This window comes from Onychostruthus taczanowskii, unplaced genomic scaffold (assembly GCF_017590055.1).
Source record: "Onychostruthus taczanowskii isolate IOZ18803 unplaced genomic scaffold, ASM1759005v1 scaffold18, whole genome shotgun sequence".
Lineage (NCBI taxonomy): Eukaryota > Metazoa > Chordata > Aves > Passeriformes > Passeridae > Onychostruthus > Onychostruthus taczanowskii.
The window spans coordinates 11081071-11185336 of NW_024499017.1; the positions used below are offsets into that span (position 1 = coordinate 11081071).

Sequence of the window (104266 nt, forward strand, 5' to 3'; positions counted from 1 at the left end):
CATTGCTCCATGAATCTTAAGAATGTGCATACACAGAAAGAAAAATACAACACTGGTTATTTTTTTAATTTAGGAAAAGCAGCTTGTTGATTTGGAGGGATAATTCACAGCCACTGGCATAAAGGATGTAAGAAAATACAACTGGTTTATGCAATGAAAGCAGTAATGAAATAACAGGCCACTAAAACCGGCCAAAATTAATAAAACAGAACTGAGGTGGAAACTTTGTAGCAGGTAAGTTTCATCAAAGCACGGTATTACACAAAAAAAAAATCCCCTTAGATTATTAGGAAATATTGTGGTAAAATGTTAACAGACTTTATAATTAAACCATACTAAGATGGGATAAAATCGAACGTGTTGAAAATGTTGCTGAACGAGACAGTGACATCCTTTCTCTGTTTTCACTCTCAGCTCTGGGCTTTAGCAGTTTTGGTATTTGAATTTTCTGCTTTCCAGGCTGAAGACACTGTGCTCATTTGTATTTTGAAACAGCCAGTTTACTTAGGCAGCATTGTGGGCAGAAGGGAATTTTGCCTTCAACCAGACTAGCTACGTAAGGGTTTTCACTCCATTATTTACCTTGTAAATTAGACTCCCGAGGGGAGAGGGGCTTTCAGACGTTTGAAATGCTGTATGCAAAAAGCCTGAACATTTGTCTCCCTTTTTTGTTTCTCCCTTTTAATATTAACCAGCCATTTTCACTGCTGGTTCTCTGCCTCAGGACAGCACAGCAACGCTTGCAAAAGACAAAAGCGAGGGAGCGGCAGCTGGGTGTGTCAGCTGGAAGGGTGAAGGCTGATAGAGAAAATCATTTACTGTCATTAGCACACGGTAAGTGTTGCTCCTCACAAAACAGGAGGGACGTGTCCTCGTCGTGGAGACGGGGAGGAATCTTCTGCCCACTTTCCGTGAACAGCCAAAGACACAAAAGTTCTTGTGTGCTCTTCCTTTTCTTCTACTCAACTTTCTCACTGATATAAAGTTGTCTCTATCCCTCACCGCCCAGCCGAATTAGACTTTTGCAGGACTTGATAGTTTGTTTCAGGAAAAAAAAAAAATATGGAGTAAATTAGCGATTAATATGATGGATTCTTGCCTGGGGGTTTCAGTATTGTTATGACTCAATCCTCTGAAAATCATGAGATTGGCTTAGTCATTCCTTTTTTTTTTTTTTTTTTTTCCTCTTTTCTTTTTTTCCTAGACACAAACCCTGAACCCTTTCCCACCCTGGTTATTTGGGACAGAGGTGGGACAGCTTCACTCTGGCATTATCTGGGCACGCAGCCTTACCTGTCACCTGCCAGAGTGACCCTCCTACAGATGAGATTTGGACATTAGGAGGAATTTCATCACAGAAAGGGTGATTAAACATTGCAATGGGCTGTCCAGGGAGGTGGTGGAGTCACCATCCCTGGAGGTGTCCAAGGAATGCCTGGATGTGGCACTCAGTGCTCTGGGCTGGCTGACCAGGTGGGGATTGGTCACAGGTTGGACTCAATAGTCTTGGAAGTCTTTTCCAACTTAATCAAGGAATCACAGAATTATTTGGGCTGGAAAGGATCTGGGGATCACCCAGCACAAGGACTTTGCCAAGGCAGGGACATCAGGAGCAGGTGACACAGGAGTGGCCAGGTGGGGTCAGAATGTCTCCCTCAGAAGAGATTCCACACCTTCCTTCGGTGGCTATTCCAGAGCTCTGCCACCTTACACGAACAGAAATTCTCTCTCATGTTGAACTGAAACTTCTCGTGGTTTAGTTTACGGCCACTGCTGCTTGTCCTGTTGTTGAGCACCACGGAAAAAGGTCTGGCACCAGGCTGGCACAAGAAGCCCAGAGCAGCTGTGGCTGCCCCTGAATCCCTGGCAGTGTCCAAGACCAGGCTGGACAGGGCTTGGAGCAAGCTGGGACAGTGGAAGGTGTCTCTGCCCATAGCACGGGGTGGCACGGGATCATCTTTAAACTCCCTCCCTCCCAACCCAACCCATCCCATGATTCTGTGATCCTTATGGCACCCACCCTGGTGACATTTCACATGCATTAACGAGATCCCCTCTCAGCCTCATCTTCGCTAGGCTAAATCCTCCCCGCTCCCTCAGCCTCTCCCAGGCGAGATGCCCGCTGGGATGTTCCAGGGAAGCTTTCCGGGCTCCTCGCCCGCCTTCCCGCCCGGGGCCGCCCCGCTCCCCTCAGGGAGGCGGAGCCGCCTCCCGCCCTTTTCCCTCGGCGCCCTCAGCTCCCGCCCCGTGCGCGCGCAGCGGGCGGGCGGGGACGGCGCATGCGCGGTGCGGCGCGCGCCCGCCCGCCCGGCCCGGCTGGTGCGTGCGAGGGAGAAGATGGCGGCGGCGGGGGCGGCGGCGTGAGGGGCCGGGACCGCCGAGCTCCCCGGGGACGCGGGGCGCCATGGCCCTGCACGGCGCGCAGGTACCGTCCGGGACCGCGGGCACCCTTGCGGCACCGCGCTCGGACCCCGCCGGGCTCCCGGCGGCGGGCGGGCCCCGGGATGGGGGGGGAGCGTGGTGGCCGGGAGTAGGCCCAGGGTGATTGTGCACGTTCATTGAATGTGCTGAGGGCGGTGGGGCGGCCTCGGTGCCCGCGGGGACGGCGGATCCGGCGCTCCCGGGGCGGAATTCCCATCCCGGAGGGGTCCGGAGGGCGGGGGGTCGGCCCCTCGCCGGTGTCGGTGTCTCCACGCCGGGGCCCGGGGCGGGGGGTGTCGGTGCTGAGCCCCCGCCCGAGGGTGGCTCGGACAGAGCCCATCGCTCCCGCTGGTCTTTTTTAATTTTTTTGGAGGTGAGGGGGGGGTGGGGAGAGGCAGAAACGATTCTATAACGAGAAGGGAATAAGGAGATTTGTAAACTAATCCTCCCCCTTCCCCCCCGCCCAAACACTCGATAAACCCCGGCGCATCGGGGTGCAAAGGGCTGAGTGTTGCAAGATCGCCGTGCACGGGGATGCGTGTGCGGATTCCCTGGATCCCACTGGCTGAACCAGCCCGGAGATTCGTGCACCGAGTGGAAAAAAAAAAAAAAAAAACCAAAAAAAAAAAACTGCAGTCGTGGTGGTTTTTCGCTGGAAGTTTACAGCTCGGTTCCTGGGCTAATCCACTGTGTGCTTAGAGCGAATGATTGAATGGGTTCGCTTCGCTGTTTCTTTCCCTTAAGGTTTTTCTCGCAAAAAGCTTGAAAGCAGGAACGTCAGGAAAAGCGTGTGGAGCTCTGGAGTGTTTTATTTGCAAGACTTAGGTCAACTTTGTTGTTTAGCAAATAATAAAGTTTAGAAGAGTGTGGCGTTAAACGTAATTTTGTTATGGATCCGTGTCTTCTGTCATAGAAAGCACGTTTCATAAAATGTAAGTCATTTCGAACAGGGTGATGCTTTATCATAAGTTCTGGGGGTTTTGGGCTTTTTTTCTCAATGAAGTTAAGTTACACATCAGGTGAAGTCGTGCACTGGTGGCACTGGTATTTCCATTTTAAAAAGTTCGTAATTGGTGAAAATTATACCGACCTTTCTTGTCCAGCTTGGTTTATTTATGTTTGAGAGAAAAACATGAGTGCTTTTGTTAATGTGGGTGTTCCTAAGGCAGCTGCAGTGTCTGGAGTTTGTTTCAAATTTATGACTAATTTTAAAATTTTGGGTCGTTCTAGTTGTATTTCAAAGTGAAGGAAACTCACTTCCTTTTGGACCTTTTTTTACTGTCCCAGTGAATGATTTCTGTAATGCAGATACATCAGAAGGATTCAGTGTCCAATGCAAGAGCTGTTTCACTCCCTGCTTTCTCCCCCCTCAGCCGTGCATGTGGTCACTTTGAGGAGTTTGGTGTTTAAAATGCAGCTTATTTCATGAGTTGGAGGAATTAAGGATTTGTGTTCGTCTGTACCTAATTATGTTGGTGTACTTTAAAACAAAAAAAGGTTAGGCTGATGATTTAGTTTATGGTGAAGTGCTCCATTGCTGAAATTAAAACTGGCCTGTAAATTCATCTTTAATAGCAACTTGAGCACAGATTATTTTAAATCATCCCCCTCTGTAGCTAAAGGTGGATTTTAGGTTTCGTGAGGTTGCTGCTGAAATTGTGATATATTATTTGTTTAAGATAGTTTGCATATAATGTGGAACATACATATTTTGGAAACACATTTGTAAGATATTGTTTAGCTAATGCTTTGTTCATGTTACTAAACACAACCTGGTTTTGGTTTTTTTTTTCAAATTTAACCAGTTTATTGAGATGCTGTCTGGGATTTATGTGAGTACATCTTCCAGAACAGTGCTGTGATGCTGAATTAAGGTAACAATGTTTTGGAGCCTTTGGGATGAAAAGCCTGAAGATAAGTTCAGGGATGCAGTTGCACATGTGTAAGGTGTTTCCTTTTTGTTTTAGGATGGTAGTGTTACAGATCAGTAGGAAAAATAAGAAAGTTTTGATAAAAGTTGCCTGTTCTGAGTGCAAGATAAATTGGATTATTGAGTCATTATGTTCATGTCATGTTGCAGAAATAGAAGAAGAACACATTTTGTCTACATCTCTAATTTGGGTGTACCATCATTGAGGCATTTTTTGTCACATGGGGAAAAAACATCTTCAAGAAAATCCTGCTGCTCCTCCAGCTAAAATGCAGAGTCAGATTTCTGCCAATGGATGGATTCATGGAATAGTGGGCAGAAATATTTCATCAGTCACTTTGCACATTGTGACAAATGACTCCTGAAAGCCCATCATATCGAATATTTCCATTGATTTTGGGTGGCCAGCTCAGCAAGCACAGAAGTGTTTGGTAGCACAGTTCAGCTGCTGCTGGTGTTTGTACCTCTATTTCATAATCATCTCATGAGAGGTTTAAGTGTTGTGTGGGTCTGCTGGGTGTGTGCTGACTGCATTCACAATCTGTCCTTTTTTAAGGTGAGCTACAAGTAAACCTGCTGTACTGCTCCATGACACTGAAGATGTTGAGCTGATCTAGTTAAAACCACTTGTCATCAAGGGTATCTAAAAATCTCTTAAAAAAAAAAAAAGACAGCTTAAAAACTATTTCCCTGTTTGAAAAGACTAAAACTTTGTAGGAACTGTATAAACAGTTGTTTTAGCCACTTGTTCTATTGTTTTTCATAGAAAGAATTAATACAGATGCATCATTTGTAAATCCTGTGAAAACAAGTTAAGCAGAAGAAAGGATACCCTAGCAGAATGAATCATTTATGCTTGTTTTGTTCTTCCACCATTACTGTGGTGTCAAATGAACTCGGTGCCATTTTAAATGTACCACGTTGGCCCCAAACCCAGCTCAAGTGAAAACCAGGCGGGTTTGAGCTGAGAAAAAAAGCTGAACAGGCTCCTAAGCTGCTCATCCTCACCCAGCTTGTGTCTGGCCTGGCAACCAGAAGAACTGGAACTCGGAGCACGGCATGCAACCTGACTCCCTGAAACACTGCACTGCAAACTGCCTCTTTTATGGCCGGCTTGGAGGGCTGCTCCCTGCCAGGGTGTAGTTTGGTGTTTCCTTAAGCCAGGACTCTTTCTAGAAGACAAAAAAAACAAAAAAAAGGGCAGCAGCCTGCAGGCATTTGTGCTCTGCTGCCTTTGCAGTGTCTTGCCTGATGTTTGTGGTGATTAGGAAATCGATGTCTCGAAAATAATGTCCAAAAAATGGTTGTTATGCAGCTGGATGAGTTTCTTGTGCACATATGTGTGATGTTGGAGTGTCCTCATGGGCAGAAAGAAACGTTTGGGGATGGAGCAGTTGGATTCTGTCACGTTTGTGAAATCCACTGAAGATGTGGGGGACACCCTGAACAGCAAATAAAAGGTGGCCGTGGGAAAGAGCTGCTGGGGAGTGGAATTGGAGGGAGGTGTGTGAGTGCCCCATCTTGCTGCTGCTGCTGCTCAGTTGCTGTCCTATGTTTTAAAGGGCTGAAGAAGCTGGATTTGTCTCTCCCCACTTCTTTTTCATTGCTCAGAAAGGTCTGGGCTCATCTTTTGCCCCTGGAGTGAGCAGTTATTCCAGGCTTCTGTGATCTTGGGAATTCAGGCTGCAGCTGAAGCTGGGAGTTTCGGTAGCCAGAAGGGATCATTTGCCTTTCTAAAATGTGAATGGTGAATCCACACTCAGTAAAGTGGGTGAATGTGGGTTGGTTGACTTAAAAAAAGGAAGTCTGGGAAAACTGACATAGAACTTAAATTTGGAACTATATGGCAGCATGCAAATAGGCTAAAACCCACAGGTTTTGTGAATCACTGCTATTTATTCTGTGCATTCTAGACTATAGCACTGATCTGGAGACTTCTTAGAATGGATCCAGCCATTTACCTATTAATAAATCCAGTTTCTGTAGGCAGTTGCTCAGACATACTGGTCTTTCCATTCATGTAGCTGTTAAAATACTTGTAAATTTACGTGGGGTTTTGTTTGTAGGTAAACTGAGCAGTCTCATTTCTGTTTAGTGATCGACACACAACATGCTGTGTCGTACAAAACTGCCAAATCTCTTATAATAGAGGTTGCTGGCCTTGGGCCATTGGATTATAGTCATTTGTCACTCTAATGCCATTTCAGCAATGTGGATGTTCATTTCCAAAGAATTAAACATGCTGGAACTGCGGTTTTTCTTCTTGATGGGAGTGTTTTATGTGTGATCATTAAACATACAACTGGGGATTAGGGAACAAAGGGTTATGCTTCATGGTGAAAAAGTGTGTGTGTGTACATGTGTGGGTGTTTGTGTATTCAGACATTCCGTAATAGAATAGTCTGGTATTTTAAAACTGGGGTTCTGAACCCTATTTTTGTTTTATGAAATTGTAACATAGGTATTTAAGACTGTTTTAAGTATTTCCAATAATGGGGCTGTGTTGGTTATTTTTAAAACACTTTAAAGGATTCTGTTATAATGTTAATATATTCATTAATGCTTTAATAGAGTAAAACTTTGAAGTACATTAGTCTTTTCATTTTGTGTTTGACTCTCTAATGCCTAATTTATTTCCAGATATTCATGATATTTTAAATATGTGTAAGAACTTTTCCTCCTTGTTTGACAACATAGGATTTATTGATCTTCAGTGTGTGCTACAAGGTCTGTTTTTCTTCACCTGTAGTTAGGCAGGAGGAAGATTAAATCACAGTAGTCCTAACAAAGTGTTTGTGCAAGGCTTCTTTGAATCATACACCTTGTGAAAAAAACATCTGTTTTTCAAATCAAGAAAGGCTGGTTGAGATTCTGTGGTAGCCACCAATGTCAGTGCCCTAGGAAAGAAATGCACAGGAGCACTTTGGGGAATTTGCTGCTTGTAGTATTGTATGTGAATTCATGTCATGGATGGAAGCTTTAAAAGAAGCACTGTGTGTTATTTGCGTTGGAATTATAGTAGGAAAGAAAGGGATATAGATGAGCTGCCATCGAGGGTAATGTTAACACAAACTGGAAAACCACTTAAGGGATCTGAAGTTATTTTACTTTGTTAAAAAAAGTAAATACCCCAAGTGAGGCTCAGCTTTGAGGTGGAGGAGAAAAATGCACGATCTGTAAGAAGTTGTAAAGAAGAGCATGTCTCTAAAGGTTGTGTGAAAAGATGCATTTAAAAAACGTGCAGGAAAGTAGCTTTTCTTCTTACAAATTCTGTGTATGAAAGACTCCTTACTTTGTTTGAACCCCACTGAGCAAACCATCAGAAATAGCTGAGTTATTCTCCCGGTGCACTGGGCATGTTTTTTCATACAACGTTTAGAGCCTGCTGTAGTGATTCACAGATTTCCTGCCTCATTTTTCCCCGTGAATGTTGCAGGCTGGCAATGGATTTGCCACTGTAACTCAAAATACAGAAGTCGTGTATCATTCATAGAAAGAAGTGAAGGCTTCTGATGTGAAAATGTTTTGCCTTGTTGGAGTGGGATGTCTTTGTAGGTACTATAGCAAGCTGTTAAAATAGGTAAGATACTGCTAACCCCTTGAATTCTTGGTGCAAGCGTTAGGCTGGATGGAGAGGGAAGTGGAAAAAGTTCAGTTAATTGCTTAATGGTAGAGGCAGACAATTAGATTAGTTGTATTCAAATAATGGTTTTGGACCATGTTACTTAGGGAGGGTGTTTAATTCAAAATGAGGCTTGTACATAGTGTGGGACGGCCTTGTCATTTTAGATGTGAGTAGATAGGGTAAAAAGGAGAGGGAAGTCAAGCAGAAAGGAAAAGAGTCATTGTCAGCACAGGTAACAGCTGAATTGCAGAAAGAACCAAGTTCTTTTGAGTTCCACTGTACTTAGTCTATCCATTAAATCTTATGGGTTCTAATAATAGCTGGCTGACCAAAGAAAGTAAGAAATAGCACTCTGATGTCCTTACAGCATGGAAACCCTCAGTCTGTTCTCCTGCTGCCTTTGGGATACAAAACCAAAACCACAACTGTTTGAAATTGTCTGTGGAGCGCTGTGTTTAATTGATACAAAGTTGGAAAAAAGTCGAGGACATCTTATTGAGGCAATTTCCACTTACTTAGGCAGTACTTACTTTCTTCTCACTTAAGAGCTGTGACCATAGACCCTTGCCCTTAAGAAGAAGTTTAGGTTTCCACATTTCATCACACATAGTGAAACTCCCTAACAGAACTTGAAACAACAACAATGAAAAAAGAGTTATGCAGTTAGTGTGCTTTCAGAGCAGGCAAGAATGAGATACGTGAAATTGTCATCCTGACATTGCCAGCAACAGAAAGTGCAGCAGAGTCAGAAGTGTGAAAGAGGAGCAGTCAGCTTTCAGAGCAGAAGAAATAAAGCTGTTGAATTTGTTCCTGTCAACTGGTTCATGGTCTCAGTCTCTTGAACTTCATGGTCCAGACAGTGCTGAATTGTGGTGGTCATTCCTGTTGCTGTGAGTGCAGGTGGCAGATGCTGCCGTGGTGTTCCAGGTGTTGCCAGAGCTGAGTTTCCTGATTTGGAGAGGGTAAAAGCAATGGAGGTGTATTACACTTGGCACTAATGATTGTCACATTAAGGCTGGTATGATTTCCTGATTTGATGTAATCACATCCTTGAAATAGAGATTTCCCCAAGTTCTCATCGGTGTTGAGCCTGCAGTGGTGTGGGTGGGCAGCTGTGCACATTTTTCCCCTTGGCTCTGTGCTGCTGGCACCTGGTGGGTGCCAGGGGCTCAGAGGGGTCCCTCCTGCCCAGCAGCTGTGCTCCAGTGGGGCTCAGCTGTGCAGCCTGTGTGTTTTCATGGTAGTGTGACTTCAAATTTGGTGTGAATTTCTCATGGATTTTTATAGTTAGGAAAGAGAGAAGCAAAGACCAAAGGTGGTTTTTATCTATTTGGTATGCAAACCAATTTTAAGCATGTGTGCTCTAAATTTATTATTTTGTGACAGCTTGAAATAAAAAAATGCTTATAAATGGTGAACAACTGCTTATTGGCAGGTCTGAGTGTCCAGCACATCCAGTGTGTTTACTGAGTAGCCAGCAATATTTGATAATGGCAGACATCACTAATGTGAAACTTAAATCAGTTTGTATTTGCTAGTTCAGTTTGTGTTTTCTGCCTTATTTGCAAAACAGCAACTTTGAACAATTGTGTAATTCATTGCTTTACCGACTGTCATTATGATTTGCAAGATCTCTTAATTAGATTTGGGACCAAAGGAGGCAGTGAACAAACCCATGAGAAGCATGTTCTTCTAAGCTGGTGTGGTTTGGAAGTGGAAAGTCTCACAGGTTCAGAGTGTGCAGAAGTGTCAGGATTGAGGGTGTGGTTTCATCATCATTGCTCAACCTTGCTTACACTGGGCCAGATGACAATTTGACAGTACTTCTGTGGGGTCTCCCAAGCCATGGATGGATGAGGGAGAGGAGAGCAGGAGATGCTGGAGCTGCAGATGAGCTGGTGGAGCTGTGGGTGGGAGCAGGGACACTGCAGACAGAGCTGCTCCTGCCTCTGTCCCTGCACGGAGGCAGCTGAAGGCCAGAGCAGAGCTGCTGTGCTCCTGCTGGTGTCGATATTCCCTCCTGAGCTGCCTGGATGAGCAGGCCAAGGAAGTGGTGACACAACTCCTGCCTGCATGGAGGGTACACGGGGAGCTGTGAGCGTGCTCTGCTCTCTGAGCGCTGGGGGCTTTATCAGTTTGTCAGTATATTCTGGTTTAATCACTTTTTTACCTTCAAAAAGCAATAGAATTTCAATATCTTTGAGACTGTAAATGTGTTGGGAAATATCTGGAGTGTTGTTTTGTGCATTCTGTTCATTCAGATGTGCAAAAGAATTCTGAATGCTGACAGAAGATGTTGTACAAGGAAAGCCATAAAGGAGCAGCATTATCAGTGGTAATCTTTTGAAATGAGCTGCTTAACTTTGACCGTTTTAAGACTTTTTTTTTCTTGCAGTACACAGACTGCCTTACTCATACCCAATTTTTAATGCTGTCACTTAAAAATATGAGTGTTTGGTATACTTACTGTTTGGGGCTTGGTGGCAGCAGTGTATTAATCTGTGCATTTGTTTTAACAGCTATGTTGCATCTACATAAAATTGTTTTGCAGATACTTAAGCTCTAAAACTGTCTCGGGAGGCGGTGGCATATGTGTGGTGTCCCAATTTTCTTTTTAACTTGCAAACCTCTTCAAAATACAAAGTTGCTGTCACAGGCTTTGCCAGATCCTTGCAGGTTTCCACCTGCCACGTGTTGGGCTGATAGAGGAGGTGGATGGCTGAGAATGTTGTGGGAATCAGAACATGGGATGATGTCCTCATGGCACATCCCACATCCATGTGTGTCATCTGGTGGAGTCCTGGAAGAGGCTGGAGTTCCTTCAGGAGAAAACACAACAAGAACCTGTGCAGAATTAGAACTCAAACTCAGCTGATACAGAACTTAAAATATTGGAGCCTTTGTTCTGTAGTGGTAGTTGTGTTTCATTTCTGTGATCCCCATGAGTCATTTACCAACCATTGTGTTTTTCACATATTCTCTGGTTTATTTTTGTCTGTTTCTTTATGAGATAACCCATTTTTGGCAGGTCACAACTCGCAGAGGGGAAAGTCTCGTTCTTCCTTGTTCCTGGCCACTTGTGTATTCTGCTTGACACTGGTTCCTCAGTTCCTTAACACTCCTTCCACCAGTGCAAAAAATAAATAAAAAATCATCTGGATAATTCTTTCTCAGTTTGACTGTAATCACCTTGCTGATCATTCAGCCTGTGGAGAAGAGATGAGATTGTCAATCCGGCAAAATGTTCTAAGCATTCAGCTCTTCAAAAATTTAGGGTTGTGGTGTGAAGTTAGGCCATCAAAAGAGGCATATGAGTTCTGGGCAGGTGGGCTTAGCTGCTTTCCAAAAGTGTTAATCTGTGTTCCTTGTCAGGATGGAGTCCAGATAGCTAATTTTTGCCTCACCTAATCTTAGCCATCCTAAATCCTGCCCTGAGTAATTGCTTATGAAAAGCATTGTGTGGGTGACTCGTTCAAGAGATTCCTCACAACAGCAGAAGGATTACGTGACTCCAGAATCTTGGGTGATAGTTCAGGTTTTGGAAGGGAGAGTGGTCTGGCAAGCACAAAACTCATTCTCAATTTCTTTTTTTCTCCTTTGCTGTCCTTACCAATAACTTCAGATCCTCTGTCAGCTCTTCATCTAACTCTTGTTCCTCATCTTTGGCCTCATCAAGCCAGTTGGATATTTTTGAACTACTTACAGTGTGCCCATATTTAATCAGTTTCATTTCTTAGAAGTCACATTCTTGCACTTTGAGAGCTCTTTAATAGCCTCATCCAAGTCTAGATCTGTTGGTTTTACTTCTTTAAACCACGGATTTTAAGGATAAAAGCAGCCTGTGAGGTAAACTCAGACATAGTAGGAAGAGAAGAAAGGCTTTGCAGTGGCAGGGCAGCGCCGTGCCAAGCAGCGCTGCAGTTTCTGAGCTGGAAGCCATTCCAGGAAAGCCGGGCTTTGTTCCGGCAGCCCAGAGCATCCTGCCTGGCCGGGGGAGGAATGTGCTGGATCCTGCAGGCTCTGGGCATGGCAGGGAAGATGCATGGGCTGCTTTTCCACCTTGAGGAACTGAGAGGAGCTTGTGGAAAACAATCCTTCAGGATCTTAGCTTACAAAAGAAAGATTTTGTAAACCACAGAAGAAAAGGTGGCTTTATGGAGCGTGCCTGGAATTTGGGTGGACAGCTGTGAGGTGTTCCAAGGCACTTTACTATTTAATGAAGCCCGAGCAGTGTTCTCCAGATGCAGGATTTTATCACTGTGTTCTTAGAACTTTATCCCACTGAAGGTATCTGGCACTGAGGGTTGCAGCTCTAATGATTTTAGTTTGGCAGAGAAAAAAAAAAAAAAGGGCCAGCACTAAGGGTTTTCTGCTGGGAAGTATTAGATAAAATTACTAAGGGATTGTTTTGCCTGCTCCACCTGTAATAAAGGAGTAGTTAAACTGGCTGTGTTCTTGAGGAACTTCATGTTCCAGCTTCTCTCTCCTCAGAGCTTATCATGCAGTGGTAAATCAGAATAATGCAAGTCTTAATTATTTTTGTTCTTCATTATAGGGAGAGTTTCCAATTTGCACATAGACTCAATAGCTAGTTCAGTGTGAGAGGAGCCTGCAGAGCTTGGAGTAAATGTGTTTGCTGAGTTATGAGCAGCCAGCCTGGAGCTGGTGTTTCCAAACTTTTAGAGGTGTGAAGAGATAGAACCTTGGCCAGAGGTTTTTTACCAACCACTTGAATTCAGAACCGAGGAAGGACCAATCTCCCCGTTTGGGAAGTATTTCTTTTTCATTTGATATTTGTGAGGACTGCAGGCTTGGAGATTGTGATGGGAAAGTATTTTTGTGTGGCTTGCATTTAGTTTTAACATAGCAAGAAAACAGATAGGAAAATGTTACTACTTCTCTTTATCACAGGCAGATGTTCTGTGGGTTTGTAGTGGTGGTGGAAAGGTGTCAGAAATTCCTTCTTTTGCTCTCCAAAGAGCCAAGAGTTGATGTAATCACCTCTCACAATTCAGTTACTTCCCTCTCAGCTCTTGCCTGGAATGCACTTTGCAGGTATTCCTGCTGTAGTCCCCACATGCCTGTTCTTCATGTGTGTTCCTGCCTTGGGTGCTAGGGGATGCAGGGAACGTGTTTTCTCATCAAGAACACTCGATGGTGTGCCACAGGATGCAAATGAAAAGCTGTATATAAAATGTGGGTGCAGTTCCCCTGTCAGGGGCCATTGCTCTGTGGTCTTGTACGAGTGCCACAGTTGCACTGCTCTCCTTATACTGTCATTATTTGCAAAATAAGATCACGTCTGTTCTGGTGGGCTTTTTCTTTGTTGTTTTGTGGAACAGAAATCTACCAGCTGGGGCAAATCTGAAATGTGAAGCAGCAGAGGTTTTCTGCTAGTGCTGTCCTGGACATGGGAAGATAAGGAGCCTTTGTGGAACAGCTCACTGAGAAATGCAGTGGTGTCTGTGTGACATGGGTTGGTTTTTATTCTTGCACTCCCTTTTTCTCTCCCCTGCTCACTATACTGACCATTTTATAGACAACTTCCTTGGGCTGGATGCACTTTGTGGCAGCTGCTGTTTGAAACAGAGGAGTGCCAACAGGCACCTCATTATTTGAAATAGAATGAGGAGCATACATAAACAGAACTTGTTTGGGTGTAAGAAATTGGCTGGTCGTTTGGCAGGATTTTCTATGGTTATTGTTCAATTTGTTGCTTTGATTTGAAGTACGTTAATTGATAAAAAAAGTACAACCTGCTCTGCTTTTGTGAGTATTTGAGTTACAATATTCAGGATAAACTGATGAGATCCACATTGTGCTGCCTTAATTACATCAGGCTGTAAGGGGTCATTTGGTCATGAAACCTGTCTTTCCAGTAATGTGACAGTCACAACTGTGCTTCCCTGCTAGCCAGAGATCTGCCTTTTCCTCTGACCAGAAAATGACTTTTTGGGGATAATTCTTTTTTTTTTATTATTTTTTTATGAAGGAATAAAACCTATTAGATTATTTAATGTGAAACGTGTAGAAAATCTGTAACTTTCTTCAGTATAAGAATTCTATAATAGCATCCCAAAAAAACCCTGAATTGGGGAGAAAAAAAAAAAGAAAGGTTTTGTCATGCACTGTATTTTTGAGCCTTTGATAGCTTAAATGGTGGGCAGGCAGAGTTGCACTGACTCATGGGCTTAGGTGACCTACATTTACCTAGCTCTGATCTTTCTCCAGGCACTATGGAGACGTGTTAATGTTCTAGTTTTGAGCTGCAGGCTAATGATAAAGGACTGGCAGCTTCACTGAGAGTTTGCTTGTGATTTGTTGCATTTTCAGCTGTTAAAAGTTTTAATATGCAACTGCTCCACCTTCAAGTGTGCCTTCATTTACATACGTTTGTGTTTATAAAAGTTGACTTTATTTTTTCGTGGGTATATTGATATATGCTTTGCCTGGAATACTGTTTAGGCTGTGGTACAGCTGTAAATACATGGTCAGTGGTTTTCATAGCTCCTGGTTATGGGATTCTGGATGCAAATTCAAAATCAATAAAAAGCCCCAACAGCAAACCTGTTTTTCAGTTTCACAATTTTGTCCATGCTTTTTTTAAGCATTTCAGCAATAAGTTTCTTGAGATTTGTTAGTTTGTAGAACCTTGTCTCTAGTTGAGTAATCATCTGTGTAGTAAGACTTGATGAATTTCAGCTCAGAGGAAAGGACAACCTGTGGGAAGGCTGCTTTTTCCTACAATTTCCATAAAGAACCTTGAGAAATTGGGAGAGAAGTAAAGGGTGAGGAAGCAATGCCTTGTTTGCTGCAGGGATGACTAATGGGAGAGTGTTTTCTCTGCTAATAAACCCCAAGTGCAGTCACATGCATGTGCCCTTTATTCCTTGCCAGAAAACACACTTCTGTCTGAATGCTTCCTTTCCCTGCTCTGCTGCAGCCTATCCCCGAGCTGTAAGAGTAAGTCCACTTTGTAGGAGTAACTTGGTGGCCAAGATTATATATATAATATATATATAAGTATAGCTTAGGGTATACATCAGCTGTTTCATCATTTCAGTTCAAATGTGAACTAGTTTGACTTGTTTGGCCTTCTGCTGAGACATTTAGTGGTGGCAAGGAATAATCCAGCTGTAAAAGCTGTATTTTTAACTCCTTTATGGAAAAGCACTTGAAGTGGGAGTATTTACAGCTTAAACTAATTTGACTGAAGATCTGAAGCTGTTGGGTGGTAGATGAAAGCTGTGTTAATGCTTTTTGAAAGCCAAAGTTGGCACTCATTTTCCTGGCTTTCTTGTAGCACAGGTGATCCCAGGATGATGATGCAGCAGCAGTGCTATTTGTACCTATTTTTCTAGGACAAGCAGCTGTGGAACACGTACCCACCCTCCTTTTATTCCTCCAGGACAGCCTTCGTGCTGCTAGACAGGAACACCAGTGGAGATTTCGTTACAGGCAGTGGGCTAACATTAGCATTCCTTTTTAAAGTGGTTAGGGGGACCACAGCAAAAACCAGTCAGCATGGACAGGGCTTGCAGGTCAGGTATTTTAACCCTTTGGGGTCTTTTTCCCCCTCCTTGGAATTAATTTTGTTGCTGCTGCTTTTATCTGCGTAGTTGAGATGTTGCCTAGTGATCAGAGTTATTACCCAAATATATTACTTTCATTTCTGACTGGTAGAAAACAGATCTTCCTGGATAGATTTGTTTGTTTAATTCATTTTTTGTAATTTGTGTTACAGTCTAGCTGCAGATAATATCTTGAAGATGTAAAGGGAATGTTATTGATGAAATGATTTGTTCCAAGTGCTGTAGAATCTCCTGGAGTGCAGCTGGATGTTACACTGCTGTAATCACATTGAAGAGATTAGGTTAGAAACTGATTCCAGTTTTGTTGTGACTGGAAACACCAGCGACTGACAATCAGCAGGATTTGGGATTTGCTCTAAGGAAGGTGTTTAACATGAGTATTTTTCTGAAGAGAATTAATGTTGGGAGGCAGGGATTCAGTAACAGGCAACTTGATTCCTTGCAGCATGTCAGACTGAACATGGAAATTGGTGCCAGAGGCTCAGGAGTGAGCTGGAAACGCTATTCCAGCTTTAATAGTCTCATCCATTCAATGTTCCTAACTTGTATTATAGAAAAAAATATTTCAAAAATGCTACACTTTTAAGAAATACATAAATACTTGATTGTGCAGTGTAAGCAAAGCATTCTGTCCTGTTGGTGTATGTTTGCTCACATTAGTTAAATCAGGGGCAGTTTAGTGTGTTATTTAACACTGTACATTTCTGGGAAATGGTCAGATTGGGTTACTGCTGAGAATTGCAGAATGCAGTGGATCCATCAGTGTGTTTTGGGTTTGGAAGTGTTCATCCATCCCAGAGAAGTTTGGTAGCCTTGATGAGGAATTGGAAAGGTAGCAGAGGTAGAGCTGTCCTGTGTATCTACCATCCCCTCTTTGCAAGAATTCCACAGAGCCCCATTGTTCCCACACACCCCTGCCTCCCCCCAGAGGAGGTTTCATTTCCCAGCCGGTTTTTTATACAGTTGCAAGTGGAAGGTCACTGGGATCTGTTTGATACTGTTTTGATACTGCTTTTAACCTGTGGCAGAAATGAAGCTCCCCGGGCTGAGGTGTCCTGAGGGACCCTTGAGCACACAGTGCAGGGTCAGTGGTGGCTCTGCAGAGCCCAGTCATCCAGGGAGAGGGAGCAGTGAAATACCTGCTCCCAAAACCAGCAGAGATTCCTTCCCAGGAGCCAGGACAGAGCTCTGAGGGAGGCTGTGGAGAGGCTTTGAAAGGAGAGGGAGGGCAGATGGGACTGAATTAAGCCTCTTAGGGATTAGGTATCTTTAAAAGTAAGTCTGGGGATATTGTTACAGTTGGAAATTTTCAGAACTTTCTCCCAGTGTTCTTGTTATATTCCACATTCAGTGCTGGTGTAAGACTGGAACTCCTAAACTTTATCCATGTGCTCCTGCGAGTGAACACTGACACCACTGACTGCTGTTTAAGATGATTTTCAAGCAGCTGCATTTTTGTCTGAGGCTATAAATCAAAATCAATTTTTGAAATGAGGAATTGAATGCTAAACAGTGTTAGAGAAATATATTTTTTTTTGGTCTTAAAATCTGTGTAGAGCTATTAATTAAACCTCAGCTGTTCACAGGTGATATTTTAAAATATTTTGGGTTTTTATGTTGCCAGACACCCCGAGTTTGTGTTACTGATGGGAGTAGGCCTGGCTGCTGCTGCCTGGGCCAGGTGAGCTCTGTGCTCACGTGCAGTGCCCGACCTTCGCTCAGGGCTCTGCAGTTCCTGGTGCAGGTGCAAGGCTGTTGCTGCTTTGGCACAGCGGTGATGGAGCAGCACAAGCAGCTTATATCCAGCACAGCACAATCTCTCACCTGCTCCAGGGCTGACCCTGAGCTGTCTGTGTCTGACTCCCACTGTTCCTTGGAGCTGTGAAGTCCGACTGTTATCCCCAGCCAGGACCTTGAGGAGTTGTGATGTACAGGACCAGAGATTGGGACAGCACAGGGCAGGTTAGCTGCCCCATTAAAGCATTAAATGGCATTAAAACATCAGTCTGATGCACTTGTAATGGGTGTGTGTTTCTTACACACTTGAAAATACTAAAATTGGAATTGAAACCATCTGAAACGAGTTTGGCCAAGATTTTAACATGTGCTGATGTATCTCTGGCATGTGTTAAAATATTATTTATAGAGTGGGAGAGAAATTAATGCTGATCGTGAGTAGCTTGTGTAAGTACTTTAATTAAATGTTTGATGTTCCAAGCCTTAGATTTTATTTGTCAGTTTGGAAAGGAAGGCAACTTTGTGACTTTTGAGGTTAGGTGGAGTAGTTCTGAGGGTACAAATAAGCTAGGACCCCAAAAGCTCATGCTGATAATGAAATTATTCTTGTAAGGATGTGCTGCTTTTTGTGAGATCTTAGTCTGCTCTTGCTTAAAATTTCTTATTACTTGGGCATTTAAGATGCTGTAAAGCCTTCAAAATTTGAATTAATGGTACGGGGTAAGTACTGCAGCAATGCTGATGCTGTTCTAAAACTAAACTAATATTTTCTTACACAGGTAACTTGTAAAGTGCCAGGTACACTGATTCCTTGGGATGGATGGACAGCAGGCAGGGAGTTACAGCATCTTTCAAATTGCTGAAAATACATTTTCCCCCTCTGAATCCTGTCTTTTTTTGGTAGGCGTTGTTATACTTGCCAAGGGATGTGATATCACGGTTCTTTTTCACTCAAGTGTGTAGTTGTGTATCAAAAAGGGTAGAGAATCCTGTCCAGCTTGCAGAAGTTATTTCTGGAGAGATGAGGCTGACTGGAGGCAGGTTAAACTGGGCAGGTTTAATGTTTGTTTAAGGTTTATTTGGAAATATTATTTCTCTCAGTTATTGTTCAGGGATCTTTCGGCTGGTGACTTAATGCTGGTGTGAAGCATTGGTAAATAAAAACAAATCAAGTTCTGTTTATTTCAAGCCCAAATGGGGATGGGTTTTTTGAGTTTTAGTCCGACTAGGATGAGATGTTGGTAAATACTTAAAGTCCTGTTTTAAATTCCACAGGAAGAGTTGCATAGACACTAATTTCTCTATATGAATACACCATTAAAACAGATAATTAATAAAGTATTAATGATCACTTTGTTTAGTTTTTGTCTTGTGTTTCCTCATTGAAAAAGCTCAGAAAGAAGTACCAGGCCTGTGATACTTTGCTTAAAAATACTGGTTAGTGAAATTACTGTATTATATTATTAGATGGAGAAATTAGGGTTGGATTTATATAACTTTCAAGAGACTGTACTTGAGATGATTGTTTTGTTCTGTTGCATCAAAAATATCTCCTAAAACATAATTTTAGTAATGAGTCAGCGAGTGATTTTCTTAGGTTTGTTTTTGGAATATGATAAATTCTAGCTCATATGTTGCTGAATAAAACTGCCATGGTTATACTGAAAGTATAAACCAAGCCTGAGTGCTGTGCCAGGAGCTGTGAAGGCATTCAGGTACCATTCAGGGATCTGTTGGGTTTGGGTGTTGGATTCTCCCTTGGTGGGCAGCAGTTGGCTGAGAGAAGAGTTTTTGAAGCATTCAGTGTTTAACCGTGTTTCACCCTTTGAATCACAGATGTTCCAGTTTGTTTTGACTGTTTGAGTTGTTTGTAGTCTAAACCAGATGACATTACTAGTTTTTTAAAAAACCTGAAGGCCATTAAAATGGGCACACTCTGCCACACGTGAAAGTGGTGTGTGTATAAATCACTTTTCGTGTAAGAAAACGATGGTTTGTAATTGCTGTGGAATTTGGCTTTCAGTTAAGCTTTGAGATTTATGAATGTAGATGGCTGTGAGTCATGTAAACAGCAAGTTCCATTGGAATAAACCACCTAAAGTCTGGAAAAGAATCTGTGATTGGGTTATTGTGTGTGCAGTGTGTGGCACAGCCTGCACTTCAGAAGAGATGATTTCCCAGATTTTAGGCATTCTTTTCTCTGGCTCAGCTCCCACTCTGGTTTGTTGTGTCTCGATAGAGCCAAAGTAAGGATTTGCCACGAGCAAGACTCGACACTGCTGAAAAAGCTTTTCTGGTGGGAGGCTGGAGGAGAGCAGAGAATTGTCCAGAATGGCTCTGGGAGAACACGGAGATTAATTGGAGTGGGGGCTGTGATGTACTGGGCCAGACTGACCTGCTTTTTTGCCAAGAGTGTTGTTTTTCAGTCCTCTTTGTCTATTTTGTCAGTTTATTCAGCTCCTTGTTTAACTTCTTTCTGTCCTGATATCTCTGTCCTGAATGTTTGGGTGTTATTCAGTCAATTACAGCTGGAGTGGAAGTTTATAGAAACTTCCAGGTGCTGTGAAATGCCAACAGCTCAGGCCTTTTGTTTGTTGTAAATTAAATTTCTCATTAGTGTAATTTTCTTTGTGGTCTTGTTAGTTACTTTTTTTTTCAGAGAGTATCTAGACGCAAAGTATCTGAAAAGCTGCAGAAAGATAATGTTGGGGAAATATGTTTTATCTCAGGTTCATTAAGAGTTTCAGGCACAGGTATAACAGAATTGATGATTTTTGTGTGTTTTCCTACACCTGAACAGTTTCAGTTCTTAGTCTTGTGTAACTCCTCAGTTTAGCACAGCTCTGGAGAAGGAATTCTTGTTTTTTTCTCATGTGGTGAGGGGTGTGTTCAGAAGGCAAACCAGCCTTTGCCTGGGGCTTGTATGAGCTGATGCAGCTGTACCCCAAACATGGTTTTAAACTGGTCCCAGGATGAGGAGCAGTTTGAGATCATCTCCAGTGGGAATTGGAAGGAAAATGCTTTGCTTACAGTTTCAGAGCTTAAAGTTCTTTGCTAAAGATGTAGGAAGGAGCCAAGAGGGAGTTGGGATGCATGGTAGAGTTTCTGACTCCCAGAACATGGGTCTTTTTGAATTCTAGTACTCTAATGGATTTTGATAAGAATTTATGAATTGTATAAATAGTTCTTTAACAAAGATCCTTCTCTTTTATTTTTAGTATATTTTTGGGGAGTTCAGCCCTGATGAATTTAATCAGTTCTTTGTGACTCCACGATGCTCTGTTGAGGTAAGATCTACTTTAAACTTGTTTTAGAAATAACATTTGAAAGCTCCATGTCTTTTGTGAATTTGAAATACAACAATACAAAATTTGTCATTAACTTGGCTTGCTAATTTACAAACTGAAAATTTTATTCAGTAGTCTTCTTTCCATATGTGGATATTAAGTAAATTTTTAGACATAAATTAATGATTCCACTTTCTGCTTGTCATCTTTCCGAGCTGGACTAGCTGACAATAGTGGTGGGATGTTGGTGATGAATTTTCCAGCCCTGTACCTCAGTTTTGATGTTTTTTTTTTTTAAAGAGGTGGATACTGAGAACTTTCCCAGCAGTGTTCTTGGTTGTAAGGTGGGCTTCTAAGTCTTGGGAGGCTTTTGAAGCACAGGGATTGTTAATAATTTTGTCAGGTGGAGCACTGCTGACAGAGTTCTGTGCTCACAGAGAAGGCTGTGTGTGAGGTCTGAGAAATGCATTAATAATGAACTAATTAGTGACAGAGAGAACCACAGAGTGGGAACAGTTGTCTTTGTGTGTTGGAGTTCATTACACACTCACATGGTATTGTAGGCTCTTATTCTCTGTAGTTCTTGGTAGAAATCACAAAACCATTTTCCTTTATAGGGAGGAGTTTTAGCCCATTGTCCTCATCTCCAGACTTGAAAAATAATTTTCCTCTGGGTCCATTTCCGTGTATTTCCTCCAGACATTTCCATTCAGACATTTCGGTCATGCTTCCATCCTGCCCTCTCAACATAAAGGAAACAAACACTTGAGCTGTAGATGGGGAAATCCTTTTGTCACAGTTTACAAACCATTGTTATTGTGACTTACTTTCCTGTAGCTGAATTTTCCAGGGATAATTAGTGTAATAAACTCCTGAACAATGAAAGGGCACAAGGGGAATGGGGTGGGGAGTGAGGGAAGTTCAGAAAGGAAAAAGAGTGTTTCTTTTTTGGGGGGGAGCTGTGTCTCTGGTCTGTGGAAGCACAAGAGATCTTTAGGTAATTCCTGTTAGCTGTGATGATCCTGCTGTTCTCCCACCATAATTGCAGTCACAGCAGTGGGACATTTTCATCCCATGTAGTGTCACCTGAAGTGCCCCCATCAGCTTTTTCAACACTTACTTTGGGGTGATGAAAATGTCATATCTTGACTTGTGCAAAGCTGTTCTCAAAGTATGAACCTGCAGCACCAGAACCAGTGTGACTTCATTTTCTCAGTGTGCCACTTACTGGTTAGCTGTCAAAATAAAGAGCTGTTGAACAATGTTCCTTAAGTTTGTCCTTGATCTGGTTCACTTCAATGTTTTAATTACCTGGATGATGAAATAAAAATGATGCTTATTAGTTTTACACTAATTGGTGTAAAAAATTGCTCTGAAAAAGGCAGGGTGAAATCCAAAAGGATGAGCCAGAGATGGGAGTGCTGCAGAGATGTTTGACACACATCGTGCTGGGGACAGTCCCCCCGTGTGCTGCTGTCCCTCTGAGGTCCCTTAACCACAGACCCAAGGGGACTCTGGCAAGGGAGTAGTTAAAGCTAAAGGGTTGGGTATTAGGGAAAAGATTTTTGCAGAAAGAGTGATAAGGTTTTGGAATTGTCTGCCTGGGGAGGTGGTGGAGTCACCATCCCTGGGTGTGTTTAACAAAGCCTGGATGTGGCACTGGGGGCCAGGGTTTAGGTGAGGTGTTGGGGCTGGGTTGGACTCGATCTTGAAGGTCTCTTCCAGCCTTGTGTGATTCCATTGTCTAAAATGTCCCTTTTACATGTAATATTTTTGACACGTGCTCTGTCTCTTACCTGTTGGCTGGGATGGTTCACACAACCCTGGTGTATGGAACAAGTCAGCTTTGCACAAGTGCTGTTGATTAGTCTCATAGATTGGGGACCAAGAGGCTGACTACTTTTTAAAAATCTTCTTATTCTCTGAAGGTCTTTGCTTTGGATAAAAACAAAAATTGCAAGGTGTATCATAAACTGTTTGTTATAAACATTTAGAGTAATTTTTTAAACTCTAAGTAAAATTGTATTGAACCTGTGTTCAAAATTAATATGGAGCTTGACCCTTTGATTCTCATTTTTGGCTTGAAAAGATGATACATTAAGATGTATTGAGGTTCATAAATGGATTTACAGCATGTGGATGTTTTATATACTTTTGCAGTGGAATTTGGAGTATTTTTCTTGTTGTTTCTGATGCACTTGTGTCTGCAGTGCATTAAAAAGGTGATATGTGAATATCTGTAGCTTAGGGAATTGAAAACTTCAATAAAGAAATCTTTTATTTGTTACACCATTGGAGCTATTTAGAGTAGCATTGTAAAGCTGCTCTGTCCCCTGAGTGTTGTGCCTCCCACTACAGAACCAGTTCCATGATCTGCAGGAGCTGCTGGAATGCAGTGACAGTGGCTGCCAGTTCTGCAGGCACAGGAGAAGCTTTCAGCTGCTCAGGAGGTTTAGGGGCAGGTGAGGGGGGTTAGGAATTGCCCACCTGTGCTTACACCATGGCAAGGTTTCTGTCAGCCCTGAGTCCATAAACTGATGGCATTGTTTATACAAGAGTTATTCACACTGTGCTGTGGTACTTCATGATCCATGTGTTCAAGGATCCACCTTAGCTGAAACATTCCAAGGGCCACCCTGGAGCAGGTTAAAAGTCAAAAGGTTTAATGTGGTTTTTGGCTGTGCAAAGGTTTGTTTCATCCTTTCCCAGTTTGGTTTGTCTGCAGCTTTTGTCTAAAAAGAGGATGTGTTCCTCATCCTAAAATGAGTTGATGAAGAAAGATGCTGGGAGGTGAATTGTTTGAGAGGCTGGTGAGCCTGTAGTGTGTAACCAAGATAATCTTTATCTCTCAGTACTTGTGGTAATCTGCAAGGATGCCTGGAGCTGCAGTGTGGGATTTGGTAAATATAGCAGCATGAGTTCAAGGCATCCTCTCCAAAAATCAAATCTCAATTATGGTGTTATTTTAAAAGGATTTGGATGTTTCATATGAAACTGATCTGAAATGTTCATAGATTTGCTTTGCCTTTAAATAAGTTTCATTTCTTTTTTGTACAGCTCCCCCCATACAATGAAACAGTTTCATGTGGTATTAAATCCACAGGTAAGTTTCATGATGGTAAGAAATCAAGATTTTTTTTTTTTTTTTAACTGTGAGGTTGTGACACTTTCCTGAGATTTACTGTAACCTCTCTTTAAATACAATTGTTACAACTTGCTCAGCACCTACACAGGCATATATTAGGCAGGTTGAATTTTTAAACTTCACTGAATGATAGCTGTGAGAGGTTTTGAAAATCCTGCATTGAACTTCAGCTAATTACAGTGGGCATCTTATTCCTCCTTCACTTTGTTGTTACACAGTCAGAGTCCTGTGGAAACCCTGTAGGATGTGGCTGTGAAAATGAGGGGGGCTGAAGAGCCATAGCATGAGTATTTTCTAACAGTTACAGCAAGACTGCTCTGCAAGCAGTGCTCTGGTCTGTGCTCCCTTTGACTCTTGTTTCTGCCTGGCTTGGCTGTTTTTCTGGAGAATCCTGGTTTGGTTTTTTTAATCTCTTGATGAAAGTGTGACTTGATGTAAAAATGAATTACAGAGTTCCCCTTTTAGAGCTGTAACACTCACAGGTCTCCTCTGCCTCAACCCACACCTCTTAAAACCTGACCTTACTTGGAGTTGCAAGAAGTGCACAGGTAGGTGGGAGCTGCCCAGGGGTCCTCACTTTAAATAGTTTTAACCAAACTTCCACAGAATTTTAAGCAGCAGGTAAATTAGTTTTTGGTTTCTTCCCTGGACCAGAGAGCAAGGAAGCTGAGACTTAGACAGATGTATATAAAAATGACTCCAGATCTCCTTAGAAAATCATGGAAGTATCTGACTGAACATTTCTCAAAAGTGCTCAGAAGAGGACCAAACTACACATTAGTGCTTAAGAACCCCTGATCATTGTGCTTGGAGGCTTTGGCCTTCCTTTTAAAGATAAGCAAGATAGGCAGTCGGAAAGAAGAACCACAGGTTTGAAAGCAGATCAGCAGCACTTCTGACAATCCAGGAGTTTTATGTAGTACAGGACCAGTTTTAGGACCCTGAGTAGCTCTAAATAGGAGTTGGAAAGGTTCTTCAAAAAGACCATATGGTGTGAATTGTCTGTTGGTGACAGGGGCATCCAGTCATATATTTCTTTGTCTAACTAGATTTAAGTTTTGTTCTTTCAGACTGGGATTTTAATGTTCACAAGCCATACAGAAAGATGGTTTGTACAAATGTCTTTCAGATCATTCCTAGACCTTGAGAGACCCCCTCCCACAGCCCTGAGATTAGGTAATGACAGCAAATTAGGTTTTGCTTGAAAAATGTCTTTAACAAGCTTGCACCATACTGTGCATGCACATTATCACTGTGATGGCTGCATAGGAAGCTGTGCAAACTAAACTGGAATGCTTGGTTATGCAGAATATTTGTATTTATTTATGATGACACACACTTACCATGTCACCATTCCCCATAGTCTTCATTTTTTTTCTGTACTTACATTCAGTGTTTAACTTTATTACAGAATCAGAATATCTGTTAACACCTACTAGGAGTAATGAAATCATGGCTTAAGCTCTAATATGCAGAACTCTGTTCACGCTAATTAGTACTGTGCACTCACAGATTTTGGGGTTGTACATAGACTGTCCTTGGAGCATCTGTTGGTGCTTGTTAAAATATGTGTGCCATGTTGTTCATGGCACAGAGATCTGTTTCAGTCCATTCAGAAATAGAGCTGTGAACTAGATTGAAACAAAGATGCCCTGAAGCAAAGTGGAAAGTCAAAACAAATAAGAAAAAAAATTACCTCTGATTTTTCTCAAATGAACTTGACACAATCTTACAGCAAATGAGCTTTTGCCAGTCATTCCATAGACTACTACTGGTATTATTATTCTAATCCTGCTGTAAGGTACAAAGATTAATTACTGAGCTGTAACTTCCTAATTTGTGTGTTAAATGCTACAACATCAGTTCTGCTCCTGGCAAGGTTTCAGCCTATGATGTTCTGTAAGGGATGTGTTCTGTTTTCTGCCCACTAGCCCTGAGTGGGCTCTTGTGATTGTTTAGTGTACAATAAACTGATAAATTCATCAAAACTAGAAAAAAAAGCTGGGGACAGGAGCAGGACAGGGGTACAGAGGTGACAGCTTTCACTGATAGACTTGACTCGCCCATGGAGGGAAACCACATTCTTTGTTTTGAAGCCCTTAGATGATGTTTTTTGCCGGGTTAGCTCTGGGTCACGCAAGTGCTGGGAGCTTGCTGGGGACAGAGGAGCAGGACAGGGGTACAGAGGTGACAGCTTTCACTGATAGACTTGACTCGCCCATGGAGGGAAACCACATTCTTTGTTTTGAAGCAATTACTATTTTCTTTAACTTGGATTTTGGAAAAGAAGTAATCATTAATTATTTGAGCTGGTAGGACTTGAAATGTGCCCAGTAATTCATTTGTTTCAAGGTTGGAGGAATATTGGGTGTTACCAATTGTTGCCTGTGCTTTGTGCTGTTGTAACAAAGGGTAGAAAGAACCATAGGCAGATGAACTAATGAGGAATGGTTTTGTTGTGCATTTATATCCCTTAAAGCCCCCAAAACTTTGCATTTGCACTCAGATGGAGCAGTTTGGAGCTGTGTGTGCACAGCCAGCTCAGGCTCTGTGGCACTGCCAGCCCTGGAGCAGGAGGTGCTGCCTGAGCTCTCCCAGAGCACATCAGGCACAGCTTCCCCTCCCTGGCTGCTGATTTTTTAAAAAAGGAACTTCAGCTTTCTCTTCTGGGTGCTGATGGCTCATCAGTGATTGCAGAAGTGTTGGTGAATGGCAGACAGGGTGTTAAAAACGCTTTCTCACAAGGAGAAGGGGGAAAAAATTAGAAATTTAAAAATTAGAAATTTGAAATTCACTCTCTTGCTAAGATGGTTTAGAGAAACCAGATGTGTGTGGAATTTTTACCCTTTTTTATGCCTAAAAAGTCTCCTTTAGTCTGACTGGCAGCAAGATTGAAGTTGATATGTGACCTGTTTGCTTCTCATTTAGCCAGATTAATAGATCAATGCAGAAAAGCAATTAACATCTTTATAATTTGTTCAGTAAATCATAATATGTTGGTATTGCATGGATAAGTGAGACCTCAACACACATTGTATGTTTGTTACTCTTCATTTGATGTTAAAAAATGCAGATTCTTCTTCTTTTCACATTTTTTTGAAGCTAAAATATTTGTTAGCAGATCTTTCTAGAAGATACCCAGAATTGCAAAACTTCTATATTGACAGTCATATATCAAAATATTCCCTACTAGATTGTTTTCCCAGAGGATTGTTTCCTTAGGTGTGTGAATAACTTCTTTTTTGGGAACTGTTGGTTGCTTTTTGTTGTGTTTAAAAAAAAAACACCTCATTTTCAGTGAGTCTGTGATGTACTTGGGCATATATATTTGTTGTTGTCATGCATAATGTAAGTTGCACAAAATCTTTTAGTGCTGTATCCACTTAATTCCTTTGGAATTAGTACCTAGTGTTGTTTGGTTCTGTCATAAGTCTTAAAAATTGGAAATGTGTTTGAGCCCCCATCATTGAGGAAACACAAAATACTAAAATGCAATGTCTTTGAAACAGTAGCGTGCAGATCATAAAGACCTGCAGAGCTCTAAAATGCCAGCTTGCCTTCAAAATTCCTGAAACTTTCATTAATTTTATGTCTTTACTCAGTAGTTACAGAAGTAGTTGTAGCTGAAGTATTCATTGTTACCAGTAAGCACACAGACATTATAATAATAATTCCAGGAAATTGAAGAACTTGGTGACCAAAGATATTTAGTGATACTGCAGCCTGCCATGAGAATATTTAGTTCCAGGGCAAATAAATAAATCAATAAAAGGAAAAAACTTGTTCATAACTTTTCAGTACAGCTCCTATATACAAGATGAATGCTAATTTATATTGAGGAATGTGTTGTATTGTGTGTCATAAAATCATGGATTCACATTTATCATTACTCTCACATGGTAATGCATTTAATGATGATAAAATTAAAGAAGATATAAATGAGTTTGAAGGCTTAAAAGCTTTAATTGCAGTGTTCCATGCAATTAATAAATACGTTTTTCAGTTATTAAGGATTATGGTAAATGTTTGGTTACGATAAATCACACCAGAAAAACCAAACCCAGCCTCTCAAAAAGCAAACCTCACATATGGAAAAGTTAAAATGGGAAAGGCTTGGATTTTGTAACTGTCAGTGGAACAGACTGGCTTGAAAAAAGTGTGGAATTAAGTATTACACCATATCTTATAGGCAATTATCCAGTAATTAATTTAATAGAGATTATTCGTATAGACCTTGGACGTTAATAGTTTTTCTTATGAGGGGAATTTAATTGGGATTGTGTGCAGGATTCTGCTGTGATTTGGAAATTACATAACTCTGGTTAAGAAAACCTGAATCATGCTTTGCTGTCTTTAAGAAAATGGTCTTTTGAACGTCGTCATGGTTGAGAATGAGAATTCCTTTTGTTTGGGGGAGCGTACTTTGTTTTCTGAGTTACAGGAAAATAGGGGAGTGTTTTTCTTGCTTTTGTAGCTTTTTGATTCCATGTGATTCTCTAACTGAGATATGCTTTTTATTATCCAGGGGAAGAGTATCAGAGAATTGAATTTGGTGTTAATGAAGTTATCGAGACTCAGTCATCTGTCCTAAATAACACCGACTACAGTATTTCGAGTACTCTGAATCCTCAGGCTCCAGAATTCATTCTCAGCTGTGCACCTGCTCAGAAAACCCCAGATGATGCTCTCAGCGACACAAACTACAACTCCATTGACTGCCAGTTCAGTGACCCCGCCCTGGCTCTGGACAGCGGCTCCAACGCTGAAAACGACGCCTTGGCTGGGGGTCTTGGGCAGAGGGAGCGGAAGAAGAAGAAAAAAAGACCCCCTGGATACTACAGTTACCTGGAAGATGTCCCCGACGGCGTGGCTGCCCCGGAGGCGCTGGTGAACGGCCACGCCTCGGCCGCGGGACTCAACAGCCTGAGCGCGGAGGACGCGGAGCTGGCAGGAGACCTCCCCTCCCTGGCCACGCCGAGGACTTGCAGCAGTCCCGCCAGCTCCGTGGACTTCCTGGCCGGAGCTGCGTGTGCCGAGCCCGGCCCCGGCGCCGCAGCCCCCGGCAGGACTGCCGGGCAGCCCGAGCTATGCCGCCTTGCTCATTCTGAACAGTTCTGCCTCCCCTCGGAGGCCGTCAGAGAGAGCCCCCTAAGGACAGCTGTTGTACAGGCTTATGCTGGTACTGATACTACTGAAACTCTTGGCGTTACTAATGGACAAACACTTGAATCCTCTGGCGAGGACACAGCTGCCAATGGGGTAGAATTGCACACTGTGGAAAGCACTGACTCAGACCAAGCTAAGCCTGAGGAAGCTTCACCTACTACTGAGGCAACGGTCCCGCTTGCAGGATCAGTCCCTGTTAATCAGCCTGCAAAGTCGTGGGCTAGTCTTTTTCACAATTCCAAGCCCTCTGCTTCCACATCTGTGGTCTATGTTGAGACTAAGTATACCCCTCCTGCCACATCTCCTCTGGTCCCTGAAAAACAGGTTGAAGTCAAAGAGGGACCTGTTCCAGTTTCAGAGGATCCCGTAGCCATAAAGATTGCAGGTATAGTTAATACACGAGTGGATGTTACACTGCAAGAGTATTAGCTCTGCTTGTAAATAGGAGTGTGGAATATTGATAGAGAACATTCCTCTGGTAATGAGCTGACTGTTCAAACACTGCATGAAGGATGTCATTGGAATTAGCCAGTTTGTATCCCCCTGAGTAAACATTCCAACCAGGCATTGCCATGTTATTATCCCAGATACAGGGAAACTTGCTGCTTGTCAAACAACTTGTCAAACAGTCTGTGGAAGTGATCTGTGGTTTCAAATAGGCTGTGTGCTGTTACAAAAAGGAGAATATGTTAGGTTTGTTCAGAAAACGGTGTGTTACATTATCCAGTATTTACAATTCTGTAGTATTCCATTACAAGAAGAGTATTACTATATTTGTACCAAAGTGGCTGAAATTCCTGGGCACTAAACAGCATTGGAAGTGTAATGGCTACATCGGTCTTGCTTCAGAAATTTCAATTCAGGAAATACCATATTTACTAATATGCTTCTTGAGGGGTCTGTCCTTCCAGTTTACCCATTAGAAACAGTATTGCTTTATCCATAACCAGTGCAAAGGAGCTGTCCAAAGGGGACATCAGGACAGGGAATGAGTGATACAAAAGCTCTGACTCTTGCTCCTGTCGTATTTGTGGTCCTAGTGGGAAGTGCTGGAAACTGCAGGAGGCTGGTTGTGCAGATTCAGCCAGAAATGGTGAAGTTCTCCCAGCTTGGGTGCATTTTCTGTCACTGACTCACCAGTGCTGGAACCAAAGTAATTATTTTAAATCTGTGGTCAGTGTGTGAGATGGCTTTGTGCAGAGTCCTGGTGTTCATGTTGGAACCAGAGTAATTATTTTAAATCTGTGAAGTGGTCAGTGTGTGAGATGGCTTTGTGCAGAGTCCTGCTGTTCATGCTGCAAGCTAATTTACAGGTACAATGCTGTTTTGAAAGTGACAGCTTCAGGTCAGGCTTCCACTCTGAAGCTGACCTGGGGATGATGTTCAGAGTGCCCAGAATTGTGTGCTGCCTCTCCTCCCCTCCTTACTCAGCAATAGTTTCATTACTCAGAATTGTCTGTTGGGAGAAAAGCTGTCAGAATAATTTATATTTCAGTGTATATTCCACTCACATGTCACAAACACTGTGTTAAAACAATATATATATATATAAAAGCAGGTGGTTACAGTCTGTATGAACCCATATGGAGAATGTTGTCTTGAAATCTCAAGCTATCATTTGGTAATGATTTTTAACTTAAAACTATTTTGTGCCCATCATAAAACTAGGATTGCTTGCCATAAATGGAAAAGGTTTTTTTCTCTTGTCCAAGTTGTTCCAGCTGTAAGTTAATTTTTTAGATTTTCACTGTTTCTGTATTATTTTTTGCCACCAGGTGGGAGCAGAGCTTTTTATTCACTGTAGTAAAACACAAATGTAACTTCTACCCAGTTTTCTTCTGCACCTTCACTATTAGCTTGCTCTTTGGGCAGAGGGATAATCTTGAGTATAGATAAAAGGAATTCATCTGCTCATTGCAGCTGATTTAGGTAGGAGTTATTGCTGCAATTCCTGTAATTCAGATGCTGCTGGTTTCGGTGTAAGATGCTTCAGAAGCTGACCTGGGCATGATGTTCAGAGTGCCCAGAATTGTGTGCTGCCTCTCCTCCCCTCCTTACTCAGCAATGGTTTCATTACTCAGAATTGTCTGTTGGGAGAAAAGCTGTCAGAATAATTTATATTTCAGTGTATATTCCACTCACATGTCACAAACACTGTGTTAAAACAATATATATATATATAAAAGCAGGTGGTTACAGTCTGTATGAACCCATATGGAGAATGTTGTCTTGAAATCTCAAGCTATCATTTGGTAATGATTTTTAACTTAAAACTATTTTGTGCCCATCATAAAACTAGGATTGCTTGCCATAAATGGAAAAGGTTTTTTTCTCTTGTCCAAGTTGTTCCAGCTGTAAGTTAATTTTTTAGATTTTCACTGTTTCTGTATTATTTTTTGCCACCAGGTGGGAGCAGAGCTTTTTATTCACTGTAGTAAAACACAAATGTAACTTCTACCCAGTTTTCTTCTGCACCTTCACTATTAGCTTGCTCTTTGGGCAGAGGGATAATCTTGAGTATAGATAAAAGGAATTCATCTGCTCATTGCAGCTGATTTAGGTAGGAGTTATTGCTGCAATTCCTGTAATTCAGATGCTGCTGGTTTCGGTGTAAGATGCTTACTTGGAGATCTGAATGCCATGTGATCAGTGCTCTGCTCTGTGGAAAAAGGTGTTTTTCTTTATTTTCTATATATGTACTTAAGTGTTCTCTGTCCTGTTTGGAAAACAGGTACCTGAGTGCTTTGTTCATCCACCCACACTCAAAAATGTGTTAGAAGAATTCCAGTTCACGATTTCCAGGCTCTGTTCTGTAAATATTTCATTTCAAATCTCCTGCCTCTGTGATCATCAGTGTCTGAGGGTCTGTGTGTTTATCAGGTGTGTTCCTTGTTTTCCCTGTGGCTGAGTTGAGATCCTCCTGCTGGATTTGCTGGGAATTCAGCAGCTTCAGCTCATGCCAGTGGGAATGAAGTTTTGACCACAAGTGCCAAACAGTGCTGGACACAGTTTTACTCTACACCTGAAGTATCTGGAGTCAACAGGCAAAATTTACAAATCAAATCACCAAACAATGCCATGCTGGAGTGCTGGGGCCCTTCTACACAGTTTTTATTTAGAGCAGGTGCTCAGCACGCGAGAAGTTGCTTTTCCAGGGACAAATCGTTGGTTTGTACTTCAGTTTCAGCAGTTATTACAAGGGAGGTTAATGATTCACAGGCACCCTGAAGATAATTTAATGCTGCTTAATTCAGCCTGCAGAGATCAGTGGTTCCTTTAGCCTCAAAGACAGAAGCTGCATAAGCTGAGGAGATGATCAGGACTAGAAAGTAAATAGAACAGACACGTTTCATGTTGATCTTGATGAGAAACAAATGCAGAAGAGGTAATTTTAGCAAGTGTCCAAGATGCATCTGCTGTGCAGGTGCTGCACTTGAGTGTGTAGAAAGGGACAAGTGCAGTAATTATGTACCACAGCCTAATTTAGGTGCTAGGATGAACAAATTAATATCTAAGGGATAGTAAGGTCATAAATTATATTGGTAAAAATATGACTCTTAAGGCTTTACTTGCCACATTTCACAGTTGGTTCCCTATCATTATAACCTGGTAATTAATAATGCCGGGTTATAATTAATTATAATAATTTATATTATAATAGTCAATATTATTAAATATTAAAATTTATTAGAAAGATAAATATTTGCATTTTATATATATATATATATATATATATATATATAAGATATATATAGTTGGAAATAAGCTAAGGAAATAAGTGAAACAATTTTCTGAGTTGTGTTCTCTTGCAGTGTTTTCACTGTGGATGATGGAGGTAACAGTGCCCATAAAATCTGTTTACAGCAGGCAGGATTTCAGATGAATCAAAGAACAGAAACTTTTAAAATCTGACTTAATCTGGAATGATTTTAAATTAGTGAATCCAATAAATGCAAGTATGGAAGGCACCAGAACAGGAACCAAATGAGAGAACAATGTAAAGAACTAATGGTAGATGCATTAGAGAAAAGGATCTGAAAGTTGTAGGGAATTGATGAGTGTCTTTGGTGCAGCTGAAGAAGACAAAGTTTTTTTTCCCCAGTGTGTGTCAATACCAATTTACATGGAAAACATGGAAAATAACTAATTCTGCTGTTGCTCTTGAGGACTTGATGCAATGGCTGTTTTTGGGCATTCCTTCTGAAGGAAAATTTCATGGTGTAGCAGCAAAAATGGAAATAAGATGTAAAAACCATGTGGGCAAACATGAAATATTCAGAGTTAATTTGTCTCAGATGATATTGTTGGCACAACCATGGTTGTAAATCCAAATTTACAAAACAAATTCATAAAGAACATGGTGATTCACAGTTCTGCCAAGGCTGGTGATAAAATTAAACTAATTCAGATTGTAAGAAAGGTGTTCCAATGTTGCACAGCAGATGATTTTATTCTCATTGTAAAGGTAGGTAAATGCTAGAGCAAGGAGTTGTGGAGACATCCAGGATCTGAGGGTTTTATAAACTTCAGAAATGCAGCCTTTTGTACATTCAAACTGCATTCTTACAGAAATGTTTTTGTTTAGGGTCATCCAGCAGTGTTGTCCTGGGGTTTTTTGGTCCAGATTTGAGGAAAGATCAGAGTGACTGAGACAATATTCTCTAAGTCAGGGCCTTAAGCCAAGTGTTCAGTTCCTGACTTGTAACCACCTTTATCTCTTCAGCATGGGCACCATATCCACGGGGCTTCTCTTGCCTTAAACTCTGGATTTCGCTTTGTTAGGAAATCACCTTGTTAAAAAAATCTTTGAGAGGTAATTGTAATAACAAAACCCAATGAATGAACTTCAGCAAAATGCTTTCTCTTTACCAACAGAAATACCTAAACATTTCCTCATTTCACTAATCAGTACCCTCCAAAAGAAATAAGTTTTCTAGGTGATAACGTGAGTTTTCCAACAGGTTTTGAAATTTTTATATTTTCTCATGGTTGTAAGTCTATTTTTCTTCTGATACACGTGTAAAAGTTCTTTAGTTACTGTGTGTTTGATGTAAGCTGAAAATGTGGTGTTGGATGCAATTGCTGTACACAAACCCAAGTCTTTGTTAAAAGAAGCAAAACTCCCAGGAATTGCACTGGAGCCTGCTCACAAAGCAGCTTTGTGACCACAAGAGGATGCTAAAGGTCCTCTTAATAGCTTTATTGAGCACGATGCAAAAATAGGGAAGAAAAGAGTTAATGTAAAAAGTTATTGATAGACACAAACAATAGAAACATTTTCTGTTACTTTTATCCTTATTTTCAACAATGATAAATGATGTTAACAGAAATATTGTGTGTCAACACAGTTCAAATGTTGCTGCTCTGACAATACATTCTGAAGTACTTCAGCAGTAATCTAATAACATATTTTAGCCTTCACTAGAAAATAATTTTATCCTGCATCTGTGCTACCTCATCTTTCATTTTACGTTTCTTTGCTGTCTGCCCTTTCAGGTGGCATGCTCTTTATGCAATAGACAACTGAACTAAACATTCTTTTTTTTTTTGGTCAATTTTGTTTGCTTAGAACTGATGTTATCTGCAGGAAATATGATCTTATAGATTGGGAGATAGCTTGGCAGTAGAAGGATGTGGATTTTGTTTGCAGTTGTGCCATCTCCTCTGCTTACTCACAGCTGTGTACCTCTGCTCTTGTACCTATGTCATGTTATTTTGTCTTTTAGTCCTGTAGTGAACAGCTCAAATTCTTTCAGTTTATAGCACATAAGAGCTTTAGAGCCCCTCATATTTATTATAAAAATAAATAACCCCGGTTGTACACAATTGCTATATTTACTTGCAATTTGTGTTTTGTCTTGTGTACACCTTATTTTTCAAGTTTAAAGTATATGAGCTCCAATATAAACAGTTCTTATTTAGTTTTCTAAATAACAGGTCAGGATTCCTGGAAAAGCTCCCTTTGTTGCTCTTGGTTTCATAACTGGGACAGACTAATGTGCAGTGGTTTCTAAGTTTTCAACTTGGGTTTTGAAAGCAGGAAAGAGTAGGAATTAAGTTATGTAAGGCTGTTATCTCATAGATTTTGGAAGTGTTAAATAAAACAGCCTGTTCTGAAGAGCAGAGCACATCAAGTCTGTGTGTTTGCACTGAGATGATTTTGTTGTAAGATAGTGGATGGTGAAACTTCTGAACTGAGACTGCTGCATTGGCTTCGTCCCTCTTCAAAGCAGAAGAATGTGGAAAATGCTTCATCAAACTGGTGACAAGTGATTCCAGCTAATGGCATTTTATATCTGTGTATGTATCTATGTAGCAATATAAATAAAATATCTGGATTTAGGAAAACAACAGCCCAAATCAATAGGCCTTGCTTTGGAATGGCAGTGATCAGTTTTGTATCAGCATCTCCTGATCTGAATCCCGGGATCTTCAGTGGAAGAAAAACGTCTGGTTTGGAATGTGAGCAGTGCGTAAATGGAGTGGAAATCATCTGCTGAAGGTTCTGGGAATCTTGTTCATTGATGTGAATTACTGTGTAATGCTGCAGCAGGTATTTGTTTGATGCTCAATTTACTGTTTCTCATTCTGCAGAAATACTGGAAAATGTAAGACTAATACATAAACCAGTGTCTTTGCAACCCCGGGGGCTGATCAACAAAGGAAACTGGTGCTACATCAATGCTGTATCCTTCCCTGGGAAAAAATTAATGCTCTTAAGTTGGTATTTTTATATTATATCTGTCAGAGTTTTTTTGGATTGTTCTGGTAAGTATTTTATAGAAGTGTTTCATTTTCCTAGATCCTGCTCCTGTGGTTAAAATGTTGTAGTGTAGCAGCCAAAAATCCAGGGGGATTTTGGATCATTGAACCTGGTGTGCAGGGTTCCCCTGCAATCCTGTTTGCAGTTTGTTACCTGTGTCAGAATATTTCAGGACTGTAACTTCTCCTGACTGAAGCCCTTGTCATTTCTAGCAGTGTTTCCCCGTGACTCTGTGCATCCCTTTAAATGGTTATTTCTCTTTTGCACTTGAAGTAACTGTTCTTACACTTGGCCTTTGTTTTGCAGTTTTAAGTGGATCATTTGGGTTTGTGCTGAGCAGGTTGTCACTGTTGTCTCATCTGTGTAAAGCAGCACTTAGTTTAAATTAATCCTACTACAATCTTACATATGGAAGATGAGCATACTCTTAATGAATTGGATTGTATTTCCCTGCAAAAATAACTTTCACCCTGAGGAGCAGAAAGCACCTCCCCTCCATGGTATATTATGATATTAATAAAAATATTAATAATGGTCTCCCATGGCAGCAAGGCTGACTGCGAATGACACTTGGGATACTTCTAGAGCTGGTACTGCTAGTGAAAAATGTTAACACCAGTTTCAAGACAGATCATGGCAGATCCTAATAAACTATTTCTAGGCCAATGATTGTGCTTTAAATAAAGCTTTTATTGTATATAACCAGTTCTGCACTCATTTGGTTATATACACTATGTAGTAGGCCAATGATTTTGTGCTTTAAATCAAGCTTTTATTGTATATAACCAGTTCTGCACTCATTTGGTTATATACACTATGTATCTTGGCTCCCATTTTTTTCATCTTGAAGCTTTACATTGGAATTTATTACTCAGCTTTTGCACACTGTAGGGATCAAATGAATCTCTCTCTTCAGCAGTTGAGATCGATGCCTTATTTTGTCATTTCCCTTTCCCTCCAGTTTTTAGTGCATTTCTTCTGCTCACTGCTCTCACCAAGCTGTGATGTTTTTAGAGTATTATTCTTCCAGCATACTCTGGAGTTTTCCAGGTTGCTCCTGACCCTTTGCAGTGCAGACTATCTCACATCTCAGTGGGTTTTGCTTTGTTTGCAGGAGTGACTCACACCTATAAGTTTCAGCTGGTTTCTTCCATCCTTCTCAGAAAATGTGTTCCAGGTTATCTCCTGCCAATTTTCAAATGGTTAATTCTCTAAAGTCTTTCCTATGAAAGTTCTTTTCCTATGAAAATTCATTTCTTCCTGCTTCTGGATGAAATGTTTCCTTACCCATAGATGAAAGTTTTTGCCATAATTAAAATGTCAGTGAAATCACTGTGTGTTACAAGATGCTGTTGTTTTTTTTTTTTTTTTTTTAATACAACTTCTGTACATTATTGGTTAATATTGTGATAAAGCTTCATCCTCTTTTCCAGTTAAATTCTTGGATTGATCTACCTCAAACAAATGCAGCTCTGTTTTTCCTATAGTTTTGCATATAATTGAATATTTGATTAATACACAGATGCCATTTTCTGCATATTTCCTTAATGCCACTGCATAGACCCTGCAGGCCTTGGTTGCTTGCCCTCCAATGTATCATTTAATGAAGTCCATTCCAATGTATTCCAAATCGCAGAGGCCGTGCACCTCCACACCAATGCTAGACAGTTTGTAAGTAGCTTGGGAAAAAAGGAATCAAACTCTGGGATCTGGCAGACTCATCCAGAAATACCTAACAATGGCTGTTGGTAGAAGCTGATGTGTGTCCAGAAGTTTTTCATGTGTTTTTGGGTGGCACTTTTATAATGAACTTGGTGTTTTACAAATGCTTGGATGGTCAAGGAAGAATTCCTGTTGCCTGGGGGAATCAATTTTGTGTAGTGTTTGATGTGCAAAAATTAATTGTGAGAGGTGCAAGGACCAGCCCAACACCTGGGTTTCACTGCAGTGATCAGGTGGATTTTTATGTCTGAACTTCACCCAGATTTCTGTGATATTCTTTGATTTTGTTTTGTTTTGGCAGTCAGAATGACAGTGTCTGATTTTATTATTTGTTTTTCTAAGTGTTAAATTGCTGCTCATGTCCAGTTGCTTCCCTTCTGTTTCAGTGTTCGTTTAATGAATGAGTTCACTAATATGCCTGTACCTCCTAAAGCAAAGCAAGGTGAGTGGGAGCAGGGGCACAAAGCAGAAAATGATGGGGAGAAGCCTTTGGGGTAAAGATCTGCATGGGGAGAGGTGTTGCACCTTGATTTTTTTCCTTCTGTTTGGTGGACCAAGTGCAGAAGTGCAGTAAGAACGTTTTTTTGTTGAAGGTTCACTTAATTGTGAAGATGCCTTCTAAGAACACGTCCTTTCTAAGAAAATCAGTTGATACTCCCTGTTTTTCCTCCACTTCCTTACATAGTTCCAGCTGTTTATCAGATTGCTCAATTTTGCTCCTTAAATCCTGAACACACACTGATTTGGAACAAAATGGGGCCATAACAGGTCCCTTAAACAGTTGGAGATTGCCTGCAGGAGTATTATCCTGGCTTCTTATTCCAGTGGGAAAACTTCAGACATATCTGATTTCTCCTAATACATATTTAGGCTCAGTGATGATTATGGAGTGATTGATGCAAATAAATGATCTTAAAGGTTTCAGTTGTTTAACCTTAATTTTAAGCCAAGTCTGTTGTATTGCAAACTTGTAGAAACAAGCACATTCTTGAAACTATTCTTTATGTAACACGATAAGGAAATATCAGGAGGACTGGTTGTTCCAGTGATTTCCAAACAGTTCAGACATTTCTGTGGTTTCTTTCTGTGAAACAGATCTTACTGGCTTATGCAACTTCTTTTACTTGTAGGTCATTTCCTTGTGTAGTTTTCAAGTACAGATCTGAGGCCTTGCATTGCCATTAGGTGGAACATTTTGTCAGGCTGTTCTTGGAGTTTTTATTCTGCAGTAAGCAAAAGTGATCTGTTAGAAATGCAGATACACAGACGGTTTAAGGACGTGTTCTTTGAGTACAAAAAGAAGGTAAAAATGCAAATAGCACTAAAAGTGTTCTTTTGTGATGGCTGTTGATGTTCTTGTTAATCTTCTTAGAACTTTTCCTGACTGTCTGTGAGTTTATGCAGGGTGATATGTTTTAAAGCAATAAGAGTTGTGTTTTATAACTTCTGAGCTCAAGACCCCAGAATTACAATTAAACTATTAGTAAAAAAAGTGCTGGACTCCAAAATTAGTGATGTGTGAAAAGACTATGAAGGTATAATGTAAAAAACCCCTTTGATTGATTATTACTTACATTAATTCTCTTTCACCTTGCAGCTTTAGGTGATAAAATAGTGAGAGACATCCGACCAGGAGCTGCCTTTGAACCAACCTACATTTACAGGCTCTTGACGGTTATAAAGTCAAGTCTGTCAGAAAAGGTGGGACTTCAAATCCTTGACTTGTGCAACTGCATTGCAAGGCAGTCACAGTCCTTAATCCTCTGTAAAGCCAAACCTCAGGCTATGCTCAAATGCCACGAAAATCAGCCATTGAGAGCTCATGGTGATGAGGCTCAACTGTCTTGGGACCTGATTTACAGGAAAATCTTAATTAAAGGTTTGGCAGTTTGATATGTCAGAATAATGGAAAAATTACTGTTGGAATAGAACATGTATTTTTATAATGGAGTTACCAATTGATTTACGTTTAAGAAATGAGCAGTTGTTCATTTTTCTGAGGAATTGAGCTAAGACTGATTAAAGGTCAGGTTTAATTTCAATATAAAGAAAAGATAATAATTCAAACCATCCTTTGATTTGGCCTTCACTTGACAGCAACTTTTAATAGTGGCTGTAAAAGAAATGGGGAGAAAAAAATTCCAACTCACACATTAAATGGAATTTGTATTGAGAAAAATGTAAAATTCTTGTAGCCATTGTGGAGCTGATGCTGCTTAGCACAGTTTGGGTTTAACTGGTTAAAAAAGTTTGTCTTATAATAAAATGTAAACTTGATTTGACGTAACTTTAGACTGAGTAGTTGCTAAGTTAATAGGACAATGCTGGATTTGTTCAGTGTCATGAACCTTCTGTTAAGAGGAAACCATGAAAATATCATAGAATTAATTGAAAAAAATATTTTGTTCAGGGCAGGCAAGAGGATGCTGAAGAATACTTGGGATTTATCCTCAATGGACTACATGAAGAAATGCTGACCCTCAAGAAACTTCTCTCTCCACATAATGAAAGTTCGTGGATTTTTTTTTAATAGCAAACAATTAATTTCAAATACTGTTTTTGTGTGGTGATTCCATAGTACAGAGTAATGCTTGGAGTGGAGGTTGAGATAGGGACAGAATGCCATGTTTTAGAGGAATGGGACATAAGCAGATAATATTTTGGTAAAATCTGGACACAGTGAGTCCATTCTGTCCAGTGTATGAATGATCTGAAGAGTCACTGGGTTTCTGGAAAGGCCTCATGGCTCTGTCAATACTCTGAATGACAGGAAGTCACAGCCCTGCTTCTCCTGAACAACAAAACTCAGTATTACACATTCTCCTGAGCCCAGCTGAGCACTATTTGGGGCTAACTCTAGTTGATCAGTCTTGTTTGTCATTTATAACACATGCAGTGTCAGTGATTTTTGACTCCATGGGAGTTCAAAAGTACATCAGTGTCTTTTTCACTGATCTATAAACCAGCTGTTAAGACTTTTTTTTTCTATTTAATACAAACCAACATACTAAATTATATGAAAATTCTTACTGACAAAGCTGGAGGAGAATTTACTTTGAAAGAATCACTAGAATTTGTGTGCAGAGTAAAACGTCATTTTCGTTTATAGAGTCTTTAGCTTGAACCCCTTTATAAATAAAATCCTGCAAGCCTTAGTCAAGTAAGAATTCAGATCACTAGTTACCCAATTTCTCTTCAGTAGGGTAAAATTTTTTGGGATATAAAGTCATACCATATTTTTCCTTAGCTGTGTGCAGTTTATAACCTGAATTTGGCACAGGCTGGGAAAATATTTGCTAAGCCTTGGGTTCCCTGTAAAATACCTGTGCAGAAAAGGAGTTGTATTTAATAATGGCATAATTCTGTTGCCAGAATAACACTTTACTTTCTAATTTTCTCCCCCATAAATTTACTACTAAAAATATATCAAACTTTGCTATTTACATGCAGTCATCAGTGAGCTGCCTTCTGTTAATACCTGGATGTGTCATGCAGGGAGCAAACCTGGAATATGCTTGTTCTTTTTTAAATTTTAAAAAAACTATTTTGTTAATTAAAACAATGATGCATGAAAACATTTTATCCTCAAAAAATTATTTGTATTGGGGTTTTTGTCATTTGTATTGGTTTTTTTGCCTTTCAAATCCTTGATCTGGCTGGATGTTTCATATGTTTTTTATCTTGGTCACTTGAAGAAGTGTCGGTGTCCAACGGCCCCGAGGCTCAGAGTGTTCCCAAGGAGGAGGAGCAGGAGGAGCAGGGGGAAGGCAGCGAGGATGAGTGGGAGCAGGTGGGACCCCGCAACAAATCCTCGGTCACTCGCCAGGCTGACTTTGTCCAGACTCCAATCACTGATATTTTTGGTGGTCACATAAGGTACAGTACTTCTTCCTAAAAGTTCTTGACTTCCAGTGGTTGAATCTTTCAAAATGTCTTAAATGAGCTCACTGTTCTGAGATCCCAAGCCCTGAATTGCATGTGGAAAAGGAGTTTGGAATATTTATACTTTGAATATTGTCTTAAGAATTCCAAAGCGTTTTAGAGCTGCCTAATTTTTATGACCTCTGGGGGGGGTCTTATCTCATGTTATAAATAAGGGTACTGAGAGAGAATGAGATTCACAGAGTTGAATCTTGACAGTAAAACAATGAACTAAAACATAAAACTGTGAATTTTAGGTTATTCAGACCCTTCATGCTTCCCAGAGAAAGCTGTGTCTGATAGTAAAGAATTTTTACAGGCAAAAGAAGTCTGGAAAAATGTAAATTGCTACAAGATGTTACTGGAATGAAAAGAATGTGGCATATCACTTCTGTGCAGGTCTGATGCCAGACAAAGGCAGAAAGGAGAATCTGAATATTTTTTGGAAAGGAAACCTCCTGACTTGTTTGGAGACATGTATAATTTAAAATGAAAGCAAAGTAAACACTTGCTAAAAACATACAGCAAAACAAAACTGCTAGACTTGAAGAATTATTTTTAAATTGGAGACAGACACTTAATTGCTGGTGTTTGACTCTCTGTGTTGCCAGATATTGAGTCTAGAAGTGTGAATAATGTGGGCTAGTGCCTTCTGCCTTGGAAATGCTCTAAAATTATTTATTCTTCTGGGTTTTGAGCCAGACAGCTGGTAAATAAAATTATATTTTCCATAGAATTTGGCAGACAGATGTTTGTAGGTATTGATGGAGTCCTGCATCAATGGTTCACATACCCAAGGTGCTGTTAATACCCCAGGTGTATTTACCAGAATTTGTCACAATTGTTTAGATATGATTCCATCAGTTTTTATATTAAAAATACTGAGAAGATGGCAGTTTTCTGTAGAAGTCCACAAAAATTGATACAAAGCAATGGTAATGCTGGAAAAAGGGAAAACCTTGCACTGAGCAGCAGAACCACAGGATCCAATCCAACATCTGCTGGCACCACATCCACTTTATTTATCCTTCACACCAGGGCACAACTCACCACAGAAACAGCATCCCCTGGGATGTTGGAAAGCTTCATCCTCAGGGGTGGAGATAGGAAGGACTGAATATAAAAGTGCCAGTAGAATTCCACTAATGAAGGCTTCAGAAACTGGAAAAATCCAATGGGAAAAGCAGTGAGGAAAAGATGATTTAAATTGGCATCTTTGGGCTGGGGAAACTTCAGGCTTGGGAGTTTTTAGGCTGTCCTTGAGAGGCTTGAGTCTATTAAATGTCTATTTAGGCTTAATTACTTAAAAACCCCAGCCTATAAAGCCTTTCTAAGCAACATGAGGCTTAAGTGGGAAAGTACAAAGTTTTCCTGGGAATTCTTGCAGTGCTTGAGTAATTTTTCATTGAAAATGATGCATTTTCCCATGTCCATCTGAGATTTGTAATTACTCTAATTAGGGGAATGGTTACAGAGAAATCATAGCCCAGTGAAGGCTTTGCTGTCAAATCAATTTCTGCATATCTTGTGAAGAAAATATCCTGAAAAGTTGTACAATATAATTTCTGGTTTTTAAAACAAAGGTGCTGCAAAGGTTCATGCATTCTCTCCCTCTAAAGGATATATATTTGCAGCAATATTAAGCTGCACTGGCTTTGTGTTGGTGCTTCAGGGCTTTGCCTGAGTAAAAAGGGCTCTTTTGATTATCCTGAGCATTAAAATTAACCTGTATATTAACATTTCCTACCCGACCTGGAAATATTCCAGCATGGCCAAATGAGTCAGAGCTGTGTTAATTATAATTCTGCTTTCAACATGTAACAACATAATAATTTATATAGATGGACAAAGGCTGGATACAGAAAATGATGGAAAGAAAATGAATTGCCAGTCCTCAGTGGAGCATAGTTTATATTTCCTATGGCAAGATTTAAGCAAACACTTGACAATCACTATAAAATGGGTCTTAGAGAAGTGACTGAAAAAATGGTGTATTTTTATTGGAGAATAAACACTGGCACTTTGCACTCCTGAAGAGCTGTTGGAAAACTAAACTAGCAAAAAGAGCCAGGAGGTGAATTTTTAAAAAATGGTTATCAAAATTTTCAGTCTTTTTCTTTAAACTTTGGATCCAGTAACTTTGCATAAATAAAATAATTCAGTTACATTCCCATTGAGAATACTCTTAGTAGGTGAAAATCATTTAAATTGGGGTAAGTTGTTAATACTTTATATTTAACCTTTATATTTGTATGTGTTGCCTTGAATGAAATATAAATTGAGTTACTTAAGTAACTCATTCTTCCTTGAAGGATCTGTCTGGCTGAAAATCATTCTTTATTCCATTTTGATTTGTTTTTTTCTCCACAGATCTGTTGTTTACCAGCAGAGTTCCAAGGAGTCTGCCACGCTGCAGCTTTTCTTCACCCTGCAGCTGGACATCCAGTCGGACAAGATCCGCACCGTGCAGGATGCCTTGGAGAGCTTGGTGGCAAGGGAGTCTGTGCAGGGCTACACCACAAAAACCAAGCAAGAGGTGTGTTCTGCTCACCCCTTCTTCACAGCCAGCTGCTAAACTTTGTATTTGAAAGGGTTTTCATAGAGCTCTGGCTTTACAGAGAGTTGTTGGAGCATGCTCTAACAAAAGGGGTGCAAACCTTTCTGCAGTGTCCTGGAGCAGTGAGATGTCAGCTCTAAAACAAAGCCAGGCCTGTAAATAGTTGGAGTTGTAATAATTTATTTGGGATATTAATGGAGAATACACTATTCCCCATATTAATATTATAGTAGTGTTATCATTACTATTAATAATATAAATATTAATAGGCTGAACTGTGGTAAAGATACAATAGTATGGTCAAGATCATAACTTACCAATTCCTGAGGATTGCCACGTGCTGTTAGTAAAGGAGCAACTCTTCAGAATAAATACTTTATATTTTACTTATAATGCATTACAATAATAACTGCAGTAGAAAAGTACTTACAAGGAGGAAAAGCATGCCTTTGGTTTGGCACTTTGAGAACTTGTGATGGGGGATAATAATTAAATTTCCCTCACTAAGGCCTTGCCTTGTGCTCTGTGGTGGGCACTAAAGGCATCTCTGGTGTGCAGGGATTATCACCTGGGAATTCCGTGTGCACTGTTGGTGACTCTGGAATTGTAGGTGTTCCTCTGAAATTTGTCTGTAAGTTTTCAAAAACCTCCAAGTGAGAACAGGATTGGATAAAGAAAGGCTCATTTCCCTTGGAAAGCTAAAGATGAATAGTAAAAATTTGTTTACCTTGAATATTGAGAGCATATATTTCTCCAGTTGTTTGCCATATGAAGAAAACATTTGCAAGCTGATTATGATTTACCACGAAGATCTTGTTTTGCTTGCCATTCTTTTTTTTTTGGGGGGGTTTTTCTTTACTGCAAATGGTTTAAAGTTTTTGACTGACAACCAAGTGCTGGGTTGGAAGAAAAGAGTTAGGTGCTTCATGATATTTCAGAATTTGGATGGAAATACAGGCGCCCACAGTGTCTTCCAAATCTTTTTTCAAAAGAAATTCAAATTGAAATAGTTGTTTTTTTGTATTGAAATTGTAGTAAAAACGCTGAACATATTGTCTGTAGAGCCTTGGAAAGAGATAATACTTTTCCCCCATGAGTTTCTATTCAGTATATATGTTCTAGCAGAATCAAGCCATTTATTGCAAAATAATATGCTCATGGTTACCAGTAAAGAGATTTTTCTCAATTAAAAAATGGCAAAAAACCTTAAGCAGTTATTTTGAGAAATATTTTCATGTCTTCATTTCTAGGAAGGCAAAACAGTTTTTGTTCTACAACTCTGAGCTCGGCTCCTGGTTTCCAGGCTGAAATTTTGTGGATTGTTTGGTTATAATTATATAAAAATCAACATTTAATAGAGAATAGTTTGGTCATAACTCACATTTTTTTCTTGGAATATACTGAGTTCTCCTTTGAAACAACATTAGGATTGAAGTTGCAGTGGGATTAAGTCACAAATGAGCGTTTATCATAAATTAAAACTGCCATAATAACAAATCTGGAGGGTTTGCTGCCAGTGTATTTAAAATTAAATACTTAAATTTAAAATTATTATTAATTGTAATACTAAAAATTAAATGCTCTCAGGTGGAGATCAGTAGAAGACTCACCTTAGAAAAGCTGCCCCCTGTTCTCGTTTTACACCTCAAACGCTTCGTGTATGAGAAGACTGGAGGATGCCAGAAGCTGATCAAGAATATTGAGTACACTGTTGATCTGGAAATCAGCAAAGGTAAAAGATCTAGGAGCAGAATTCCCCTCTCCTCATGGAAAAGAGAATGTTGTATTTCCTACCAGTGTCTGTGGTTTCATTTTCTCCCACACAGGATTTTGTCCTCATCGTTGTATGAAAATTCGGTCATTTGGGTGAATATTTTGTGGGGTTTTTTTATGATGAAAGATCTTAAAGTGTTTGGCACTTCCTAGGCAATGGGTTGGCCAAATGAGAACTTCTTGTGGATTTATAGAGTAAGGATACAGGCAGCTGAGGGCAAATATGGGAAGTGATCCTCTTGGATCTGTGTCCCTGTCTGTTCAAGACTGTTGCCAATATTGGACATTTTTGCCACAAATTTAATTCAGAAGTGTCAGATTATTTAATTAATGAGTGGCAGGTGGAAGAAAACTGTTGTTTTATTGAAAATGCAGCCTGAAGGTAGACAATCCATAGTGTAGAGGTTAAACAAGGATCCTTTATTTAACAAGTATCCTAGGAGATACTGACTTTAAATAGTGTGAGATTGGAAATTGTCCAGCATCTGAAGCTTGCCAAAAGAATGTCTTTTATTTTAAGCTGACAAATGGAGTATTAGCCAGCCAGTAGCTCAAATAGGAATAAATAAAATCAATGTATACTCCTATCTCAACTGAGATCTGGCAGGCATTGCCCTTTTGTTTTACTTAATATTTTATTTTGTGATTTTCTTTTAGGAATGTAAGCATGACTTGGAATCTGAAATTGATTCTGTCATTCATTGACAGATTCAGAACGACAATTGATGTTGTCATTCTGACAGCAGGAATGAAAGGGGGAAAATGGAATAGTCTGATCTTTTACTATGTCTTTTTTTCTTCTCATTTTTGGTGGTATTTTTAAACCTTTCATTAAACCACAATGTTCAGCAAACCTGAAAATTCACTCCCTTGATTAACAGTTATTAGAACCATGACCATTCTTTGAAGGTTGCAGAAGAAATTTCAATTAAATGTTCTCCTTTGTGCTAACGTTGATTTCTCTGAAAAATAATTGATCCTCTTGATATGGAATATCTAATGTGTGGCTGTTTTTCCTCCTCCAGAGCTACTATCTCCTGGTGTGAAAAGTAAAATTTCAAAAGGCCAAAGAACCTACCGGCTCTTTGCAGGTATTTTATTTGTGTGGTCCCTCTATTGCACGTGCAGACTCTGCATATGGATTATAGAAACACTGGGTTACATTAAGTGTTTTCTGTTAAACTGCCCTGAAGTAGCTTGTGGGTGTGAAATTCTTGTGTTTAGTGGGGTTTGTTTAGAATTGGGAGATTGTGCTGGAGAAACACTGATTTGGACACGGGCTGGGAGTGCCAGGCCGAGGGGAATGACTTTGCAGTGCCAGAGGGCAGGGTTAGATGGGATATTGGAAAAAATCCTTCCCTGTGAGCGTGGGGAGCTGCCTGCCATAAGGATAGCATGGGACACAGGCACCTGAAGCACCTCCTTGGTTTTGCAGCCAAATCCCAGGGCGCTGTCCCAGTTTCCTTCACTTTTTCCAGATTTAAAGATGAATTGAGCCATACAAAGCCAAGATGTTCATCCCACCCCTACTTCTGGATGTCATCCCATTGGGACTGACATGGGCCTTGACACAGGCAGCTGGAAAATCCCATTTTCCATTTCCCCATGGGCAACCCAGTCCCTGTCACCATCAGAAGTACCATCAGGGGAATATCTGGGATGAAGATTTGTCTCCTGGGACACATGGAGACTTTCTTCCCTGTAAGGTGGGGAGACCCTGGCACAGATTCCCAGAGAAGCTGAAAGCGTCCAAGGCCAGATTGGACAGGGCTTGGAGCAACCTGGGACAGTGCCAGGTGTCCTATGGCAGGGGGTGGGATGGGATGACAATCCCAGACCATTCCATGATTCTGTGTCTGTCCCACCTATGGATGTATGCAGACTGAGCTGCATAGATGAGGGAGCTCCATGCTCCCTTGGCTTTGATCTGAGGGTGTCCCAAGGCTCATGGAACACGCCGAGCTTTCATCTGCCGTTCCACGACCCTCACATCCCAAACCCAACGAAACCCTTAAACCCCGAGTTCTTCCAGCCCAGCCGCACTGTGGCTGGCATCCCTGTGTCCCGCTCACCCCTCGCGTGTCCCCGCAGTTGTGTACCACCACGGCAACAGCGCGACGGGCGGGCACTACACGACGGACGTGTTCCAGATCGGGCTGAACGGGTGGCTGCGCATCGACGACCAGGCCGTCAGGGTCATCCACCACTCGCAGGTGGTCAAGGCGGCCCTGGAGCGCACAGCCTACCTCCTGTACTACCGCCAGGTGGACCTGCTGTGACCCCACCGCCCCGCCCCGTAGAACGCCAACATCACTAACTTTTTTTCCTGTAAATGCTCTTCTGAGTGAATCTTTTTCTTCTTTTTTTTTTTTTTTTAATTTTTTTAAAAGTCCCCTTGCAACTGTGGGATAGAGTGATAAAGGAAGCTGCCGTTTGTGCACAGCGTGGTTTGTGTTGACTTTTGACTTTGCAGAATGAAGTCGCTCGGTTGGAAGCCTCGTGAATCACAAAAAAAAATATTAAAAAAGAAATAAAGTTCATCCGAGTTAATGCTGAATCCTAAGATAATAAAAAAGGGGATTTGCGTTTAATTCCCACTTTCTAATTGCGTAGTAGAAGAAAACCCTGCACCAGCAACAGAACTTGTAGATTTCTGTGAAAATGTTTTATCTTTACTTCAGTAAAAAAAGAAAAAAAATTTAAAAAAAAATAAAAAGCTCTCTCTGCTTCCCCAATAGTTTTTTGATAAGTGGTAAAATATGAGCCGATGTGTATGAGATGGAAATGGTCCTTTGTGCTTCAAAACATGTACAAACTGCAGAGTTGCTGGTTCCTGATAGGAAGACACATTTTAATAATTGTGCGATGAGAAACTGCTTAAGTACACATTGCAGATCAAATATTTGGAGTTAAGATGTTAGTCTATATAGATGGGTGATTGTAACTTTATTGCTATTAAGAAATTTCAAACTGCATTTATGCTTCTGTGTACATGAAATTAAGAAAATGGGCAAAATAATTAAGGTTGATATTTCTTTAAGTCTGCTTTGTTTAATTTTGCTGTCTGCTCTCCTATAATGTTGAGTTCCTAATTGTACACAGTTTAGTGATACCTAGAAGTATAAAGTTGTCGCCCATCAATAAAAGTCACAAAGTTGGTTTAAGGTGTGTGTGTGTGTGGGTTTTGTTTTTCCTCAGGTGTGAATCCTGCCCTTGGAAACTCCAAAGGTTTCTGTGTAGCACTTCTCAAGGTGTAGGGAACCTTCCCTAAATCAAGTGGAGATGATTTTTCTATGCTTTTGAAATTTTTTGAAACTTCAGAAGTGTTTCTGTTTTGCATTCAGGTGGAACTGAACTTGGGAGGGGAGAGGGAAAGGGATGTGGTGGTCCAGGGCTGAGCACTGAGCAGCCAGCCAGAGGGGATGGAATTCCTTCTGTGTCCTCCTGGAAACTCCTGCACTGTTTCTGCAGCAGATGATGTTTTGTTTGTCTCTTCTTCAGCCAGCTGACATTGCCTTGGAGAACTTCTGGTAAAAATATTTCCTTGATCAGCTTCCTGTTGCTTTCTCTAAAAAACTCCTATAGATTATTTAATTCTTTGCTGATAGTGGTGTTATGTCCTTATTTCATCATGGGATGGTGGAAGCTCCCTGGCTTGTCCTGACACTCCTGCCTGTCCCACAGGAAGGAGTTTCCTGCCCAGAGCTCCTGCTGTAGGGAGGAGCATCCCGACCTCATGGCTCTTTGGGCTGGTCCTGCTCTGCTGAATTATTGTTAAATGCTGCTCTGGCATTGTTTTGGAGGTCCAAATGTATTGTTGTGGTTTTGCTGCTCATGCTTTATCAGGATTTTCTGATTTACAGGTGGTGACTGCTCGTGATTTTGGTGACATTCCACCAATTCCAAAACAATTTTCTGTGCAAAGCTCGCTTGGATTGTGGCTGTTTGCAGGGAAAACTTCAGCTCCTGGAGCTGAGCCTGCTGGAGGATTGGTGCTCCCATCCCTGTGATGGGAATTGCCCCAGAGCCCCCTGGTGAGAACTTGAAATCTTGGGGGATTGGGAGGTTGTTCCAAAAAAGAAAGAAACCAGGTTTTGAACTTACTGTTCTGTGCTGTTATTATTCACATTCTGTTTCTGGAACCTGGTTAAAGTGGTTCAGCAGAAATCCTATTTTTAATTATGTACCTGTGTTGGGTATTTATTTATCATTATTTCCAGTGCATTGTGAAAAAGTGCATTTCTGATAGTGCAGGTTAACCTGAAAGTGCAGAGAAAACTGCAAGTGATCGGTAATTAATGTATTACTTAATAAAGGTTACAGATGTTACCATTTTAAGAAATGGCAATGAGTCATTGCCAGTTTAAAAATCAAGTGTTGAAATTCAGTATGACTTGAAATTGTCTCAGTATCACCTAAATGTGAATTTTTGCATTTTTTCCTGAGGATATTACAAATGTATTTGTCACTAAAGTCCTTCTTCGGCAGTGTATTAAAAAGGAAATAAAAGTGTGTGGCAACAGTGATGTGGACACACAGCCACAATTTTAATTTTCTGTATTAACTCCTCCCATTGTTGCAAAACAAGAGCTTGCAGCTTTTGATCATTTGCTCTGGGTGTGATTATGTAAAACAAAAACCCCAACACCCTCGATGATACACCATAAATCCGGTGGTTGTTTACTGAAGTTTAAACCAGATTTTTGAGAAATGTTTGAGGTTTTTCCTTAATGCACAATAAGTCCTGAAATTTCCAGAATGACAAACTGGATATGCAGCTCCAAAGGGCTGTGGGGAAAACCTTGTGCCATGAGCCAGATGTGCAGGGAAGGGCTGGATGGGCTGGGGGAGGAGGGTTATTAAAGCCACGAGGTGTTTGGGGCTGGGGGAAGGCGTTTCCAGTAGGAACCTGCTGTTTTCCACAATATCTTCTGGAGATGATGTCCCTCAGGGCTGGGCTGGGCCAGGTCTGCTGCCGGGATGGATCCTGAACTGTCAGCAGAGGGTTTATCTCTGTCAACGTGCTCTAAATCTGCTGCTTTTCACTAGGAATGAAGAGGGGGCCTTGGATGTGTAGGGGATGTTCCCAACAAGCTGGAGATTTGTGCAACTGAGGGTTTATTTCAGGCTGGCTTAATGACCCAGAGGATTTTTTGGAAATCATTTATGTTGGTAAATAATGAGATGTGGTGGCTGCAGAGCTTGTGGTAGCAGTTCACCTTCTGCTCTGGGGTGAGATCTCCAAAGGTGGGTGCTGGGTTAAGGGTCCTGAACTGTTCCAGTCTGCAGATCTGAACCTGTGGGAACAAGGTGAGTGGTTTTCCTGGAATCCCAGACTGATTTGGGTTGGAAGGGACCTTAAAACTCATCTTCTCCCAGCCCCTGCCGTGGGCAGGGACACCTTCCACTAATCCACTTTGCTCCAAGCCCTGTCCAACCTTGCCTTAATCCCCTCCAGGGGAGATTTCGGTTCACATTTGACTTGTACTTAGTGCAATCAGTGGTGCCCCCTAAATTTTCTGAAATTGCTGCAGCTCGTGTTCTTATTTCATTGTTTTACATCAGCTTTTCACTGATTAAACAGGCCAGATTTATGGGGAGTTGTTTTCTTGCTCATTATCAGCTGCTGAAGCATTTAGGGGAATGTTCTTGAGTATGAGGTGGAGAAGCTGCAGATGGACCTGGGTGGTCAGTCCAGGCTACCCCAAAACAGGAGAGCAGCAAGAAAGAACAAGCAGGGGCTCACAGTGCCAAGTAATACTTGTGTTTGGGAATAAATCCATCAATGCCTGGATTTCCCTCCTGTGATTTGGATCCCCGTGCTGTTAATTCGTCTGCTGGAGTAGCCTCTGGACTGCAGCATGGTCAGGAGAGGGGCATCTCAAGCCTGCTGGGGTGGTGGATGTGGCAGAGATTCCTTGGCTCCCTCAGGTAAACACAGCCCAGGCAGGAGGGGGATGTGAGCAGGCATCCCCTTGTGCTCCCTGTGCTCTGGAGCAGCAGTCAAACCAGGGATCCCCTGCAGCTCTGTGCCTCTCACCCTGCCCTGCTTTGGGGCCGTTCCTGCCGAGCTGTGTTTGAGTGGGAAATAAAGGGGCATTAATTCCAGTGGAGATCAAGACTCGCTGTCTGCCTGGTCAATTAGGAGGGCATAGGGAAATGTGTGTCTCTTCCCATTCATTGGATATTACATTAAAACCTCTCTGCTAATATATACTTATATATGCAGCCTGCTTTATGTGGCTTTTACCACATATGAAATGGAGACGTTATAATCAAGGCAGTAATAACGAGGAATGATTAAAAGTAACTTCTGATTGTTTTGGCTTTGGTGAAACATATGACCCCAAGCTGCTGACTCAAGACAAAATGAGGTGGGTAAAAATTCTTGTCCCAGGCTGTGCTCATCCCTGAACACAACCAGGCCCAGTGTATGTCTTGTACAGTGAAACCATCCTGGTGTATATTAAAAAAATAAATTAAAAAAGTCAAATCTTTGTAAAGCAGCCAGGTTGATGGAGCAATCAGACAGCCCAAACCGTCCTACAGGGATTAATTTCCCATAGGGATATTTGTGGAGATTACAAAATACCAAATTCCTCTGAGGTCTGGAAATTATTTGTAGGTCGGTATGTGAGATTTAAAATGAGTTAATTCAGCTTTATGGTAATTGGAGTGAGCAGCACCTTCTGAGGGCTGTGAGTCAGGGCTGGGGAGCTGTGTGGTTTCGGGGTGCCAGCCTGTGTGGGGGCACCAGGGTTCACTGTGTTGGGGTGAAATTCACTATGTTTTGGGGAAATTAGGAACTAGGGGGGCTGCAGCATCTTTCAGCTAATTAAATAAGCCCTGATCAATGAACTCACTGATCCAGAGGGAATCAAAAAAGCAAGGGGGAAAAAAAAAAAAGAATACAGTGATTTTACAAATCTCAATGATCCAGAAAGAATCAAAAAAGCAAGGGAAAAAAAATCAAAAAAGAATACAGTGATTTTACAGTAAAGCAGTGCAGAACCTTCTGTCAGCCCAGTTCTGGGTGGTCTTTGAGTTGCCTTTGGTGTCAAAAGCTGAGCTTTTTTTGGGAGCAAACTGCCCAAACTGCACTGAACGGCTCCTGGCAGGGCAGAAGTGCCAGGTCCAACTGCTGGACCACGTGTTGTTGGTTCCCATAGACAGCTTGTTTGGAAGTAAATAGAAACTCTTTGTAAATACAGCTGGGAGAGTGTGGGCAGTGGGAAGAGCAGCCAGAGGGGCTGGTGTGGCTGCACCAGGCTGGTGAGGACTGGCTGCCCATCTCAGCTTGAAATGGGCTGCAAGATACAACCCCAGTGATGACAATCTGTTCCTTCTTGAAAAATCCTCAGGAAAATGGTGTCAGAGATGGAACCAGCCTCGATGCTGACTTCAGAGGGCTCTTTCTTTGCTCAGAGCTCTCCCAGCTGCCAATATTTGCTCCTCTGCTCCTGCTCTGTTGAACGAGTTTGATAAATGTTCCTCTGCTTTCTGAGCGCTGCTGGGTTTAAACAAACCTCTGGGAATATCTTGTAAACTCCCTCCTAGTAAACAGTAAATAAAAGTGGTTGGTGTTTTGCCTGAAGGAAGAAATAAATATTGACTGGTTAGAAGAATGGAAGGACTTTTTTCCCCTAATTTCTTTGGAAAGAGGACAAGGCAGTGCATTTGGAAAAATCAGAGCTGCTTTTCTTGGATGTGCCAGCTCCCAGGAGATGGGTGCTCCCCTGGCTCCATGCTGGGTGTGTTTGTGCCCCTCCTCAGGGGACATCCCGGGGGATGTGCTGACCCTGGTGCGGGATGCGGATCCCACGGGAATCCCGGCGACGCTGGTGCCGTGACACACTCGCGTTGTTACTCACGACAGCGGTTTGGGTTTTCCCTGTTTGTTTACTTCGAGAAAAAGGAAGGAACTTTTAGCTTGTCTTTTGCTCAATCGTTTCCTTTGACAGTGAGTAAAACCACGGAGCTGGATGCCAAAGCTGGGGCTGTTGGGACATCGGCAGAGGTGAGTGCTGCCTGCGTGTTTCACCGACTTTTTGCCTTCCCTATTCCCTGTGGCTCCCGCTCTTGCGCCGGAGGAATGTCAGCGCTGGGAGAGCTTTGGCAGCAAACTAGAGTGCGATCAATCTCCTGTTCCCAGCAAAAGTCCGGCTCTGGAAGAAAAAAAGGGGGATGCCATGGGGTTTACTGGAGGGGGCTGGAGCTGGGTGGGATTTCCCTGTGAGGAGCGGGACTGGCTGAGCCGGCAGCCGGGGACAGACAGCTGGCTTCGGTCCCTTACAGGGAAAATTCCTCTCTGGAATTCCCCCTCCCTTGTCACCGGAGCCCTCCCCGCGGCTCTGTCGCGGTCCCCCTTGTGCGGGGAGGATTCCCCGTGCCCTGGAATTCCTGGCTGCGAGTCCCAGAGCTGGGACAGCACAGCGAGCATTTTATAGGATCAGGGCTGCCCTCCTCCTCCTCCTCCTCCTCTTCCCTCCCGCCTTAGGGAGGATGGTCCCGCTCCTCTGAGCCCCAATGACCGCCCGTGAGCTGCCGCGATCCCGGCCAACACCCCTCTGCCCGTGGCTTTTCCCCCTTTTCCCCTCCCTCTCCTCGCTCTTGCTCCACGCCCGTGGTCACAGGGATGGTCCCGGGTTCTCCCCTCTGCCTGGAGAGCATAAATACCACTGGGGAGCTCTGCGAGACTGCACTTGGTCCGAGTTGCTGAGCCCAGACCTTGCACATCTCGCGCCTCCTGAGGCTTATTCCATCCTTTTCCCCCCCTCCTCCTCGTTTAAATATTTCAGAGACATTAATTTATTTCCCACAAGCAGGCTTGGAGGAGCTGCAATTACCTGGAGACTTGGAAGTACTCAGCAAGGTAAGTGTAAAGTTCAGTCCTGGCTGCTGAAATTTTGGGTTTGGGGGTGGTGGGAGTGCAAGAAATGTCCCTTAAGAAGGCACAGCTTTAGTAACTTCTCCAAAAAGTTGCTGGATTGTATAAAATAACACAGTACTGTCTGAGCTTCCCTCATGCACGCCCCGCAGAATTTAATGCAAGATTAACAAGCATTAATCTGGAATGAATGGGAGGAGTTGGCAACTACAGGAGTGGATTTCTATGCAAATAGAAAATATCCAAGGGATGCTGTTGCAGTCCCCAGAGCTGATACCTGTGGGCACATTGGTGTGCTCCAGGCTGCCTGTGTTTGTGCAGCTCTGCTCTCAAGTCCTGTAGGAAAGGAATTTCAGCATCACCACGTGTGGTGTCTGTTACCAGTGGGTTCTCCATGTGGTTTTACATAGAAACTCACCCACTTGGGTTCTGTGGGAGTGGACTGAAATGGAAAATCCAGATATTTTAACCCATGGCCTTGAAGATGCTGAGTCTGTGGCATGTCCAGTGCAATGTGTCACTGTTGTCCTGTGTCTAGGAACTTGTCATCCTCCTTGCCTTTGGAAGCCAACACAAATCTGCAAAGCTTGGGGTGTGTGCATCCCAGGGAAAGAGATGACCTGGGGTTTAGTGCATCATCTTGTGGCTTTATCCCTGGATTTCTTTGCACAGGTTAAAGTTGATCCCAGGCTAACTCATCCTAGATTCCAGGCTAACTGAGGTTACAAGCTGATCCCAGGTTGACTCTCCTCTGCTTCACTGTTTTAAATGCTCTCCTGACATCCTGAGCTAACTTTGCATTTTCCTTCCTTGCCAGCTGGTGCCATGTGTAACTCCACAGGCCCTGGGATGTTTTAGCTGCAAATGTCACCCATAACCCAGGAGCAGGAGCCCACTCAGGTGCTGCACCAGGGAGGCAGTCAAAGCTCAGTGTCCCTAAGGAAAAAAGGTGACATGGGGACATGAATGCAGGGTCAGCCTGCATGTGGCTTTAGCAGTGTCTCTGCCAGGCTTCAGATGTGACCAGCTCTCCTGCTTTCTGTGCAAGGCAGACACCATCCATTAGCTGGGGAAATAGCTTTCTAAAAATAATCTTTTCCTAAGTCCAGGGCTGCACTTTTAACTCCCTCAGACCCCAGAAGCAGGCCTCCCATTTCTCCCCACTTTGGACAGGCTTTCCAGCATATTCAGGAGTCCTTTTCTGCTGACTCAGTCATTTCTGATGGCTCCCAGATGTTCACCTGGCACCAGTGTCAAGGGCCTGATGTGTTTAAAGGGAGGCTGTGCTCCTCTTGAACCCTTGAAATCAACAGCAGAGGCTTCCTCAGCTGACTGTCAGCTGATAATTTTCTGTGAAAAATGTCAAGCCCCAGCTCAAAGGCAATGTGATTTCAGCCTCCCTGGGTGAGGCATTGCCCAGCCCTGCAGGGCACTGGGAGAGCCTGGGCTGGAGCACACATGTCCCAGTGTTTCTTAGCACCTGGGCATGAGGATACTGAGAGGCAGATGGGTGGACATCTGAAATCTGTGACAGCTTTCTGAAACGTGAGCATCTTTCAGCTGCTTTCAATTCATCTGGCCAGGGAACTCTCTGTTCCCTGTCCCCCCTCCGATCCCTTTATCCTTCCTTGGGATGCTCAGCGCTCCTCACCTCAAGCCAAAGCAGAAAAAGGGACTTGCACACCCCGAGTGAAATAGAAGATTAAGCCAAAGTGACCTAATTCTAAAGAGGTGCTGGTATCCTTTTGCTGGCAAGTGGGACTCAGGGAAGCACATCCTGAGGAATAAAGCACCATCTGTTGGGAGGTTTTGGCCGCCTCGCCGGGCCAGACGCTCTGGCCTCGCTGCGGAGCCGTGAGCGGGGCAGCTCCTCTGGCTCTCAGATGCTACAGCTGATTTTTTCAATCTGCCCTTTCTGAAAGTTCACTGTTTGCCTTAGATGGGTGGTGGATTTGGGCTCCTGTTTAGCCAAGGGCAGGCGGCCAAACGAGGGGTGCAACGGCTGCTCCTGCAGGGAGAGCGGCCGGGGCTAAATGGCCACATTGTGAATGGCCGTGGCATTGCAGCTATTTTTAAACTCTCAGGGAAGTGCCTCAAAGTAGGAATTGTTCCCTGAATTTGGGTCAGACAGTCTACAAAAGCAACTGCTCCTTCTCCCCTACCCCTCCGTAGCCGGGTTAGAAAGTCGGGCTCCTGCCTGGGGGGAAGCGAACGCTGCAAGCGGGGCTGAGAGGAGGATGAGGTTAAAGGAGTGTTTGTCCCCGTGCCACCGAACGTCCTGCCCTCCAGGTGTGCCTGCAGCTGGGGACAAGGCCTGTGTGTTCGCCTTGCTCTGCGGAGCAGGAAATGATGAGAAGCTGTTACCTAAACGGAGCAAATTACATCCTGCATTGTTGTACCCAGGCGAAGGCTTAATGCGCTGCCTGGAGAGAGGCTGAGGGCAGCTGGTTTTCATCTGCCTCAACGCTCAGTCCAAGAAAGAAGCCTCAAGCAGGGACTCTGTGTCTTTTGTTTTGGGCGTTCTCAGTGTTGTCAGAGTTTTTTTGGGGTCCCAGCCTGTGCAAAGCACCTCGTGTTTGCTGCTGTTCTCCTCAGATGCTGCTCTAGCGGGCTGGGGGAACAGGGCTTTGGGGGTTTGTGCTCAAATGTAGCTTTTAGCTGGGAGTTAGATGGCTGTTCCCTGCTCTGGTTGGCTTCCAACTCCTCTGGTCTCAGAGTGTCCAAATCCCGTGTCTCAAATAATTCCTGCTAATCTGGGGGTTGTTTCCTGCCGCTGCAGAGGAATGCTTTCAGCGTGGCTTTCAACTGTGCTGTTGAAAACAGATCCTCACCTTGTGCTGGAGACAGGGATGGGGAAGCTTTCATCCAAAATTTAGCCCTAAGGAGGGGGATTCTGTGCATGCTCTGTCTGTACAGATGCTTCTTGCCCCGGATGGATTGATCCTGCTCCAGGGGCTCTTGGATCCCACTGGAGAGCAGTGAGTGCTGCACAGCCTCCTGTGAAAAGCTGCTGATCCAAATAAAACCAGTCAAGACGCTCAAGGATAGCTGGATGGATAAACTGGAGCACGGGGGCATGACAGGTGGAGCAGAAGCACTACGGAGCAAGGGACAGGGATTAAACCAAGCTGCTCAAAGACCAAAGACCACTCTGTCGGTGCTGACGGCATCCGAGTGCCTGGGAACACCTAATCTGCCCGGGGGAGGGCGGCTGCTCCTGCTGCTCCATAACTCACATCCCTGGCTCCGCTCCCGCCCGCCGGGAAGCGTCAGCGAGAGCCCCGGTGCGTCAGTGCCAGCGGGGACCGCGGCTGCTCGGCCCCGCCGCGAAAATTTCCCAAAAACAGCCGCTCTCACCCAGCCCGGCAGCTGCTCTGCTGCAGCCTCCGAGCAGCTCTTGCTGCTGCCTGACCTCCTCATCCGGCTGGCTGGGGATTTTTTTTTTTTCCCTTTTGTTCGTAAAACAGCGCATTTCGGCTTTGCCAGCTGCTCTTTTGGGGGTCCCCCTGTCTGAAGGGATGGAGCTGCTGGGCATTGCGGGATGCCAGGGGTGCAGAAGGCATCCTTCTGCATGCCTGGGAAGGGTTCACTCCCAGATCAGCATCAGTGGAATCCCCAGGTGTAATAACCTGGGTCCCCACCTCTTGTGGGGCTGTTGGGGTCTTCCTGCCTTTGGGGTGAACCTTAATTTTCAGCACCACTCTTTTCCAAGCTCAGATCTGGGCTGTGTGACCTCATTGTTGTGGGACAAATGCACTGAGAGCTCCTGTGGCACTGCTCTGACTGCCTGTCTCTCCCCAAATTCCAGACCTGCACTGAGCCACCAGAGCCCCTGCAGCAAAACCCACCATCAACTTCATCTCTGCTTCTGCTGGCAGCATGACTCCTGCCCTGCCTTGGATCATTCCTCTTGGATGTGTGCTGTTGCTGACAAAGACAGCTGAGTGCTTTATCCTGCCCAACTCGAGCCACCTGGAGAGCATCCTGAGTAAATACCAGGATGGGGAAGCTCACTCCAGGTCCAAGAGAGCCATTTTATTCTCAGACAGACAGGAGATACTGATGCTCCACAATAAATTAAGAGGTCAGGTGTATCCAGTGGCCTCTAACATGGAATACATGGTGAGTCTAGAGCCTGATACATCTCTTTATTTCTACTTTTTTTTTTTCTTCTAAGTGTATTTAAATTTTCCTTGTGGTGTGAGAGGAGTGGCGAATTTCCTCTGAAGTAAGTTTTTCTCAAGAGGTTTCCTGAAGCCTCTCATTCCAGAGTGAAGGATGCTTTAGATCAGTGGCCTGTTTTGGTTGGAAGGGGCTGCTGATGGGTCATCCAGTCCATCCTCTGCATAGTTTCAGAGGTGGTTCCATTATTCATAAAGGAGCATTTGGCCCAGCCCTGGATGCATCTCCAGTGATGGCAATTCCCCAGCCTGCCTCAGCAGGTTCTTCCATTACCTTCAAGTCATAAAAGCAGCAATTTCCCCCCAGTGCTTAACCCCTGCTCTCCCTGTGAAAGCTTTCAGGCTGTTGTGGGGACACCACAATCTGCTCAGGGAATCTTCTGGTGGTTTTTGGGCTGTTGGAGGTTCACCTGCCCTCAGTCACACATTGGTCACCTGGGCTTAGCAACGTGAGCCAAACCTCCGTGATGCTCCTGGGAATCTGCACAGGACCACAGGGAAACAGGCCTGAGGAATGTGGCTCCCTCTGCAAAGCACTGGAAATAGCTGGAAAGGCTTTGGGAGTTCCTGGGTGGATGGGTCACTGCTGTCGGGTTTTGTAGTTCAGGAAACCAAAATAGAAGTTTGGTCAGTGCATTCTCCCACTTCAGAGGGAGAACTTAAAAGTTGGAGGAGTATGAAATATGCCTTTGCCATCAACAATTCACATTAATATTTTTTTCACCTGGTGCCAGAGACCCTACTTTGAGCTGTTTTTGCCATGCCATCAAAATATTTCAGGGCCACAAAATGATGTAGGCAAATAATTACTTTTTGTGTGCCTTTTCCCAGTGTGCAAATATAGTTCTGATCAAAACTAGTTTGACTTCAACCTTGTGCCCCTGCTGGTGGATCAGGTGATGGATGACTTGTTAAGACCGTGTTTAAAAGGGTAAAAGAAGAGCAAACTCAAATGTAATATAAAATTGTTTGCCAGCTGTGCTGCAGTCAGGGCTGCAAATGGAAAATCCTGCCTTTTGTGACTGCAGGGAGAAGGGGAAGAGAAGGGAGGGCAGGGGACAGGGAGAAGGGGAAGAGAAGGGAGGGCAGGGGATGGTGGGGAAGGACAGCTGTCCCTTGGTCCATCCACACCAGCTGGGTTTCGCCAGAACTCCTGTGCCTTTCTAAGAACTGGGGACTGCATCCCTTTCTCAGCAGCTCTCACATTATCCTGCAGGGAAGCGCTGCCAGGAGAGGCGACTTGATGGATTTCCAGAGGGTAAACACAAAGCATGAGCAAGCCCAAGGTGTTTTGGTTGGCCGTGGGGCTGGCAGAGTGTCCGCGGCCCGGCCGCTGTTTGCACTTCTGTGTTTGCCTTTGCTCTGGGAGCTTTTCTAGTGGTTTTTATGGGAGATCGAGGGCAAATGAAAGGGCCTTATGTGCTCTGAAGAAAGGAGCTGAGTATGAGATGGTGCTGCTTGGAAGGGCTATAATCAGCCTTTCATGTGCTCCTGTTTACCCAGTATGACTTGGAAATGCCATGTATATGCTGAACAGGAATTTCTCTTTAATCCTTTGTCCTGCAGAGGACATTTCTCATTTGGACTCATTTAAAAGTATGGTCTGTCTGTAGGACCACAGATAAACTTTCCTCTTTCCCTTTGGTGCCAGAGTGGAGCGTCACTGGAGATGTGCTGGGATAATTTGTGGATGAGTGGGTAGAGCTTGTTCTTGCCCATCAACCTCCAACCACTCTCTTGTGAAAATCCTTTCTCCCAGCTCCATATCTGATGTATTTCCGTGGTCAAAAAGGGAAATGGGACCTAATATATTCCAGGAAAGGGACATATTTAACTGCTGCTGGATGAACTTCAGTTGTTGGACACTGTGAATGAGAAAGCAAGAGCACATATGTGAGTCCTATAACTTATCTGGAGATCAAAAGAATGGTTATATGCATATGGGATAAAGGCAAAGTGGGCTGAAAAATGAAGAAAGAAACGGTTTAGCTGCTGGGTCTGTATAATTAATTGAAAGCTGGCACAGGTATTCAGTGCTAATGGAAAATGAGTGAGCAGGGCACAACTTCCTGACAAAGCTGGGACAGTTCAAAATTCCCTTAACCCCTCTACCAGCTCCATGATTGACACTTCCAGAGTGCATTTGGACTGTTTAACAGAGGTGGATGGGTGCCAAGGCCAAAACAAACTCCTTGTTAACAGTCCCAGAGTAAAAAGGACATAACGGACTCAGAGGAAAAAGGACATAATAGATCCTGAGGCACGGTGACCTTTTAAGATGGCTTAGTCAGATGCTTTCAGCAGTGATGAAAGGCAGAAATCTTTCCTCTTGCGGCGGCCTCAGAGACAGCTGGATAAAGCAAAATTGTTCTCAGCGCAGATTGCTGGAAGGAAAATAGTTTGTTTTCATGTATAAGGTATGCATCCTTCCTCTCAACTGTAGGGTGGTGGCTTTCCCTGTCAGGATGGGATAGTGTTTCTGTGGGGGTTAGCAAAAAACATCTCCAGACCTCTGCCAGGACATGTCAGTCCTGGAGTTTGATGCCACTTTTAGAAGGAAGCTGCCAGTATTGCAGAAAGTCTGGTCTGGGGTGGAAAATGAGTGAGTAACCTGATCACTGCAATTCAGGTGTCTGGCTTTGGGTTTGCAGGCTCCTCAGGCTGAGGGAGCAGACTCCTTGTGGGATGCATTATTAAATCTGGACCTACAAGCTGTGGTGTGGTGTGTGTATGCCGTGCACATATTTTACATATACACTGTCCATTCCACTTTGAAAGGCCATTAGAAATTTTCAGGAGTGAAGAAAAGATAGTCCATTTGCTAACCCACTTGGAATAACACACACCCAAAAAAATTTTCAGCCTCTGCTTCTGAAGGAAGCTGAGCACAGGCTTGTTGCCCCTCTGGCTTCAGTCATCTTCCTAGATACTGCTTTGAATATTGGCATAAAGAATCCTTGCAAGTATAGCTGGGAAAGTCTGAAATCTTTTTTTCCCCCCATTTATTGCTCTGAAACAATTCCAGCCTCCTGACCGCATTCGCGTCTGAGAAGCACGAGGCAAATAACTGCTCCAATTTAGATGGGATGGCTTTGTAATCTGATGCCTGCAGAAACGAGCTTCTCTCCTCATGCAGCAAAAAGCTGTGCAGAGATGGAGCCCCTTCCCAATTACCTGTTAAGTGTCTTTTGTCCGAGTTAATTTATTTTATCCGCAGGCATCAAAGGGAGATACAAAGTGTAGGCTTGCATTAATTCCCATTTAATAGCCCATTGCTCAGGACGTCTCTGCATTAAATTAGGAGATTTGGAACATCTCCACCTCTGGGGCTGCAGGGAATAAAGCTGGGTAGGAAGTCTGAGGAGCTCGGAGAGCAGAACATCTTGGGAGAGTTTCTGTGGCTTTTGTGCTGGATGGGAGGGCAGCTGTGGCCCGTCACTGCTGAGCCCACAAAGTGGGAAACCACAAAAAGCTGTGTCTGGGCACTGCTGCAAGAGGCTGCCTGAGCAGAGGGTTGGGGATGTGTGGTGGGTCTGATCCCATCACTTCCAAGGTGCTGGAGGGCTGAGAAGGAAAATGGTTTTGTTCCCTGTGTCGGAGATGTGTCCACACGGGGTTTTGCAGGCTGGATTTGCTCGGTCACTGCTCAGTCCAAAGCCAAGCTGGTGAGACTGGGACAGCCCTGGGATGCTGCTCGAATCTGGGTTGTTGAGGGTGCTTCCTGATAAGCTGTCCTGGGAGGCCTGGGCTCTGAGCTCAGTGAGATGAGGTCACGTTTGCCTCACTGAGATAGCAGAGACACACCAAGTTCCAGGAGATCCTGCATTTTCCTGTTGTCTTACCCAGGGATGCACAGTCCTTCCCCATCCCAGCTATAACTGCCTGAGACTGTGTGCAGATATGCTCAGAATGAGCACTGGGTGGTTTTTAAGTGTGTTTGCGAGCCTGCATGCCCTGCAGCCCTCCAGGCTCTGACAGGTCCTTTCAAATGTTTGAGATCAGAAGTTGCCTTTCTTCTGGAGAAGACAGGACTTGGAAAGAGCAGCTGGTTGTGATGGTAAATGTCCAAAGAGGACAGTCTCGTGCTGGCATGTGGATGGGCTGGATGCACATTACAAGACCTCTCTTCTCTTTGGTTTTATTTGTAGGAATGTGTGGTAATATTTTAATCCCAACGAATTATCCTCCAAGGGCTGTTCTGAATAGAGCAGCTGTCAGTAATTACACAATGAATTCAGGGCACTGGCTGCTGGGCCCAGCGAGTCTGGCCTTTAGAACAAATGCTCTCCTGGGCAGCAGAGCTGCTTTCCTGTTAGCCTTTGTGTCATGCTGGAGCTCTCCTTTGGCTCACAACCGTGTGATATTTGATGAGCAGTGATCTCACCCCAGCATCCTGCCCCCAGCGGGAACAGAAATGGGATTTGTCACTTCTAACGTGATGCCTCTTTCAGTGAGAGTGGAAAAAGCTTAAAAAGCCCTGGGACATTGCCACCTCTGATGTATTTGACTGGATCCACTGGTGGACTCTCATTTACTCTGGAAGGAGAAGGGGAGCTGAGACTGAGAGCCTCAGACCCACAGCCCTTGACTGAGAGCTTGGATCAAAGATCTCCAGCAGTGTGGTGGTGGAGGTGGTGCAGATCTCCACTGGGGTTCCCCTGGGTGGGAAAACCTGGAGATACACCAACAGTAAGGACAATGCATGAAAAATCATGCTGAAAAGCACTGAGTGGCTGTCAGAACTCCTGCAGGACTCAGAAGTGTGTGTCATGTTGGAGATCATGGGATCTCAAAGTGTGAATTTTAGTTTTTAATTTTTTAAAACATATTAGAAAACCAATTGCCAGGAATATCTTGTGGTTTAGGGTGGATGGTCTGCGTGTGTTCTTGAGGTCTTCCCACGTGGGTTTGTGTGTTTTCTGATGAACTGAATGAAGAATTTCCTCAGATGCATGGCATCACCTGGGTGAAATCATAGACCCTTCAGTGCCCTGGACTTTTATGGCAGGGGGACATGTTGAGAAATGTGATTTTAGCACCGAAATGTGGTGGCTTCACCAGGACAGGCCAGACATGGGTGGTATGATCTGTACCATAGTCTTTCTCCACCAACTGCTGTTGGTTTAATCTCCCAATCTAGTGAGTTTGAGATGAAAAATGACCTGTTCTCTTCTCTCCCCTGGCCCTGCAGACCTGGGATGAGGAGCTGGAGCGGTCAGCACACGCCTGGGCTCAGCAGTGCATCTGGGACCACGGGCCCAGCGACCTCATCAGGTCAATTGGGCAGAACCTGGCAGTCCACTGGGGCAGGTAAGGCTTGGGGTGCCACAGGATCATTGCAAAGGGTAATTATGGGTCCTCCTTTAGAGAGAGACAGCTGGGAAGATTTGCCCCAGTACCTGGTAGAGCACTGGGGAGAGGGGAGAAAATTTGGGGTCATTAATTGTGATGGCTGCAGTGGGGTGGGCATCGAGGCAACGCCTGCAGCCACCTCCCACTGAGACTTCCCAGGAAACCAGCACTGATTTGGGCTCCTCCATCCATCTGGGTCTGGGGATAGCACCTCTGTAACACACTTAAAGTCACTCCTTCTCCCTGGGGAGAACAGGTACAGAAGCCTGAACCCTTGCTCCTAAATCTGCTGTTTCAAGGGGCTCTGGCATCATGCAGATGAAGGCTGAAGTTTCTCAGGAGCAATGTCTGGACCCAGCTCAGAATTTTTGTCTGGATTCAGTTCAGAATTTAATTATCTCTTGCTGTGTTTTCCATAAATATTTATCTGGCTCCTGATTTTTCTTTACTGAAAACACTTTGCAGGGTTTTTTTCAATTCCTGGGACAAATTGTTAAACTAGAATCATTAACCCATTTAGGAAAGCTGACATGAAGGCTTCCAAAGGGATTTTCCTCTCCATCTCAAGGTGAAATTTGTTTAGCCCCTGTTTTTAAGCTTATTATAGGTTAAACCTGCTTTGCACAGCAAACATTTTGTACTTGCTCAGGAGCACTGAGCATTTTCCCCCCATTTCCTGGGTGGAAGTCCAGTTATCTTTGTTGTAAATCAGGTAGAACTTGGTGGAAAGCAAAGGAAATTTGCTGGTGTGAAATTAGCCGGATGTAAAAATTGGGCCCATTTTAATGTTTGGCAAGTAGAGTGGTTAATTAATTGGAAGGAGTCAAAAGATCGTGCTGTTCTTGGCTGTCCTACAAGTGCTCAGGATAGCCATGGGTTCCTGATGGAGGAAGATCCAATCTTGCTCCCTTTGAGGTCCCTGAGAGGAAAGAAAAATCAGGTTTATCTCAGCTTTTTTTTCAGGAATGGGCCATAACTTGATTGCCTTCATTTCCTCTCCTGTAAAATAGGATTTGGAAAGTATTTGCTTCATGACATCATGAGATGGATGTTTTTAAAATACTTCTAATGAGTGATTTTAAATGAAAAGTTGGCTGAAAGGATAAGCTCCAGTTGGTAATGATATCATTTGGATTTCTGGCAGCTTGCTTGGTGTGAGCTGTTGAAAGCAATCAAAAAGCAGAGGGTTTGGTACAGTTTGCAGATCACTGTGTGCAAAGTGTGTATGAGTTTCTACAGGTAGTTTTGACACCATTTGTGCCCCCCAAACAGCATCAGCACTCCTCAGACTGTGATATTTGAGGCAGAGATTACACACAGGGTACAAGGGGCTTGGTGCAGGGGAAAATTTCTGCCAAAAAAAGGTAGGGTAGGAGTGCAGTGCACCAGATACTCCACACCAGCTCCTGGTGGGATGTGGGTAAGGAAAAGCCCACTCACTTCAAAGGTCTTACAGTATTGGCTGTGAGTTAACCTCCAGATTTAGCAAATTGCCCCCTGGTAAAATAGGTACATGATGGCTTTTGGTTTAAGATGTTTGGCAAAGCCTAACTTGTGTTTACTTTCAAAACAAAACTTTCCGCCAAACTAGAAGTTATTTTGTAGTTGAGTGGAAAAGTGAGAGGGCATTTCAGGTCAGCAGCACTTGAGGATCATGTCAAACCTATAAATAATACAGAGTCAGGTCAGGCTGTGAATCTGAGGGAAAAAATCATAGAAATACATAAAACAGTTTGGGTTGGAAGGGACCTCAAAGATCTTTCCAGTTCCAGCTACCCTGCCATGGCAGGGACACTTTCCACCATCCCAGGGTGCTCCAAGCCCCAATGTCCAGCCTGGCCTTGGTCAATTCCAGGGATCCTGGGGCAGCCAGAGCTTCTCTGGGCATCCTGTGGCAGCACCTCCCCACCCTCACAGGAACAATTCCTTCCCAATATCCCATCAAACCCTTCATTTTTAACATTTAAAAACAACCTTTTTTTTTTTTTTTTTTTTTTTTTTTTTTTTTTTTTAAATTTGAAAACCTCTACCAGAACATCCTGATTCCAGCTGCCTTTCCCCCCTCAGGTATCGATCTCCAGCATTCCATGTGCAGTCCTGGTATGATGAAGTGAAGGATTACACCTTCCCATACCCCCACGAGTGCAACCCCTGGTGCCCAGACAGGTGTACAGGCGCCATGTGCACACATTACACCCAGGTAAAGGACTCCAAGGGCTCTGTACCCGCACTCCCCACATCCCCCCGTGTCTTGATTGGGGTAATTTGCTTATTTCCAACAACTACATTTCCCTTGCAGATAGTCTGGGCCACCACCAACAGGATCGGCTGTGCTGTGAATGTCTGCAAGCAGATGAACGTGTGGGGGGAGATTTGGGAGAACGCTGTCTACCTGGTCTGCAACTACTCCCCCAAGTAAGGCAGAGCAGCTGGGCTCTCTCCATCTCCCAAAACTGGCAGCTGGCTTAACTAGCTCTGGGGAAGAGATTTCAGGCAGTCTAGACTGGTGGTTGTGGCTTTAAATTTTTTTTCTTTAGACAGCAGCACAGGGCTGGTTCAAAACTACAGAGCCTGGAAAACTGAATGAGAGGCTGGGGCCAGGCTGGAGCTTTGATGTTCCTGCCATGGGAAGGGAAAAGAGGAGCGGGAGATGGCCAGGATGGAGCTGGCGTGTGCTGCTGAGCAAGGCTTGCTCTCTGCTGTCAGAGGGTGGGAAGGGATGGGGTGGTGGCCAAAAAAACCCTGAAATAACTGCAGCAGTCAAGATTTCACTAGCTCGACGGTTCGATTAAATTTCAAAATGAAAATTATATTTCTTGCCTACTACATCCAGGAGCAGTTTACTACCTGGCAATGGCAGTTAAGATTTTCTGGTTTAATGGCTAATAGGAGAAACATTCCCGCTCCAAGCCCTTGGCAATTTAAACTTCAAAACAAAACAGGGAAATTACTCTATGCAAACGGAGTGGCTTGGGGAGCACCTGACTTCAGGGGATCACTGCAGAATAATGCAAAGGAAAAAGAATTTTGGGGTTGCAGCTGTCGTGTCCCAGGCAGAGCTCTCTGGGTGGGTTCTTTAAGCCCCTCTCCCCACGTCAGATGAGCACATTTTGCTCCTGGTTTGGGGGGATTTAACAACCTGCTCCTCCTGAGGGATAACAGCACCTCCCGCAGAGCCCCCGCAGCAGGCTGGGAGATTTACACATCATCCATTCAGAGCTGCTGCATGGAAAAACACTCTGTTTCTGCAGTTTCTGCTTAATCTCTTCTCTCTGGCACCAGTGCACACTGTCCTCATGTAGCCTTATAGGTGGAGACAGCTGAGAGAGCATAACCCAGGAGTTTATAGCCACAGCTTAACTCTGGCTCCTTCAACCTCCTCATCCCCTAAAACTTGCAGGACAGAATGCCAAAATGGGCTGTTGTTTCTGGGGAGTTTCTCCAGCAAAATGCAGTAATCCATTTATTCATTTCTGTTTATATAAGATCCTGATGTTAATATTGGAATGTAATATAAAGGCGATGTGCCACACATTTAAGCAAACCCCTAAAAAAATATCATTTTAGAGATGGAACGCAGAGGAACATCTTTCTTACATGGCTGGTTGTTTAGTCTTTATTTAATTGCTCTAGGCCAGGATGGTGTTTCTGGGTTTGGAGGCTTGGGAGGGTGTCTGATGGGTGCTCATTTCTCCTGTGCTCCCAGGGGCAACTGGATTGGAGAAGCTCCGTACAAGACCGGCCGTCCCTGCTCCGAGTGCCCGCCGAGCTACGGGGGGAGCTGCCAGAACAACCTCTGCTACAAAGGTACCTGCTGGGGGCTTGGGGCACCTCTGGGGTGGGGCACAAGGCTGGAGCAAACCTGTAGAAGCTTCTAATTGGAGCCAGCCACAGCTTCGTGCCCCTTTTAATTAGCCATCCTCAATATTCCGACACTGGGACACGTGGGAAATCGACAGTCACTAAAAGCAAGAATCCCTGAGCTGCTGAAAATCTGGAGCTGGGATTCAGCAGGTTTTCCTGGGGAAAACAGAGAGCTTGGCTGGGGCGAAGCAGCTCTGAGCTTCCATGGGTTTGGCCTGGGAGCTGCAGGGGGTTTTGAGTGCCGGCAGGCTGTGGGCAGGGGCGATTCCGTCCTTGTTGGGGAAGGAAATGTTCTCCAGTGCTTGGCAGAGGCATCCTCGGGGAACAGAGCTTGGCTGCCTGCCCTGCTCCTTCGGGAGCCACGGGTGGAGCCTTTGCCTCCCTCCCCACCTTTCAGGGTGGGGATTCAAGGGATGGTTTTCAGGTTTTCAGGGATGCAAAATGATCATAGCGATTTTTGCCCCTTGGAGGAGGGGAGGGGGATCCTGAAGGGTTTTTCCTGACCTGTGGAGTGTTTTTGGAAGAGAGGTCAATAGTGTAAAGCAATATTAGGGTGAGGCCTCCAGTGCAGCAGTGCTACCCCCAGCATCCAGGCTCTCCTGGGGTCATTTCTCTCCTCCCAAGTGTTTTTATTCCCAGAGAGCTGAGCTCTTTGAAAACAGGGATATTCCCTGGAGACTTGCCCAAAGCAGAGGCTTATTTTGCTGCCACCATGCATTTCTTGGTTTTTATCTTGTGGGGTTTGAAGCAGGACCCCAGGGTGCAGGTTGGCTGCAGCAGGGAGAAGGAAGGGCAAGCCCTGATGGAATACGAGCCCTTCAGCAAATTTGTGTTTTCCTCCAGAGGGAAGAGCTCCGTGGGGAACAGAGGAAGGAATATCAGCACTTTTTTCACTAATTAGTGGGGATCCCTTCAATCTTTATTGTGAGATTCTGTAAATGCTGCTTCATGTGCAGAGGAGCAGGAGAGGAGTGTCCTGGCAATAGCCCTGTGCTGTCTCCAGTGGGAATTTTTGATCCCCCAGCTGTTTAAAAGCAGATCCTTGCCCAGATAAATCATCCCCACAACACATGAACCTGACTTGCCCACCAGTGTGAGCACTCTGTGATTATTTTCAATCCCCTCTTTCACCAAGATCACCGTTATGAAGATCCCATCATTGCTGAGACAGATGAGACCAACGAGGTGGAGATTCCGCAGGTGGCGGAGCAGAAGCCGGTGCAGTTCCACCTTCCAGAAAACAAACCCAGCAAAACCATCAAGCCCAAGAAAATCACCCCAGAATCCTACATGAGTAAGACACAGCCTTTCTCTTTCTCAGCTCCTATGGCTTTTGAAGCACCTCTGTGGGAAAAGGTGTGGGAAGTGGTGAGGAGGCTCGGGGGCAAAGAAACTGGGAGGATGTTTGTGTGGAGGAAAGGTGATCTGTGTGAAAATTCACTGTGTGAAAATTCCCGTTGTGCAGAAAGCTGCTGGAAGTGGTAAGCAAAGCTCTCAAAAACAGCCTGTACCTTCTGCACATCGATCTGCAGAAGTTCTGTGTTGTTTCAGTCACTTCATAGAATCCCACAATGGTTTGGTTTGGAAGGGACCTTAAAGCCCATCCAGTGCCACCACTGCTGTGGGCAGGGGACACCTTCCACTGTCCCAGATTGTTCCAAACTCCATCCAACCTGGCCTTGGGCACTGCCAGGGATCCAGAGGCAGCCACAGCTGCTCTGGGAATTCCATCCCAGCTCCTCCCAGGCAGGAATTCCCAATTCCCAAAATCCCATCCATCCCTGCCCTCTGGCAGTGGGAAGCCATTCCCTGTGTCCTGTCCCTCCATCCCTTGTCCCCAGTCCCTCTCCAGCTCTCCTGGAGCCCCTTCAGGCCTTGGAAGGGCTCTGAGCTCTCCCTGGAGCCTTCTCCTCTCCAGGAGCACCCCCAGCTCTCCCAGCCTGGCTCCAGCTCTCAGAATATCTCCATGGCCTCCTCTGACAGATTCCAGCAGTCCATCTTCTCCTGATCTCAATAAAATATCAATATACCAGAAGGCCCCTCAGTCAGTAATACATTTAGGAAATGTTGGTTTTATTTCACCTTTAAAAAACTCTACACTCAGCACTCACCCTGCTTCACAACTTTTCTGGGGTTTATGGCTTGTTTCCTCTCTGTTTCTTGCTGGGGAATATTTCTGAAGTTATTTGTGGAGCTGCTGGTGCTTCCTGAGTCGTTTTCCAGCCGCTGTTAATTAAAAGACACTTATTGAGAAAACAAGGTGGGGCAAGCCAGCGGGTCCTTTTCAAGTTTATCAGCCAGCATCTGGAGAGTCTGTAATTAAAAGGAGAATGAGAGCTCTGACTGCAGACCTCGGGCTGTAAATTAAAGCCTTCAGCTGCATCTTCCTTGCTAATATTCCAAAGACACCTGTCTCAGGTGAAGGGCTAAAGAGGCACCAACTGCTCCAGGCTGGATAAAATCAGATTTTATCTTGCTGCACCAAAGACCTCCAGGAAAGATATGTGGAGGTTGCTCATTTCTGTAGCTCAAGAGCAGGCTGAGCAATTTCCTTTTTAAAAAAATATATTTATTTGATTTTTTTTTTGCTCCCCAGCACAAGTCATTACCTGTGAAACCAAGATGAGAGACAAGTGCAGAGGCTCAACGTGCAACAGGTAGGTTTTGTTGACACTTCTTGGAGTGCTGAGGGAAAAAAGTAAATAAATACTTACATTTTATTGTTAAATATTTTAAATAAATATTTAATATATATGTTTTATTGCTAAATATTATTCAGTTCTTGCAAACATAGAATAGGTTGCACTATATATTTTTTGTGACTCTCTAGGTAAAGCTCTTTAGGAAAAACCCCAAAACCCAACAAAAAAATCCCCTAAATTTCTCTTCATTCAAGCCTTCAGCCAAGCCTGGCAACAAGGTGATTTGGATGATTTTACACAGCCGTGATGACCCACAGTTTCAGGTGTCCAAAATAATTTAATAAATTTCGGCAGAGTCATTTTTCTAGCTTTTTTCATGCATTCCACTGCTGTCCAAGCCAGACCAATAATTCAGGGCTTGTCCCCTCCCAGCCAGTCAAGAACTTCTGGTTAAGGTTTCTGCAGAGAACAGGACAGTTTATCACTTGGAGAAAAACCAAATCCACAGAACCTAAATATTGGTCGGGCTCTTAAGGAGGGTGGAGCAACTGTTTTAAAAAAGTAGCTATTTTGCAATCTTGTTTTTAAAACAGGAGAACTACGTGAAATGAATGGAATGACTATTAAGTGAAATAGAGTCAAAGTCTGTTTTTCTTGAATTGTTTTTCGCCACCCTCAAAGATAAATATCTTTACTAGGTATTTGTGCCCAGCTGGCTGCTTGTACAGTAAGGGAAAGATCTTTGGAACATTTTATTACGAAAGTGTAAGTACCTTTTAATAGCTCCTGGATGTAATTTGTGGGAGTCAGTGGGAATGACAGAAATGGGAAATGCCAGCCATTCTGGTGTAATTTGGCTTTTCATGCTCTCCGGTTGTGGTGCTGTAAAATGGTGCTAATAAAGATTATCTGTGTTTTCCTCATCTTGCTGTTGAAAAAAGGGACAGACTCTGGGAAGGCAAAGTGGTTCCAGACGTGATTTTGTCAGGCATTTTTGTCCTTAATGTGGACACCCATGGAAAGTGAGGGATGAGCACCAACAGGCAGCTCCTACAAAGATCTCTTTGCTCCTGTGGGCAGCTGCCATCTGAACAGAAACTTTATATAAAAAACACTTCCATTTTGCAACTAAATAATATTTTGGGCTAATTTGCTTGATCTTAAATTAGTAAGATAATTTATAAATAAAGCATAGCACCATTTTCCCATCAAAACTGGTTTTTGGGGTGAAGAAAGTTGGAAGATAAAAGGGTTTTTTTTAGGTAAAATCAGGTTTTCTTTCCCTGTTCCAACTTCTGGTGCGTGACTGCATCACCCCTGATGTGTCTTTGCCCTGGAAATTCTGTGATTGCAGACACCCAACCCCTCCAAGTGGCGTCAGCAGAAATATTTTGGGTTTAAATATTTTGTCGAGAACTGGAAATATTTCAGACTGGTCGCTCACTTCCAACACTGCTTTTCCTCTAAATTGTATTTAAATGTATGGTTTTGTTATTAAAAAAAAAAAAAATCTTGCCATTCAACCAGGCAGTGCTTAAAATAATAGTAATAAAAGAATCTGTATTGGGAGAGGAAGATTTAACAACCAGATTCCAAAGGAGTGTACTCAGTTTATTTTCCACTTGGTGCTCTGGTGGTGGTTTCATTTCTCCTCTGTTTTTCACATAGCAGTTGGGCAGTGTTGCTCTGTGAATGAGATTTATTTGACTCATTTCACACCCCATCTATTTATCTCTTGTCAGTCCTCCAGCATATGTCGTGCTGCAATCCACTATGGAATCCTGGACAACAAAGGAGGGCTGGTGGATATCACGAGGAAGGGGAGGACACCTGCTTTTGTGAAGTCCACCAGGAATGGTGTGGAGTCATTCAGGTACTGCCCTCAGCAAAAACTTTAAATTAAATATTATTTTAATAATTTAAATATTAACTTTAAACACAAGCAGATGTTTGTAGGATGTTCAGTTATCTTTGCTCTCATGTAGACACAGTGGTCCAAATAATTCCACTCTGCTTATTTTTTTAATAATTTTTTTTGTTTGATTGTTTTACAGGAAAAGTAAACCTTCGAATGCATTCATGGTTTCCAAAGTCACAAGTAAGTTTTAAATGTTGAGGCTGGAAAAAAAATATTGTTGCTGGGGTTTTATCTTTCCTTTCAGGGCTCTTTTTCATTTTCAGTGGTTGTGTCAAATGGTTCTGTGCCACAGCCAAACCCTGCAGTGGTGGTTGAGGGTGATCAGAACCTTAGAGTGGCTGCCCACCCACCTGGGCAATTCCACCACCACCCACCTCATTTTCCTGGGGGCATCTAAGAGGAAGGTAGAGAAATGGGTGAAAATGGGCCAATGCCAGCAGCATCTCCTGCTGATGGATCACGGTGGGGTCCAGACTTCAGCTGCTGATAGTGAAGGGATGGAAGTTGAGCCATCCATCTATAAAAACCTCAGTCAAGTGTCAACACTTACAAAAACTGAAAAAAAAAAAAAAAAAATACTGGCTAATGCCCTAGTGCAGTAATGTCATGAAAAACACAATACATGTGAAATTAGTTTTTAACGGTGAGTCATCACACTTCTGATGGGCATATAAATAAACACCACTCTGCTTTTTAAACAATTCCCACTTTCTGAATAGCTTTGAAGAATTCCTCCAAGGCAGAACCATCCTTTTATTAGATCCATTGAGCCCCTTTCAGGGAGAACTGCAGGTGTCAGGATATTTGGGCTCCACATCTGGAGCTGCAGCAAACCCAGGTGTTGTGGATCAGCTGCCTGTCTCTTCTGAAAGCTGTGACCTTTTTAAGGCCACACGGTTGTGTGGTTGTAGGATTCCTGCTGGAGAGCTGGACAGCCCCGTCCTGGGATCCTGCTGCTGGAGCAGCTTTCCTCCTGCTGGACAAGGGTCTCACCAAATCCATTGTGTGGCTCTGACTTGTGTTTTCTGCAGCAGCCTGGGCTTTTGGGTCTAATAATTTGCCTTTCCACATTTATTTTGGCAGCACAGACTCTGGATTGTTACACCACAGTAGCTGAGCTGTGCCACTTCAAAAAGCCAGCGAGCCACTGCCCAAGGTAACACAAATCTGTTGGGTCTAAAACTTCTGTCCTAGGGAGGGGCAGCTCAACAGAGGTGCTGAGGGCCCTGAATTTGAGGGCTGGTGGGAGAAGAGCTGGTCATACTGGTTGAACTGGAGGAGGGGGTTGGGAATGGCGTGTTTCCTCCATGCTTTTCTTGGCATCACTGTAGAAAATTCACTTTATGTTTTTTGGATGGCTTCAGTAACATACCAGCCAGGCTGCACAATCCTGTCCCAGCACACTCTCATGTGCGAGCGTGCAACTGCACACTCTTTGTCTTTTTGCTTCTGCATTTGCTGTGTTTTGGATGTGGTTTTCCTTTCCACCTTAAAACATGGAAGAAGTTTGTCCTGGAAACTGTGCGGAAGTGACAGGGCAGAGGGGCACAAACACAGGCAGAGATTTATGTGCACAGAACTGAGCAAAAATACAGGTAGTCCCCCTTGAAAGGTCATAAAAGACCAACCCCTCTTTTACTGGTCCAAACCTTTCTGTTTGCAGCTCTGCAACAGCAACCAAATGTCATCTGAGGGGAGCGAATAATCAAATTCACTATTGCCACCTGCAGACCAGATGCAGGCGCTTGAAATCTCCCAGGAATGCAGCTGGCCTTCCTGTGCAGGCCTGCTCTGGAGAATAAATCTGCATACATTGTTTTCCAGGATTTACTGCCCAGCCCACTGTAAGGACGAGCCGTCGTACTGGGCGCCCGTGTTCGGCACCAACGTTTACGCCGATGTGAGTACAAACCTCTCCCTGCAGATCTGACTGCCCTGACCCAGAGCTGGGCTCACTCTGGGGTTTAGGGAAGAAATTCAGACTCTCTTGTGGTTATTCCATGTGGGGATGGGCAAAAGGGGGTGAAAGGTGGGGTCAGCAGGCTTGGGGAGCCCTTTTGGTCTCTGACACTGATTTATTCGGAAGGACTTGGATGTGTCAGTCCACAACTCCTTGAGTTGGGTTTGGTGAGCTCTTCTACTCTCCAGCACTGACTCCTTTCTAGAGATTTGGTCATCAAAACCTCCCCAAGCCTTTGGGCTCTGGCTGTGAAATGATAGTTGCACTTGTTTAAAGCATTTTGGGATTTATAGATGAGCACCAAAGGACTTTTATTCCATCCTAACACATGCCAGAGTTGACAGAAAAAGACCTCTCTCCCCCCTTTCCTCCTCGTTCTGGGAGATGAGCAGCTTCTGAGCAGCCAGGGCAGAGCTCAGAGCAGTGGAAATAAAGAAAGAGTGTGAGCTGGTTCTATGGGTTTGTTTTTCTGAGCTTTGCTCAAGGGGATGAGCAGAGACTTGATGCTGAAACTAGGCAGAGTCATTTTCTTGAAATCTCTTAGTATTAGGCCTCTAAAAGCTGAGTCTCAATGATTTTCCATTTGTGGGTGTCTGGTTATTTTGGGTTTTTTTCCTCATTTTCTGTTTTCCATCGGGGGCTGTGTTCAGGAATGCCAGCTCCCTGGCTGCCCTGTAGCCTGTAGGATCATGGTTTAGAAAACCTGGGGAAAGCAGTCAGCAGATTGTGGACCCCCAGCTTCAGGTCACCCTGGAGCTTTGCAGAGAAAATCCATCCTGCAGGAATCATACAGTAATTTGGAGAAGCAATTTTGAAATCAATTTCAAAAACAAAGCAAAACAAAACCCACTATTTTTAATTTTGCTCAGGACCCATTTTTTTGAAGGCAGAGCTGCACAAACAGGTTATCCTGGACTAGCTCACAGGCAAATCCAAGGGACAGCTGCCTCCTTGCAGTACCTGCCTCCTGCATGCTCCCACCTGCAGGAAATGGGAAATAGTTTTCTCTTTTTTACAGAAGAAAACCTCCCTCAGATCACCCCTGAACAGGGCCTGTGATTACAAAGGAATTAGGTGAGGAGTAGCATCCCAGGCTGGCATTGCACTGACGCAAAAGGATTAGTGTCCTTTAATGAACCCATTTCCTACTCTCCCTCCTGGGTATTGTTTCATAAACGGGTGCATGGACAGTGGCTTGGGAGAAAAAACAAAAAGCAATAGTAATAAAAAAGTATTTGGCCACTTCCTCGAGGGTTTGGTTAACCTTTTTTTGGACTACTGTGCTAACAGGGTGATGTGGAGGTGCCAGGAAAGAACTGGGGTTGGTGGCAAAGCAGGTGAGACCAGCTGGGACAAAGGGTTTGACTCTGAATGGTGCTGCAAAAGGAGAGGTGGGAATGCTGGGACTGCTCAGAATGGGAAGTCAAGAAGAGAAATAACCACACCAAGCAAGGAGAATTTGTGGAAAGGCTTTTCCCAGTAAGAAAGGTCTGTGCAGGGTGCTGGGAATTAACCCAAGGCCACTGCTGAGGGATAATTAAAGCAGGCAATGAGTTGGATGAGAAAAGTGCTGGTCTTCTGGGAGGGCTTTGGGAAGCCAATTTCATGTCTGGTGTGCCCTCGGGGCACCTGGGCTCCAAATGAGTCTTCTTAAATAAGCTGTCTAAAGGACAATGAAGGATTTAGCCCCATTTCCAGTCTGCACTTTGCTTTAAAAAGCAGTTCAGGGAATTGTTTGTGGGGAAATTAGTAAGACTGTGGAACAAGGACCTAGTAGAGGAGGCTTGAATTTTGGGGTAAATAAACAAAATGCAAGAAATGTGAGATGGTAAAAGTGGGCAGGCCTGGTTCTGGGATGATCACAGAGCCATGGAATGGTTTGGATTGGAAGAGACTTCAAAGCTCATCCAGTTCCACCCCCTGCCATGGGCAGGGACATTTTCCATCGACCCGGGTGCTCCAAGCCCTGTCCAACCTGGCCTTGATGCTGGAGCTGTGGGAACAGCCAGGGATCTTTATGGAGGTTGTAAAAGAGCTTTTGACTTCCATGTGGCTGTCATTTGTCACTCTGCCTGCCTCCTGGTGTGACATAATCCTGCCGGGGAAACCCATCCCATCCCTGCCCAGGAGCCTTGTGGAGCAGGAAAAAGAACAACTGCCCCACCTTTGAGATGAGGTTTTATCCACAGCTGCGCAGTGGTTGCTTGGAGGAGGATGGATGGATGGATGGATGGATGGATGGATGGATGGATGGATGGATGGATGGCCTGCACAGAGGCAGGAGTTTGTCACCAGAGCAAACTGAGTTGGGAGTCAGCTCCCAGGAGATATGAACTTAGTGATTAAGCCAGTCACACCAGTGAGGAAATTCTGGGTGATTAAGCTCATAGTCAGAGAACATTGTTAATGTGTTGTCTGTGTTGTAATTTTATGGTGTGTGCCCCGGGACTCATTTCATCAGGAATTGGTCTCAGAGCATCCCAAGGGGCTTCACCATGGAAAACTCTATTGTCCAGGCTGCTGTACTTCTGGACCTGGAAGGGAATATCTCTTGTAATATCTCATCTTCCAAAAGCTCTGCAATCAAATAATCAAAGCACAGCCTGGCCTGGGACATGAGAGGGCTGTGATCCAACAGAGTGATAAGAGGAGGTTTGGGGTAAATCTGTTGGTCAAAGCTTTGAGCGAGCAGCGGAACAGCAAGTCCTGGAAAAAAAAATAACAGGAATGCTTTGAAAAGAACATTGTTCAGGATGTCTCCCAGAGGAGAGTGCTGCAAATTGATCCAGGACAGTTTAATTTTATGAGCCAGTTTTAGATTTATAGATTTCCCACCACATATTAGGGCAAATTCACTGCATATCTTCCAAACATAACATTCCCTTGCTCCCTTGACCATATATAGAAGCAAAATACCAAACTAGCACTCAAAACTCTGAGGGCTGCCAAGAGATAGGCTATCCAAAGTGATAAATATATATATAGGGGACAAGGGCCGCCATATATGGCTGTGGCAGGGAAGCAGCATGGGCTGTATCATACGTGCACAATGGGAACAGTTGCACTTGGCACTGGTTTTGTGGTACTTGGGTTTTTAGCAATCAGGGCATTTCTGGGCTTGGGATTTTCACCTGCTGAAGTTTGCTGTGCAGAGTTGGTTTTTCCTTTGTGTTCTTCCAGCTTGCTGTATGTAAACCCTGCAGAGAGAGCTGATGGCCAAGTTTACACTATCCCTCACCCTTCTGTGCTTTTGCTCTTTTCCTGGATGCTTTGGGGGCTTAGTCATCAACAAACACTTATTTGTGTTCCTCCAGCTCTTCTGACTCTGCACATCTGGGATGTACAATTGAGAAACTTTGGTCTTTCCAGAAGTGTAATCTCCCTCCACATTTGGTGTTGTTTTTTGGGGTAAAGCCCATCCAAAAACTACACCAGTCAATGGGGTCAGCCCTTATTTCTAGCAAAGACAGAAGGATGTGAGCTGTCCCAGATAATTAGTGATCATTTACCTTAATTCAGGAGAAGCATTTCCTTTCCAAGCAACTGTGTGAATAACCTTTGCTGTCAGTAGTACAGTGTTACACCTCAGGGGTTTCTCTGGTGCAGTCCCAAGAGGCACTGGCTGGAAAGTTGTTCTCAGTTCAGTCTTGGCCCTGGATAAGATGAACAAGTGTGGCTTTAGACTGGACATTGGGAAGGAATTGTTCCCTGTGAGAGTGGTGACACCCTGGCACAGGTTTTCCAGGGAAGCTGTGGCTGCTTCATCCCTGGAGATGGCCAAGGCCAGGTTGGATGGGGCTTGGAGCACCCTGGGAGAGTGGAAGTTGTCCCTGCCCATGGCAGGGGTGGAACTGGATGAGCTTTAAGGTCCCTTCCAACCCAAACCATTCCATGATTCTATGATGATCTCACAGGGGCAGCTCCACCTCAGAACAATGGAAAATCTGTTTCTCCTCTGTGGTGATGGTGGATTTTCTTTCACCCAGGGATTATGACATACCTTCAAGATCTAGTCCACAGTTTGTCCAAAAGAGGGACAAAACTGTTTCATAACTGTTTCTTTGTCTATTCCGTTTTTCTTGGTGTTGATGGAATTGATAAGTCTTTGTATATAAAATATAGACAATGCATAAGTCACAACAATTAAATATTTTTCAGAGCTCCAGTATCTGCAAAACTGCAGTGCACGCAGGGGTCATTTCAGATGAAAGAGGAGGCTTTGTGGACGTGATGCCTGTAGAAAAGAAGAAAACCTACGTTGGCTCCTTAAAGAACGGCGTCCAGTCAGAGAGGTGGGATCTCCCTCCTTTGTACTCCCCTCCTCTCTTCCAGTGTTTTCATCTGCCTGGCAAAGTCAGCAGATATCAGCTCGATGGGCTGGCGGCTTGGAAAGAAGTGACTTCCCAGTGTCACCGTGAGTTGTGACAGCCAAACAAATGGAGCGTGGTGTCCTGCTCTTTGCTTCCCCCAGCCAGGAGCTGCACTCAGGCTGCTGGGAAATGTTGTTAAGACTTGTTAGGTTTTGTTACAGCACAAGTCCACGTTAATGCATTTTGCTGTGTGTTTAACACATCAGAAGATAAGCACAGGTATTTTCAGCCCCGGTCATGATTTGGGTTTTGTAATTTGGATTTCCGTTCAGTTCTGGGGTGTGGGATTCATTTGTATTTGTTGATTCATGTCCTCTCTTCTCTTTGAAATAAGTAAATTAACCTCTTGAAACATGATCAAACACTTTTTGAAGATGAATTTGCCACCCTTGTAGGTATTTTTTGTAGTTTCTCTAGGGCCAGCCATGCTGGTTTCAGTGACCAATTGCAAATCTGTTCTCCCAACACCCTGCACCTCCTCAAGACCACAACAATCCAGGCACAGCTCATCCAGTCCTTCCTAATTTGAGACTTCACTTTCAATCTGTTATGTGTTTTTTCAGATATTGGTGTGATGGCACTGATTTCTCAGGGTTATCTTCACAAGTACAGACTTTCACACTCGGGGGGATTTTGGTCACTGCTAACTCTGTCTGCTATGTGCAGTTCTTCTTTTATAAAAACTATAAAAAATTCTATCAAATTTTCTGCTTTTATTCTAGCAATAGATATTCCAGAATGCTTTAGAGCATCTCAAGAAATAAAAGCAGACTGAGACAGGAAAGCTATAGCTGTTAAATATGGGGTTTTAATATAGATTACCAGGGTCAGCATTTTCCATTTGGGTAACTTGCATTTAGGTGAAAAACCTCCTGTTCCTTTGATTTTTTTTTTAATCTCAGTCTTGCCTTCACTTATCTTTTATACTAAAAGACAACTTTTTAGGGGGATGGCAAACTGTGCCCTAGCTAAGAACAAATCCCACCACTCTCAGGGATGAGCAATGTGAGCAGCCAGTGCTGATCTCAGGGGTGAGGGAAACCAGAGACCTTCTCACAGCGGGGATGAACATTTGGAAAGTGTTATTTACACACAGCAATAAAGGAGCAGCCTCATGCTGAGAGATCCACCAGACAGTGAAACAGCTTTTCCAAGATTAAGGTGAACCCTCACCCTTTAGGACACTGGGTATAACCCTGGGTAAAGATACACACCCAGACAGGTATGGGGAAAGATTGTCTTGAGGATCTACAGGGTCTTCACCCTTGTTGCAATGTTTATTTTGTGGGGATATGAAATTTTGTATTTTTCCTGGGTTTTTTCAGTGCTGTAGGACCTGGGAGTAGAAACACCCCCTTTCCCCATGCACACAGCCACCCCAAGCAGCTCGGAGTCAGAGCATCTGGGGACACCTCTGCAGGTTGAAAAGGAATATCCATATTTATTGTGGAATATCCATATTCATTTAACGTGAGCTGATCTGGACATTCCCACTCCCAGCACTAGAAGCCAAGCCAGACAGGCCCTGGGGAACTGCCAGCCTATTTGACAACTGTTTTTTTAGGAAAACATATTCCTCCTTATGCCTGAATCTCTGCACAAGGGAGCACAGTGTTCCTTGGATAAAAGCTAGGGCTGTAAGAGAGCCTGTTGTCTTCCAGCTCCTTTTTTTGGCATTAGCACTACAGATTTGGATTGAGAACATAAAAAAAAAGGTGAAACCATGGCTTTGTGCCACTTCTTTCTCATCCTTTATTTTCTCCTTCTCCTGGTAGGAAAGAGATAGGAGAAATTCAGAGCTGCCTATTTGGGTTCTGTGGCGCCTTCACTTGGTTGATTCCATGTTTGTTTTCCTTTCCTCTTTTCTTTGTCTCCAGCCTGAAGAACCCTTCAGATGGGAACGCCTTCCGAATCTTTGCTGTGAAGCAGTAAAAACCCCCAGGGAAGGTGCAGGTTTCTTTGGGAGAGCTCTCTGTTGATCTCCAGAGACGCCAAAACTCCTCCGAACGACATCAGCTCTGCCCGTACCCTCCTTGCCGATCTCCTTCAGGGAATTCCAAAAGAAAAGGGGAAAAAAAAAATCCCCCCAAAAAAAGACCCCAGGTTCTGACTCAGCTGTTGGCATCTCATCGCACCCGTGCAGCGTTGTATCTTTTTGTCTCGTGTTTTTTTTGTTTCTCTAGGGGCATTCAGCGACCATAAACTGTTGTAAGTTTCATTTTACCAGAGGTGTTGCTATGCAGGACGGCGGTGGCTCCATGTGCAGCAGATTCAGGGATCTCAGCCTGGCCCTGGATGGTGTTTTTAGGGTGTGAAGCTTCTCCTGGGATGGGTGTGAGGATGAGCAGACTCGGGAGTGAGCGGCTGTCCAGGTGCTGGACACTTTGAAATAAGAAACTCGTTGAAAAATTGCATTGTTTGGGGAGAGGATAGGCTTTGACAGAGTGATTTTGTGTATGTTGGATGGCTTACGTGCAAAAAAGGATAAAAAGTGTTGTTTTCCCACTGAGGTTGATGTGCAGCAGTGCTGCTGGGCGAGGCTGCTGGGTACCTCGAATGATGGGGTTTAGGGATGTTCTTGGCAGCCAAAATTGAGGTTTTGTGGGCCTGGAGCAGGATGCAAAATGGTGGCAGAGATCCTCACTGCAGAAAATGAGGCCACCAGATCATCCAAAGAGCAGGTTTGGTGTTTGCTGGTCAAACACTCCCAGGTATTTTTGGCAATCTCTGAGCAGTCAGAGAATTGGGGCTCCTGTGCTGGCACGTCTCATCCTATACTCCACGCCATAACTTCAGTTAAATGCAGTGTATTGGTTTATACAGCAGTGCTGGTTGTTTTATAGTAGTTGAGTAGTGATAAAATTAATCTTATTTCTGCTAGGAATGGTTGCATCTGTAGGAAACAGGTTCGCTTTCCCTTTGTGAAGCTCCTTGTGGTGTGTGCAGTTCTGAGGCTTTAAAGATGTGGCATAAATTGGGGTAGATTAATTTTTCCAGGAATTTCCAATTGTGGCGCCAACAGATCCCCACTTTCAGTGCAATTGCTGTACCCATAAGCATTTGATATCCAGGATGGTGGGTTTTGCAAAACTCATAAGTTGTTGTAATGGTGTTATTCCATATTTTGATATTTTTGTCTTGACCCAAATGCATTTCAGAGCCCAGAGAAGGGCTCAGCATGAGCTGCTTTTTTAAGGTAGAATGACAATCTCTGCTGCGTATTGGAAATTAATTTTTATGATTGGTCTAAACACAAATCTGGTGGGTTTTGCTACACAAGCATCCAATAACTTCATCAGCCATGAGAAGACAAAGCCAGCAGTGGTTCTCCAGTTTTTGTAAATGCACAGTCCTTCCGTTCAATAACTGAATTGTAATATTGGATAACAAATGGGAAAATATTTCCCTCTGTTTGGCAGATGTTCCACAGCTGCTCTTAGGCCCAGAACATGTTTGGTTTAATCTAGACAGATACAAGAGCCATCTCATCAAGCTCTTTCAAAACACACACCAGAAGCATTTATATGATTAAATGCTTCTTTAATTCTGTAAACACCATGAAATCAGCAAGGAAATGACATTTATATGACATTCATCACTCAGTTTGCCCCACCATCAGGATTTATTTCTCCATAAAATCTGAATTTGGAAAGAAACCTTTTGTAAAACCTGAAATTGGAGCTGCTTTTCACTGTCTCCAAAAATACTGCACAGAAAAGCCACTTTTGGGGTGGATAGAGAGAAGTGAGCCTTTGTGTCATCTTTGTTAATGTAGTATTGTCATCCAAGGTGTACAGTATTGACTTTAGATAGGAAAACTGAACCATTTCCTTTTCTTACTAAATAAATTGATGTTAAGACCAGCTGGAACATATCCTAGAAAAGCTGCTGGAAGGGAGCATGTGAGATGTTGGCAGTGAGGAGAAGCTCCCCGTTTCTGCCCGCTGTGAAGCGTTGGGGTGGGCATGGTCTGGTTCCAGCCCATCCAACACTGCGGCAAGAATCTGGGACATCCTGGGCCAAATGGGCTGGGAATGGAACTGGGGAGAGTGAGAGGTACAGTCAGGTTCATGGGTACTGCAAGAGCACATAAAACACCTCGACTCTAGCGTGGGATCCATGAAAATTACGGATGGAAGGTGATGGAAAGGACTGTGAGGGCTCTTGGAGTAAAACCCAGGGGATTACTGAGAGCACATAAAAATCCAAACAGCTGGGGATGTACCTAGGTGACGGAAAGGGGACAGGGGAAGAGTTATTATTCCAACAGAAATATCCTAAAGTGCTTAAATCAAGTTAAAATTGCGTATTTTTATCTTCAGCCAACTGGTTTGGATTTTTAGAAACCGATGTTAATTTAAGTCTGTTTATCTGTTTATTTTTGTATTTGTTGTACAAAAGAGAAATTGTGACTTTACTACACAAATATTTTTCGAGGTCCTGGGTGCTATTAATTTAAACATACCTCCCCCAGAATTAGGGGTGATCAGGTCCTCCAAGGCAGTCATGACCTATCAATGACTTGCAATCATGTGTGCTAGCTATTCATGAATAGGTGGGACAGTACCAGTTTTTTAGCCAAATATTGACAGATTTTATTTCTGATACCAAGACATTTCTCAGCCTGCTATATTTCAGAGCAGCTTAAAGATGCATCACACCTGTATCTCACCAGGCCCTCTCCTCCTCAGCCCCAGCTCAGCAGATCTGTAGGCACCTGAAGCATCCAGGTGTAGCCAAAGCTGATGCTGCCTGGTTGTTCTTTTCCAATAACTTGGGGTTTGGAAGCAATGGCATGGTCATTGCAGAGCACCTGGCTCAGCCCAGTCTCCAGGAAACACAACCAGGGTGAAATCCAGAGCCTGTGCTGGTGGGGTCTTGGCTCCACTCATTCCTTCTTTTTAAGACTTCCAGCCAACAGCTGGTTGAGGAGGCTCCAGTTTGTCACTTGTGCAGTCTAAATATTTAGGGCCAGTTCATAGAGTTGCTTTTCTTTTTTCTTTTTCTTTTTTTATTTTTCTTTTTTTCTATGAAAAACGGTGTATTTTACTTCCTATGTATAAAAGTTACTTGTAAATTTTTTGTGTGCCTTTGCATGTTTTCCAAGGGGCCGTGGTTGTTTATAAACTAGATTTTTTTTTTTTTTGTCTAAACACAGAATTGTAAAATATCGTTTCCTCCCTACCCTTCCATTTTCTTTTGATTTCTGAATTATTTGTGAAATAAAACCTTCCTGGAATGAATGCTTCCCTTGTCTTTAATGCTCAGCCAGAGTTGGGTTGGTGTTTAGAAGAGCTATTTGGGATTAATCCTGGGAACTGGAGTGTCCCCTGGAGACTCCAAATGAGATTGGGATGTGCAAAGCCTGTTCCACAAGCAAATAAACTGCCCACTACCCAGGCATCAAAAATAAGAAATATCCTTAATGAAACATACTGAGAGTAAGGGAAAATCACTGCCTGCCTTTGAATCCCTGCAACATAAGGGCTGAATTAGATGAATGGGTTGGAAATAGCATTTAATGATTTAGTGCCGCAAAATACAGTGAGGTGAACTCCTCCCCACCTGAGCAGGCTGGTGTGAATTGTACTCTCATTTTTTGAAAGGAAAAGTATTCCGATTTTGTAATTCCCTTTGAAATTTTCTCCAGGCTCATCCTTGCTGACAGCACCACAAATCAAACCAAGATTTTTCCTGGTAATCCGACCCCATTTGGTTAAAGAGCAACTCAGGGCTGTTCATAACTCATCCTCCAGACAATGAGCACCAGATGGGTTTTGACCAAAAACATAGGCTGGGCCATGGGATGGAGTCCTGATAGACCAGGCCATCAAATTTGTGCTTTTCATTACCCGTACAAGAGGATTAATGTTAAATCCAGAGGTGTTTGCTTTACTTCAGGGCTGGGCTGATGCAGTTCTGGTTGAACGGTATTTCCCTGTAAATCCCAGCCTAGGACTGATGAGATAACCTCATTTTTGCCCTGCCAGTGATTTTTGTCAAAGTTAAGCTTCATGGCTCCTGCGTGCTCTGCAATTCCCAACTGCCCATTTGAATTTACTTTGTGCTTTCCTTCCCCCATTCTTGCTGCTGCAAAAATGTCTCCTCTGCTGGAAGCATTTGAGAAGATTTTCCTGAGCAGAGCTTCAAGGTAAGCAGAGAGGGGAATTCAGACTGTTGGTCATTGTGAGGCTGCCTGGAGCATCCCATTAATGGCAATAATTGTTTGATATTTTATTTGTTGGTGCTCCAAAATGCCCCACTCTGTGATTTGGAGCCTGATGGTATTTAAGATCCTTTCCAGCTTAAATCCATTCTATGATTCTGTGAGTTCTGTGGTAAAATTTAGATCCTGATTGGTCTAGAGAGCAAAACAGCAAAATACTCAAAATTTAGGGCTGAACCTAACCCATCCTTTGGGTCAGCTTGTCATCCTTTGACACTGTCTCTGGTTTTGTCTCTTCCTGCTTGAGCCCTGGGTTTTGTCCTCTGCTTGTCCAGCAGAAATTTGTGTCATCACAAGTGAGAGCAACGTGGCAAACAGAGCTGTGCCTGCTTCCTGCACAGCAGGTACGGAAACCAGGGAAGGCTCAGGGGGAAACACACAGCCAGGAGAAATTTCAATTCTTTTTTTCCCAGCTGGGGTGGGATCCAGATTCTGCTTTAGCTGAGAAGGCAGAAAGACTGGCAGCTGAAGGAAAGTAGAGGGGAAAGGAAAGTGGAGCTGAGTGAGGGTGGCAGATCTGATATTCCCACATCGCTGGGAATCCTTGGGGATCAACCAGCAGCCAGCTTGCTGCTTCAGGCACAAATATCTTGTTGCTGGTTGTTTTGCCTTCTGCTGGCTGCCCCTAGCCTGTGCTGAGCTTGTCAGAGCCTATGTATAGCACGGGCATACCTTGGGGTGGGTGTCCTTCCAAAAACCCACAGTCATTTATAGGATGCACCCCCGATGTTTTCAAAGCCATTTTGCAAACGGTGGGGTTGGCTCTCATTTACACTAAGGACCTACTTTAAGGCACTTAGGAGGCATTTATGCCACTTTAGGGTGTGGAGAGAGGCAGTGTAAAGAAGCCTCAGTGTAAACAGAAACCACCCTTCTATCTTGTTGACGGTGGTTAAAATTGGGTTAGGGAGTTAAGTCAACAGACAAGGTCTGCCTTATGCTGCTCCCTCTGCTCCTCACCCAGGGGAGGGCTGTCCACAGTGTCCCTCAGCCACTGCACAGCCCAGCACATGGCAGGGAGATTCAGTGTCAAAAGGAATACAGGGATATTTATAGAGGGTGAAAAGTCAGGAGGTGCAGGTGGAACATGAGAGCAGAAAGAAGAAGGGAGAAAAATAAACCCAGAGCTTTGGGGTGTCCTACAAGGGCTGATTCTGTCAGGTTTGGGCTCCTGTGGTTTAGGGGCTGTGGGTGACCGTGACCCCAAGGGGGGGGCCTGCCAACGCATACAGCTGTCCTGAGGAGTGCTTGACTGATATCTGAAGTTTTTATTTAGTAGCTGCCCCAAGGCTTGTTTCTGCACATCTGTCTTTTGCACATGTGGAAGCTGAGAAAATACCACCTATGAACTAAACCCAGGGGCTAGAGGACAAGTTTGTCAAAAACAAATCTCAAAAGCAGCCTGATTTCCTTCTCCACCAGTGAGCAGGCTTTGTAAGTTTGAAGAAAGGGAGTAAAACCCAGTAGAGATTGACTGTTGGAGGTAGGGAGGTATACCATCTAAACTTGATATGTTTGTAATGAAAATATTGTTTATATCAATGCAGGGGGCTCCAAAACTGCATCAGAACCTGGGCTGGAAGAAACAGGCTGAAGAATCAGATGAGACTTGGAAGGGAAGAGTACAAGGAATAATAAAAGATGGAGACCAAGCAGTAAAGAACAACTCAGCCCAAATGAGATAAAGAGTCAAAACCATCACATTATAGCCAAGGAGATAAAAGTCATATCAGGTGTGAAAGGAACTGCAAGGCAGGTGAGAAACCTTCCAGCTTTTCCCCCTCTGCTCAGGTCTCTGGTGCAATATGACATTGTCTGGGTTTGTCCTGCTACTGCCTGGAAAATGTTCATCCTGCTGTGGGAAGTCCAGGAGGAAAGAAAGAGAGACCTGAGAGCTCACACAACTCCTGAGAAAGCAGGAGAGATCTCTGAGGATGGAAAAGGTCAGTCATGATAAAAAACAGTCATTGTTCCTTTAAGTCTTTGTTGTTCAGGGTTTTTTTTGGTTGGTTTTTGGGGGGATTTTTTTAGGTCTTTTGGCAGAGAGGAAAAGGATGCCTGAAGTGTGGAAAGGTACAGTAAAGGGAGAGAGGGTTCTTCATGCCCAAAGAAACTCCACTGGGAAGGGATGGCCTTAAAATGTAGTAGAAAACACCAAGACCATTGATAAAGGTTCTGACTGGAGCAAATTATCCATGTGGTCTTTTCAAGGCACCATTTCAGGTTTTTAAGATTATTCTGGATGGCAGCTCCTAAAATGAGATCCTGCTTTGAGTGGAGGATGGACTGGAAAATGTCTTGGTGGTCCTCCCAGGTGTTTTTTCCCTGTAGTTTTCAAAGTTAAAGGAAATATTCCATCATGTGGGATGGGCTATATTCTGTTTGGACCAGGATGGTGCACAAGCAGGGACTGTCATTTTCCCATGGGTGATACAGATAGAGATGACCTGGCAGAAGAAGCCTAGGTGAAGGTGTGCAGAGTCATGGCAGTCATGATAAAAAATAGTCATTGTTCTTTTAAGTCTTTGTTGTTCAGGTTTTTTTTGGTTGGTTTTTGGGGGGATTTTTTTAGGTCTTTTGGCAGACAGATGAATTCTGAAGTACAGCTGCAGATGGACCCGTGACTGTTGTGTCTGTGATAAAATAGTGGGGACAACCCTTCAGAAATACTGGTAAGGAAGGGGTGATTTAATGTCATAGTCATATTTTCTGGAAAAATCCCTTTGCCCAGGATTCTTCTCCTGGGAAGCTCTGGCCAGTCATTGCCAAGCTGTGTCGAGGCTCTGGAAAGAGTCACGAGCTTTCGTTATTATCTTTTAGCATTCTGTAAGTATCCTTTCTTTAGTTTTCAGTATAGTTTAGTTTAGAATTGTTTAATATAATATAGTATCATAAAATGATAAATTAGCCTTCTGAGAGTATGGAGTCAGATTCATCATTCCTTCCTTCATCTGGGAATCCTGCAAATACAATAATTTAGGGCATCCCCTGGGGGTGTCGCTGAGCCAGAACTGGGCACTGGCTGCTGCAGAGCAGCACAGGCACAGAAAGCATCTCCTCCCTGTGCCGGGCATGCAGCACCATCTGAGCACAGGCTTTGGGTGGGGAGAGGGAGACCATGGAAATTTTCTCATCTGCAGAGTCATGAAACCATCCCAGGCATCTGAGGGCAGCTGGCCAGCTCAGCAGGCTGTGTGTGCCTTTCCAAAGACACCAGGGAAGTCAAGCTGTCCCAAAACCTTACAGCAAAACAGATGCAGGCAGCTGAGCAGCCCAGTGCTGGACAATGCTCTCCTTGGGAACAGCTTCATTATCAGCAAACAATGATCTCTGCAAATCCAAAGCACTAAATGGGGATTTTTTTTGGACACAGGCCATTTCAACGAGAGCCATAAAATTAATGGAAACACCCAAATTTTCACGAGCTCCAAAGTTTCGCGTCTAGACCGAGAAAAGGACTTTAGGAGCCAACTCTAGTTGATGTTGTGGACAGCTCTGGATGCAGTTCCAGAAAATGCTTGTGATGCACTTTTAAGGAGAGTTACTGGAAAAGTGGTCAAGCCCTGTCCCCTTGGCTGTGGGCACGGTGTGGCACAACGGGGGGGCTTGGAGTGCAGGGTCCCCCCCTCCCTGAGTGTCCTGCGCTGACGCAGAAGAGAGTTGTGTGAAGTCTCTGCTCTTCTCTTATATAATCCATGACTTCAGATAAAATTAATGCCAAGTACCCAAAAAAGGGATTGATTGCGCGCTGCCTCGCAGCCTCTTCCCGTAATCTGAGCACAGCCTTCGGCTGGGACAGTTTTGCCAGTAAAACCGAGGTTTTTCCTTTGCCCTGGGATCCAGGTTTAAAATTAGCTGTGTCCCATCCCTGCCAGCCTCAGTGCTGACCCTCCCAGGGTCAGGGCCCCAAAAGAGCCCAGCAGCCCAGTTTAAACAGTGACCAGAAAAGTTTGTTCAGGGAGGGCTCCCTGGACACGAACAACAGGAGCCTCCGTTAGCTCCTCCATTGAGACAACACTCAAACTTTATAAAAATACCTCCTAAAGCAAATATCAGTGAGTCACAGATACTAAATATTAATAATTCACACACCGGGAGTAGAAATATCAGCAGGACCTGTAAGGCTGGCTTTTTTTAATGTGCAATATTACAGAATTGGGTATGTGTTCCTCTATGTTTTTCTTTTTTTTTTCTTGTGTGCCAACCTTTCCCATTGGAGACACAGGCTTGGAGCTGCTCCGAGGCCTTGGCCCAGTGAAACTGGTTGGACTCTCAGTCCCACGAGGGGAGCAATTTCCCTGGAAGGGAGCCAAGCAGCACTCCTCATCCAAGGGTCAACAGTGGGGCATTCCCAGGGAATTGGAGGGTCTGACTCCATAATTGCAAATTACAGATAAATGAGGGGTGTTTTTTTGATTGACTGACCTTTAGGAAAGAAAAAACCAACCCCAAGCCAACCACTTATGTAAAATTTATGCAACAGCCCAAACCCCCAAAACATTTCTGTCTCATTAAGGATCAAAAAGGAGTGAAAGTCAATCCTCATTTTTTGTAGTGAGGCAGTTTTAAGGAAAAAGTGGTTCTGTTGATCAAAATATATTTTAAAAAAATTAAAAATACACTGTTTTAAAAAGTGAAATTGCAGTTATTTCGGTAATTTCTTTTCATGTTTGAAAGTGTGTCTTCTTAAAAGCTTGTTGGAGTTGAAAATCATTAATGAAAAATTTTAATTAATTTTATTGTTTGGCTTTTATTTTAATTTTTGCATGGTGTTTCACTGGCTTTTGCTGGCTCATGTGAAGACTGAGACACTATCTGGGTGAAGAGAGGAGCAGTTTTTTTGTTGAAATTGGGAAGGAGTGTCAGCTAAAAAAAACCTGAGAAGTTCCAGACAGAGCTGTAAAGGAGAAAGGCTTTTCTGGAGTGGAATGGAATGGAGTGGAGTGGAATGGAGCTAAAGGAGGAGTGAAGAGCAGGGAACCATGACAAGGACTCAAACTGGAGCCTAACACCTTTTTTTTTGTGGAATCTGAGGGAAGCTTTGCTGTGCACTTTGAATGAAAGCCAGTCCCCAAAATCCAGGGGATGAGTGGAAGTCAGGATGGGAGGTGATCCTTATGTTTTGAACCCCCTCAAACTTATTTTCATTTTCTTCCCCAACGGGAAATTGTTTTATTCTGCAGTTATGAAAGACCCAGTTTCATCATCAGTAATTCCACGACTCTGTGTCCTGGCTCTGCAGCCCATCCTGCCAAACCAGCTGCCACTCAGGGGGTCCCAAATTGCTTCTTGCTTCCAGTTCCTCAGCTCCTTTAACCAAACCCTGATTTTGGAAGGACTCTGTGAGAGCTTTTAGCTCTGAGCAGTTGATTCATTAATTAGCATATGCATTAATTAGCTTGAAAGGTAAGAGCATTTTGGTCCCACGTGGCCGTGCAGGTGGAGGTTCTTTTTCAGGAATGGGGAATGGATGCTCCTCTTCACATCTGCCTTTTGGGTTGGAAGGAGAAGGAAGGAGAAAAGGGACACTGTGGCTGTAGGGACAGTGCTTCCTACGGAGCTGTGGTGGCACTGAGAGGCTAGCAAGGACACATGGAGCCAGTTCTCCTTTCCTTTTAACCTGAGGCTCTCAGGGGTGTGGGACATGAGTGCAGGCAGATTCTCGCATGGTGCTGAAATTGTCCAGAAATGCAGAGGACACATTTCTCCCTTCCCCTGAAAGCACCTGGAAGGGTTTGACTGCAGGCTCTGCCTCCTTCCAGGAAAGCCATCTTCTGTGGGATACTAGAGGATGTCATTCTTCCAGCTAAACGCAACACAAATGAAATTTTCTCACTAGGAAAAGACAGCCACGAGCAGCCTGGCTCTTCCTGAGCTAACATTTGGGTTTTCTGGAAATTATGGGCAGCGTTCCAACTCGGTGGCTGGGCAGACAACACAGCCCTTGTCTCTTCCTCTCCGTATCAATGGCTTTTCCCAGTGGGCTTTCCTCAGGGAAAATTAATGGAACAGCTCACTCAGCTGGTCAAACAGCATGGGCAGCCTGGAAAACTGCCAGGATGACAAGCCTGGATGAAAGCCCAACTCCTGCTATTACAGCACCGTTGGGTTTGTGCTTGGTCACTGACAAGTGGATGGTCCCTTGCAGCTACTCCATTTGTAGGCCAAATTTAACCAACCCTGTGCTGAGGTGAGATTTTGTGTCTTCATAAACTGCATCCCACCCATGGGAGCATCTCTAGATTGGTGGATGAGCAAGGGAGTCATTCCCAGAGCCGGGGGTGTGCAAAGCAGAGGGAAATCCTCTTCCCAGCCCAGCTCTGACCTACCAGCCCTCTGGGCACAGTGGTTTTGGCAGATGTGAGTTTCTCATCAAAGCCCCACCTTAAGCTGAGCTCTCCTGTACAATCTCATTATCTTCTGTGATCTCTGTCTTTAATTAAAGTGAGACCTGAGACCCCTGGGACTTGCACACCCACCCCTCTTTATGTTTCCCCTCCCTTCCCTGGTGGCAGAGAGGGGGAGGCAAGGCTGTGCTGGGCACAGGGGACAGTGGTGGCAGCAGCTGTGGGCACAGGCTGAGCTCATGTTGGTGGTGTGGGAGGTTTTTCCTGGGAAAGGAAGGAGACAAGAGAATTATTGGGAGAGGAAGCAAAAATGAACCACAGACTAATTTTTAATGAGTGTGCTGAGAATTACTGTAGATTTCAACATCTGTCTTGACTAGACAGGAAGAGAATATTGCAAAGGGTGCAAGAATACAGACCCCCTCTGAAAAGAAAGGCTCAGAACACCCTATCAGGACCTCATTTATGGATCTCATAACTCAGCTCAGGGCCTGAGCTGGTCATTGCAGGTCTGCTCCCAGTTCTGCACGAATCAAAAGTTCCAAACCAGCCACGCAGGACAATGTAGATTTTCTGGAGTGGTGGCATCTTTGAGAGGGTGTCTTTAGAGGTGAATGACTTCCAGCATGGCAGAAGCAGGGCAGGAGATTTCATCAGAGCATGGTTCTGGCTGTCCATGGCTGTGCTGTCCCCTCTGGCATTGAGGAGAAGGTGTGGCAATGCCTGCTGTGGGACAGGGCTTGTAAGGCTGGCTCACCAATTTTCCAATGAAAAGCCATGAGTGCTCCTCCTGATTTGTTAAAGGATATTGCACAGAAATTAAAAAATAGCCAAATGTGTCACAGGAAGCCCAAAGGCTGGAATCAGAGCTGCGTGGTTCCTCCTCTGGAAGCTGCAGTGTGGATTTTCGAGTCGTGATGCACAGCTTGGTCGCAGCCACTCACTGAACTGAACCTTCCCCGCTGCTCCTTTCCTCCCTGGCTTTACTGAGCTCTGCCCCATGGCTGAAATGGCTGCTGTGGAGCAGTGTCTGTCACATTTGGGTGAAGTGTCTCACAGAGGATGCCCTCGGGGACAGCAGCACCTCCTCCCGAGCATGATCACCCTCCTTAAACCTCATTAGTGCCACATGAGTCAGTGGGTGATGGGACGGAATCACACCTTCTGCTGCAGCCTCATCCTGCCCTGCCACTCCAGATTTTGGTGTCTGAACCTGTTTAATGGCAGCAGCAGGATTTGCAGGGCAGGAAAGGCGGTTTCCATCCCAGATCCAGAACCAAGGCATTGTGGGGCGAGGCCCGTGATGCGCAGCAGAAGAGAGAAGGACATTTCCAAGTAAGTCTGGGCTCTGGGGCACAGGATATGACAGAGATGGGGCTGATGGGGTGATCTTTAGTCACTCTTCTGCCTCACACCAGCTGGGACACTGGTCCACATTCTTATTAATGTGACAGGTCTTTTCATTAGTACTTTAGGGACATGTAAATAGATTTATCAGTATTAGGTAGCTGCTAACAAGACAGGAGGGAACAAAAAGAACTTTCATGAAGAGAGACCATGTTTTCATAAAATATATATTAGAAAAGAAAGAAAAGCTCAGGGGAACATAACAGAGCTACTGCAGTTCTTGCCTGTGTCTAGAGCAGACATGAAAGCCTTCATGGTGTGCCAGGAGGTGAAATCAGCCACCAAGAAATGCCTGTCAGCAGGACAGTGTTGCTCCAGGTCAGTGAGTTATGGATTCTGGACAGGAGGGCTGGGAAGAAGAGAAGCTGTGGAACATCTTTCCAGTAACGTCAGGGGTGTTGTTGCATTGCTTGCAGCCCCCTTTGGCTGATTCAGGATTTCCAGGGCTTGTGCCTCATCACAATAAAAGCAGGAGCTGCTCACATCCTTGTCCACCCAGAGGAACCAACCTTAACCAGGAGCTTTTAGAAAAGAAAGGAGCTGGAGCTGTGTCCTGAGCCACAGGAAATCCAGCCACGTGTTGGAGCTTGCTGGATTTTCCCTCATTGTGCTTTTTGCTCATGTTGGATCCCTGCGCACAGCCTGACTCATGGCTTTGGGAAAGAGAGACATCACTGTTGCCTGCTCAGAAATCCAACTGCTCTCAATTCACCCAAACCACCATGCTGGGCTCTGCAGGTCCTTCTGTGGATGATTTCCAGCTAAAATTTCCCATCAGTAGTCATCAAAGGATGCAAACAAAACAGCTCCACATTTCACTTTGCTGCTCTTGCACTCTGCTTTACCCCTGTCTTGTCCTCTTTGGCACAATGTCCACTTGCATCAATCTGAGGTCTATTTTTGGAATGAACATGAGATTCCTGGGACCTCTCCAAAAACTTAATTTGGGCCACTCTTTTGATCATGGAGCAGATAAGCATATTTCTGTGCTTGCCTTTATGAATTATTTTCCCTGAGAAAGCAACAGGGATTTTGTCCATGGCCAGCAGAACTTGCAGTATTTCTTTGGGTGGCCTGGAACAGGGATGCCCAGGATGTTTGAAGGGTTTTGGTGCCTGCTTTAGCAATATTGGTCCGAGGTGTGGCCGTTTTCTGATCAAACCTGTTTTTGGTGGGAAACTTGAACTTGTGACATCTGAATTTTGTGGCATTTTAAGCTGGGAGTTGACTTTTCCTAGGGAAAGTTTTAGTGCTCTTGTGGGAAAATGAGAGCATGGCCAATCTAAATACTAAATAAAGTCACATATTGCTTGAAACAGTTTTTCTGTGCTCAGTGAAGTGGCTGGTTACTCTGTGCTGCTCTGCTGCTTTACAGAAAACCCCTCCACCCTGCCCTGCAGTTGTGTCATCCTGAGCTCTGACATTACATGGTCTGGATTTGGATGGCAGGAACCAAAGGTCTTGGATTGTGTCTGTACTTCTGATTTCAGAAGGATGTCCTTACAGACACAATTTCTCTGCCTTGTGGTAAATCCTTTCATCTCTTTTGATGCCTCAGAGAATCTGGTCCCAGGTATCTGGGAAATGCAATTTGTAATCCTGCTTCAACTCCTCGGCCAAATGAATGAGAATCTTGAGGGAAGTTTCATCCCAGAAATTCATTTTTCCCTAAAGAAAGCAAACTGGTATCCTGTGCTGGGCTTTGCAGCAGGGGAACACGTGGGTTATCCATGAGGCTGAAACTGTAAATGGCTTTTTCAGGGTGTGAATGGGACGCTCAGTTTTTCAGGCACAGTAAACCCTCATCAGGAGGGAGTATAAATTGGCACCACCTCACTGGACCTGCTTCACACCGTGGCTGCAGCCTCCAAAGCCCCACGGTGGTGATACCAACAGAGAGAGATGGGGGAAGTCAAACATGCTCAATCCACCCCAAAATTCAGGGGCAGCTGGCCTGGAGACAGCCCCAGCCCTGCCCAAGCTTCAGAACAGCTCCTGGAGGGGCTGGCAGGTCCCAGCTGTGCATTGTGACATTGCTAAGGGTGGATGCCAGCTGGAAGGACTGCATGGATTTGGGCAGAGCTGCCCTCTCCCAGGGAATCACACGGGCCTGGAAGCAGGAACAAACTTCCCATGGCATTTCTCTTGCTGCTCTGAGGTGCATGGTGTGTGCAGAGGCCAGCGCCAGCCAACGCATCCCTCCTCCCTCACGACTATTCCTGGGCCCCTGCTTGCTTTACAAAGCACAAAAACCTGATCAAATGCCTGGATAGAACACAACACACACACAAAAAATCCAGCTGTTGTACAGATGTGAAAGGACAGAGAGCCTTTTGGTTCTGTCTCTTTTTAAAACAAAGCAGCTCCTCCGCTTCTCCAGCCTCTTAAGCGCTGTCACAGCCTGTCCCCCCCAGGGCACAGAACAAATGTCCTCCCCATCCTTCAGGGCTGGAAGCCCATCTGCCAGAGATGTGTTTGAGGCCCTGCACGTGGAATTATTTTTCATCTTCTCTGCGGGTAAAGCGATGTGAGTAAAGCAATTACGGCGAGCATCACAGCTGTCAATAAAATGAGGGACAGTGCTTAATAAGAACAGTTTAATGGTGAACTTGACTTGGAGGCTGTTTTCTCAAGCTGAATTTCTGTGGAGAGGTTGTCAAAGAAGTTCAAGGATTTCCTGCACGCATTTGTCCATTGGATGAACTCAACTTTTCTCTTGGCCTTCCGATCTCTTCACTTTTCCTGATGTGCCCAACTGGAATTGCAGGTAAATTGCACAATTTCTTCAGCTGTTCTGATGGAAAATTGGTACCTGTCTCATGTTTTTTGTGCATTTATAGCTGAAACACATTGTCCTTTGCCCTTTTATCCTGTTGCAAGGCTTTTTGGAAATACGCTCTATTTTCTCCTCTGTTCTGCTCTCCACGTTGTGATACACTAGAAGATATTAAACAACAAAACAGCAAAGAGGATATGTTTTGTATTATTTTGTTTATAAGAACACTCTGGACTGGTAAATAGCTACACCCTTCATAAATGTTTTCAATTTTCCCTTTGAAATAAGAAACAAGTAATGCTTTCAACAAGCAGCTCTTCTTGGTCAAGGATTTTTCTCATTTTAGAGTACACACATAATTTGAAAATCAAAACATTTCCAGAAAACATGTTTAGGGCACGTGTTTTTTTTTTTTAATTTTTTGTTGTTGTTGTTGTTGTTGTTCTTGTTTTGTTGTTGTTGTTTTTTTTTTAAATTTTATTTTATTTAGAGCCATGTGAAATCCAAGCTGTGACTATAAAGGCATGACTCTTCATGATGCTGAGCAGAATATCTTGTAGTGTGGGAACATACAAGGGATCTGTAAAAAGACACAGCAACTCCATAAAGCCATTGCAGGAGAGACTTCCCTTGATTTATTTCTTATTAATTCTGCAGGAAGTGTCTTGTGTCACAAACCAACAGCAGGAGCTGTGTAGGGAAGGGTTGTACTTCAGACACAAGTCAGTGGCGGGGATTATTCCTTGGAAAGAAGTGACCAGGCCATGGCATTTCAGTTCTCCTGCTTTGCTGCTCCCAACAGTATAGAATGATCACAAAAATCTCTTTTTTCCCAGGCTGTGCTTTTTCCCTGGAGAATTCCTGAGAGCGTGCCAGATACTTCGTCCTTTTTCCCAAGCTGGGCACAGATTTGGGATTCTCTTTGACTTCACCATGTCCCAGGCCGTGCTTTTTCCCTGGAGAATTCCTGAGGGCGTGCCAGATACTTCGTCCCTTTTCCCAAGCTGGGAATTTGGGAATTCTCTTTGGGATTCTCTTTGACTTCACCATGAGAGAGCTTGTAAAACTAGGTCCCAAAGTGAGATTAGGCCCAGACCCAGCTTATTCTAGGTTAGTCTTATGTCCTCACAAAGGATTTTTTGCCTTGCTGAGGCTGGGATGGTTTTCTCTAAATGTGCTGTATTGTTCTGGACTTCCAGAGTGTTTTTGCAATCCAGTTTAAGGTCACCTTGAGAGTGGCTGGCCTTGGCAGAGCTGATTTCTGGGCTCAGGCCTTGCTGCTGATCTTGAGCTTTTGACTGATTGCACAAAACATTTTATAGATGAAGCCTGAATAAACTTTTCAATTAAGGTTATAGTAAATAAGATTCTAATGATAAAGCACTTTATGGCAAGCAGACTTTTAGGAACTGGTTGTATTAAGAGGAATGATTTAATTAGAGAATGAGAAACAGGACTGGGGAGACAGGAACCTGACCTCAGCAATAAAATGCACAGAGTTGCTTTTTTTCCTCCTTCTTGGAATCTGGTGTACAAAGGTACAATTAAACAACATGGCAAACATTTCAGCAGGCCAACTCAAACCATTTGTGCTTTTCCTGTCTCTGGGCATCTGCACAGCGTTTTGCTTTGCTTTGCTTTAAAATTCTGGGCCAAATCTGCTTCCTAACCCTGTGTTGGTTTCTCTGGGTCTGGATTGGAGGCACTTGAGACAGTAGTTCACTTTTGGACTCAGGAGTTTATTATTTCTTATCAGTGAAACAGTCTCACAAACATGAGTTCAGCAGCCTTTCATTAGAAGGCACAAAATGGCCAACAATCTCTTGTTACAAGGTCTTTTAAGACTAAACTATCTAATTAAGAAAGGACACCTAGATTATTTTCCCTTTTAACCCAATAACTGATCCCAAAGGGCCCACAATGCAGACTTTCCTGTCCAATTACAAAATGCCACCCAAACCCACGAAGAAGAAACCCAGGACAACACCCTGTGTCTTCCAACTTGCTTCCATCCACAACACACTAAAAATCCCCAAACCTAAATTTCTCACCCAAGTGATCCACCCACACTACTCTCTATAACCTATTTCACACTTTTGTGGATTCTGGTCTACCTTGAAGTCCGGGAAACTTTCTCCACGAATGAGGGTCAGGGTCAGTGCTCCCCTGGGGGTCAGGGCACCCCAGAGCAGACACAGAAATATTCCCAGTGCCCTGGGCTTCCACAGCACTGCAAGGTGGGAGCTGGGCTGGGACCCTCGGGAGGCTGGAGGTGCCCTGGAGCTGGGCTGACCACGCTGAGCTCAGGGCCCTTGTCCAGACTCAGCTTCTGGACACCCCCGAGCAGCACGAGCTGAATTGGAGGATATCTGCAGGCAGGAGGTAATTTGGAAGAGCAGCCAGGGCAGATAGTCTGGGTCACATTGCTGGAGCCAGATCAAGTTGGGATACCAGGCGGGAGGAGGGTGGAACAGAGGAGCAGCCAAACACCTTCACCACCCCAGTGCCAACCTTCATTCCTTTTGCAGTGTTTGATTTGTTGTTTCCTTAGAAAACCAGGCTGAGCTCCCAGCAGCAGATCATTTTCAACCTGTCTGAGCTAGAAAGAAAAGGCTTTGTCCCAAAAGTGGATATTTCCTGTACCACTGGACATGCTGAGTGGTGTTTGCATTCTTCTTATTCTTCTTTGTCTTTCTGCAGGAGGAATCCTGGCCAGGAGCAGAGCCTGGACACTTGGATGCTGCTGCTGAGGTGAGAATGGGATGGCCTCTGGATTGCTCATGAGCCAAGAGGGCTGGGCAGAAAGGGATGGATGCAGGGAGGATGAATCAGCATCTGTGCCTGCTAGCCTTTAACCAAATTTGGATGTTCTGCTCTACAGGATGAGTGGCATTGTCCCAGTTCACCTGGTGGAGCTGCAAGATGAGACCCCCTGGGCTAGAAAATATTTCCATTTACTTCACTCAGCTCCTTCATCCAAGTATTGAAGCCCTACACTGGAGGTTACACAAGCTGAAGAGACTTAGACAAAATTGAAACATGTGCTTTTTCCTGGGCAAACACTGAGTAATGATTGCACTGGCTCAGGGGAAATGCCCTGGTCTGAGGGCAGCACTTCTCAGCTCCAAATCAGCTCATGTTTGTGCAACTTTGATGCCGTTTTGCAAAGTTTACTTTCTCAAATGAGAAAGAAACGGCCAAAAATATTATGATTTTTACAAAAAATCAAGTTGGAATAGGCCAAGTTAAATGACAATCTCCCCTTGGCATGGAGAAAGGGTGATGCAATTAGCTGATTTTTATTAAGAAATGAGCAGAAAGGTGTGAATTTGATACATAACCCATTTCTGGCCAGAAACATCATGGCATGGAGAGCAGAAAAGATAAACAGCTACATGCTTTAGCAAAAATGACCTGTGTCTCTAGTCAGATAATTCTCAAATATAAGACTTAAGAAATGAAATCATAGGCTAAAATAAATCTCCCTAATTTATTTTCCTTCCCTTTTCTGCCAGTTTCAAGTTCCCTTCAAATTCCTTCTCCCATTTGCTGAATTTTTCTGTGGCAGAAATCTGGCCTGCTCTTTTGCAAACCAGAGCAAAAGGAATGCTTTCAAATATCCCAGGCAGATAATTTTCTCTTTGCTGTTCTCTTGATGATGTTAGAAAACACAAACTGCCTTTGTGAGACCTCTGCTACTGTCACCATGTGGGAAGAACCATGGTACTCTCCAGGAGATGACATATAAAATTCAGAATGAGTAAAAATTAAAAAAAAAAATACAAACTGCTGATGCTTTGAGAAAACCCTGTGTCTCTGTGTAAACCTCTGAGTTTGGGGTTTGGGATTTGTTTTCATTTTCCCCAGGGGATCCATGAGGTGCCTCACGAGAAGCACGAGGTCTTTGCTGAGCATCATCCCTGGAGAACAACAAACATCCCTGGGGACTCCACAAATCCTCTATTGGCGGCTGAGAGACCAGAGAAGGACCTCAGCCTTTAATTGAGGTGAGGAAATTCTGCATTATGGGAGGAACGAGGAGGCCAATCCAGTTTGAACTGGTGCTGAGGGCAGCCACCTCTGAGGTTCTGGTGTTGGGCTTGGCTGTCCAAGGGACACAGAGGGTTTGGAGGGATCCCACAAATCCCTCCAGGTCCTGTCATCCCCTCTGAAAAGAGGGATTTGATATCTCCAGGAGTCAACATTGCTGCTCTTTCTCACTCTCCAAATCCAAGAGCTGTCCTGCCTTTATTAGAGAAGTGTGGTTTCATTACGTGTCTTTATGCCCATTTTTCATGCCCTGGTGGACAAATCATCGTGTGTGGCTGACCCAGCTGGGCTCCACCTCTCCCCAGAGCTGTGTTTTCCATGGGAGCACATCTGTTCTGGCTTCTCCACCTCTTTCTAAAGGTGTATCAACAAACTGCCCCTGGCTCTGACCTCCCAGCAGGACAGCAGTGCAACACTCACCTCTTCCATTAATTAGCCTTGCATCATTACCTCGATTTAGTGGCAGCTTTGTCCTTTTTATCTCTTTCCTTGGTGGAGAAATGTCTGCAAAATATTTGGGTTACCTATGGTAAAGTATGAAATGTCCCTCAGGATGGAGCCCAAGCTGGCAGGGCTCTGCTGCTTCAGAGGTCTTTGAAATGCAGTTCCTTGTGTAAAAACCAGAGTTGTCTGAGGTCACGTCACCAGAGGTGACCCTGAGAGTTATCTTACACTGAGGCAGCTTCTTGCTTTTGTTGTAGGGTTTTTTTGGGTGTCCCTGGGGCTGTTTCTGGTGGCATTGCACTGCAAGCAGAGGTGCTGGGGGCAGAGCTGCAGAGCTCTGCTGACACAGAAACTTGCTTGAAAGCCTTTTTCCCACTTGTTCTCAGCTGAACAGGGCAAGCACACACAAAACATCATTCTCCTGAAGGTGAGAGCTGATCCATCCACCACAGGCTGTAAGAAACGAGAATAAACCCATTGTCCTGAATGTTTCTCTGTCTTCAGCCTGGAGAACTGATATCATTTATTTCCCATATCACTGCTTGACCAAACCATGCTCTGCTCTAGATTTTATCATTTCCTCACACAATAATAACCAAATCTTTTCAATTAGAGGACATTCCTCTACCAGTGCAGCTGACATCCTGTTTTGCCTTCTGTGCAGCAGCTGCACATGGAGTTTAAAACTTGGGGAATATTTCCTACAATCTCCTAAATCTCCAGTGTCATTTTCCAGCTGTAGCTCCTGTCAGCTGTTCTAGCACCTCCCACCTGGGTGGTGGGATGGATTGCTCCAGGAAACATTGCATGGTTCCACATCACAGAGTAAAACCTTGATTATTTGCATCCTATTTAGGACAGCAGAGCTTGGAACGTGCCCTGAGGTTTGCCTGGCACTGCAGGAGTGCAGGTGCTGCAGGAATTTTGCTTCCACAAAGCTCAAGCAGAGCAGGAGACACAAAAAATGAGTGGTTTTGGGTGAGGTTTGTGCCTTGCACAAAGGATCCATTGGAGGCTGTTGAGGTCGCTGGTAGAGCTTTGGGGGGATTTCAGCTGGTGCCTCAGTGATTTATTTTGCTGCCACTCAGTTACTGAGGGTGAAAATGCCACCCTAATGCCACTGTGCTGCTCAGGGGCAGTAGCAGGATGTGCTGCAGGACAGCAGGAGAAGGAAAAGTGGGCAACTGCTGAAGTAAATGGTGCTGGGTCTTCTCCTTCCTTTTTTAATTGTCTTAAATCCTAAGGCAAATGAAACCCATATTTTAACAACAAAAAAATCTGATTGAGAAGTACAGTTTGGTGCTGATTGGTGCATTTGGACCTCGTGTTCTGCACAGCAGCAGCCTTGCATGTGGGTGGCAGAAAAACCCAAGGAGTGACTCCTGCTGCTCCCAGGGGCTCAGGTGTCAGTCACAGTTTTATGGGCTTAGTGCAAAAACTGCACTGAAAACAGAGTCCCCATGGCAGAATCAACCACATTTGTGTGCCAAATTAAAGTTTTCCCAGAGTTTCTATGACTAAGATATGTTAATATATATTTGCTGCGTGTGTTTAATTTATTTTATATATATATATATATTTTTTTCTGCTGTCTTCAGGATGTTTTCCTGCCAAGGAGGGAAAAAGAAATCCTAACAAATAACAAGTTCATGGAGTGCTTAAATCTGAGGATATGTTCAAGGTATTTGTTGCAAATAAAGCCAAAGGCCTCATGTACTCCTGGGAGCATTCCTGGAGAGCTGCTGGCTGCCTTTGCCTTGATAATGATCTTTATGTGTTTAGCTGTGAACACACATTTCCCATCTCCTGTCGCTGCTTTTCTACATTAGACAAAAAATTCTTGTTCACGTACTGTTTTCCAAAACTGGTTTGGTTTTTTCCCCCCCAGCTGTTCCTTTCTGCTTCCCTTTGAATTTACTGTCATCACCTTTCCCATTTTCACAACCCCTCCAGCCCCAGCTCCCAGCCCCTCACTCACAATTAGTCCCCCCTTTCTACACCATCCTCTGCTCTTCTTTTGTGCAATTTGATGATTTTCATTTCAGCAGTTTTCCAGGAATATCTGGAATTTAACCCTGTCCTGTAAACCCCTTCCTGGTGCAACACCAGCTCAGCCCTTTGCAAGCTCTCCTCTTGTTCCTTTGTAAACACCCAGACCAGACTTGTGGCTCTGCCCAAAGACCTGACTCTGATAAAGCAGAGCAGGATGTTTTAATTAGTTCCACATTCACATTAAAGGGGTTTTTTCCCCTCCACACCCACCCCAGTTACTGCTCTGAACACCAAGCGCAGTCACAGTCAGATTCCCAGGATTTAAATCTCCAAAATTTTGTCTCTGCTCGTGTTCCTTTGTAAACACAGACCAGACTCGTGGCTCTGCCCAAAGACCTGACTCTGATAAAGCAGAGCAGGATGTTTTAATTAGTTCCACATTCACATTAAAGGGTTTTTTCCCCTCCACACCCACCCCAGTTACTGCTCTGAACACCAAGCGCAGTCACAGTCAGATTCCCAGGATTTAAATCTCCAAAATTTTGTCTCTGCTCCAGGCTTGCTGGTGCCCTGCTAGAAGCATTATCCAGCTTTCTAGCTAAGGAATGCCAGATTTTTTCACCCCTCTTGATAAAAACAATGTTTTCAGTCCAGCCCTTTTGCCCTCACCATGCTGATTCTGTGCTTCTCCCCCTGTCCCTTTTCCCAAAAAACCCTGTCTTTGCTGTGCTCAGCACAGAGTGTAACCTCTTATCATGGGAATAAGCTCTCAGAAAAAATTGACAAATATGAATTCTACTCCGTTTGGGCTACAAATTTCTCGAATAAGTCACAAAATGAAAGAACTCCCAATTTATGCTTCCCTTTCTAAATTATGTTTTATTATATAAATGTGATTACACTCCACAGAGCAAGTGAATCCCTTTGCTTTTGTCAGGGACAGGGAGATGAGAAACCTCAGCAAAACAGGAAGAAATGACAAGATAAATAAACCCCTCCATGGGTTTATTGGGTTATCAGCCCTGGGGCACGAAGAGTGCATGAGATGGTATTTTTAAAGTAGCAGCATCCAAAGGTCATTGAAAGTGTCAGGCCTGAGATACAGGTTGGTGATTTCTTGAATTCAGGTGCCTGATCAGAGGGTTTATTGACAGCCAAATATTGGGTTATCCTCGTGGATTATGGAGGGTTTGGTGGAGAGTTTGTTCTTGTTACACTGAATTTATTGTGCAATTTTCTTTGGTGATTCAGCACCCTGCTGCTGGTCTGGGAGCTTTTATGCAGATAAAAGTTATGGGCATGGATTGTAAAGGCTTTGACTCGTATTTTCTGGGGTAGAAATCTCTACCTGGGCAAGAATTGCTAAAATGGGATCTGCATTTGAGGTGCTGCACAGTTAAACAGGATCAGAGCTCATGCAAAGAGAGGTTCAGCTGCAGACTTCAGAGTCAAACCCTGGATGAAGAGAATTAATTTTCTAGTCCATAGATGTAGCAGTCAGAGAAGTTATCCTCTTTATTCTACTTCAGTGAGGATTGTGTTCCCTCTTACCACGGGAATAAGCTCTCAGAAATACTTGACATATACAAATTCTACTCAGTTTGGGCTAGAAATTTCTTGAATAAGTCACAAAACGAAAGAACTCTCAATTTATGCTTCCCTTTCTTAATTATGTTTTATTATATAAATGTGATTACACTTCACAGCAATGGAACACAGCGTACCAAACATCCAGGGGAAAAAATGAGATTGGAAAGAAAACAGGCTTCATCCTTGAGTTGAATTTGGACCTTTTACCTTTTAAATAAAACCATCTGTATTTATATTTTAAAAGTTTGTCAGGGCCAGATGTTGACAAACCCTACTATTTCCTAATCAGTAACCTGGAGGGTGACCCCTTTGTGCAGCCAGGCATGTCCTGAGCCTTCCTATACAAAATAGGGTGTAAGGAGCCAGAGATGGAAATTATTTGCCAAAAATCTTTAGGAAAAAGAAAGAAAAATGAAGGGATGTATACTACTGGGATTGGAGCCTTGGGAAAAACAATCACTCATCCTTGTTGCAATCAGGTATGCTCAGATAACATAAAAATGGGATGGAATACTATTCTGTAGATTAAGAAACTCTTCTCACCAAACTGAAATATTTTTTTCCTTGATTTCAAGCACAAAATTTAAGTTGGAGCTTGGGCTTTCTTTAAGACTGGAGTGT

General features: G+C 43.7%; 2 protein-coding genes and 1 long non-coding RNA gene across 4 annotated transcripts in view; all 3 read left to right on the forward strand.

Annotated features, from left to right (window-relative positions):
* Positions 1–2281: 2281 nt before the first annotated feature.
* Positions 2282–48803, forward strand: USP10 (ubiquitin specific peptidase 10). The gene is made up of 14 exons (XM_041400666.1): positions 2282–2425; positions 20524–20592; positions 23650–23695; positions 28263–29288; positions 35498–35589; positions 37228–37337; positions 37775–37830; positions 38986–39089; positions 39799–39898; positions 41084–41264; positions 43680–43845; positions 45454–45598; positions 46665–46730; positions 47731–48803. The coding sequence occupies exons 1-14, from the start codon at positions 2405–2407 to the stop codon at positions 47916–47918; spliced, it is 2370 nt and encodes a 789-aa protein (XP_041256600.1). The 5' UTR covers positions 2282–2404; the 3' UTR covers positions 47919–48803.
* Positions 48804–53603: 4800 nt separating this feature from the next.
* CRISPLD2 (cysteine rich secretory protein LCCL domain containing 2) lies at positions 53604–84045 on the forward strand. 2 transcript variants are annotated; one of them, XM_041400796.1, is made up of 16 exons: positions 53604–53656; positions 54465–54511; positions 58335–58648; positions 63899–64017; positions 66127–66259; positions 66359–66474; positions 67766–67866; positions 69059–69217; positions 70520–70580; positions 71264–71330; positions 72308–72438; positions 72620–72663; positions 73567–73639; positions 74308–74383; positions 78602–78735; positions 80691–84045. In XM_041400796.1, the coding sequence occupies exons 3-16, from the start codon at positions 58406–58408 to the stop codon at positions 80743–80745; spliced, it is 1512 nt and encodes a 503-aa protein (XP_041256730.1). In that variant the 5' UTR covers positions 53604–53656; positions 54465–54511; positions 58335–58405; the 3' UTR covers positions 80746–84045. The 2 variants fall into 2 exon arrangements, with proteins under 2 accessions (XP_041256730.1, XP_041256729.1); XM_041400795.1 differs by lacking the exon at positions 53604–53656 and having other exon boundaries at positions 53884–54511.
* Positions 84046–99456: 15411 nt separating this feature from the next.
* Positions 99457–104266, forward strand: part of LOC121334091 — a 5723-nt gene continuing 913 nt past the window's right edge. Inside the window, exons 1-2 of the long non-coding RNA XR_005952402.1 lie at positions 99457–99576; positions 101662–101744. This is a non-coding gene — a long non-coding RNA (uncharacterized LOC121334091). The remainder of the gene's footprint in view (positions 99577–101661; positions 101745–104266) is intronic.

Bases quoted from the DNA above. Each gene is read 5' to 3' on its own strand.
- CRISPLD2 (XM_041400796.1), top strand. From the start codon at position 58,406: ATGACTCCTGCCCTGCCTTGGATCATTCCTCTTGGATGTGTGCTGTTG. The intron at 69,218-70,519 runs GTAAGACACAGC...TTTGCTCCCCAG, and splicing joins CACCCCAGAATCCTACATGA to CACAAGTCATTACCTGTGAA. The intron at 74,384-78,601 runs GTGAGTACAAAC...AATATTTTTCAG, and splicing joins GCACCAACGTTTACGCCGAT to AGCTCCAGTATCTGCAAAAC.
- USP10 (XM_041400666.1), top strand. From the start codon at position 2,405: ATGGCCCTGCACGGCGCGCAG. The intron at 23,696-28,262 runs GTAAGTTTCATG...TTTATTATCCAG, and splicing joins ATGTGGTATTAAATCCACAG to GGGAAGAGTATCAGAGAATT. The intron at 39,090-39,798 runs GTGGGACTTCAA...TATTTTGTTCAG, and splicing joins AGTCAAGTCTGTCAGAAAAG to GGCAGGCAAGAGGATGCTGA.